Genomic DNA, 121,896 nt, shown 5'->3' on the forward strand with positions numbered 1-121,896 from the left:
CTTTCGCAGAATAGCAGCTGATAATGAAATTAAAACGATGCCACTAAAAGGAGCAATATTAAATTTAATAAAATTGAGTACAGAAATACAGAGCATAATTACTAGGTAAAAGGACACAGTCCACAAGCCTAAGCTAAACTATCACTGTGCCCCAGCGACTAATTAAAATGAATCCCCAACAAGTTACTCAATGCAACATAAAATAGAGTTTGAAAAATAACTTTATTTTAAAAGCAATCTGTAAACATCATCTCATATACAGAAAGTAAAGATGGGGAAATCAAAAATACAGAAAATACATCTTGTGAAACTACCAATTGTTTATTCTCTTAATTTTTATGTGATGCATTTCATGTGATGAATCATCTCTAGTAAAATGATAGTGGTGAATTCTGGATAAAATCAACATATATGGCTATTAGATATATTTCATTGTGGTTCCTTTCACATTTAGACTGAATGTCCAAATAAGCATAGCTTCATTTTGATGTTAGCACAGTCAAGCATGAAAGCAGATTTAGTAAAGTCAACTTATCTACCATACCGCACAGTATCTATCCAAAGGCTGCCTCACATTCTTTCCACAAAGAGCCCAGCCCCTGCTCATTACTGTATATCTTGATTTTCCATCAGATCACGTGTTCTCCATTGTATAAAAACGTATAAAAACAATGTGGAAATTTATAGAATTTTGCATTATGCGCACCAACTGTTCAGACAGTGGTGCACTGTTAAATTGAAACTACAAATTGCACTTAGAGATTTTTTGAGGTGTGCTTGCTATTTTTGCATTAAACATGTTAGACTTCCATGAGCTTTCCCGTTGTCTATCTTCTTTCACAGAACCTTCTGCATTGGCAGGAAACATCTTCACTCATAAAAAGGGGCAAGTGCTGGATCGGACTCCAATCGAGGATGCCAGAAAAAGGGGGTTTCACTGGGCGACTGAGGTGGAGCATTGACCAGCATTGGTTCTGGTAAATTGGCCAACAGTGTAAGCATGATGAACTAAATTAAGATGACGTCTGAATGTGTTTAGTATTTGTTGCTTTGCTTCGCTTTGCACACACTGTTTCATAAAGTGTTTACTTGCCCAAAAGTGCTCAAAAATGTTGTCGGGGTAAGCGACAATTGTATGAAAGACTGGGTTGGATTGCTAGAAATAGGGGAAAAATTAACTGCCATGTTATATTTCAATGTTGGACCGTGCACATTTAGTCTGATTCCCCAACTGTTAACGTAGATGTTGGCATAGCAAAATGAACTCCAGATATAGGGCCTCATTATGATCGCCTGGTAAATGGTGTGATATTTATCAAACCTGATAAAATTTGACTTTGGTGAGTTTATTTATTGGGTGTGTTAAGTACCACCAGATTACAGGCTTTGGGGAGTAACATGGATTTTGGTGTTTACTGCACCAAAATCCATATTACATTCAATACTGTTTATTTTAAGCTCATAATAGCAATAATACAAAAACATTTTTACTAATCTGCTAACTATTAACTAATAACCTCTAATCTTGAGTCCCACAGTAGCAGGCTACTCACCACATAACCCAAGGGCAGTAGTAAGCACTATATAATCACAATTTACAATTACAATTAAAATTACCGCACATATCACAATTAACTAGGCCACTTATAATGAGAGCCTTAGTGAAGTCAGCTTTTCTTCAGTACCTCACAGTAATTATCCCAAGGCCAGCTCACATTCTTCCCATGAGAAGAGCCACACCTGCCCATTAGTTTATATCCTTAATTTTGATTGGCCCATATGTTCTTTTATCCGGTTTGTAGAACAAGGTATGAAAATATTATGGAAATGTATAGAATGAAGAGAATAGTTGTGCTCCAATTGATCAGGCAGCAGAACACTGATCTGTTGAAATTGTAAATTGCACTTGGAATGTTTTTAATACATGCTTAATTAGCATTAAAAAGGGGTTAGACTTCCATGAGCTTTCCCAGCTGTATGTTGTCTTCCTTAATCGTCTAACCAAGAAAAACATAATTCCCATAATATAATGCTGGAAATAATCTCCCTCTTATCACCTCACATACTGGTGTAAGAGAGATCGTTGGTCAGAAACACTGATAAGGCAGAAAGTGAAATTGCTTTTGGACTTAGATTTGAAAAGTAATGCCAGTGACCACAACTCTCATGGAACCAGATCGTCAGATATTTGTAACTGGATAACAAGTTTGTCTTTAAATTACTATCTGCCCAGTTTACCGATTCTTTTCCTAAATATTACTGTATTTGTTTTTGCATTGTTGACACTTAAGTTATTGGAGGCAAAGTAGGACTTGGAACATTTGGATAGGGATTAAAGGTCGACACCTGTTTTATCCAATAAAAGGGTGTCACCCATTTCCTGAAATTTTGCACTAAACTTGGCAGACATGATCTAACACCCCTGAGAGCCAGTCCCAGGCCTGCAACAGAAAGATAAAAAAATGTAGGTTTAAGCTTGAGACCTTCATTTGTTTTGATTTTCCTGTAACAAGGTTACCTGTTACTAGTTTCACACAAACCCAAGTATCATGATACTGCCACTAAATAGCCCGAAGAAGTCAGGCAGAAATTCCCCAACTGTCTAATTTTTCCAAAAGATGTTTACATTTACACCAGCAAAAGCAGTCTGGAATTGTGGTTTGGTGTTACACCAGCAAACTATTGGTCGGATTGTGGATGGTTTCTGATTGTGTGAGTCCAAACCAACATTCTTCTCCATTGATGGAGGGAAACGAGAATCCACTCGTAGAGGGTAAGTTTGCATGCAAATATATTGTCACCTGTCGAAAAGTAGCCGAGCAGTGTCATCCACTGGTGGCAGAATCCTGTGGGTGCATGACACAACCAGTTAAAGTAAAAGTTGTACGATGGGTGTCAGCTACCGCCATGCGGTAGCCACACTCATGATCCATGTACTGGCATCAGTCACTACACATTTATAATTAAATGATGCACCTGCCAATTAAACACTTGTCAAATCAAATGCAATAAACTACAATAGTTGCTTCATTTATAATTTACCCACAATTTATTCAGACTTTGTGAATGAGAAAAGAAAATCGCCTTTAAGAATAAAATGAATCACTTTGAATATAAGCTGATGCCATTTGGACTGACTAACGTCCTAGATACACTTTGTTGTTGGCGTCACTTATTTGCTTAATAATGTAACATTTTCGAAGAATGTGAAGGAAGTGAACACCATGTAGCTGAGGGTTTCCAAAGATCAAGAGTTAACCAGCCTTATGCTAAACTGGAAAAGAGTGACTTTGATGTACTATCTATTTGGTTCATATTCTTGAGCTGCTCAGGGTACTGTAAATGTAAATTAGCACTTGTATAGCGCACTACTCACCCGTTAGGGTCTCAAGGCGCTGTACTCATACCGCTATGAAACCCCTCCTGGCTTTTCCCTGTGAGGCGCCCACTCCTGAGCACCCCCAGGGTGAAGCCAGGCATCCAAGCGCTGTTGGGGCCGTTGTGGAGATTAAGCAAGCTATTGCCCAGAGTTGCAGAGTGGGACCCATGAATTAGATTAGGCACCGAGGCGAGAATTATCTGGTCAAGGGGAATTGAGCCCAAGACCTGAGCGGGACTTGAACCCTGGTCTTGAGCCAGATCTCTGTCACCATGACCAAAATATAGGGTGCAAAAATTGTGAGTTAGCTAATATCTACGGATATGTATGTATTGGTATCTATAAAGAGTGAACATGGCTAGAGAGCATTAGATAACTAGACACTGTGCATGGAAGCCTGCTTGAAATCATGAACACTACTCTGGAAGGAAAAGCTGCAGGGAGCCTTATATCAGGGAGGCTTTACAGGACCATAGAAGATAGTGAGCTCCTCAGCAGTGATGGCTAAGATGTTGCTAGAAGGCCCGTATCTTTCTCTAACTCGCAGATGCAAGCCTTCCCCCCAAAACCTCTGCCAGAGGAGAGACGCTGCTTATGGTTCTTGGTGAACAAGTGGGATTCTGCGCTTTTCACTCCATTTCCAGTCTCATGGTTTCATAACATCTTGTACTGCAGTGCCTCCCAGGGGCTTCACTGCTTTGTATGTGGTGTGACGGGCCTTGAGGATGAGGTCTTCCGTGCAGTCTGGAAGGAGTTACAAACATGTTCAGTCTCTTTTCTCAGCTCAGTCCACGACAGTCTTAACACAGAAGTGGTTTTAAGCACTGTAAGTAGTAGGTACCATTATCCAGTTTACTGCTCCGACATGTATCTTTCTAGGAACTGTGAAATGCTCATTGTGGCTTCAGACTTTTGGTCTGTTTTCAGGTCCTAGATGCCCCTGTCCTAAATCTCCATGGCATTGGCCCATCCTCTGTATATACTCGGACTGACATTTTTTAAATCTCCCAGCAACCTGTAGCGTGTTTTTCGTTTCACGATTCTTAATTTGCCTAAGTTCCTCGAACCCTAATTACTGCTGATGTTCGCTTTGTCCAGACCGCAGTGTACAGAATTAGTAGTTAAGAACCTTTTGAGAGTACTTTCAAAGCCTCCCAACGAACAGAAGCTGTAAACCCTTTATTAAATTTAGTAGTCTCTGATGACAACAGCTGTGCATTTAGATTACACGATCACCCTCTAGCCACCGTACATTGTAAAGACATCTCAATGTTACCCTAGAATGTTAAGTTAGTCTTTAGTACGGCATCCATTTTAGGACATCCTCATTCCTCATTCCTCATCCCTACTTCTCATTCCTGCTTCTCATCCATCATCCCTACTTCTCATCCATCATACATCATCCCTACTTCTCATCCATCATCCCTACATCTCTTCCATCATCCTTACTTCTCATCCCTGCATCTCATCCCTGCTTCTCATCCATCATCTCTACTTCTCATCCCTGCTTCTCATCCATCATCCCTACTTCACATCCATCATCCATACTTTTCATCCATCATCCCTACTTCTCATCCATCATACATCATCCCTACTTCTCATCCATCATCCCTACTTCTCTTCCATCATCCCTACTTCTCATCCCTGCGTCTCATCCCTACTTCTCTTCCATCATCCCTCCTTCTCATCCCTGCTTCTCATCCATCTTCCTTACTTCTCATCCATCATACATCATCCCTACTTCTCATTCATCATCACTGCTTCTCTTCCATCATCCCTACTTCTAATCTATCATACATCATACCTACTTCTCGTCCATCATCCCTAATTCACTACCATCAACCCTGCTTCTCATCCATCATACGTCATCCCTAATTCTCATCCATCATCCCTGCTTCTCTTCCATCCTCCCTACTTCTCATCCCTCATCCCTGCTTCTCATCCATCATACATCATCCCTTCTTTTCTTCCATCATCCCTGCTTCTCATCCCTCATTTCTGCTTCTCATCCCTACTTCTCATCCATCTTCCATTATTCCTACTTCTCGTGCCACTGTCATGATCCCTACTCCTCATCCATCATCCCTACTCCTCATTCCCTATCCCTTAGTCATACCAACACATTTTCAGTTTTATGAAACACAGCTTCACACTGATACATTTGAAACTGAAACCAGAAAGGTTCTTGGTTGAACTGTAGATGACCTCTATAACCCTTTATCCAAGAGCTGATTTATGGCCCAAGCTGGGGCTTGTTGTATTGCCCAAACCAGCAGATCTTTCTGCAGAGGCCTGTGTAAACAGAAAGACACTAAAATTAAATAAAAGAAATACTGTGCAGCCTTGAATTCACTGGAAACAAACACAAAGTTGCTCATAACTCTGGCTGTTGCCATCCAATCAGTGTGAAGGTGTGTTTCACAAAACTGGAAATGTGTTGGTATGACTGAGGGATGAGGAATGAGGAGTAGGGATGCTGGATGAGGAGTAAGGATGATGGCTGAGGCATGAGAAGTAGGAATGATGGATGAGAAGTAGCAGTGAGAAGCAGGGATGATGGAAGAGAAGCAGGGATGATGGAAGAGAAGCAGGGATGATGGATGAGAAGTATGGATGATGTATGATGGATGAGAAGCAGGTATGATGGATGAGAAGTAGGGATGATGGAAGAGAAGCAGGGATCATGGAAGGGAAGTAGGGATGATGTATGATGGATGAGAAGTAGGGATGATGGAAGAGAAGCAGGGTTGATGGATGAGGAGTAAGGATGATGGAAGAGAAGCAGGTATGATGGATAAGAAGTAGGGATGATGGATAAGACGTAGGTATGATGTATGATGGATGAGAAGCAGGAATGATGGAAGAGAAGCAGGGATGATGGATGGGAAGTAGGGATGATGTATGATGGATGAGAAGTAGGGATGATGGAAGAGAAGCAGGGTTGATGGATGAGGAGTAAGGATGATGGAAGAGAAGCAGGAATGATGGATGAGAAGTAGGGCTGATGTATGATGGATGATGGATGAGAAGCAGGGATGATGGAAGAGAAGCAGGGATGATGGATGATAAGTAGGGATGATGTATGATGGATAAGAAGTAGGGATGATGGATAAGAAGTAGGGATGATGTATGATGAATGAGAAGTAGGGATGATGGAAGTGAAGCAGGTATGATGTATGAGAAGTAGGGATGATGTATGATGGATGAGAAGCGTGGATTATGGAGGAAAAGTAGGGATGATGTATGACGGATGAGAAGTAGGGATGATGGATGAGACACAGGGATGAGAAGTAGGGATGATGGATGAGAAGTAGGGATGATGGATGATGGATGAGAAGTAGGGATGATGGGTGAGAAATAGGGACGATATATGATGAATGAGAAGTAGGGACGATGGATGGGAAGTAGGGATGATAGAAGAGAAGCAGGGATGATGGATGAGAAGTAGGGATGATAGAAGAGAAGTAGGGATGATGGGTGAGAAATAGGGACGATATATGATGAATGAGAAGCAGGGATGATGGAAGAGAAGAAGGGATGATGGATGATAAGTAGGGATGATGTATGATGGATAAGAAGTAGGGATGATGGATAAGAAGTAGGGATGATGTATGATGAATGAGAAGTAGGGATGATGGAAGTGAAGCAGGTATGATGTATGAGAAGTAGGGATGATGTATGATGGATGAGAAGCGTGGATTATGGAGGAAAATTAGGGATGATGTATGACGGATGAGAAGTAGGGATGATGGATGAGACACAGGGATGAGAAGTAGGGATGATGGATGAGAAGTAGGGATGGTGGATGATGGATGAGAAGTAGGGATGATGGGTGAGAAATAGGGACGATATATGATGAATGAGAAGTAGGGATGATGGATGAGAAGTAGGGTTGATGGAAGGAAAGCAGGGATGATGGATGAGAAGTAGGGATGATAGAAGAGAAGTAGGGATGATGTTTGATGGATGATAACTAGGGATAATGGATGAGAAGTAGGAATGAGAAGTAGGGATGAGGAGTGAAGAATGTGGATGTCCTAAAATGGATGCTGTACTTCAGCATCCTTAGGCTTCTTCTCCTCTGCCTGTATTTACTTGATCAATACAGGTAGGTAAATTCTGTCTTACATCATTCAGCATTACTGATAAGAGTGTTAATGAAGCAGATCTTGCTCCACACAGAAGCCGCTCCAGATGAACAACATTAAATCTAGGGGTGGGCAATAAATTCTGCTCTGCTGGAGGAGTTTGAAAAATTTTGGCCACTCCACGTTATGCTTTTAACTCAGAGCTCTGACCAAATTACACCAACCGCGTAGCAGAGTTTTTTCTTGCATGCAGCTAGCCAATAGTAAGCTGGTGAGGGATATTTGGAGTCCCCAAATGAGATTTTTGGTCTCTAGGAGGGCACCTGGCGAGATTTCTGCGACATGGGCAGTCATGACTGTTCGCTGTCAGAAAGCTGTTTCTCTAGTAAAAAATCTACTTGAGCAGCAGCAAAATCAACCTGATAAGCAGCGCCGTTTTGTGCACCACATGGGACCATTTGCACTGATTTTACAGTGCATAATAATCTCCCAGCGCTAAAAATAAGAGCGAGCAGTGCAAAATGCCCATTCCCGCTCGTTCACGTAACTCCACGGAATCTCATAGAGTTTTCATGTAACTGCACAGAATTCCGCAGAGTGAAACGCCACAAGTTCTGCCCACCCCTAATAAAAATCGAATTGTTTGCCTTGTGCCAGAAGGAGCCATCATTCCAAGCCTACAGCCGTGGCCAATTTGGCCAGGCGAGTGACCAGAAATCTGATCATTAATTCAGCTCCTGATTCAACAAATCTGAGTACTTCCAGTGTAGCCAGAACACCCTTGAATGTAAGATTTGGTTGAGTGTGGTGAACAGACAGCAATATATATCCAGCAGAAAATCTCAACATTCCATAGTTATTTCCTTATTAATAGTATTTTCAATACATTCCAAAAAGTACATCACCAAATACAGTGTAATAATTTCATTTGAATACTGTTGTAATTTATCATAAGTAATGTTTTGTATAAAATGTACATTCTCTATTTCCCCCTTCCTTTCATTGTATACCCACCTGCCCATAGGGATCTAAGTGTAACATTCCATTCCTCCCCATTTTCCCCTTGTCTTCCCAGTTGGTTCCTACCAGCATTCTATAACCGTTGCTGTGACAGTTGACAGCTGTGAGGAGAAATGCTCGCTACCGTTTGTGACTGGAGGCTGTTGTTAATTCATCTTGCCAATAAATTATTACTTAAAGAACATCATCGGACCTAAGGAATATTTATAATACTGGCGACAAATTGCTGGTGGGGGACAGCAGTCACAGCCTCCTCCCCTACAATTAATAGCCGCTCTTGTCACAGACGGACGGACGCTGGAAAAAAACAAACAGGAGATAGAGAATAATTTCCCTGAGGTGAGCAGAACTTTCAGTCTGGAAATAATTTGAGAAAGTACTGTCTGTTTCTACATTTAACCTGCCATGCTGTCTAACGCAGGTTATTATTATAAAATATACTATCAGCATAAACACTTGAACAACCAAACTGAACCATTCAAGGGGTTTAGCTAAGTATTTTGAGTACAACATGACAATTAATACCTTCTACCTGCAAGTTTATATTTAACTTCAGAATTTCCTCTGTACTTTTTTCATATTCAACCTGTCAGAGCAGCAATTAAGAAACATTTATAGCCCTTTGCTGGCAACAACCAGGGAAGTTATTAAACTATCATCAGATCTGACAGGCTCAGCTGATAAATGTGTCTTTCAAGGCTGAAATAAACTACTGATACACACTGCATTTCTCAACAGATTTTCAAGATTATAAACAGAATTGTATTCAGCTCAATTCTGGGAGCACAGACTAACAGAAACTACGATTTGAATTATTGCCTCTCAACATTTAATTAAAGGAGAAAGGCTCTTGTAAAACTTGTAAACCGATCCAAGAATCTTTCCATCTGTATGCTGACAGGCACAGCTTTAAAATAGCTTGTCAATGTTATCACCAATTCGCATTTCTAGAAATAAATCCTTCTTTCACCTCATCTTCTGACTGGAATCCCTTCAGTTTTTGGAATCTTACATCGCAACTGAAGTCTTTTTCTTCGTATGTCTGATTGGAGCGAAGGGACAAGGAAAGACAGCCCCACCTGCAGGAAACTAGAGAGTGAAGACTAGAGCGCACACCTTAAGAAAACACTAACACAATATAGCACCATCTTTGATTTAGAGAGCCAGCACATAATCTTCACGCTGATGGGCATAGCTGTTAAACCTTCCTGAGCAAATCTGAATTTCATGTACATTTACTAGCAGACACATCTCTTTTCTGCATATTTTCTCAATTGCGCAGTGAGGCTAATGACACAGCCTCAATATCTTATATCTGAGCTGGCTTGATATTCTGTATCTACACACTGATGGGAAAAGCTCCTTCATTAGCATCTTCTACCAACTTCACAAGAAGCCTGTCACGCTGATAGGCACAGCTTATTTTCACAAGTTATAGTAGTTATTAATTGCATTTGTTTATGCATAAGTTTACTCTGTCTATTCCCTCCCATTTAAAAAGAGTATATGTCAGCTGAAGGCACAGCTCAACAATTAACCCCTCCATTGTTATAGTAACATATTATAGATGATTTTATATGTCTTTCTATTGCTGAGGTAAACAGTGAACTGTAAACATTTACGAATATATGCCAGTGATACTAATTCTTTTCTGTGAGTATATTGTTATCTGTTTACTTTATACATGGCGGCGACAAATATGTATCAACCCCCACCCTTTTTGGATGAAGCAGGCGAACCAACCCTACCCTGGAAGGAATGGGAGAAAATATGAATCTCATATCTGATTGCAATAGGAGGAAAAAAATTCTCTCCCTTAGGGAAACAACACATATTACTTCACAACGTAGGTATTCAAGGGAGAAAAGTTTATGAGAATCTGCCAGATCCTGAAAGTGAGGATGAAGATGCAGATAGCGAAGCAGATGTTTACTATAAAACTTTCAACAAATTAGAGAAACATTTTGGTCAAAGAATATACATTGTATTAGAAAGACACAAGTTATTTTGTAGAATACAAGGAAAAACAGAGAAAATTTCTAGTTACATTGCTGTGTTAAGAGGTTTGGCTAGTATGTGTGACTTTGGCCTATTGTGTGATTCCTTAATTAGAGGCCAGCGAGGTCGTTGCACGAACAACCACAAGATTCAAGAAAAACTATTAGCAGGAAATCCAGACTTAAAGGAAGCAATAGAAATAGCTAAAAGTATAGAACACACAGAAGTGTGCATTAGAGAAATGAAACAAAACAACAATTCAGACACTATCCACTTAGTGAAAGATCACCCAGGCAAAGAAGTACAAGACACAGGAGAAAGGAAGAAAATTCCAGACTCTCTCAATAAAAAGAAATTTGAAGAGGGAAAAGACAAATTAAAATGTTTTCGATGTGGAAATTCTAATCATTTAGCCAACAATATCAATTGTCCTGCACGTTCTGTAGTCTGTAGGAAATGCAATAAGAGAGGGCATTATGCTAGACTATGTAAAAACCTAAAAGATGAAAGAAAAAGTGTACATGTCGTGGGAGATGTGGGGGAATGTACTAATAAATATGTTTTTCAAGTGGTAAGTGAAGTATCTACTACTGGGAGTAGTTATTCCACTTGTGACGTAGTGTTGGATGGAGTACTGTTCAAAATGTATGCTGACTCATGCTCTCCCTACACGTTGATCGGTTACAACAATTTTCAAGAAAAATTTAAGGACAAAACGTATGTTATCCTACAACCTGATGTAGAAACTGGGGGGTACAACAAGGATCCCATACCATTAGTAGGAATGGTGAATATGAATATAACATTTAAGGACCGTTCCACTGCGGGAAAGATCTATCTAACAAAAAAATGATATGATTTATTAGGTTGGGCTCACCAAAAAGCTTTAGAAATCAAACTTGATCCTAACAGCCAAGAACCTGTTATCAATTTTGGAAGGAAGAGAGAACTCAGAACGGTATGAGAAACTATGTGAAGAGTTCTCTGAAATATTTAATGATGATTTAGGCCATCTCAAAAATTTCCAACATAAAATAAAACTAAAAAACAACGCAGTACCATTAATACATAAGGTGAGACCAATTCCCCATTTAATGCGTGACCCTTTACAAGAGGAATTGGATAAACTGGTCAAGCAGAAAATGATAGAACCTATAGAAAGTTCTTTATGGCTTGCTCCAATTGTAGTCACCCAAAAGTCTGGAGTCTCTGGGTCTTTGTCTCTGTGTCAACTTAAGAGATCTCAATGCAAATATTTGTGTGGATAGATTTCCTCTGCCCAGAATAAATGAAATGATCAGCGTAATTGGAGAGGCAAACCATTTTAGTGTAATTGATCTCTCCTCAGCATACCACCAAATAGAATTACACGAAGATTCCAAATCCTTAACCACATTTATAACTTTATTCGGAGCGTACAGGTACTGCAGAATGTCATTCGGTCTTGCTTCAGCGGCTGCCGTGGTCCAGAGAGTCATGCAATTTATTTTGGAGGGGATAAAGAATGTTTTATGCTTCCAAGATTACATACTTATATATGGCAATTCTACAACTAATCATGACAACTCATTAAGGGAAGTTCTGTCAGCACTCAAAAAAGCAGGTCTAAGCATAAGAAAAGACAAATGCCAGTTGGGAGTCCAATCAGTAGATTACCTAGGACATATGATTTCCAAACATGGAATTAAACCTAAAATTGATTTCGTAAACGCTGTAAAAGATGCTCCTCCTCCAACAAATAAGGAGGAATTAAAATCCTTTTTAGGGTTAGTTGAATACATGACTAAATTCACCAAGAATGTTGCAGATATTGCTGCACCATTAAGAGCCCTCTTATAAAAAGGTACTCATTTCAAATGGGACGGGGAATGCCATGAAGCCTTTGAGTCTATCAAACAAGCCATTGTTAGTGCCCCTTCCTTGGGAAATTTGGACACCAGACGTAAAACCATCCTATCTACTGATGGCAGTGGAAAGGAATTGGAGCATCCCTAACTCAAATGGTGGAAGGCGGGGAAAAAATCATAGCGTTTGCTTCCAGAGCATTAAAAGATACGGAATGTAATTACTCCACAGTAGATTGTGAAGCACTTGCATGTACTTGGGCTATTTCACACTTTAAATACTTCCTTTGGGGATTTATATATTTTCAACGAAGGGGAGGGAGACCACTACTCCTCAAATAGCTAAATGGCTCATAGGTATGGAAGGTTACAATTTCAAAATAGAATATGTTCCTGGTATAAGAAAACTCTGTAGCAGGTTGTCTATCCAGGTTACCATGTGTACAGGAGGAGGAAAATGCGAATACATCTGAAGAGCCTGTATTAATGATTGATATCCCTAGTATTACAAGGGAGGAATGGAACACTTGCATGGAAAACGACCCTACTCTATCAAATGTGAAGGTAAGGATAGTCCAAGGATGTCCCCCAAAGTCTAATGACCTAGATCAGGATCTAAAACATTTTTGGGCTATGAGACAAGAATTAAGTATTGTTGATGACAAAGTCATGAGAGGGGAAAGGATAGTAACACCTAAGGGCTTGTGGGATAGGATTACGGATCTGGCCCATGAAGGTCATTAAGGGAGAATCTTAAACAAGGCTAAAGTCAGGGCCGTGTACTGGTTCCCGAGCATGGACCGCATTGTGGAAAATAAAGTCAGGGATTGTTTGACTTGTGCCATGAGCGACAAAAGCAAGAATACCAGGTGCGCACCACTATCCCCTGTGAGTGTGCCATCCAAACCTTGGGATAAACTGGGTTTCGACATTATTGGGCCATTAAAACTTTCCATGTGGGCTGATAAATTTATGTTAGTACTGGTAGACTATCACTCTCATAGGATCACCATCAGAGTAGTTAGCAGCATCACAACACAATCTCTGGTGAATTTCTTAACCAATACATTCATGACAGAAGGTGTGCCTAGCACTATAGTAACAGACAACGGTGTTCAATTCACTTCTGAGAAAATGCGTGAGTTCTTACAAAGGATGTCTATCATACATCGCAAAACAGCATTGTATTGCCCTAGAGCAAACGGGTTGGTGGAACGCCTCAACCGTATGATCAAAGAGTGTATCCAAACCTCACACATATCAAGGAGTCCTCCTGATAAAGCACTTCAAAAAATTATTTGGTCTATCACACAACCCCTAATTCAGTTACCAAGGTATCACCCTTCTTAGCGCTCAAAGGGAGGTTACCAGGCACCAAACTGACCCCCAACTGGCTGGGTGGAGGAGAGCCTAAATGGGTTCATAGAGATAAAATGAAGAATCAAGTCAAAACACATCAGGAAGGGTACAAGAAAAGATATGACCAAAAGCATGGTTCCAAGTCAGGAAGATGGAATGTTGTTGATCGGGTAATGGTTAAACTGCCAGACAATAGCCAAGGGTGTGAATCTAAATTCTCCAAACCTATAAAAATAACAGAGGTGAAGAAAAATGTAAAAACATTAGAGGATGGCAGAACGTGGAGCATGGACAGATTAACACCCCATTGCCCATCTCAGAAGTATTCAGGTATGGATGGAAAGCCAAAGGATGTATTGAAATATGATGGGAATAATCGCAGAGCTAGGGCTCGTGCAGTTCCTGTCTGGCACAAAGATTACATGTTCACTTTATTTCCCAACAGGGTATTACTTTCATACATTCTATGGGAAGGAGAAGTGTTGTAATTTATCATTAATGTTTTGTATAAAATGTACATTCTCTATTTCCCCCTTCCTTTCATTGTCTACCCACCTGCCCATAGGGATCTAAGTGTAACATTCCATTCCTCCCCATTTTCCCCTTGTCTTCCCAGTTGGTTCCTACCAGCATTCTATAACCGTTGCTGTGACAGTTGACAGATGTGAGGAGAAATGCTCGCTACCGGTTGTGGCTGGAGGCTGTTGTTAATTCATCTTGCCAATAAATTATTACTTAAAGAACATCATCGGACTTAAGGAATATTTATAATAAATACATTAAAATATGTGTTTACATCACACTTCAAAATTAGCAGATGTGCTTCATTTGGGCTCTCCTAATTGCTGATATATTCTGAGATACTAGTACAGTTAATTTGCATGTATTTAAATGTTATTGTGTATTAGAAAAAAATGATATTCTGTAACCTTTCCTTTCACACTCCCTGAACCATAGCAAGATTGCCATATATGTCACTTTATAAAGTCCTCTAACTTTGCAGAGAAAGTAAACATCAATCTCCATGTTAAAAGTATAAGTAGCAATATGTGAGAAGACATAGCCTGACACCTGAGCTCTCTTTCTGAATGCACAGCAAATGTGACAACATAAAAACAAATTTAAAGGTATAGTAATTGCTCATTCACCTTCTAAACTCCAGTAATTTCGGTGTGTTGAGGCACCCCCACATCCCTATTTACAGCGACTATGGGATACAGGACCGTATCCTTGATGAGTAGGACTGTTTATATATACTGGCCCTAGGGCCTCAAGTGCAGTTGGAGTGCAACATTATTATTTGGAGGTCAGCAAAATATGGCATTTACCACTGTGATCTACAAAGAAAATCAGGTTTTAGTACCTTGTAGGCCTCAGACGGGACTTGAAACAGTGTACAGCACATAGACGCAATTGTCATTTTACATTGCTTGTGATCTTAAGAATATTTAGGGGATAAGGCAGGACATTTTGGGGTCCTATGTTCAGGATAAGTTTGGGTTTTATTACACATGTTCTGCCCATTCTAGCCTGCAATATGCTAATCAATTTAATTATATGTTAAACCTTCAGAAACGGGGCAAACAGAAACTACTAAAATATGTTTTGGCTGGAGTCGCAAAATCCTTAAAATGGCACTAGGTAGAAAGAGACAATCTGAGGTAAAGGTAGGCAGGAAAAACAGAAGAGGCTGAGGTAGCTAAATTGATATGATAAAGCTAGAAACATCACTTTTTTGGGATATTCAAATCTCATCTCACACAAAAAGAAATCTCAGTCAATGACTCAGTGGGCCAATGTATCTTCAACGTTTTAATTTTTCCCCAGTTGCCACATCTGGCAATGAGATCAATGGAATCACTCAATGTGCTTGAGTTTATGAGCATTACAAAACCTAACACAACTGAAAATGCAATGAGACTCAATACACAAGGGAGTGCCGTGGCTGCCAGTGTTCTAGGTGCACTCGGTTACGTGAACTGAAGGGCATAATATAGTGTTGCGTCACCCTAGCACCATCCTAGGGGACACAAGGGTGACGCAACACTAAAGTCAGATTTATCAAGTCACACAAGGCCACCTTGCGAGGCCCTGAGTGGTTTGATAAATCTGGAGTAATACAAGACAGCATAAATCACTGCCTTGCATTACTCTGTCCCAGGGAGGCATTCCATGGATGGAGTGTTGGTGTTCCCACACATCGACCCATGGATTTTGGTGCATTCCCATATTTACCATTAGTGGTATCCCTGGGAATGAGTCAAAATGCAATGCCTCACCAGGGAAGGCATAACGAGGAGAAATGTGTTTCTCTCTCCTCATTTTTTCTCTTTCTATGTGTGGAGCATTCTGCAGCACACATAGAAAGAGGAAAATGTGTCCAAGGATTGTTTTTGTACAAGTAAGTGTCCTTTCCTGCATAAAAACAATCCTGCCTGCAACACAGGCACCCTTGCACCATGACACAAGGGTGCTGGCATTAGTGCTAGAGAGCCAAAAGGGTGCTATTGCAAGGAAAGGCCATGAATGTGTCATATAATGTTAAACACTGTGCATTCCTGCCCTTTTCCTTTCACGCAGTGCAGCAAGGTGACTTGCTGTGTTGTGCTGCACGAAAATTTGATAAATCTAGCCCTCCATATTTATTTGCATATTTTAAGTAATGCAATTCTATCATTGACCAGGTGTCTGTAGGCTTCACAATAAACAACTGTAGAGACAGGTATCTCTTCACAATTAAAGAGCAAACAGAAGAATTACAAACTAACATGAGCATGTAAATCAGAATTTAGGAATAAACAATAGTAAGGCTGAAAGCTAGCGGCTATAGGGAAGAAGAGAGAGGGGCACGGAGGGAGGAAGAGTAAAAAGGGGTAACAGAATGGAGAAGTTGGCCTAGGTGGGTGACAAAAAGGGGTAACTGAATGGAGAAGTGGACCTAGGAGGGTGACAAACAAGCATTGGCAAAGGCAGTAGGTCTCGCCTATGCAAGAGCTATTGGTTTTGCTAATGTGTTACATCCATGTTGTACACCAGCATGGCTGCTGTTTAGCATGGCTAAATGTTTGTGGCACAGAGTAGAGTAGCGTGGAGTAGAAAAGAGTAGAATAGAGTGGAGCACCATGGAGTAGCATGGAGTGGCAGAGTGGAGTAGCATAGAGTAGCACAGAGTTGAGTGACATGCATTGGTGTACAGTGAAGTGGTGTAGAGTAGTATAGAGTGGCATAGCATGGAGTAGCATGCAGTAACATAAAGTGAAATAGTGTGGAATGGCGTGGATTAGTGTAGAATGGCATAGAGTGGAGTTGCGTAGAACGGCATAGAGTGGAGTACCATAGAGTGGCAGAAAATGGAATAGAATAGAGTGGATTATCAGAGAGTGGAGTAGCATAGAGTGGCATAGAGTAGAGTATCATGGAGTGACGTGCCTGTCAAAGAGTGGTGCGTCCTAGAGTAGAATGTCAAATAATGGAGTGCAGCAGCATCGCAGAATACAGTGGTTTAGATTAGAGTGGTGCAGAGTAAATTAGAGCGGTGTAGAGTGCAGTGGCACTGTGTGCAGTGGTGCAAAGTACAGTTGTGCAGACTGCAGTGGAGTGACATAGAGTGCAGTAGCACTGAGTGGTGCAGAGTAGAGCGCAGTGTCATAGAGTAAAGTGTAGTGGCATAGAGGAGAGTGATGTAGAGGAGAGGAGAGTGCAGTGGCACAGAGATGAGTGCTGCAGAGTAGAATGCAGTAGTGTAGAGTGGAGTACTGCAGAGTAGAGTGGAGCGAGTAGAGTATCAGAGTGCAGAGGCATACAGTGCATTGGCATAGAGTACAGCAGAGTTGAGTAGAGTGGTGGAGAATAGAGTGCAGTGGCATAAACTGCTCTGGAAAAGAGTGCAATGTTGCACAGTAGAGTGTCTTAGAGTGCAGTGGTGTTGAGTAGCGTGGTGTAGAGTGCAGTGGCATACAGGAGAATGCTGTAGAGTGCGTATAGTACAGTGGTGCAGAGTAGAATAGAGTGACATAGAGTTCAATGATGTAGAGTCGAGTGGCATTGGGTGTAGAGGCGTATAATAGAGTGTTGCAGAGAAGAGTGCATGGAGTGCAGTGGTGCAGATTAGATTGGTGTGAGTGCATTCATTTTGAGCAGAGTGGTGAATTTACTTAGAGTGCGGCGCTTTAGAGTAAACTGGCATAGAGTAGAGTGGTGCAGAGTAGAGTGGACTGCCGTGGAATGGCAGAGAGTGGAGGGGGGCAGAGTGGAGTAGAGTGATGTAGAGTGGACTGTTTCAGAGTGGAACAAAGTGACATAGAATGGAGGGGTGCAGAGTAGAGTGGGGTGGTGCAGGATATAGTGCAGTGGTGCAGAGTGAAGTGGGGTAAAGTGCAGCGGTGTAGAGTAGAATAGAGTGCTTGGTGCCGAGTAGATTACAGTGGCATATAGTGGATTGGCATAGAGTGGTATAGAGTAGAGTGCAGTGCCATAGAGCGCTGTTTTGTAGAGTGCCATGGAGTTGCTCAGAGTAGAGTGGTGGTGTACAGTGGTGTGGTGCAGAGTAGGGTGGAGTGACCTAGACCGGAGTGGTGTAGAGGGCAGTGGCAAAGAGCGCAGTGATGCAAAGTAGGGTAGAGTGCATTGGCATAAAGTAGAGTAAAAAGGCATAGAGTTGAGTGGCGCAGAGTAGAATGTAGTGAAACAGAGTGGAGAGACTTAGAGCAGGATAGTGCACAGTAGAGTGCAGTGGCTTAGAGTGGTGCAGAGTGGAGTGGCGTAACGTGAAGTATGCATGTGTGGTAGCACACTGCCATTACAGCCAATACATTTTCAATTGAAAGGATCATTATATTTGCACAGACATACAGTTTTACAGATAAAAGTATACAGCGCACAAACAATAATGGCTGAAAATGTCATCATCTAGTGAATTTATATGTTTTGATTGTATTAAAATATGTGTTTCCACCTACCTCTGATATATTTTGAAATATTTGTACAGTTCACTGAAAGACATTTAAACTTTTTTGTGTGCTAGAAAAAAGCCTTTCTTTCACAGCAGGATTGTCACATAAATCCTCTCACTTTGAAATCAGAGAAAGAAAAGAAAACAACAAGCTCCCATGGAAGACAGAGCCTGACATTTGACCTCTGTCTTAGAATACACAGCAAATGTGACAACATAAGAACAAGATTTAAAAGCCTGTTTACAGAAAGAGAGCGCTCGGAAGTTTACAGTAAATTGGCAATGCTCCACGTGAGGGACAGATTCAAGCTGGACAGCCTAAAACAAATAAAGCCAACCTTTAGAAAACAAACAAATGTGGTAAGCAATGAGCAGCATGCATTTCTAAGGAAGCTTTCCAAATGTCCCCAAGATGTCTTTAGCAAACCAGACAATTATGCTGTCTGGTAGGCTTTAAATGAGGGTGCGCTACAAGCATTTGGCACCTGTTCAGTGGGTATTACCAAGGGGCAGTGAAGGCTCGCTGCACCACAGGGGCACATATTTAATCCAAACCTTAGGCACCTCAGTCCTGTTGAAGTGATCCAATACTATAATTCCCAGAGTGCATCAAATGAAGCAGAGGACTGGTAATTTGTTTCCTGGCAATAATAATCTACTCTGCAGCTCCACCCGTGTTTGAGGTTTGTAGTTGACACTGCTGCGTTTTGAGAAGTAAGTCTGGAAAATATAAACTATTTTAAACAGAACTCCCTTTAAACAAAATGCAGCATTTGCCCAGCAATAATACAAGTCGGAATGAAATGCTATTTGAAATAAATTGCATTTAGGACAGCATCACTGTAAGCATGCAAGGAGCTACTAGCTCCCTACCCATCCAAGCCTCCCACACTGAAATATATTTACGGACTATAAGAATTACCTAAGGTCGCAATGTCTTGAAAAGGGAATAAGAAAAAATAGATTCATGCTTTCTGTCTGCCATTCAAGAATTGGGCCACTGTTTACCTTTAGGAGATCATTATTTTACATATATTTTTCATGACATCTGTCTCTTACAGGAAAGTAGCTGTAGCTTTGCTTTCCACTTCTTTGTGCATTCCTTTCCACTGCCAATGTGGAGCATTCCAAATGTAAATTACATTTCTACTAGTCTCCTTTTTATTGCATTTTTGATAACTTATTCAAGAACTCAAACTGAAATTGCTTAAGGCTGCTGCTGTTCTTTGTTTTCTTTTTTAAATGTAGTATCGTATGAACAAACGTGCTTTAGAGTCTGTAAATTTTAATGTACTCCTTTAGCAAGTAAAGTAGCATTTTCTGATCTGACTTTGTTTTCCTCCGCTGGCTTAACCCCTTCGCTTCCAGGCCTTTTCCCCCTCAGGTGCCAGACCTTTTTTGACTATTTGGGGCAGTTTGCGCTTAGGCACTCATAACATTTTGTCCACATAAGCTACCCACGCCAAATTTGCGGCCTTTTTTTCCAACATCCTAGGGATTCTAGAGGTACCCAGAGTTTGTGGGATCCCCTGGAGGAGACCAAAAAATTAGCCAAAATACAGCTAACATTTCGTTTTATTTTTCAAAAAACAGGAATAAAGTGTTGCAAAAGAAAGCATGTGGTTTGTTCCCTGAAAATGGCATCAACAAGGGTTTGCTGTGCTACAATCACCATCTTCTCAGCTTTCAGGAACAGGCAGACTTGAATCCAAAAAACAGATTTTTCAACACAATTTTGGCATTTTACTTGGGACATACCCCATTTTTACTTATTCTTTTGTGCTTTTAGCCTCCTTCCAGTTAGTGACAGAAATGGGTGTGAAACCAATGCTGGATCCTGGACAGCTAAACATTTCTGAAAAGAAGACAACATTCTGAATGCAGAAAGGAGTCATTTGTGTAGATCCTACATGGTTTTCCTACAGAAAATAACTGCTGAAATAAAACAATATTGATATTGAGGTGAAAAAATCAGCCATTTCTCTCCACGTTTTACTCTGCAACTTTTTCCTGCAATGTCAGATATTCAAACGCAGTATACCATTACGTCTGCTGGACTCTTCTGTTTGCGGGGATATATAGGGATTGTAGGTTTAACAAGAACCCTAGGTACCCAGAGCCAATTAAGGAGCTGCACCTTGCAATACGATTTCATTGTATACCAGGTATAAAGCAATTAATTTGGTGAAATATAAAGAGTGAAAAATAGGTATCAAGGAAACCTTTGTATTTCCAAAATGGGCACAAGATAAGGTGTTGAGAAGCAGTAGTTATTTGCACATCTCTGAATTCCAAGGTCCCAGTACTAGCATGTGAATTAGAGGGCATTTCTCAAATACTCATCTTTTTCACACACTGACTTACATTTGGAAGGAACAAATGTAGAGAAAGACAAGGGGCAATAACACTTGTTCTTCTATTCTGTGTTCCCCCAAGTCTCCTGATAAAAATGGTACCTCACTTGCGTGGGTAGGCCTAATAACCCCAACAGGAAATGCAACATGGACACATCACATTTTTACATTGAAATCTGACGTATTTTTGGGAAAGTGCCTTGCTGTGGATTTTGGCCTCTAGCTCAGTCGGCACCTAGGGAAACCTACCAAACCTGTGCATTTTTCAAAACGAGACACTTAGGGGAATCCAGAATGGGGTGATTTGTGGGGCTCTCACCACGTCTGTTACCCAGAATCCTTTGCAATCCTCATAATTTTGCAAAAAACACTTTTTCCTCACATTTCGGTGATAGAAAGTTCTGGAATCTGAGGGAAGCCACAAACCTCCTTCTACCCAGCGTTCCCCCAAGTTTCCTGATAAAAATGGTACCTCACTTGTGTGGGTAGGCATAGTGCCAGAGACTGGAAATGCCCCAAAACACAACATGGACATATCAGATTTTTCTTATGAAAACTGACCTATTTTTTGCAAAGTGCCAAGTTGTGGATTTTGGCCTCTAGCTCAACCGGCACCTAGGGAAACGTACCAAACCTGTGCATTTTATGAACCTAGACACCTAGGGGAATCCAGGATGGGGTGACTTGTGGGGCTCTCACCAGGTTCTGTTACCCACAATCATTTGCCAACCTCGGAATTTGGCCAAAAAAACACTTTTTCTTCACATTTCGGTGACAGAAAGTTCTGGAATCTGAGAAGAGCCACAAATTCCCTTCCACCAGCATTCCCCCAAGTCTCCCGATAAAAATGGTACCTTGCTTGTGTGGGTGGGCCTAGTGTCTGTGACAGGAAATGCCCCAAAACACAACGTGAACACATCACATTTTCCCAAAGAAAACTGACCTATTTTTGCAAAGTGCCTAGCTGTGGATTTTGGCCTCTAGCTCAGCCGGCTTCTAGGGAAACCTACCAAACCTGTGCATTTTTCAAAACTAGACACCTAGGGGAATCCAGGATGGGCTTACTTGTGGGGCTCTCATCAGGTTCTAGTACCCAAAATCCTTTGAAAACTTCAACATGTGGCAAAAAAAAATACTTTTTCCTCACATTTCGGTGATGGAAAGTTCTGGAATCTGAGGGGAGCCACAAGCTTCCTTCTCCCCAGAGTTCCCTCAGGTCTCCCGATAAAAATGGTACCTCACTTGTGTGGGTAGGCCCAGGGCATGCATTAGGAAATACCCCAAAACACAACGTGGACACATCAAAATGATCTATTACAAAACTACCTATTTTTGCAGGGGCGGGGGCACCTGCGTTTTTGGTCCCAGGTGCGGTGGTCATCTAGGGAAACCTACCAAACCCAGACATTTTTTAAAACTAGACACCTGGAGGAGTCCAAGGAGGTGTGGCTCGCGTGTATCTCCCAACAGTTTCTTACCCAGACTCCTTTGCACACTCAAATATAGCTAAAATAAATCACATATTCCACACTTTTGTTTGTAGGATCACTGTGCTGGTACCAATTTCCTACCACCCAATATTACCCTCGGTCTGCCGATAAAAATGATACCTTATTGTAGTCTAAAATGCACACAGGTTTGCACACTTCAGCAACCTGACCCCAAACACCCACAGGTGAAGTACTCTCATCATGGATAGTAGTTAGCATGTAGACATCCCTCCTGTCTGCAAATTTCAGGGCTAGCAACTCATCATTTCTCAAGGCACTGTACCTTCTCAAGTTTTTTACAGACAAGCTCCCTTGGATATCCTTTCCAGTTAGAGAAGATTGTGCCACTAGCAACAGTGTCCATTTGGATCAATTCCTAGAACAACTGAACTCCAGTGTAGAAGTTATCTACAGACAAATGGTGACCTTTGCTAAACAGTCATCTACCAAGTTCCCACACAATTTTCTCACTAACTCCAAAAGTGAGTGGACAACCAGGAGGATCAAAACTGTAATCCCTACCATTGTAGACCCGGAAATTATAAACATATCCTGTATTACTTTCAGACAGAATATACATTTTAAATTCATACCGTGCCCTCTTGCCAGGAATGTATTCTGTAAAAGCCAAGCGACCCTTGAACAGGACCAAAGACTCATCCACAAATATTTCTTTCCCTGGAACATAGACCTCTGAAAAACGATCTACAAAGTGATCAAGGATAGGCCTAATCTTAAAAAGACGGTCATAATCAGGGTGATCTTGTGGCAAGTCTAAAGCATTGTCAACAAAATGCAGCATCCGAAGAAGAAGCAAATACCGATTCCGAGTCGTGGTTGCAGGAAATATAGCCTTTGCCATCAAGGGACTAGTAGACCAATAAGAAGCCTGTTACGGCTTCCTTATCAACCCCATCAAAAAAGTAAAACCCAAGAATTTTTTCATGTCTTCCCGATTTGTGGGAATCCACTGGGTAACTCTAGACCATGGGTACTCGCAAACATTTTCCCAGGGGCCAAAAACTTTGGTCTGGGACGTGCCTGGGGGCCGCATTGATGCCAGGGCAGTGGCAGTGGGGTGGGGTGGCTGGGGGGATTGGTGGCAAAGTAGGTGTAGGAGAAGCAAATTATATACATCTAGTGGCTGAAATAAACAATAGGAAACCAGAAAACCTGGAACTAATCCCGTCTTACCCACTTTTCCAAATTGTGTGATCCTAGGCAATTGTTTAGTCTCACTTTCCCTCCTTTTTCTGCATTATCACATTTAAGATGACCTCAAAATACATGATTCATGGTTTGCTCTGCACAAAACCTGCTTCTATGTCTGATTTATTAAAATGTAATGTTGTTCATGTATGATAGGAACACAGGCCACTCATAAAGCACACATACCAAGTGACTTGTCTCTTTAATTTACTATTGGTGGTGTTCTCAGGGTAAGGGAAATAATTAATGTTTCCAAATTTATGTTTGAAAACTATCACTTTTAAATGGATACATACCGATGCACTGATAAAATAAATTGTACTAATGCGAAAAGGTTTTGCATGTTAACTAAATACACTTTTTTTTTTTTTTTTTAAGAGGCTGTCTTAGTTTTACACTTGTGTTGCAAGATGTCTTTAAAAATGATGGTGTTTCTAAACTTAAGTGCAGGAGTCCCTAGTTATTTCCTTTCTTTAACACCAATTGAGCTTGAAATAAATGATTGTGTGTGTATTTCATATTTTTATTGTTAGTGCAGAGTTGAGCAAACAGCTGCCCAGTGCTCCTGTTGCTTGAAGGGCTGCATGTAAAGGTCAGAGGGGCTGCATGAGGCCCACGGGCCGTACTTTGAGTATCCATGCTCTAGACTGTGGCCTAAGTCTGGCAACATTGTCCCTCAAATACTGCTCCACATATAAATTAGTCTGCTCAACAATCTCTTCCAAAAATACATCCTCAATAAACTACTCAAAGAAATTGACAGGCAAAAGGTTTTCTGTATTCATTCTACTCCCTGGGAGACCAGTAAAGGCAGGCAACTCTGGCTGTTCCATGTTTGGGGCAACCCAGAGTTCAGCTCTTCCATTGGAAACCTTTCATCCCCAGGCTGCTGCACTATTTGCACATCAGTGTCTTTCTCTAAAACAGGCCCTTCATCTGCACTGAGAGTGCATTCCTCATCAGAAGATTCCTCTCGAACGGAAAATTCACTGCCAGAATCTCTCTCTTCCTCCTCTGCCTCAGATGGAGAGTTAGTCTCATAATCATGATCAGAAGACGACTCAAAAAGCATACCAACAACCTGCTGAGTGGTCACCTTGCAACTAGCCATGATCCTTTCTATGAAAAGTAACTTGACAAATGCACCAACAATAACCAACACTGTCCAAAATAAGTAATAAACAAAGTGTGGCTTTATCTCAAAAAGTTATGTACTCAAAAACTGTACTACACACTTGCCTGAAAAACCTAGACTCACCAGCAACTACTTCGCACAGACACAGCAATCACTAATGATATCCCACTAAAAAGAAAAAAAGAAAAGAAAATTAGACATAAGACAAAACAAATATCATTGTGCACAAATCGAAGGACAATTTCACACACAATCCTCCATTTAGTACACCACTTACAAAAATGCCATTCATGCATGGCAACAATACTCCTTTGAGGTAAATTGTTTTTTTCTTACCTAAAACATGCAACTACGCAAACTGCCAGTCAACCACTGCCAAAACAGCAAGGAGTCACAGCAAAGGAAGCAAAAGCTTTTAACTAGAACAAAAAGGAGAAATAAACTGTTATAATCACAAATGCAAATACTTTGCCAGTTGACAAACACCCGCCACCAAACATTTTGACATTTTCCCTGGTGTCTAGTGGTTTCTGCCCCCTTCAGGGGCAGACGGGCCTAACAAGACTAGGCCGAAAGGGCCATCAGTACTGTGCCCCCTTTGGGGGGGGGGGGCCCCAACACAAAAAAAAAACTAAGCAAAAAAAATCCCTGACGCCTTAGTGGCTTGTGCCCCCACCAGCCCCCCCCTTTGGCGTCAGAAATGGCATACATAATATTGGCCCCCACTTGGGGAACGACCTTGCCCAAGGGGCCACCCCCACACACAAAACATACACACTTACACAAGATCTCTAGCGCTAAGTGGTTTCTGCCCCCCTTGGGGCAGATGGGCCTTAAAGAAATAGGCTGATCTGCCTCAAAAGAGGGCAAAACTGCCCAACAGTGCTGTGTCCCCTTTGGGGGGTGACCATTGTCCAAGGAGCCATCCCCACACAAAAAAAAAAAAAAACAATCCCTGGCATTCCTGTGGCTTCTGTCCCCCTTGGAGGCAGATCGGCCTTAACAAAATAGGCCCATCTGCCCCTAAAGGGGGCAGAAATGGCGTAAAATATATTGCGCCCTTTGGGCGACTCTTGCCCAAAGGGCCGTCCCCCCACACAAAACACACACAAGAACCCTGGCGCTAAGTGGTTTCTGCACCCCTGGGTGAAAGATAGGCCTAAAAAAAATAGGCCCATCTGCCCCCAAGGCGGTCAGAACTGCCCAACGGTGCTGTGCCCTCCCACACAAAAAAACACATACAAAAACAATCCCTGGTGTGCATGTGGCTCCTGCCCCCTAGGGGGGCAGCTCAGCCTAAAACAAAATAGGCCTATCTGCCCCAAGGGGCAGCTCCCTCATAGTGAAATTGACCTAAAATCAAAATCCCTGGTGTCTAGTGGGCATTCCTGCTGCCCAGTCGCGGTGCGATTGGGCAGCAGGAATGCTGGAAGAGACATAGAGGGAAAGGAAAGGCCTTTCCTTTCCCCTGATGCCCCTTTCACTAACAATCCCCCCTGGCCGCAGGAGAAACTTACCTCTACTCTCCTCGTCCTGGCCGCCTCTAATGATGTCAGTGCGCAACATCATTAGATGGAGGTGGGGGGGGGCAGGGTGGAAGGGGAAGCAATTCCCCTTCCATCCCTGGCCATGGGAGGGGGATGGGAGGCCCTCAGGGGCGGTAGCCGCCGAGGGCCAGGTGCAGGACCTAATGGTTATGTCCTCAGCACTCGAGCGGTGCTGCCGAGGATGTAACCGTTATGTCCCAAGCACCCAAGGGGTTTTAAACAAGTTAAATAAAAGTTTTAAAAAATGTATCAACATCTCATACAGGGAGGTGATTTTGTCAGCTTTCTTCTATCACTAACACTGACCAAAACATAAAGTAAACCTAACTTATGCATTATTGTGTTATCAGTTTACATTTGAGTCAATGGTAATCTTGAATATCCATGACGTTAGTGGTCGCTGCCTGTTAAGTCACTGATGATTGGCAATATCCAGGTACTAGGATGAAAATGAAGGTAGACCGGTGGAAGGGAAGCTTCGGCTACGAGTGGGAGGGGTGGGGGGAGAGGGAGTTCTGAATCACGAAGATTGGATATTGTAAAGTATGTTACCTGCTTCTAAAGTTGTGGTTTCTAATGCTGTAGACACACAGGCAGAGCCTTGGAGGGCACTCCTGGCAGCAGATGGTGAACCGCTAGAACCGTAAGGGAATGTAGAAAGCAGAAAAAAATTAAAGTCGCCTTTTCTCTGCTGCAGTACTTTTGGAAACAAGCAAGGTACTGTGCAGAAAAGATGAAAGGAATGAGTTAAATAGAGGTAAAAAATGTATTAAAAAAAAGATCACGGATTAGAGAGCAACGTGCTGAAAAGGGGAGCAGAGCACACAAAGGAGTCAGCTGCAGAACACACGCACTTGTGGAGTGCTTTAAAAAATGAACAGCTTAGCTGCCGGTACAAGCAGGGATGGGTGCTGAAGGGGGGGCAGTGACATGGGGAGCAGGTACACAGAAAAAAAGAAGGGGAAATATGGGAGGTAAAGAAATAGTATCTCAATGACAGCAAGAGCAGCGGACGGACATTTATCAACAGGAATTAATTTGTACTTTGTCCATGCGCCAAAGTCGAGGCCGAAAGTGACACATGGCGTGTGCTTGTCAATCAGGAACCAGCCAAGAAGAGCAACAATGCAGCCACCGAATGGGAAGCAAAGGCGGGCACCAAGCCCTTAATTGTAAACAGTACCCCTTGCAAGCGTGCTGTGTAGGCGAGACCTAAAAGGGGAAACTAAATGGAAAAGCGGGCGTAGGTGGGTGACAGGAAGAGAAGAGTTCCAGAAGAATGAGATCGTGGAAGGAGTAGAGAATTGGGAGGAAAGGAAAGTGTATGGAAAAAAGAATACCAGAATGAGGAACGAAATGAAGGAGGGGGAACAGAATAGTGCAGGAAGTAGAATTTGGGATTAAAAAGAAGTTACACATTGGAATACAATTTAAAAGAATGAGAATTGTTAGTTGTTTTACGCTATTGAAGAATATATACAAGACATGTTCAGTCTCTGGGAGAGAATAAAAGAGAGAGGGCAACTCCTAAAAGCAGTTGAGATGTTTCTTTTCAAATCATAGAGCCTTTTGTTCTGGAATTTTATTTTCCTCACAACAATTTTAGGAAAAACACATATCTAGGTTGTGGATGATGGCACCATTTATAAATACTGAATGTGATTTTGGCTTCTGGTCATTTCAAGTCTTAGCGATTCCTTGGTTCTCAAATACCATACCATTCACAGTTTTCCATCAGCTGAAGAATTATTGTTGATCCAGTAAGTAATGGCCACTACAGTCTTGTGAGCAAAAATATACTAATTGCCCTCTTTTTTAATGAGCTCAGCCAAGATGCATACAGGGGTTACAATAAGCTTTGTTTCACATCAGTGTCATGAAATACATCACCAAGCACTACATAAAAATAAGTTGTCAGTTATTTTAGAAAAATAATTCTGCACAATTAATCAGTTCATTCGTATTCAAACATTATTTACTTCTACATACTGACTCCCCGAGACACAAAAACAAAAAGCCCAGGTCAATTTAGTTGCTGGATGGCAAAAACTACTGGTTTTACCTAAAGTCTATTGGAATATCAACCTGTTCGACAGAAAAGGGATGTCGACAATAACAAACGTTGCTTCTTGAGAACTCTTTGTAAAACAGTGAAAGATATCAAATCAAGTTTAAGTTGTCTCCAGACTATTTTAGGACTTAACATTTACACCAGGTCTATGTAGCAAAGACAAAATGATATGGGAGACCCATTTCCACTTATATTAACAAGCATTTGCAATGCAATGGGTCTCGCATTTGCTCGAGTTAGAGCTATTAGTGTTGTAAACTGCTAACCTGACTTTTCTTGCCATATAAACTGAAAATGATAAGTAAATGCAATTATCTATTTAACCGGCAAAAATGCAAGTATCCATGTAACCGGCAAAAATGCAAGTATTCATGTAACCGGAAAAAGCGCAATTACCCATGTAACAGGGTCGATGTCATGCAAAGCGCACGACTACTGCCCAGCAAGAGCGTGCTGCCTACGAAATAAAAATAAAAAGTAGTCCAGAAATTATAAGGAAAACATGGATCCTCGTATGTTTTCAGTAGTTGCCCGTTGCACTCGAGGAGGGCCAAATACCGGAAAAGGCATGACGTATGCATGCCTTTCACTAATGAAATCAAGTGAATTTTAAAAGGCAAACCCACGAGCAAACCAAACTGATGGGTGTGACATGGGCGTGGTTCCACAGACAGATTACAACAGGGACAGAGCGCTTTGCGCTCTAACATAAAAATAGATAAAGCACATGTAACCTATTTTAAACAACAAATGGTACACACAAATACAGTTTGTTATTAACAGGAAAAATGCTGATTACTTTATAAACATTATAAACATTATCAATATTTTGACAATTATCAACTCACAATCGGAGACATAGTCAAACTAGAAGGCAGCCTACCTCAATAGGAAAGCAGAAATGATGTAAGAAGTCTCGCGGTGTTGTGGGCAAACACCTCATCAGTCTTCAATGGGAATGCCACTGTGCTGGGGCGGAAGTGAGGTAAATTCATCGAAAATCAGTAGCATGGGAAACAAGCACTGAAAAAGCCAGTCTTGCCTTTTTGACCTATTAGCTATACTAGTGATTGTTGTTGATACTGTACAGCATAGGGAAAAAAGGGTAATAAAGGTGGCATGATGCAGCTGCTTTTGCAGCACATGTCATTCGGTAGGAGTGCACATACATTATGACGTGTGCTTGTGTATGTGACACAAGTACACTCCTGAGGAATGAAGCAGGTCCCATTTTTCCTTTCCAATCTCAGATGGTGGATGCATGTTAAGTAGACTAATGAAAAATGAATTTTGTATGCATGATAGCTTTTTTTGGCACTCAAAAAATGTTTACGTAAAAAAAATGTAAATGGCCGCAAAGGGTGTGGGACGAGTAGGTGAAGGTGAAGCAAAGAAATTGGCAGGGCTGAGGGATCAACAGAGACACACAATAGCCATTGTTACAGCCCAGCAAATAGCAAATGGCAGCTGCCTGACCACTGAAAAAAAATCAAATTAATTTTATGCATTTCAAGGGCTGCCCGGAGTAGGGAAACAATGTAGGAGTGGGTGAAAGGGTGGTGAAAGGGAAGCAACAGAGACTAAGACGCATATGGGAGAGAGTAAGAAAACACATGCACTATCATGGAGTGCTTTGCAAAAAATGTGAGCAGTAGAAGAATACAAGTCTGCCAAACAATAGCATGTAGCAGAGGCGGGGAACAAATGCAAGAAGAGAAAGTGATCCACCAAATAAGAAGCAAGCAAAATGAGGGACAGTAAAGTCAACTAATGGTAAGCTGTGTGCGGGCTCAAAGTCCATTCTACGTTTTTGGTATGGTCCACAACAGGATTTCTTCTACAGATAGCTAAAAGCTGTCTAGTAGGTGAGGAATGAAAATTGATGAACTCTTCATGTATTCTTAAGAAGAACAGTCAGTCAATGCAGCATTAAGACCCATATTTATACGTTTTTAGCGCCGCATTTGCATTGTTTTTTTATGCTAAATTGCAGCAAACTTACAAAATGCAGTTGTATTTGGTATGTTTGTGCGTCTTTTGCGTCACAAAATGACGCAAATGCAGCGCTAAAAAAGTATAAATATGGGCCTAAATGTTCTGAAAGAAATCTGCAGAATTTATCTCATATAATGAAAGCAAACACAAAGAAATAAACAATACATAAAATGCATCTTATGAGTCCACAAGCTGGTACTTCTCTTAATTTTTAATGTTTGGTGTGATGCAATTAAGTGAGCTTTCTTCAGTATAAATGTTTGTGGCGGATTCTGGAGAAACTAAAAATACACATGTAACATATCTACATTACAACAACAGACTTTGTTACAGGAAAATATTATTTTGAAAATGAATACAGCAGTGGATGTTTAAAGTTAACATTGGAATTATTCCCTTTAGCTGTTTGCATTTCATCTCAGAGCACACTCGCTCTGCTGTGGGTCACTCGAGGCGGGATTTTGTGCATCTTGCGTGACAATGCGAAGCAATAGCTGATTATTGGGAGGGAGTGGGCAAGGCACTGTCTGAAACGCTGGGATTGAATGTCATCTGTCACCTAAGTTGGGGCTTTTGGGATACGCATGAGGAAACCTGCAGGCGGCCACGTGCTTTACGTCACTAGCCCTCCTGTTGGCGAAGAGGTGAGTGCGGTGTGTATGGGGGGGGCTGTGGTAGACCCTAGATAGGTTGAAGGATATGGCCTTCTGCAGTGACCACCTGGAACGTTACTGTTTTACACTGCCTTTGCCGCGCCGGCCCTGAGACATTTAGGGCCCTTTACAAGTATATTTACTGAGTCATTACATTGAATAATTGTCTCCCCGTGGAACGACGTACGTGAGGAGAATGTGGACACCTGTGGTCCTCGGGCGACAGTGCCAAGTGGGCTGCATGGATAACGGTGGGACGAATTGCACTGCGCCGAGAGTGCGCTGCCGGACAGACCCTTTTAGAGCTTAGCCTATCTACCTGTGACTGAGGCTGCTGCATCACGCCGTTAACATGGTCATCTCACGTCCTTTGTACTAAATGAGGCTGACCGTGCTCTATTTGATTTTACTGACACGCTGTATCTTTTGTTTATAGTTATGTTTTTGTGCTTTTCATATTTACAGCCCTGTTTCATGCTGATGTTGGCATTGTATAATGCATAAAAAAACAATAAAATAATTTAAAGCATCAGAATTAGTCTCATTACTCTACCAGATTGGAAAATTAAAAACAATACAATACGACTGTAGTCTAATATGACACCTTATATGACACGTGGTACTGTTTGGTTGCAATGCATAATGCTTTAATTTATTGAAGAAACAGGAGATCCGTTTACATCTTCTAGGATGTTTACAGAATTCTTGTCCAAAATGAAAATGAGGTGTTGAGATTTTTTTCTGAAAATCAGTAAAACATACCAGTAAACCTCATGATTTAAAACGTGGGAAAGTCAGGCGTTTGAGAGGGTGATCCCCTCAAGGGGAACGCAGAATGAACTATTTTTTGGAGGGTGATATAGGTTTGAAAAGCGGGTGACCACATTGACGTCTCTGGAAGCAGATTTTTCCTCAGATGCATAAAAAAGGAGTACAAAGACAATGACACATGCCAAATGTGGGAGAGCTGACAGGTATGATGGGAGAATGTAGAACAAAAACTCAGGTTTCATTGGCATATCAAGAGTTTGAGGATCTGTTTAGTCTCAAAGAAGTTGAAAAGGCTACCTCCCCAGGGAGCATGTGTTAGAAATGGGGTCTTTGGTTGGCAGTCAGGTTACCCCCTGTCCAAGCAAGGACCCTCACTCTGGTCAGGGTAAGTCACACACAATCCAAATTATCCTGTGCCCACCCTCTGGTAGCTTGGCACTGAGCAGTCATGCTTAACTTAGGGGGTAATGTGTAAAGTAATGTGAAATAAATCATGCAATAACACAGTGCAAACACCACAAAAGTACACCACACAGGTTAAGAAAAATATAGAATATGTATCTGAGTAAAATAAGGTCAAAATGATCAAGATTTGATAAATACAAGTTGAAATATCACTTTTGTAATGATACAGGCTTTTAGTTCTTAAAAACAACAATGGTCTCTTGCGAGCGCAAAATACCCGGTTTGCATCTAAATTATCTGCACAGAACTGCAGAAGAGGAGATGCGTGGAAAACGGTTAGGTGTGCATCATTTTCTCCGGGCGCACTAGACGATGCATCAATGCTTTTCCACGCTGCGAGGGCTTTGCGTCGATTTCCGGTGCACAGGCTTAGATCCTCTTCAGGTTGCAGGGTATTTGGATGCCCCGGGGACGATGCAGAGAAATCCTGAGCGTGCAGGACGAAGTCAAGGGAGCTGCTTTTATCCGGTGGGCAAATTTCTGTTGCACGGCAGGCGCTGCGTGCGTTGATTCTTTTCGCAGGAAGTCAGGTTGCGTCATTCCGGCTTGGCGATGCGTCGACCCGGTGGGCTGTGCGTCGAAGTTCCGGTCACAGCACTGGCACTGCATCGATCTCTACTCGGGGAGTCAGGTTGTATCGTTCCGGTTCGGCGATGCAGTAATATTCTCACCACAGGGCAGGCTGAGCGTCGATTCTGGCAGTCTGTGCATCAATTTTCACCGCACATGGAGTTCTTTGCAGAGATTAAGTATTTTTGGCCCTAAGACTTCAGGAAACAGGAGGCAAGCTTAATCCAAGCCCTTGGAGAGCATTTCTCAGCAGAGCCAGAGGGCAGCAAGGCAGCAGGGCAATAGCAAGGCAGTAATAATTTACAGCAAAGCAGTCAGGTGAGTCCTTTGGGCAGCCAGGCAGCTTTGCTTAGCAGGTTGCAGGCTCTGGTTCAGAGCTCCTTTCCTAGTAGGTATCTTGTCAAGAAGTGTATGAGTTGGTAGGGTCAGGGACCCGGTTTAAATACCCAAATGTGCCTTTGAAGTGGAGGAGACTTCAAAGAGTGGCTTAGAAGTGCACAAGGTCCCATTTCATTGCAATTCTGCCTGCCATTGTCCCAGTAGGGAGTTTGGCAGTCCATTAGGTGAGGGCAGGCCATTGTCCTTTCAAATGTGAGTGTCAGGTCCTCCACCCTTCCAGCCCAGGAAGACCCATTTAGTATGCAGATGTGTGCAGGTGTGACTGATCATCCTGTGTTTGTGGTTGTCTGGGTGAAATGCACAAGGAAGCCAGTCAACCAGCCCACCCAGGCGTGGATGGGAGACAGGCTGTAAGGCACAGAAGGCTTTGAGTGTAGAGAAATGCTCACTTTCTAAAAGTGGCATTTCTAGAATAGCAGTATTAAATCCAACTTCACCAATAAGCAGGATTTTCTATTACCATTCTGGCCATACTAAACATGATCTGGTTACCCCTTTCAGGTCAGAATCTACCACTCAAACAGTATGAGGGTAGCCTTAATATTATCCTATGAAAGGAGCAGGCCTCACAGTAGAGGAAAACAAATTTGGGAGTTTTACACTATCAGGACATATAAGCTACACAGGTACATGTCCTGCCTTGTATCTACAGAGCACCCTGTCTTATGGGTTATCTAGGGCCTACCTTAGGGGTGACGTATAAGTAGAAAAAGGGTGAGTTTAAGGTTTGGCAAGTACTGTTAAATGCCAAGTCGAAGCGGCAGTGAAACTGCACATACAGGCCTTGCAGTGGCAGGCCTGAGACATGGTTAAGGGCTACTTATGTGGGTGGCACAGCCAGTGCTGCAGGCCCGCTAATAGTGTTTAATTTACAGGCCCTGGGCACATGTAGTTGACTTTGATAGGGACTTACAAGTAAATTAAATATGACAATTGGGTATGAGCCAATGTCACTGTGTTTTAGGGAGAGAGCATATGCACTCTAGCACTGATTAGCAGTGGTAAAGTGTTAAGAGTCCTAAAGCCAGCAAAAATGAGGTCAGAAAAAGAGAAGGAGGAAGGCAAAATGTTTGGGGGTGACCCTGCAGACAGCCATTTCCAACAGCATGTAATTATAAGATAGATAAATAAATACTGATTTGACATTCTATATTTACCGCTGTGGCACTCTTATTTGTTTGTAAATAAAAAGGCGGAGGAGGCCTGTAATTCCCAGACAGAGAGGTTTATATCCTGTATTCTGTCTCCAGTCAAATAGTCAATAAAACAAGCCTAGCTGCCCATTCTGACACCCACCAGCCCATTTTCACTCAATGCTCCACTAAAGTGCCAAGTGAAAATGTCACAATAGGTGGAGAGGAGGAATGTGTTTTTTCCTCTCCTGCCAATTACTAGGATATGTTTGAGAATATATATGTATGCATTTATAGTTGAATAATGCAAACTTAGCCGAAAGGTAGTAGAGAACTGTATGAGGGTCAAAGGCAGAGGATATACATTCAGCTAGTGATTGGATGGCTACATGAGTTTTGAGGCAAACGTTGACTTGTACTGCCATAGTGATGTTTTCTTTGAAGAGGAGTGCATCCAGCTCTTCCCTAAACTGAAGTAGAAATGTTGTGGTGATGGATACAGGAATGTTGACCTTAGTACATAGATGGAGAAGGATTGTTGTCTTTTTTTGCACTCCTCCACTCCCTCTCTAATTGTGTCCTAGCTGTGATGTGCCAAAAGCCACCAGAGGTGGTGAGTCTGTCAGTCGGGTAGGCAGGAATGATAGTCGTTAAGACTATATAAATGATGCAGCTGGTTTTGAAAATGGTGTGGGTAGGCAAGGGCATGTAGGAAAGTGGATTATGAGGTGTTGTTTTGAGACCAAACCAGGTGATGATGTCACAGTCTTTTTCAGGTACAGTTAGGTTTCTTTATAAACCCTTAGCTCAGTCCTGGGTAGCTGTGGCACAGAGCAGTCAGGCTTCATAAAAAGGAACAAGAGTAAAGCATTTAGAAGTACCAAAACAACAGGTAGGTAAAAAACACAGCACAATAGAAATTCAACACCAATTTATAAAAATAGATTGTTTTTTTATCTTTCACCCCTTCCCCGCCACAGACGTAACGGTTATGTCCTTGGCTGCGGCGCTGAGGCGCTAAAGACGTAACCGTTACGTCCTGGACCTGGCGCTCCCCCATGAGCCTCCCACCCCCCCTCCCATGGGCAGGGATGGAAGGGGAATCGCTTCCCCTTCCATCCCCAACCCCCAACAACCCCAACCCCCAACAACCCCATCCCCCAGTGACATCTGATGACGTCAGCACGCAATTGTATGCTGACCTCATCAGAGGACCCCCCCGTCGCGCTGGAAGTTCGGAAGAGAAATGCAGAGCATTTCTCTTCCGATTGGGGTGGAGGCAGGCAGAGGCATGAAACGAAAGGAAAGCCCTTTCCTTTCATGTCTTTCTGAGCATTTCTGCAGCCTGATCGTGAAGCGGTCGGACTGCAGAAATGCCCACTAGACACCAGGGATTTTTGTTTTTGTGAAACTGGCATGAGGGGAGCGATCCCTTGAGCAAGGGTCACTCCCGGGGGGGCATTTTTTATAAGGCCTTTTCTAACCCCACAGGGACAGGTCGACCCATTTTAATTAGGCCGATCTGCCCCTGTTGGGGGGGGGGGGGAGAAGCCACTAGGCACTAGGAATAATTTTATTTTTACATAAACAATAAAGGGGAGCAACCCCAATTATTTATTAGATCTTTTCTGCCCCCCCCGAGGGCGGATCGGCCTATCTTAATTAGACCAATAAGCCACTAGGCACCAGGGATCATTTTTATTTAAAAAAAAACTTTTTACAGGTGGGGAATGACCCCTTAGGCAAGGGTCATTCCCCTGGGGGGGGGGGGGGGGGGATTTTTTAGGCCATTTCTGCCCCCCTTGTGGGCAGATTGACCTATTTTTCCTAGGCCAATATGCCCCCAGTTTCATGCAAGGGGAGTGACCCCTTAGGCAAGGGTCACTCCTCTGGGGGGCAAATTTATTTTAGACCACTTCTGCCCCCTTTGGGGCAGATCGGCCTATTTGTATTAGGCCAATCTGCCCCTGAGGGGCAGAAACCACTTAGGCACCAGGGGCCATATGTACAAACACATTTTCCCATAGACACAGAATGGGTAAAACCCTTTGCTACATCTGTCCCCATGTACTGGTGTGTGTGTTTTGTATGGGGGGGCAGCCCCTTGGGCAAGGCTCACTCCCCATGGGGGCACATTACTGTTGGTCACTTCTGTCCCCCTAGGAGGCAAATCGGCCTATTTTTGTAAGGCCCATCTGCCCTCAAAGGGGGCAGAAAGTCCACCAGACACCAGGGAAGATTTTTTTTCAAAAAAAGAGGGTGGGGGCACGGCCATACCCCCACCCTAAATAAATGGGGATAAAGGGGACAAAGCTGTTCTGCCCACCGGTGGGCAGATGGGGCAATTACCCCAATCCACTCCCTGGGGGGACAGAAAGCCTACTACATGCCAGGGAATTAAAAAAATAAAAAAATAGTGGGGTGGTGGCTACCAACTAGTATGGCATGGTTATGCCGCCACCCCAACTGAAGGGGGTAACAGTCTTTCAGCTCTCCCCTCGCACACTAAAACATCTGATCCCAGCTGCAAGCAAGAGGACATTTGATTATTTTGGGTTTTGGTTTTACATTTGAGCCATGAGAGCCTGTCTAACTCTCAAAATTGTCCCACTTGGAATGGTGAAGGCTACACTTTTTGGACTTTGGGACGCTGCTATGTAGTAAACTCTATGAGACCTAGACACATCTGAAAACTAAACATCTGGGTGGGTCCAGGGGGGTGTGCTTCACATACACCTCGCACCATTTTCTTACCCACAATGCCCAGCAAACCTCCAACTTTGCTTGCAATCACATTTTTCCCACATTTTTGAGATGGAACCTTACGGAATTTGCAGGAATCCACAAAATTCCTACCACCCAGCATTGTCGCATCTATACTGATAAACATTCTGCCACACTTGTCAACTTAAAAACATTTTTTCCCAAACTGCCCATTTGGACCTGCTTTGGTCCCCCCTCGATTTGGACCCGTTTTTAGCTCTTCCCTGTCACAGGCACTTGGCAAACCTACACAAGTGAGGTATCATTTTTATTGGGAGACTGAGGAGAACGTCGGGTGGTAGGAAATTTGGGCCGGTGCGGTGATTCCACACAGAAATGTGGGAAAATTGTGACTTTGTAGCTAAATTTGAGGTTTGCTGAGGATTCTGGTGAAGAAAATACTGGGCATCCACTTAAGTTACACCTCCCTAGACTCCCTCGAGTGTCTAGTTTTCAGAAATGTCTGGGTTTAGTAGGTTTCCTTAGATGGCTGCTGAGCCCAAGACCAAAAATGCAGGTGCCCCCACCCCTGAAAAACAGGTAGTTTTGTATTTGATCACTTTGATGTGTCCACGTAGTGTTTTGGGGCATTTCCTGTCACGGGCACTAGGCCTACCCACACAAGTGAGGTACCATTTTTATCATGAGATGTGGGGGAATGCTAGGTAGAAAGAAATTTGTGGATCCTCTCAGATTCCAGAACTTTCTGTCACCAATATGTGAGGAAAAAGTGTGTTTTTTGCAACATTTTGAGGTTTGCAAAGAATTCTGGGTAACAGAACCTGGTGAGAGTGCCACAGGTTATCCCATCCTGGCTTCCCCTAGGTGTCTAGTTATCAAAAATGCACAGGTTTGGTAGGTTTTCATAGGTGCCGGCTGAGCTAGAGGCCAAAATCGACGGCTAGATACTTTGCAAAAAACAGGTCAGTTTTCTTTGGGAAAATGTGATGTGTCCAGGTTGTATTTTGGTGCATTTCCTGTCGCAGGCACTAGGCCTACCCATACAAGTGAGGTGCCATGCTTATCAGGAGACTTGGGGGAATGCTGGGTGGAAGGAAATTTGTGGCTCCTCTCAGATTCCAGAGCTTTCTATCACTGAAATGTGAGGAAAAAGTGTTTTTTTGCCAAATGTTGAGGTTTGTAAAGGATTCTGAGTAACAGAACCTGGTGAGAGCCCCACAAGTCACCCCATCATGGATTCCACTAGGTGTCTAGGTTTAAATAAGGCACAGGTTTGGCAGGTTTCCCTAGGTGCCGGCTGAGCTAGAGATCAAAATCCACAGCTAGGCACTTTCCAAAAAACAAGTCAGTTTTCAATGTAAAAATTTGATGTGTCCAATTTGCGTTTTGGGGCGTTTCCTGTTGCGGGCACTAGGCTTACCCACACAAGTGAGGTACCATTTTTATCGGGAGTCTCGGGGAATGCTGGGTGGAAGGAAATTTGTGGCTCCTCTCAGATTCCAGAACTTTCTATCACCAAAGTGTTAGGAAAAAGTGTTTTTTTGCCAATTTTTGAGGTTTGCAAAGGATTCTGGGTAACAGAACCTGGTGGGAGCTCCACAAGTCACCCCATCCAGGATTCCCCCAGGTGTGTAGTTTTAAAAAATGCACAGTTCTGGTAGGTTTTCCTATGTGCCGACTGAGCTAGAGGCCAAAATCCACAGCTGGGCACTTTCCAAAAAACATGTCAGGTTTCAATGTAAAAATGTGATGTGTCCATATTGCATTTCCTTTCGTGGTCACTAGGTCTACCCACACAAGTGAGGTACCATTTTTATCGGAAGACTTGGGGGAACACAGAATAGCAGAACAAGTATTATTGCCCCTTGTCTTTCTTTACATTTTTTAGGACAGTGTGTAAAAAAAGACGTCCATTTGAGAAATGCCCTGTAATTTACATGCTAGTATGAGGACTCCGAAATTCAGAGATGTCCAAATAACCACTGCTTCTCAACACCTTATCCTGTGCTCATTTTGGAAATACAAAGGTTTCCTTGATACCTATTTTTCACTCTTTGACCCATATTTATACTTTTTTAGCGCTGCATTTGCGTCATTTTTTTATGCAAATTCAGCGCAAACTTGCAAAATACAATAGTATTTTGTAAGTTTGCAGCGTTTTTGCATCAAAAAGCAGCGCAAATGCAGCGCTAAAAAAGTATAAATGTGGGCCTTTATATTTCACCAAAATTAACTGCTGTATACCCGTTATACAATGAAAACCCATTGCAAGGTGCAACTCCTTTATTCGCTCTGGGTACCTAGGGTTCTCGATTAACCTACAAGCTCTATGTTTCCCCGCATCCAGAAGATTTCAGCAGACATAATGATATATTGCTTTAAAAAATCTGCCATAGCTGGAAAAAGTTATAGAAGAAAACGTGAACGGAAATGGCTCTTGTTTTACCGCAATTTCAATATATTTTTTTATTGTAGCTGTTACTTTCTGTAGGATCTACACAAATGACCCCTTGCTGAATTCAGAATTTTGTCTACTTTTCAGAAATGTTTAGCTGTCCGGGATCCAGCATTGGTTTCACACCCATTGCAGTCACTAACAGGAAGGAGGCTGAAAGCACAAAAAATAGTAAAAATGGAGTATGTTCCTGTAAAATGTCAAAATTGTGTTGAAAAATGAGGTTTTCTTGATTCAAGTCTGTCTGTTCTTGAAAGCTGGGAAGATAGTAATTTTAGGACTGCAAAACGTTTGTTGATGCCATTTTCAGGGAAAAAAACACAAGCTTTCTTCTGCAGCTCTTTTTTCCTATTTTGTTTTTAAAGGAAAATGTTTGCTGTATTTTGTCTAATTTCTTGGTCTCCTTCAGGGGAACCCACAAACTCTGGGTACCGCTAGAATCCCTAGGATGTTGGAAAAAAAGGACGCAAATTTGGCATGGGTAGCTTATGTGGACAAAAAGTTATGAGGGCCTGAGAGTGAACTGCCCCAAATAGCCAAAAAAAGGCTTGGCACAGGAGGGGAAAAGGCCTGGCAGCGAAGGGGTTACGCAAAAGAGACAAGTTTGTTTATTTTTTATGCTTTTTGTTTAGTGTAGCTACTTTACACCATTCAGGGACTCTGGAGAGGGGCCAGGATAAGAGCAGGGCTCATCCTATCATTTACATACAAGAAACACGTACTTAATTAAAACATTTTTTTTTGCTTTACAGTGCAGCCTGGATGGTCTTGTGGGATTTGCATAGCGCCTTTATTATGCCTTTATGACACTTCAGTGCGCGTCGTTTTCCAGAAGACATATTTGCCAATAGTGCATTATTTTTATCTGGGCACACCTTCATTTATGATTTATCAGTTCTTTTCATAGCACCAACATGTCAGCTTTCAGGCATCTTAGAGCGCTTTGCAATCCTTCAGCGAGTAACGGAAGCCTAGGCACGCTGCATTGTTTTCCAGATGGACACACCTCTATTATCAGTTGTGTGCATAATGTGCTTAGAAGCCCGGCTGTGAAGTAGAAGGTAGAGGTGCAGCTGTGGAGGGTGGTAGAACACGCAGAGTAGGACAGGGGGATGTTTTGTCTACAGGGGTCTACCATGGAGAGCTCCCTTAAATAAACATGTTTAAGCATGCCACGTTGTAAATTCTTACATGCTCCCATGCCGAGTGGGTGCTAAGGTGCACGCTGCAAAGAAACAACAAGATGCCAGAGGAAGAAACAACATACCACAAGCCTGAAGCGGAGAAGCAAAAGAAACAAGCAACAAAGGGATACAGCGAGAGAAAGGTGGAAGGGGAACAGGGCAACAAACATTACATAGAGGTGAGGGTGGGAGATGCCATGAACACACATGCACTGTTAAGGAGTGGTAGAGGTAAATAAAAACTATGTTGGCAAAGCAAAAAAAGTGAAAAATATACTGAATGTGAACAGAAAGGGAAGTTCACCCTTTGGGCCAAGGACAGTGTTTATATGTTAACAGAATGAAAAGTCTTGCAAGCATTTTTGCCTCACATTTCAACAAACCTCTAATGAAGTTAGCAGAACAGCCTGAGAAGATTCATGACCCCAATAGAAGAGATCAGCAATGCCTTATGTGCGATGTCATGAGTGCTGGCAGGGAGGGGCCCTGGAGAGACATTCTCTCTGCGATGCTACTTGAGGGCATATTGTGGCTTTTGTGTGCAGCGAGCTAAATGACAGGGTGTTTGTTTAGTAAAATAAGCTTATTTTAGGAGCTGGGTAAATGAGGACAGCACTGGCATAAAGTCAAAACAAATGTCAGCAACATGGGAGGAAGTGGGAGGAACGGAATGCTGCAATAAAACACAGGCAGCTACCAGCCTAAAACACGCACAGTGAAAGAGGATCACCAAAGAAATGTAAAAAAAATAGTCTGTCATAGCAACAGATAAAGAAACTAAAGTGGAACAATACAGTTGTTGGTCACTGAAACAGAAAAAGGAGAGAGAAAAAGGCAGAACTGACCACTAACGAGCAAGAAGTTTCAAAGGACACTACAACCAACAATTGAAATCGCCTTAACCCACAGTATCAGTATACCTAAGTATACACCAGGTCGAACACTTACAGTCGACCTAATAACGTGCTTTTAAACTGTTCTTTGACTGAGAACTGCAGGACAGAAGTAGACATCTTGGTAGAGGGGCTCTGAGCCAGTGGCGCTTTTCGAACAAGAGATGTTGTGTGAGAGCTGTACGTACATATTATGAGAACAAAAGCCAAGTCCTCACCCCAGGGCACTACAGTGAAAATGTTGCTCAGTGTGAAATGGGTCTTGGCAGAGCCCAGATCTCTCTGCCGAACTCTTTTAAAGGCCCATATTTATACTCTGCTTGCACCCGATTTGCATCATTTTTTTTTTGTGCGAATTCGGCGCAAAGCTAACACCATATTTATACTTTTATGTTAGACCCCGCTAATGTCAAAATATCTCATTGTGCACCATTTTCTGGATACGTGAAACCGCCTTGCGTTAATGACATGCATGGTAGACGTTCCCATCCAAAAAATGACTTAAACACCCGTGCACCATGTTTATCCAACCGCGTAAAAATCCTGCACGGCTGGGAGGTGGAGTCAGAAAATGGCGCACATCCTGATTTGCGTAAAAAATTAATGCCTGTGTCAGGGCAGGCGTTAAAATGGGGCAAACACACCAGTACTTAAGGAAAACACACAGAAGCAACATCAGAGCTCCAAAAGGAAGACATGGAGGTGCTATTTATCCATCATGCACGAAGACGCAGATCACAGGAGCAACAGCAGCAGCTTCCACCACACCAACAGGGACCCCAAAGGCTACGCCAAAGACAGGAGAGGATATTCCGCACCAGGGAAACCCTTCAGGGCCTCAGGGAACATGACATCATCCAGAGGTACAGACTAAACTGGCAAGCCATACAGCAACTGCTGCGCCACATTGAGCCACAGTTGGCACCCAGCTTGCAGACACCCCACATCATTCCACCAAAGACCAAGCTGCTAGCTGTCCTGCACATGTTGGCAAGTGGCTCTTTTCAAACCATTGGTGCCCTGGTTGCCGGGATCTCACAGCCCTCATTCTCTGCCTTCCTACCCAAGGTATTGGATGCCATCAGCTCCCTCACACCCCGCCACATCAGCTTCCCCAACACACAGCAGAAGCAGCAGGAGACCAAACAGGGGTTTCTATCAAATCAATAGCTTCCCACACGTGCTTGGTGCCATTGACTGCACACATGTACGGATTGCGCCACCTGCTGCAACCGAGCATCTATACCGCAACAGGAAGAACACACACTCCATCAATGTGCAGGCCATTGTGGATCACCGGGGATTGATCACCAACATCGTGGCAAAGTATCCTGGGAGTGTACATGATTCGTTCATCTTCTGCAACAGCACCATCACTCAACACTTCCAGGATGGGCGATATGGCAATGGCCTACTTGTTGGTAAGTACAGAAACCTAGTGATATACACATAGCACAGCAACCCTGTAGGACACACAACACATACACCACCACATTGACACGTGGCCAGGAAGACAGAGGTTGTGACACTGCTAGTCATGTTTGATATCCCGACCCAATGGGATACACACCTATACACAATAGATGTACAGGCAAATGGACCTTCTGACACCTAAACCTTCACCCCCACAACCCCAAGTTAGCCAGCTTACCTGGAGCAGGGGTTCAGTAGTGTAGGTACACATTTGCACATGAGCCAACTCAGTGAGGGCACAAAAATAGGTTTGCATAGAAGTTATCATACATGGTATATTTGTGCATTGTCAATTGTGAACACTTCAGTGCTGCCAACCTATGGAGATGTGTTGTACATTGTCACCTAGCCAAATCAAAGGGCCTTGCTGTTGTTTTTCATATGCTATTACATATGTTGAATTGGATGGGATGTTCAAGCCATATAGTGCAACAGTGTTACCACCACAGAGGAATCAATTCTGTGTGTGGAAGTATCATGTCACCTCCAGTGAAGGCACATGGACACTTCTTTCACATGACATAATGCATGGGAGATACACAATGAGCTGCAAGTTTACAAATATACCGCTGATGTCCGGTCAATCAGCCAAACACCAGTTTTGATAGATAAACAACCCAATGCTGAAAGAACATCCTAGAAGCCTAGGATCCCTCACAATACCACAAACACAGATGAGTCACAGACGATACAAGATAACAACTGCCATGCAAAGTGATAATCAAGGTGCAACCAACATCCAGATATTTACACTCATTTTCTCTTTCAGCTGATTAGGGTTATGGGATCCAGCCATGGATCATGACCCCATTTGCCAACCCAAGCATAGCATCAGAGCGTGCCTATAATGAGGCACATCGGAGGACACACACCATAGTAGAGAGGACTTTTGGCATCCTGAAGTCCATATTCCGGTGCCACGACATTACCGGAGGCAGCCTCCTTTATTCACCTGAAATGGTCTGCAAGATAATTTTGACCTGTGCCATCCTGCACAACATTTGTGTAAGGAGGAACATTCCCCTCGATGAACCAGACCCACAAATGCCTGAAGAGGAGGAAGAGGAGGATGCTGTTCGTGAACATGAGGGGACCATCCAAACACTGCAGCAGGATTGCGTTGGAGACAACACATTGTACAAAACTTCTAACTATAGTCATCATCACCACTTTGTTAGCATATGTCATTAAACACCTTCCTTCATCACTCAATCATGCTCTGGGTAATTATTTATGCATCACATGATCCCTAGGAATCATAATCAGAGTTTAGCCTCATGGAGCATTGCAGAAATACAGAATGGATACTGAAAAAGCCACATCACATTTGATGGGTATGACTGTACAGCCAACATCACACACAGTGTAAATGACGTATGTCCTGCCTATTTCACACGTGAAGGCCAATATCAGAGGACCACAGCTATGACACATATCCATGTTGCCAACATGGTTCATTGCAGGACATGACACACAACAAAGACACCATCAATCATAATGTAAAAAAGTGTTTCATACATGAGGCAGTGGGTGTGCTATTGCATTGGGAACAGGAATGTATGACCAGACCCTTGACAGCAGTAAGTGTGACATCAGCTACCTTTGCAAGGAGCATGTGTGACAAGGAGTCCATCTAAGCTGAAAATGGATAGCACGAGTGTCCCAGGTATGACAAGCATTGCTCACAAGACATGCCCTGCTCAGTCCATCCCAGGTAATGAGTCCTGCCACTGCCATGTTTTCAGTCTCTGCCAAGCCTTCTTTAGGGGGCCCTGTAAATGGACTATATGTACCCTGATAACCTTCATCTACACACACCTAGACTCCCATTCTGACTCCTGTGTGCTTCCCTCTTCAGTATGGCATGCCATAGTTCATCAGTCTGCATGGACTTCAGGTCTGATAATGCACTGCCTGGTAGTTGGTAGGGCATGTAATCTTCTGTCCATTGCTTCCCATGTGAAAGGTCCACTTGGCCCTTTGAACTTGATTCTCAACTCCAGGACTTGTGAGAGCTTTAGCTGCACACACCTGTGAGCACTTCCATGCAGACCAGCCATTTGCCCTTGCTGCTTCCTGGAACTGCTTAAAAGCTGAAATTTTCTGAATCTCCTTGTTGTGCATTGGCGTACAAATCACTTGTGTAACAGAGCCCTTGGGGGATTGTGTAACATTGCAGACCACAGCACAAATACAGTTTTTAGTTCTCACAGTGTTGTTCCAGCTTTTCCCAGTCAGAGTCTTCTCACTGTGTATTTGCCTTGTCCATGTTTGTTTCTGACAGAGCCTTCATCCTGTTAGCCTGACTGGTTCCTGTCTTTGCGTTAACCATAGAGGTTCCCTGTTGCTACTTTTGTCTCATAGATGCTTTCCATGCCCTCTCTTTACATATGGGGTATTGTGTCTGGTAGGTCCATGATGAATCCTCAAATATATAGTATAGTTTACTCAGTTTCCTTATATTATTCTGTTCTGGGACATGTATTCATATAGCCTAATCTAGCCCCCATCCCTTGTCTGGTTTTGCATGTATTCATTAGTGCCAAACAGTGACAGTGTGCCTTGGCTGTATGCATGGATTCAGTAAGGTGCCTCCAGCACAACAAACAAGGGTTGCCAATGTGTATGTAAGGACTAAACATGTTTGTGCGCTGACGGTCCACACACAGATTCACTTCTGCTGCCACCTTTTGATGGGGCTTGCATGATGACTAGCTGTGACATTAACCAGGACAGAGGCACTGATGTTCCGTGTTGCAGTGGGAATTTTAGAGGCCACCCTGTGTACAAATGTTGTGATGAAACCTGCCTGTTTCCTATTACTGATCCAAAATGTTTGTAAGCACACCAAGGTTGCCCTGACGTCTGCCTTATTAAAGGTCTGCAGTGCCATAGCTGGACTATCCACATGTGTGTTGTTAGTTGTTCTTTGGCTTTAGGTCAAATCTGCTTTAATGGATATTCTGTTAATGCAGGGAATGGCTCCGCAGACTCATGACTAGACCTGCATGTAACTGTGAGAACATGGAGGCCAATACTGACACAGGGTATCTTTGTACAATGAACCACTGGAAATATGTGAACACATGCAGCATGGTCTGCTGGTCCTCCACAGCCACAGGAGAAACATAGGTCATTTACATGACTCAAACTGTGGTGTACCATAACTTTTTTGGATTGGAGTTGGGACTCTGTGTCACAAACACTGTACCTACCTAGCATGTTCAAATGCCTGACTCATGGGTAGTATACACACAAGTGACCATGAATTTGTATCCAACAATCCAGTACATGTGATGGCTTACCTTTGTAACATCGCCGTTATCAACCATCCTCTATCTATCCTGTGTATAGTTTGTCATGGGAGATGTTTTGTCCCCAAAGTCAGGGAAGTTCACACAGCATAAGATGTTACGGGTATGACAAACACATATCCTGACTGATGTACCTCAATGAATGGCATCTGATGGTTCTCCACAATTACAACCCATGCATACAAGCACATTATGCAAAACACGTCTTGTGACGCTCACACAGAGGCACAACAACAATCGAAATAGCCAATTCACAGACATACACACACAGGCCATGAGTGATTTTTTAAAGTTGCGTAGCCTTGCTATCCTCTATTGACGCGCCACCTGCTCAAAGTAGGGAATACCAATTTTAATTCCAAATGTTTGGGTTGCTGTTGCATCAGTTAAGAGTGCTAATCCGGCACAACAACATGAGTATTATGGTCCACAGTAGTGTGGTCTGCCACATGTGCCCAAACACTGGAACACACACAGCAGGCCCTAACAGCCTATCTTTGTATAGTTATAGATTTCATGTATGTTACAAATGAAAAAAATTACACAAACACAGTTAAAGACAGATATTTTTGACGCAAATGCGTCAAAAAAGACGCATATGCATTAAAAAATGACGCTCACAGCCATTAAACATCGATTGGTCCCTCGTGTTAATTCCAACACTGCACCCCATGAAATTGGTTATCCATTAAAAATATATTGATCTTTGAATGCAGGCTAGTTTTTAGGCATATGTGTCAATAAATTTTGATGCAGAGCCTGTAAGCGTCACAACATTTCACGCATCATAATAAAAACGCACCGCATTTGAGACAGGAAGTGATGTAATAGGATATCCTGTTTACAGAAATGGTACAGTGGGTGTACTTTCACTTTCACTTTGCAGTCTGTGATTCTTCTAGACTGTGTGGCTGTGTTGAGAGTTGTGTCTGTCCAAATTGTGCTTTTGTCTCCTGTGTGCCATTCCAATTGTCATCTGTTGTTTTTGTAATTGTCTCAGTAATTCAGTGTAAGTGTGTTTTTGTCATTTTTAGTGTTTAATTGTGTCTTTGTACTGTTGGAAGTGTGTAGTGGGTATTGTTAGTTGGGGTAAAGTTGGGCTGTTTGTGGGTTAAGTTTCATTTTCCTACCTACTTTCCCTGTATTTTCCTCTTTTCCCTTTCCTATCCCTATTATTTTTTGTGATGTTGGGCAGGCCACGTCTGGGGAGAATGGGTGAGGAGGAGCTGGGGGCTTTCATTTGGCTGGTGTGCCACTTCCCCCCCGATGTTAGAGGCTGGTGGCAGGGTGATACAGGGGTATCACACCGAGGCGAGGAGGCTCAGGTGGTCCAAGGTGCTGTTCCACCTAAAGAGAGTATTCAACAGCCAGCACAACGACCACCAACTCAAACATTGCTGGGCTGACCTTGTGGCCAGAGAACAAGACCTGCTGGACCACCTGGGTGTGGTGATTGGTGGCCCTGTTGTTGAGTACAAATCAGACTAATGTGTACAGTAAAATGCTCTGTAGTGACAATAGCAGATTTGGTGACATGCTGCATGCAATGATTGTGGACATGTGGCATGCAAATTGAACATACAGTGGCCCTGATTTATACAATATTTGCTACGCATTACCGTCATTTGTTGAAGCAAAAGCTGCAGAAACTTACAAAACACAACTTGATCTTGTAAATTAGTGCTGCTTTTACATCAATAGATGATGGTAATGCGGCACAAACAAATGCTTTATTCATGGTCTGTGAGTGTACCAGGAATTAGATGTATTTCACATGCTAAAGCAAGGAATAAATGTAGTTGCCAATTACTTGGAATACATGTCTGAACTGTATTCATGGCCATACGTACAAAGATCTTCCTAACCTCTGGTAATATCTTAGGCTGAAATTTGTACTTGGTTTGTGCAGCATTTAAATTAATCATGGATGCCAAAGTAATGCACACTGGATAATATCTAAATGTTTGGTGCTACTTTTCATAACTGTAGTGTAAAAACAGGAAGCAAAGGCTGCACATAAAAAAATTAAAGAATCTGGCCTGTGTCCATTGAATCTGGGTTCCGCAATATGGCATGGCATTATCGCCATGAGAGAGCCACAGGGGTCTGGAGGGCATTTGCCCAAGGGGGGGCCATCCTTGCACACAACAGCCACCACCACCAGCATAACCACTCCAACCACAGTCGCACAAAGGATGACAGCCACTGTTGCAGGTCCCTCTACCTCATCAGCTCCAGGCCCACAGACAGCAGCTCCTGCATTTCCCCATCCAAGCATGGCATCGACACCAGCACTACCATCCACTAGTGGCACACAGACAACCCCAGCTGCAGTGATAGACAATGCAGAATTCCAACAAATGAGACGTGACATGCAACAGATGTTGCGCAGAATGGACAGGCTGCAGCAGGAGATTTCCCGCAGTAGCAGGAGACTGCGTGGGATAAAGAAGATCCTGCGGAGGGCAAATTTGTGACTTTGTGACCCTCAGCCATGATTTCCTCCCCTCCCTCCTCTTTCCTGGTTCTTATATTTAGTGGGTTTATGGGGCTTAGTGTTAGGTTAGAATAGACTGTTAGATTAGTTAGTATAAGTGGGTTGGGGGGTGGGGGGGTTTTATTATTACATGTGTTTTTGTGTGGGTGGGGGATGATGTTGGGGTTTATGTGTATAAACTTTTTTTTTTTAATTAAAAAAATATATAAAAAATAAATACCCAAAAAATATATATTTGTTTAGGATGAGATAGTATGTGTTTAGGTTAGTATATGTTGTCCTACATGTGTCCCGTCATACAAGAGGGTGGGGGGTTGATGTTTAGAGTGTTTAGTTAAATGTGATAGGTAAATTTAGCTTGAGGTAGTTAGGGCCAGTTGTGGGTAATGTGTATTTAGGATAGGTTAGGTTAGTTAAGGTGTTTCTCCTAGTTTTATTATCCTGTTTTACTGTTAAATATTTAGGTACTCCTTTACAGTATGTGTCATATGCTTGGGAATCAGGGCCTTGGCATGGGTGAACAGTGTCAATTTAGTATTTGCATTTGTGTACCATCCTGCATCCGAATCCCACTATTGACATGGTTATTCACAATTACTAATGTGCAGTCACATTGGCAGCTACACCACAGCTACTTCTTAATGCATCTGCCATCCATTGCACCCACCACTCAAGGTTACTATGGTTCCCAATGTGTTGTGAATTTTGGATGTGTGTTTTAAATCTGTCATCGTTTGAGACCTGGTTTGGAATCTTGGCCACTGAGGTACGTCTGCCTGCAGCCTGATGTTCATGTGAACCCTGAAAAGCTGAATAATCTCTTAAACTTATGTAGTATTGAATACATAACTCACACCTATCATTTCTTACATTGTACTCCCAAGTTCCATAAATGTCCATACACTCTTACACATCCATTCCTGCTGTATGGTGTGTGTGTGCGATGAAAGTTTATAGTCAGATGTCACATACATAAAGATTGTCTTGAAGGAAATTTTGAACACATTGATTTTCAGCTTAAACATATCTTGAAGCTGACTTTTTCAGTCCAAGACAGCATTATACTGTTAGTTTTCAATTTATTTCAGAAATAAGCATCAGGAAGCACAGATGAAGATACAATCCAGACCCCAGTGCATAGTTATCAGCCCACAATCTTTCAACGCAGTTGTATTGACATTCTATGGCCATTGACATGTGACATACATCACTAATCTCCTACACAGTTGATGTGTCACATTACACAGAGACAAAGTGGTTATGTAAGTGCTATTTATTTGAAAGTGTTGTAGTGCAATATTTACATAGTCCAGGATTTTGAGTCCATTAGTGTGACGCCTTCTATTGTGATGCTACACAAGTGCAATGGGACACGTCATTGGACATGCTGGGGTGAAGTGTCATACAGTGCAGAGGAACATGAATTGCCAGTGAGGTAGTGAGAGACAATCACAGAGCATAGTGTCAAGGTAAACAGTGTGCTGGAGAACAGTGCATGTGAGCAGCTGTTCCAAGACTGGCATGTTAATAAGCACAGGACCAAGGATATCAGTGCCCATGTGGCATGGACTTGTGCTACCGGGTACTCTTACGGATGAAGGTGAACGTGGAGTCAGAAATCCCGGTTGCTGCCAACTGTGGGGCTATTAAGGGTAGTACTGCAGCAAGGAGGAGCTGCTGGTTCTTACGGATAGCAGCTACATCACTGTGGTAGGCAGCGAGGTCAGCCCTGAGGGGGTCATGATTGTATATGTGCACGCAGTGAAAGGTTTGGGATGCGAGGAGTTGTGGCAACTCCCTTACTGCTGTGGTGAATTCCTTTAGTTTGTTGTAGTCCTTGCAGGATGGATGTTGGCGCTTGCATGGCTGCTGCCTGTTCTGCAGATGACAACATCCACCAATGCATCCCCTCAAGGCTGGCTGCCATATTTTGCATCCTCACCCGCACCTCCTTGGCCAGCTCCCACTGTACAACAACTACAGTCCTCTCAAAAGTGGTACCAGTGTCCTCAGAGTCCTCAGCTGGGTTGGAGCTGGCAGGTCGTACAACTGGGGTGGTGGGTGGGTCCTCTGTGATGGCTGCTACTTCTGTGCTCTTCCTTGCGACTGAAGGTGGGGTCTGGAGGGTTCCAAGGACATCTTGGAGGGTCTGCTGGCTAATGTTTGTCAGCTTGTCATCCATGTCATCAGGGAAGTCCAGGACAGGCATATCCCCAGGAAAGCCATTGTCCTCTGCAATGAGATATTGTACAATTAGTGTGTCTGTGTTGTGGCATTTGTAATGTGACGTTCCTGACTTCATATTAGTTGCAAATTGTGATCTTGGTTCCTGTTCATTGTTCCTGTCATTAATATTAGCATTATCCCAGGCCTATCCCCCACCTGCATGTCACATGTATTGTGGGCAGTTTGTGGAAATGTCTGCGTCACATCCTCTAGGTGTAGGTTCTGCCCAAATTGTATGTTGCCACCTTATTATACTACTCAACCCTCCGTCTACTTCCATTATCTTGGTGAGGCCTTGCAATGGCTGTGGGTGTTCTGATGGCACTTGCACCACACTTAACAATCTGGAACTGACCCAGTCTCTGATATTTCACATCCACAGATATGTTATTGAGACCTAGCATATACTATGTATAGCATTGGCATGGCACAATACGGGTGTCAGCATTGGTAGTGTGTACTGCTGATGTTGGGGAATGTGTGCTACATTGGATTGCACTGATGGTCCTAGCAGTGTTCCATTTCCTCTTATGACTGTGCGGGTGTGTTTCACTAGCTAGAAACATATGTCCTCCCGCTCAAAGCTGTTGTCTTAGCACTAGGACACTTGAGATGTTGCATGGTGGCATTGCAGCTATTGTAACACAGGCACAGGGTAAACCCTGACATGTGCAGTATGGGTATGACATTACTGCGGTGTACCTCATAATGTTAATTACAATGCCTGATGTTTGTAGCGCCTATAGACATGAGCATTTGACAGGATTTGCACATTTTTTATTAATTACAGGGGATTGATAACGTTGTCCTCCTGAACCCTCTATTTTCGGTGTGTTTGATCCATGGGCACGTAACTGCCGTTGGTGACTTGACCTGCACACACAGCAGAGGTGGTAGTGGCAACTGTTGTCACTGGTAAATACCACTTGCGGATATGGCCTGAGACTGGAAATTGAGCCCTAGTTCATGTAGCGACAATACCAGCTGTCGTGTGACAGCAGACTAGTTTTACGTTGTACCCTACCCTCCTGGACTGGCTTTGCCTTTCCAACATCCTTGGCATGGCAGAGTACCCCCATGCAAAGGTTGTTGGTGTAGTGTTGTGCTGTGCCCTAGGTCTCCCCTGCACAGCCCATGCACCCATGCTGTGCCCCTTTGCCCTTTCCACTACCTGATTATCATGGCTGACATGCATTGTGTAGTAGGTATGCGCCCCCCCCCCGCTTGCAGTTAACAATTAGGTATTTTTGTTCCCGATGCTACTTACCTTGCATCTGTGTTGTATCCTGGTAGTCTGCTCTGTCCTGTCCTTGAATCCCTGTGACGATCTCCTCAGGGATGACGGCTGCCACCATCTCCTCCATGTGGCACAGGGCCTCCTGAGGTGCTGGTCTCCACCTCCAGTCTGCAGTGCTACCTTCCTGTTCCTTGCCATCTTCTCCTTGATCCTGCGCTTGCAGTTATGCCTGCGTTTCTTGCACTCGGGGACTGTTCTCCGTACTTCTGCCACACTGTTGATCTTATCGACAATTTGTTGCCAAATTGCCTCTCTCCTCCCAATTGGCAATTTAGAGGTGACAAAAGGTTGATGATGGTGTTCCGTCACCTCTTTCACCAATATTTCCTGCTCCTCTGCACTGAACCGGCACTTCCTTTTCCTCTTCTCCCTCTCGTGGGTTTTGTGTGGGTCCTCCTGGCTGGTTCCTGGTTGGTTGTCATCTTCCTCGGGTCTCTCATGGCTTCTGGAATCCATTTTGGGGCTCCTTTGAACATTTTGCTGTGTTTGCGCCGCTTTTTGATGCTATTGTGGCAAAAAAAGGCACATATCCGGTTTGCGATGTCGTAAACCAGATTAAAGTCATTGACACATTAACATAGTTTTTCTTTACGACGTGGCCCAATGGTTTGAGTAAAAAAAAATGACTCTAATCCGTGGTTTGTGCCGCCGAGCCTCAAAGTATAAATTTGACGCCTGGGTGGCGCTAAGAAATGGCGTTAGCCGGCATTAAACTTTTTGACGCAAAACTGCGTCAGTGCAGTTTTGCGTCAAAAAGTAAAAATAAATATGCCCCTAAGTGTCTCCATCCATGCATTTCTAAGAGGAAAAGAGAGGGGTGCATGGAGGGAGTACAGATAGAGAGTGATAACCAGAAGAAACAGGGGTGGGAGAGAGAGTGGAGCGAGTGAAAAGGCGACGGCGGGGAGCTCTAACGTAGAGAGAGGTAACAGACATGTTGTGCGAGTTGCTTTAGAATGTGTAATTTGCAGGCCACAGTTCCTAATTTCAGTCTGTAAACTTGGTGGGTAAATGCACCTGTTACTGAGATCTTTGTATTTCTTGCAGACCAAAGACTTTGATCTCAGTGATAAAGCTCGGTTGGTTAACGCTCCTATTTGCAGAGGTTTCTATGTTGGTCACTGGTTTCATTCAAAATGAGAAGAGTCCGTTGGCTACTATACCTGCTGCACAGTTCTGCACCTAACTTATATGTGTGTAACTTAAATATCCTATAAGAATAGCTCCCGGTCAGCAACACACTGACAGTGATTCAGTGGCCGGCAATTAAAAATTGTCGATGTGTTTAAACGTAGGCAACTTATGCTTTACAGCGAATACAAAAACATGCTGTTCTATCAGTTAAGTGTTTATTTGCAACCGCGCATTTTGCATGCAGTTAACTACTGTAGAAAGCACACCGACTAATTGCTGTGTGTTTTGCTCTTTTTAGCGACGTCACTGACCCGGCCCCACTGATACCTATCCCAGTACCTTGTGTTTTGTTTGTGTGAGTAAAGGAGAGAGGGATGGAGAGCACGAAAGCCCCCCGCTTAGGACAGAAGTGAAAGGAAGCTCTGTTTTATCGATGACCCCAGACACACCTCAACCCTGCTCGACAGAACATGCTACACGCGCAGACAGGCTGCCTTACAACTGCCTCTGGCTCAGCCCTCCTGGTTATTCAGAGGACCAGGGCTGACTCTTCCCCAGCCCCACCGCCCGCCGGTAACTACCTGATTTCCCAGTAGGCAGCATTCCTGCTTACAGGGTACTACGACACGCGCCAATGACACCAGCAAAACAGCGCTAATATCTCTTTAAGTGATCGTGTTTCACCGGGGCCCCTTGCACGCGCTTCTGTATTTTGATGAGGCGGAAACAGGTAAGAGCAATGCGGTGAGAGGAGGTGGAGGGTGGAGGGGTGGCTGGAAGAGAAGGCGTGTCCTAATAGTGAACAAATCCAGTTTACGGACGCAATTCATCAGTTCCCGGGAGAAGAGACAGAGGGAAGCAGACAGCATTTGCTGTCGGACTCCAGGGACATTCAAGGTATGGAAGACGCAGTGGGAAACCGAGGGACCTCTTGGGGATCCCAGGGACCGGCTGGGGATCTGCTGACCCTGCTGGGGATCGGAGGGATTAGCTGAGAATCTGAGGGGCCTGAATGTTATCCGAGGGGCATATTGTTAATCCAGGGAATTTGCCGAGGACATGTGGGACCTGTTGGGGATCCGAGGCCCCTAATGGATTCGCTGGGAGTATGAAGGACCTCCGGGGGCAGAAGGGGTCGCTTGTGATCTGAGCTTGGGAATCGAGTGAGCTGGCAGGGATCTTGGAACTTTCACCATAGGGATTGTATTTGGGGCACCTGCTTAGGAACCATGTGACCTTATAAATAGCAGTACCTGTTGAGGATCAAACGATCCTTATGGCTATCCGAGGGGCTGCCTGTGGATCGATGGATCTGCTAGAGCCCTACAAACGAGGGCAGATTGGCCACTGCAGATATTAAGGAATCCCAGGTCAACCATAGGACAGTATCCAGAGCATCATGGCACCCAGGGAGCACATAATGAAAAGTGGGTGAACTACGTTACTCGCCTAGTGAAACATTAGCAAAGCATTTTGTTCGATTAGCACACATCTCTAGAAGTAGTGTAAACACAAATGTAATAAGAAAGACATCTGTGATGGACAGACAGACCACAGGGACAGCGGTATAGTGTTTGGTGCAGATTTGCAAACTTACTAGTGGAATGTGGCACAAGTCAATACAAAAGATCAAAGAGAAGTATAGATCCTTTGGAAGAACAAGAGGCACGTTTTTGTTTTTTGCTGAAAAGCTAGTCCAGCAGATCCTTTATTGTGCCATAACTAGGTAATTTTTAAGATTCGAAAAGTCTTGTTACACTTGTAAAATGTATATGTTTCGACTCCAGTGAATGGCTTAACGTGTCATCATCAGGTTAGATGATCAGATCTACACGTCTAAGATTGATGTTGTAGATAATTGGTGCAAACTCTGCAAGAGATACTAAGAAACTGGAGTTAATGTTATGCTTACTTGTGAAGAATTCAGCCAAGTCTTACGTGGGCTGCAAAAAAGTTTAATGAATGGAGGTCACCACACAGTGCTTATGTGTAGGTATGAGTGATGATAGCAGTGCATCCAGCACATAAAGGCTTCAGTATGATATTCACACATGACGACATGCCAGAGTGCATCCGTTTGAAATGCATTTTACTATATTAGACTTTGAGCAAGCCATTCAGAACACCAGCAGGACATCCATGACACCATGTCACATGATGAGTATTCAGAACAACGTGATACCTGTGGGGGATCCAGAACATCACGCCACCTAAAAGGCACACTTGGCACCATGCCAACTGTACTGCATCTAACACTAAATGCCACCAGCATGGCATCCACTGCACTGCACCCTGTAAATCATCTAGGACAACATGCCACCTGCAGGGCATACAGTACACTATGCCACCTGCCAGGCATCCAGGATACTAATGTCATGTGCGTGGCATTAATGACCCCTCTCCACCTCCGGGAAGCTGGGCTTTTAATGTTGCATTTAGGACATCATACCACCTGTAGGGGTTTCAAGAGAATAGTCCTTTAGAGCGGCAGGTCTCCTACCAAGCATTTCAGACACTATACAAACTTCAGGTCATCCAGGACACTGTTGAACATCTCAGACACCGGTCGAGGCAGTCACCTACTTGGGATGAGATGGTAGTTTTTGGGTGAAGGTGGGTGTGACTAGTCAATGGGTTCTGCTTGTCCAGGGTTCAGTGCTCCATTATGCACCAAACAAGGTGTTTTATGCGAATGACATATTACCAATGATAAAACATCAGTGTCTGTTTCTATATGTGTAGGAAAGTACCATCTTGCCTGGCATGTTACCCCCATTTTTCACTGTATATATGTTGTTTTAGTTGTATGTGTCACTGGGACCCTGGTAACCCAGGGCCCCAGTGCTCATAAGTGTGCCTGAATGTGTTACCTGTGTAGTGACTAACTGTCTCACTGAGGCTCTGCTAATCAGAACCTCAGTGGTTATGCTCTCTCATTTCTTTCAAAATTGTCACTGACAGGCTAGTGACCATTTTTACCAATTTACATTGGCTTACTGGAACACCCTTATAATTCGCTAGTATATGGTACTGAGGTACCCAGGGTATTGGGGTTCCAGGAGATCCCTATGGGCTGCAGCATTTCTTTTGCCACCCATAGGGAGCTCTGACAAATCTTACACAGGCCTGCCACTGCAGCCTGAGTGAAATAACGTCCACGTTATTTCACAGCCATTTTACACTGCACTTAAGTAACTTATAAGTCACCTATATGTCTAACCTTTACCTGGTAAAGGTTAGGTGCAAAGTTACTTAGTGTGAGGGCACCCTGGCACTAGCCAAGGTGCCCCCACATTGTTCAGAGCCAATTCACTGAACTTTGTGAGTGCGGGGACACCATTACACGCGTGCACTACATATAGGTCACTACCTATATGTAGCTTCACCATGGTAACTCCGAATATGGCCATGTAACATGTCTATGATCATGGAATTGCCCCCTCTATGCCATCCTGGCATTGTTGGTACAATTCCATGATCCCAGTGGTCTGTAGCACAGACCCTGGTACTGCCAGACTGCCCTTCCTGGGGTTTCTCTGCAGCTGCTGCTGCTGCCAACCCCTCAGACAGGCAGCTGCCCTCCTGGGGTCCAGCCAGGCCTGGCCCAGGATGGCAGAACAAAGAACTTCCTCTGAGAGAGGGTGTGACACCCTCTCCCTTTGGAAAATGGTGTGAAGGCAGGGGAGGAGTAGCCTCCCCCAGCCTCTGGAAATGCTTTGTTGGGCACAGATGTGCCCAATTCTGCATAAGCCAGTCTACACCGGTTCAGGGACCCCTTAGCCCCTGCTCTGGCGCGAAACTGGACAAAGGAAAGGGGAGTGACCACTCCCCTGACCTGCACCTCCCCTGGGAGGTGTCCAGAGCTCCTCCAGTGTGCTCCAGACCTCTGCCATCTTGGAAACAGAGGTGCTGCTGGCACACTGGACTGCTCTGAGTGGCCAGTGCCACCAGGTGACGTCAGAGACTCCTGCTGATAGGCTCCTTCAGGTGTTAGTAGCCTTTCCTCTCTCCTAGGTAGCCAAACCCTCTTTTCTGGCTATTTAGGGTCTCTGTCTCTGGGGAAACTTTAGATAACGAATGCATGAGCTCAGCCGAGTTCCTCTGCATCTCTCTCTTCACCTTCTGATAAGGAATCGACCGCTGACCGCGCTGGAAGCCTGCAAACCTGCAACATAGTAGCAAAGACGACTACTGCAACTCTGTAACGCTGATCCTGCCGCCTTCTCGACTGGTTTCCTGCTTGTGCATGCTGTGGGGGTAGTCTGCCTCCTCTCTGCACCAGAAGCTCCGAAGAAATCTCCAGTGGGTCGACGGAATCTTCCCCCTGCAACCGCAGGCACCAAAAAGCTGCATTACCGGTCCCTTGGGTCTCCTCTCAGCACGACGAGCGAGGTCCCTCGAATCCAGCGACGCTGTCCAAGTGACCCCCACAGTCCAGTGACTCTTCAGCCCAAGTTTGGTGGAGGTAAGTCCTTGCCTCACCTCGCTGGGCTGCATTGCTGGGAACCGCGACTTTGCAGCTACTCCGGCCCCTGTGCACTTCCGGCGGAAATCCTTCGTGCACAGCAAAGCCTGGGTCCACGGCACTCTAACCTGCATTGCACGACTTTCTAAGTTGGTCTCCGGCGACGTGGGACTCCTTTGTGCAACTTCGGCGAGCACCGTTTCACGCATCCTCGTAGTGCCTGTTTCTGGCACTTCTCCGGGTGCTACCTGCTTCAGTGAGGGCTCTTTGTCTTGCTCGACGTCCCCTCTCTCTGCAGGTCCAATTTGCGACCTCCTGGTCCCTCCTGGGCCCCAGCAGCGTCCAAAAACGCCAAACGCACGATTTGCGTGTAGCAAGGCTTGTTGGCGTCCTTCCGGCGGGAAAACACTTCTGCACGACTCTCCAAGGCGAGAGGGATCCGTCCACCAAAGGGGAAGTCTCTAGCCCTTTTCGTTCCTGCAGAAACCTCAGCTTCTTCTGTCCAGTCGAAGCTTCTTTGCACCCGCAGCTGGCATTTCCTGGGCATCTGCCCATCTCCGACTTGCTTGTGACTTTTGGACTTGGTCCCCTTGTTCCACAGGTACCCTAGATTGGAAATCCACAGTTGTTGCATTGCTGGTTTGTGTCTTTCCTGCATTATTCCTCTAACACGACTTCTTTGTCCTTAGGGGAACTTTAGTGCACTTTGCACTCACTTTTCAGGGTCTTGGGGAGGGTTATTTTTCTAACTCTCACTATTTTCTAATAGTCCCAGCGACCCTCTACAAGGTCACATAGGTTTGGGGTCCATTCGTGGTTCGCATTCCACTTTTGGAGTATATGGTTTGTGTTGCCCCTATCCCTATGTTTCCCCATTGCATCCTATTGTAACTATACATTGTTTGCACTGTTTTCTAAGACTATACTGCATATTTTTGCTATTGTGTATATATATCTTGTGTATATTTCCTATCCTCTCACTGAGGGTACACTCTAAGATACTTTGGCATATTGTCATAAAAATAAAGTACCTTTATTTTTAGTATAACTGTGTATTGTGTTTTCTTATGATATTGTGCATATGACACTAAGTGGTACTGTAGTAGCTTCACACGTCTCCTAGTTCAGCCTAAGCTGCTCTGCTAAGCTACCATTATCTATCAGCCTAAGCTGCTAGACACCCTATACACTAATAAGGGATACCTGGGCCTGGTGCAAGGTGCAAGTACCCCTTGGTACTCACTACAAGCCAGTCCAGCCTCCTACAATATGAGCGTGTCTTTTTTGGTGGTGTGTATAGACATGCGCTGCTGACCTCAGTGCCTGCCATGTCTGTCAGGTCACTGTTTTAGTTACAGGACACTGCTGAATGTGAGGGGCTAAGGGTGTGACACCCACCACAAATGGTCATGTCAGCACTATTTAGAGTGTGCCTCTATGTGTACACTCTAAATATAGCTGATATAACATAAGTATGCGCTCTAATTAGGGCGGATGGGACAGCCACCACACTATAAATAACCACATGAAGCCCTCATTACTAGTGGCCCGTTGATTACAATGGGTTTGGTAACTGTGGTTATGTAAGTCATTATCTAAGTCGTGAGGTTACACATGGACGTAATGGTCCTTTGGCGAACCTGTCTGTAGTTTTTTTTGCTCAGAATTGTGGCTGGTTCTTGTATTACTTTCCTTGATGCGTCACACTGAGGTATACAAAAAAAGCCATGGGTGAATCGCTTGACATGCCACTTCAGACAGGAACCAGTCATATGCACATCAGCATCAGTCTTGTTCCAATTGGAGCAGTCTGACCAGAACTTCCAGGCCAGGCCCCCCTGTGTGCCCTAACACAAGCCAGCCCCAGACCAGTTTCAGCCTATTTTGGCCTCGTCACTAGGGTGCAACTTGTTTCCAGTGGTACAGTGAACACTGGACCCACCTCTGGGCATACCCATCACATACAGGGTGTGGTGCTGAAGTATACAAAAAAGTGATGGGCGGAATGCTTGAATTAATCCCAACACTCGTAATTTCCGGGCCGCATCCCAGTCCATAGTTTTGTGCCCATCATGCCACTTCAGAGAGGAGCTAGCCATACGTAAGATAGTCTTGGTGTTGCGCCAGTAGAAACAGTGTAACTCGAACTGCCAGGCCTCCTCTGAACCGAGGTTCAAGCAGCCCCGGAGCAGTTTCACTTTCCTTGATGCAGCATCAGAATTTATAGATTATTTTAAGCAGGTGTCTCACCCCAGTTTTACTGCGCTTCCGTGACTTGGTCAGTTTCAGTGCATACAGTGTCTGTGGGTGCAGTGGGGACACTTCTCATTCAGTATACTCTTATATTTAGTTCATCAATGCACTTAGATAAAGATTTTTAGGATAGTCTGGTCAGAGTTTTTGCATTTCTTTCATTGGTGATTAATTTTTGATAGTTGAGTGTTATTGGGGTAGAACGCCCACAGGACTCTAATTGAACCATTTCTGACAGTTTCAAACTTGCAGACACGCTTATTGCTAGTCCTGAGTGAGGATGTGAACTTGTTGCTCCTTGACACTTTATAGAGCGGCAGGTGTCCCTCCTGGGGCATGCTTTGCGGTACTCTACCTAGCAGAACGAGGATGTGCTGCAGCCCGTGCTTAATTTGTAAAGTAATAAGTGCCGCTGCCCACACTTTTTCTTAGCAGCTGATGCTATAAAATGTGGGAGTTACTGAATACCAAGGCTTCAGTGACGTAACAAAGGCCCCAACAGCCCTCGCTGTGCATGGGGGGAGGGATGGGGGCCAACTCAAGGGCCCCCCTCCTCAGCACAGCACCTGGCCTGAGTGAGTCCAGAGGGGGGTCCCTCCATGTTCTTTGAGGGGGGCCCGCTCCAGTCTCATTACGCCACTGCAAGGCTTCTAGTATTGATTCCATCTCATGCCTTTTGATCCACCAGCATCCTCTCTCTGCCCCTTTATCTCACTATTGTGGGTTCTCATTCACCCCTACTTTCACCCCTTGTCTGGCTTTCTCTTCCTTTTTCTTTCCCCCTTTCCTCCCTTTCTTGCTCTTGCTCTGGGTCAATGGCTAATGGTGGAAAAATAAGTACTGGACCCCAAAAAGAGTGTCGGTAGGCCCCCCCTGCAAACAGTGACTCAAATTAGGCAAATGCCCAAATATCCCAGTCACCTGCTGAGAACAGGCATTTTATTTCTGAGCCATTCAGTCTATGTCATTATAGCTTCCCTCAAAAGGGGGTGGGTGACAGAATGACCCAAGAAGTGGCATCTGTGACTCAAAAATGTCACTTAGCCTAGGGTGCCAGCATGTCTTGCATCGGCCGTGGTCTGCCGTTCAGTGGTTGTGCTGAAATCCTCCCTAGAACGTTTTTGTGGTTTGGGAAGTACAATATTGTTTAGTGCCCAAGTCTACAAGAAAAAGAGGTGTTCCCTTGGGGTCATTTGGCTGTCTGGGATGTAAGAGAATGAAGAGATTTCCACATTAGAACAAGCCTCTGATCGGATGGTATCGGTGTGGTTGAGGCAGTGTTAGTCACATATCAGGCCAGTGCCTCTGGAAGGCCAGTATTGCTGAGACGGAGTCAGTCACATGTTCATAAGGTGCCTCTGACTTGTAATTGAGCCCTGCCTCCTCCACCATCCTTTCAGTCAATCCCCTGTAACTGGCCAGTATGATGTGGTGGAGTCAATCATGCCAGGTCAGTAATGGATGGAAGGGCTGAGGTAGTCAGCTGCATATTGCAGTCTCCTTCACATGGGACTGAATCTTGCCCATCTCTGAGTGTCTTTCATAGGCACCATGCACCTGGCTCTTATCCCAGGCGACAGGTTCCAAGTATATGTGAAGCCTTAACAACTTCTTATCCTCAAGCTGTGCCACCTTCTGGAGGATGGAACTGATGTAGGCCCTGGCTTTATCTGCTGAACCCAGGCCTCTCTCCATGGTAAAAGGTAAGAGGCACGTGTCTCCCACTGACAGCTTAAATGTACCCTCGGGGATGAGGGCACGGGAGGGTTTTAAAAAAATATAGTACGTGTGATGAGATTTTGTGTAGACCACAATGTAATTTTTGATAGTTCACAAAACTGATATGATTCTACCCCGCTAGTCTTTAGTGGAATTCGGAAAGTGTACAGATAACTTTGGAAAGGAAACTGTTACAAGTTCATGATGGCTGATAAGCAGACGATGGAAGCAGTTCGGTAGGTATCAATCCTTGTATTTATTATACAGGTTATAAGTTCATCCGAAGAGAAAGCATCCCGACCTCCATCTCTCTCCGCAACCGTCACCTCTCTCCTACATTCCACCCCATCCTCGAGCCTCTCATTCAACATTCCTCCCACACGCACAGCCATTCTAAGAACCTGGATATAACCCCTCTCCCTCTCCCAATGTGAAACAAAAAACATATAAATATTCGAAATACAAACTCACAACAACAGATTATAGCTCTTGAGACATAAACTCTTTACAACAGGTCATAGTTCTTGAGATGTGAAGGTAGCTTGACAGACCTGTTGAATCTCCTCACACCGAACTTCTTGACGCCTCTTTGGTCATATCCTTCGGTCTCCTTATGTCTGGGTTCTCCGAGGAATCACTAAAGGCATTTCTATGCACTACATTTTTATGCAAGATATGGAGATCACCGCAATACTTGACAACCCTACTCGGGTTCCAAATTCTATTATCATCCGTTTTCACAGCATTGGTAAATAGTTCCACAACCTTCACGGGACCAGAGAGTTTCTTATTCTTGAGAGGATTCTTGATAAGAACCCAATCATCAACCTTAATCACAGTTTTCTTCACAGCATGTGTCCTATCGGAACTATTTTTACTCTTCACTTTCTTCGCACGCTCCCTATGCATCCAATTATCATCCACCACCACTCTACCTCTCCCATCAAGGAGATTATTGACCCAACTGGGTTCCAAATCAGAGTTACCACGCCAACCCCGAAACAGAGCAAAAGGTGTCTCACCTGTGGAGGAGGGAGGAGTGTGTCTATAGACATAGACCTTTTTCAACACCTCCTCCTTCCAATTCAATTGATTGTTCTTAGCAGTGGAGATGGTTTCTTTGAGGACTTGATTGAAATGTTCTACCATGCCATTACATTCAGGATGGTACAGAGCACATAGTTTGTGTTTTTAATTCCACAACCATTCAAAAAAACGTTAATTTTCCCAGAAACCAACTGCACCCCATTATCCGTGAGAAGAGTAGAGGGAATGCCTTTTTGGACTATCAAATCCTTAATGAATGCAATCACTTTGTTCGTCTCGATACTTGTAGTTAAACCTACCTCCAGCCACCTCGAAAACATGTCAATAGCCGCAATAACGAATTTCGACATACCACTACTATGTATGGGTTCTATAATGTCTAAAGCAATGTCCTGCCACTGACCTTTCGGCGCATCCCAAGTCACCATGGGTTGGACTCTAGGTTTCAAAGCTTTCTCACTCACAGCACACAGTAGGCAATCTCTCACCACCCTCTCAGCCTGAATGTCCATACTCGGCCACCAATAGGAGGAACATAACCTTTCTTTAGTCTTTGAAATACCCATGTGACAGTCGTGAGCTTGATTTATTAACTGACTTCTCACCTTTGAGGGAGGGACCAATCTCGTACCCCTTAATAGCAGATCATCAACACACACTAATTCGTTCTTTACATTCCAAAATTCTCCACTTCCACCACCACTCTGATTTTTCATCTTCCAACCATCTCGTAACAACTTGATGACTTCTTGCAACACAACATCTCTCAAGGTTTCTTCGCGCCACTTGGCCTCCAGGATTATTTCAAAGTTGACCTCACACACACGACCAAAACATTCTGCATCATCATCCAAATTCTCATTTTCTTGGCTCTTACCTTCTGTAGGAACTAATCTTGATAAGACATCAGCCGACATATTGTAAGATCCAGGAGCATATTCTACAACACAATCATACTCCTGTAGTCCAACAATCCACTTAGTAATCCTACTAGACACAGCATCAATCCCCTTTGAGTAAAAGACTTGGCATAACGGCTTGTGATCAAACCTCACAACAAATGAGCCTCCCCATAAGAACTTTTTCAACTTCTTAATCACCCAAAAGACAGCAAGAGCCTCCCTTTCAATTACGGAATACCTGGTCTCAGCGCCTTTAAGACTCCTGGAAATGAAAGCAATGGTGTTTTCAGGATTCAAACCCCCTTGTTGTAGGACAGCTCCTAAACCTTTACCACTGGCATCAGTAGTCAAAATAGAACGTACGTTTGGATTAAAATTCCTGAGAGCGGGTGCCATCGCAAGAGACTCTTTGAGATCACAAAACTCCCTCTCACATTCATCATTCCAGGTATAATCAACCCCTTTCTTTAACAAACTCCTCATATTAAAATAAGAACCAGCAACATTTTTGACAAACTTATTGTAAAATTCAGCCATGCCAAGAAATCGCATCAATTCTTCTTTTGAAGTAGGAGAAGATAGGCAACAAATGGAGTCAACCAGCTATTTCTTGGGTAATACTCCTTCACCAGAAATGGTGTGCCCTAAATAATCAATTGTATTCGCACCAAACTTGCACTTCTCAGCCTTTCTGGTCAGACCACATCCCGTTATTTTCTCTAGAACCTCTCTAAGTCTCGCCATATGTTTCTCAGCATCTCTGTCGTATACCAGTATGTTGTCTTGATACACACACACACCAGACAACCCTTTCAATTCATGCTCCATCAACCTTTGTAATATAGAGGCAGCAGAAATTAGACCAAAGGGTACCTGTACAAATCTGACAGTACCATATGGAGTAATAAAAGCTGTATAGTTCCTACACAACGTATCTAATACAACTTGGTGATAAGCCGAAGTGAGGTAAATCGTAGAAAACACTTTAGCTCCTGAGAGCGTGGACAGTAATTCTGAAATATTGGGAATGGGATACCTGCCAACCACAACACACTTGTTAAGCTTGCAAAGGTCCACACAAAGTCTAATCTGGCCATTGCCTTTTCTTGCAATAACAATGGGGGCCAACCACTCCGTGCCTTCCACTTCTTTGATTATCCTTTGGTCTTTTAATTTCGCTAGTTCAGTTTGAAGAACATCCCTTGTTGAGAAAGGTATACTCCGAACCTTACTGCAGAAAGGAACGGAACCAGGAACCAACTTAATTTTGTGTGAATAATCTTGCATGCAACCTATTTTGTCGCTGAAGAGATCTCTAAAGTCACGATGAAGAGTAGTAACCAACTCAGAGCTTGTTACCACATTGTTCACTTCTCCAACACAAAACTGTTCTTTAAGAATTATAGGAGTAGAACTGTTAGGGTCAAGCATCACTCCCAAATCCTTTTGATGCCACCAACTAATTATGCTGTCCCCTTTTTTTGTAGATAAAGACCTTGCCTGAAGCAAAACGTCGACCATACTCAAGCAAGCCTAGAAAGTAGCCATGCAACTCTGTCGGTTCTCCACCATAAGCGCATGGCCTGATATCAGGCTTAGATAATTGGATCTTCCCTTTTAGATGTTCCTGATAAAATTGATTAGACACTATGGTGATTTTGGCACCAGAGTCAAAGAGCATCAAGGTTTTTTCCCCTTCCACTAAAACATGATCTAAAGGGCCCTTAACATTGCAGTCAGAAACTTGCAAAACAATCTGGCCACACTGAAAGTCATCAACATCTTGAGTCTCATCAGTGTGATTATCAATGGAGTTGACTGTCTGTTTAAACTTCAGTTGATTACACACCGCAGAGAAATTACCCTTCTTCTTGCAGTATGAACAGGAACTACTAATAGCTGGACACGTCCTATTGTTAGCAAAATGCCCTTCTTTACCACACCTAAAACATCTTTTCTTTTTGTGATACCCTGATTAGGACTTTTAAGTTTACCTTCCCTCACCACAGACACCTCCTTAGAATCATGTTTCCTCATAACTTCAACGCACTTCAAGGAGTGTTCAATTCTTTTTGCAAGGACAATGACCTCATCTAGATGGGGATCATCCAACAACCATAACTCATCATGCGCGTTATCAATTTTACATCCTAGCATAAATTGATCACGAATTAGTTCATCAAGAGATGAACCAAACTTGCATGAGGAGGCTAAACGTCTCAAATCAGTTAAATAGTTCTCAACAGTTTCTCCTTCAACTTGCAGTCTTCTACCAAAATAGTACCGCTCTAAAATGGTGCTGACTTTCTGTAGATAATGTAAATCCAATTTCCTAATACAAACTTCATACTCATTTAGACTGATGGCTTCACTGTCAGAAATGTCAGGGAGATGGTCAAATACCTCTTGACCCTCCGTACCTAGGCAGTGAAGTAATGAGGCAGTCCTCCTTTCGGTACTAAGTGAAGTCCCACAAACTCTAGCGTACCTCTTGAACACTTTCTTCCACTTGCCCCACTTGATTGGAGGATCACCCAGAGTGGAGAGAAAAAAAGGAGCAGCAGTAACATTCTGCATTATTAGGAAAGAAAAGAAAAGAAAAAAAAACTCAAATGTAAAATCACAAGTCTGCAATGGGAAGAAAAGAAACTGTGCAGCAGTAATATAGAAATATGTTGTCTGTCACAGTAGAATCTTGCGTGCCTGTCCCAGTAGATGAAAATCACCAGACTCAGGAGAAGAGGAGCACGGCTTGATGGTTGGTAAGATTGCGTGCCAGTTGCAGTAGATAAAAGTAAACTGGCTCAGGAGAAGAGAAGAGTGGCGTGGTGGTTGCCTAGGAAATGGAAACGGGCTATCAGTCGCGTGGGGTTGCCCTCGGAACCTCCTCAGTCACGCGGTGACGTTGAAGTTCGCGAAGACGTCGGCGCGCTGAAGTACAAGGGCGCGACAGCGTGAAGATTGCCTTGGAAACAGGTTATCCAGTCGCGTGGAGGTTGCCCTGGAAACAGGGAAATCGAAGAACGTGTTGACGTCCAAGGGTGTTTCAGCGTTGCCTTGGAAACAGCGAGCTTGAGGGTGAGGCAAGCGCTCGAGCGGAAAAATACAAAAAGAAAAAAGCTGCGAAAATATGTTGAAATAAATAAAGATAAATCCCACTCGGAATGCGAGAAATGAAACAGAGGGCAACTCACAGTTACAGTGTAACCACAGACAGGGCATCTGTTTCTGTCAAGGCCCCCGGTCACAGGGTCGGGATGCTTTCCGACGTACGCGTAGGAAAGTCCCTTTTCGCCAGTGTTACAAGTTCATGATGGCTGATAAGCAGACGCTGGAAGCAGTTCTGTAGGTATCAATCCTTGTATTTATTATACAGGTTATAAGTTCATCCGAAGAGAAAGCATCCCGATCTCCATCTCTCGCCGCAACCGTCACTTCTCTCCTACATTCTACCCCATCCTCGAGCCTCTCATTCAACATTCCTCCCACACGCACAGCCATTCTAAGAACCTGGATATAACAGAAACGTTGACTAAAAATAGACAGAACATCATATGGAGTGTTGAGGATTCGCCCTCTGCGAATAAGCAGGGCCTCGAGACAGATGCTGGGCTTATAGTCATTGATTTATTTATTTTTAGTACTAGTAGAACATATGGTCATCATGAAGGTGTTCAGTAATACTCAACACTGTCTGAGCGCCGCCTGCAAGCCCAATTGGAACTTACAAATACATGTTTTCAGTTGTTTGACAAGAGCTAAGTGTTGGAAGAGGCAGAGAATGCTCCACCAGAAAAGCGAAAGCTCTGTCCCCTTGTCCAGCCTTCGTTTTCCCTGGTATCTTTAAAAGAAAGGCTGGCGGTGAACATCACCTGACGGGTTTGTGAACACAGTCAGTGAAAGAGAGTGAGAGCCGGACTATGCAAGCATGACCGGAGCCTGGGAACTGACATTTTCTGTTAAAAAGTAATCCAGTGCTCGAGCAACAGGGATGGCTTTGAGTTGTTGCCATCCATCAGTGGGACAGTACCCCAGCTCTAGGATGTCCTCTTAATTCCTGTCTAAGGGAAGTTGTTTGCTTTCCATCTAATCTCAGAAGTCATGCAGCCAGGTGTGAATGATGGTCATAGACCAATGGGCTGCCCGGTGCCTTCCTGGCTCCCTCGTCGCTTACTTCATGTAGATTCGTATTGTCACTGACAACTTATCAGGAGTTCCACATGGGAGTTTAATATCTTCATCCACAGAGTGCATTGAGGCGTGGAATAGGAGTGCATGTGACATGATGGAAAAGAGGAAAAAGCCAATTCTTAGTTATAGTGTCCAGTCATTTATTTATTTACTTTCAGTGTTTTATAAAGCATCCGCTCATCATCTTCTGACCACTTCTCAGCAGTAAAAAGTCAAATGTTGCAAGTCGAGAAAACAAACGTGGGCTAATAAATTATGTAGTTGAATACAGATGTTGTAAGTCTCACCCACCTGGGATAAAGTTATAAGATGGCTTCTTCATTGTTGCCCATAGATATTGCTCATGGGACCCAGTCCCATTGAGAGGAGGGCTGTGTGGTCCTAGTGGAATGTTCGTCAGACAGATGCCTTCCTGAATCGATGAACATTCAATTAATTTTTGATAGCTTTAAGTCTGGATTGTTTTAAAAGCCTGGAATCCAGATTGTTTCATATCCTGGGTCCCAAACGTTTGGTGGTTTTCCTCCCATATGTTTTTGGTTGAAGGTCTTTTGTACGATCCGTATAAGCTGCCGCATCTGACAGATCTAATGGCCTGCCCAACAATATGTTGTCAGCCCTTGTATGCAGATATTTTTGATCCTTTCCAGCTAATTTTCTAGAGACAAAGCATTGGATCTTGAAATTCTTTCTTTGGTTCACAGGGAGCAAATGGAGCTTTTGTAGGGTTTGGCTATTATGATCTGATTTCTTCAAGTAAGGGAGCAGTCTGGCTGCTTGATTTGAGATCCTACTGAGTTTTTAGGTTTCCTTCTACAGCGCTCCAGCACAGGTTGTACCACAGGAGAGCAGAAAGACCTAGGGTATTTGTGAGCTAGGTTCTCACTTTTCTGCAAGTATTGAATTTATCTCGCATCAACTTGTGATTTTCTGATAGCTGCTATTTGTGATGATAAGTAGAGAGCAAAACACCAGGACTTTACCTTCTGAGCTGGTGTTGGAGTCTTCAGTGCTCCTAAAGCAAGTGTGAATGGATGTCATGTCGACACCTACGTTTCTGGTAATCATGTTTTCAGTTTTGTTCAGTTGAATCAAAAGACATTTTCTTCAAGGGCCTGAAACTTATCTTGCTGGCTGTGTAATTAGATTGCAACACAATATAGATCCCAAAGAAAAATTGTTTAGAAGAGAGTTGAGAAATGTTAAAATCTATAGGGTAAGAGGGAAGGAATATTAATTGTTATGGAAACTGTATTGGAAGTCAGTGCAGGAAAAATGGACGTCTCCTTTAATCATGATCACGATGGCCATGAAGAAATGGACACCAATACATATCAGGTTAACTCTTTGCTGTTGCCAATGGTGGAAAGTGTGGTAAAGTAATAACAGACATGAGGAGCAGCTCAGATGCTCATGGCTGACGTAAGTTTCCTGCAGCGTTAATTGGTGAGGATCCCTTACACTGTGCTAACTTATAGACCACGTTATTTCTGGAATGCTTATCGATGGAAGGAGCCATCTTGGGATTGTAGTGTTGTTATTATGGTACATAAAAAGGGAGAGATAAGCGTACCATTGATTTACAGGAAATTATTTTCAAAGTATGTCGTCTGTCATTTGATAATTTGAGCACATGAAAATAATATAATTTCAATTGAGCAGACGGGATTCTGTGAAACGTACTCAGTTACAGGCAATATCACAATATTAAATGTAATACTCTACAAATAAGTCAAAAAGGAGGGTATTGTGGTATATGTGGCACTTGTCTCTTATTCACATACTTTTGATAAGGCTGGTCCGAGTAACGCCCTGGAGTTGAATGAATAAAACAGGAGAGGAACAGCTATTAATGACAGTGTTCTACCCCCACTCTGACACATGGGTGCAAGTCGTAATGAGAAGAGACTTGGGTCTTGCAAAGGTGAGAACAGAAACCAGCCCAAGGCAGTAACTCATCCCTCCTCCCTTTTTGTTTTCCTTATCTATGGTTGATTTTCTTAAGTTATTGAGTTATTAATTTATTGAATAAGACAAGAACAAATCGTGCAGGTACAAGTGTTGCAACATGCAGATGATTTAATAAAGATTTCAATCCTCTGAGGAAAATATGTTCAAAATATTTTTCTCACTGTCATTTTCACTTGAAAGAGCAGGATTCTGAACTTAAAAACAAAAAGCTGTTTTTTTTGTCTGTAGGAAAATTTGAAAGTGAAAATGTGGCCCAGTTTGTATTGCAAGTTGGAGAGGCTTTTGTAGGGGAACTGTGAAATGTTCCATTTATCATTGCTGCAAATATATTAGATAAAAGCGACTATTGCCTCTTACATAGAGCTGAGCATGTCCAAGTCTCACAGAAGATGGGGTATGAGATTCTAGAAGACAATATGTGGAAGAGGCACCTATCGCTTTCATTCTGTCTCCATACAGTCTTGACATCTTGAAGTAGAAAGAATTGTGAATACGGCATGGGGAGTTTTTCTCAAAATCATGGTACCTTTTAAATCATGGTTAAAAAGACAGGATTGATCTGGTAAAAGTGAATGGAATTCATAACCAACTCAGGAATGGAACACTAGATATGTTCTGCATAAGTTGGCCTTGCCAAAAAGCTGGACTTCCAGCCTCTCCTTGTGTGTCTGGCCTGCTGCAGAGGAGGAAGGACCACCTGTCTGTCAGTGCAGTTATCTTCATCTTCAGACCCTCACAGACCCCGTCAACTGGACCTCAAATCTGCACCTTCCCCACTGAAGCCCCAGGAGGAGGAGAAAGCCTTGAAATATCTGCACAGGTTTCTGCTCAGGTAGGAGATTGTCAGCACCTTCTGTTGTGTTTGTGGAAATAGACTGAATAATCCTGGAGGAAATCACTGCCAGGAGCTGGCTGACCTGGGCCCTTCTATCCAGGGACCTCTGGGAGGCTTTCCATCGGGCCTGGGGGTGTTGGTGATTGTCATCTGTGTCACTGCATCTTACTGCAGTGTGAGGAACCAGCTGTAAGGTTCTGCTGTACGAGGCAAGCAGCACCAGGGGACAGCTGCTGATAGTTGTTCCACTAATAGATGCCAAATATAACTGTATCTGACCTTCATCATCAGCACAGGCGGCTAGCCTAAATGCCAGTTCCAGATCTGGTAAGCCCTGCAGTGGTGGATATCTGTGCAGGGGGAGCAGCGGGCCCATGTTGTGCCACACCCCAGCCCTCCCTAACCCTACAGGAGGCGCTGTGAACTTCGCAGACCATCCTATGCTTGGTCTCAGCTCGGACCCCAGATTTTGACAACACATGTGGCACTACATTTGTTGCAGTGATCTCATAGCCACCAACTGGCCACTAACTGGTGCTGCTGAAGAAAGTGCTCTGTGAGCCACTCCAAAGGATCTTGCCATATTGCAGTGCATTATGCGCAGGAAGGGGGAGAATCATCTATGGAAGCATCCGGTGTAGGTGCCGGTCCAGCTTCTTTCTTTCAAGGAGCCTGTTGCCTTAACATCCTGTGATTTGTGAATCAGAGCAGATTTATCTTATCTTCTCTCATGCCACTATCCGCTGTGTAGGAGTGCATATATTTGGCTGGTGGAAGAAGTGTCTGAGCTGATTTGAGCTTAAAAGAACCAGAGGGAGGGGGCACCTAGTTCGATTCGTGGTCAGTATATGTTCCTTGAGTGTCTTTTGTTGCTACTTCCATCTCGGAAATGCTGATTCAATGGTTTGGCTACTTTACCTATTTTTTATATACATTATATAATACATAAACTGTGGCCGCAAAAAATTTGAGATCTGCGACAATAAGCTCTACAGGGTGTTGTCAAAAGAGTAAATCAAATAAACTAAGGCAGTGGTTCCCAACCTTTTGACTTCTGTGGACCCCCACTTTATCAATACCGGAATCTGGGGACCCCCACTGAATCATTATTGGAATCCGGGGAAACCTCACTGAGTCATTATTGAAAGCTGGGGACTTAATATGTTAAAATTGTAAAATTTTATAAGCAGTCGCAGACCCCCTGAGGAGGCTTCCCAGACCCCCATTGGTCCCCGGACCACAGGTTGGGAACCACTTAACTAAGGAATAACGCACTGCATCTGGGTATCTTAAAAGAAAAGTCAACTATTCTGGTATATTTTATGAAATCTGGTGAAGAACATCTCAAAACGGAAGCTGATCTAGCATCTATGAAAGATGTCACAAAAATAAAAACCACCATTGGATGGCCCTTTGTGAGGAAATGAGATTATTTTCAATGTGTGGCAAGAAATTTCTTGATATTTCCCTGCTTCCTCTGGATAATATTGGGTCAACTAATATTGAGCACTCTATAGAATGTTTTCCTAAATCAGACCCAATTGTATACAATGCTTTCCTAGGTCAGGCCCATTGGAGTGTCTTCCCGAGAAAAGCCAGAAAATCCAACAGACTGTCCATCCAGTGTTATCGTCTTAATGGTGGAATATACTCTACCGGAGACATCCCCGTTTAAGGCCACTACATCAATGTCAAATAAAAGTATCTAAGAGAGAATGGTGCTATTATCACAGAAAAAAATACATTGAATTTTACTGCAGTACACCAAGTGTTAATGTTTTGTCAGGGCCAAATTTATCTGTGATATCAGAACTGCTGCTTAATCCATCAGCGAATCTCTCTGATGATTCTGTCTGCTTCCCTAAAACACTCCAGTGTCTCTATCATGAATCTTCTGGAAAAAACTATGGGCAGCTCATTTCATATCTTGGACATGCTATCTGTAATCCTGAAAGAACACCCAATGAAATCTGTGTGGATGGTGTCCATGTGTCGGTCTTTATGCAAGTTGTCCAAGATAGTTTTGTTCAAAAGAATGACATTGGTGTAGAAGTTGGTTGTCCCACTTCAAAAATACTGAAACATCCACATAAATCAATGCCGGAGGTAGATGAATCTTCACTCAAGCTTCTTGGGGCTTGGAAATGGATTAATCTCTCCAAGTTTCCTCAAGGATAGCCAAGGGTAAACATTGCTCTTCTACGATGCAACCCATGGAAACAGAAGGTTTTTCAGTCTTTAAATTGAAAGGAAAAAAGGAAGCAGCAGTTGAAAGGTTTCTGGTCCCAGTTTCGATCCCCAAAAATGGAAAGAGCAGAAAAAAAGCTAAAAGAAAGCTGAGAGAAATAAATAAAAAAGGGGCTAGAAAAGTTACATTCCCTATTGAAATTCCTTCTACAGAGAACTTAGTAGACCCTGGAGAAAGAATGCAGTTGCCACAGCAAGTCTGAACTCAGCTGTTGGTACAGAAAATTTCTGTGAGTCAAGTAGGACAAACAGGTCAATATCATCAAAAGCGCCGGAAACTGTGGGTAAAAAAAATATTGTCATAGATAATCAGGTTGATAAGATATCCATTGGCCTGAAAAACTCTGTTCCAATTGTTCACTCATTCTGGGACTCAAAAAAGGAAATATTAACCTCATCTACTCTGAATCCGAACTTGTGTATTTGTGCAGCGTCGCCTGTCTGACTCTCTGGAAAATGGCCTCCAATATCATCACACTTACCAGAAAAATGTGCAAATAAGAGAGGAGGAAATTACAACTCTGGACTTTATTGTCTCATTTGAGGATGATTCAATTTTTTAAAAATCAGTCTTCTCTGTTGAATCTTCTGGCACAGGTAGACCAGCTTAAGTTGGTAAGGAGTAGTGATTTGGAATTGGTGGAACTACGAGACACACAAGTAGAGAAGAAAACAAGGGTTATATTTAAGTTGCTGGTTATTGAAAATTTAATCTTGAACACTTATGAGTTCTTTATGTCTCAAGGAAGTGATATCGTACCTTCTCCTCTTAAAAATAAGTTCTTGCCTGTAGGTGGGTCCATCAGTTACCCATTGCCATCATAAAATTGGATCTGGACTTATCAGCCTCTTACTTAGTGATCTTCTTTCATTATTGCTCTTATACAGGAGAGGTCCCTAGCTCTTGGATGGGTAATATTATCCTGCCGCTACATAAAAAAGACCCCTTAAACATACGAAGTCATTATAGGCATATTACCCTGTTGGATGCCACATGAAAAGGTTTTTTCTAAATGTGTATTATCTAACCTACTTGAATGGGTAGAGGAAAAAAACATACTTTTGAGGTCTTTTCAAATTAATTATTGCTCTTCACACCGCTAGGTGGTGTCACGTTACGCAAGAAAATAGGCGGGTATGACTCTGAAAATCCCCACCTGTTAGACCTGGCATCCTTGGCATGGTCTCCCCTGTCTGTGTTGCCTCTGCTGTCCATGTTGTGACTGTGTGGTGGACTTTGTTTTTGCTGGTTTTGGTACTCTGGGCACTTCACCACTACTGACCGGTGCTAAAGTGCCAGTGTTCCCTGTGCAAATTGTATGTGTAATTGGCTTTTCCATGATTGGCATATTTGATTTACTAGTAAGTCCCTAGTAAAGTGCACCAGAGGTGCCCAGGGCCTGAAAATCAAATGCTACAAGTGGACCTACAGCACTGATTGTGCCACCCACATAAGTAGCCCTGTAAACATGGCTCTGACCTGCCACTGCAGTGTCTGTGTGTGCAGTGCAGTTGTAAACTGCCAACTGGACCTGGCAAGTGTACATGTAAGGCACCCCTAAGGTAGGTCTTAGGTATCCTCATGGGCAGGGTGCAGTGTATGTTAAAGGTAGAATAAGTGCTGGTGTGTTTTTACATGTCCTAACAGTGAAACACTGCCAAATTCAGTTTTCACTGTTGCAAGGCCTATCTCTCTCATAGGGTAACATTGGGGCTGCCTTTAAATAACTTTTAAGTGCAGCTTCCCTTTCGGAGCAGACAGAGATTTGGAGTTTGGTGGCTCTTAACTCACAATTTTAAACATACAACTTTTGGTAAAGTTGGTTTTTAGATTGTCAGTTTGAAAATACCACTTTTGTGACACAAAGGGAGTTGGAGTGTAGCTTGCATATCCTGATGGCTCATCTGGGTTAGAGTGAAGGGAGGAGCTAACACTTACACCTGAATGGGCTGTGCCTGGCCTCATACCATGCAGTCTCTAACCCCCTGGTGTGTGTCTGGAGCCAAGCTTGGGCAAGGCAGGATCTTGTGAACAACAGACACGTTCCTTTGAAGTTTGCCAACTTCAAAGGCAGAAAGGGGTATAAGTAGTGGATCCCAAAACCCAGATTTTTAGATTACTTCTGGATTCAAGAGAAACATCTGCCAAGGAGAAGAACTGAAGAGCTGGAGGAGGAGTACTGCCCCTTTGCCTATGACTGTGCTTTGCTGGGTTGGCCTCCAGTTGCTGCTTCTGCATGAAAGAGGAAAACGACTAGACTTTGTGGTATATTCCTGCTTGTGAAGTGTCTCCAATGGCTTGGATTGAGCTTGTTTCCCTTTTTTTAAGTCTCAGGGCCATCAAAGACTTCCTCTGCCAGCACGTGGACTCTCTGCTGAGTATCGTGCCCTGCGAAGCGTTGCCCTATCCAGTCCCTGGGCCCTTGAAAGGTGAAGCTGGTAGAACCAAGGTGGAAATCCACACAGAGGAGCCGTGCAGGGAAAATTTCAATGCACCACCTGCAATGCGACTGTAAAAACAAAGCACCACCTGCATTGCGGCGTAGAAATCGACCCATCACCTGCATCGCAGATGTGAAAGTGACGCATCAACTGCATCACGGCTGGAAAAACGACGCAACACCCGCTTACAGCTGCTGAAAATGACACAACCTCTACACAGCGTGATTCTCCATCACTGTGCTGCCTGATTTTACACGCATCATCGCTGGGCGTCAAACTCAACGTGAACCTGTCTGGACCCGAGGTGCCTGTCCAGAAATCGACGCATAACTCTTGTGGGAGACAAAACAACGCATTGTCTACCCGACCGGAGAGGAAACGACACATGGCCTCATTGCGAGTAAGGAATCGACACATCGCTGTCATTTCTGACACACGCTCGCCCATGCAGCTTTATTTTTGACGCAAACCAGGTATTTTGTATAACAACGACGTTTTCTATGGAGTAAGATAAAATCATAACTTTACTTGTGTATGTTGGATTTTTGTCGTTTTGGTCTTGTTTAATTTATATAAATATTGGCTTTGTTTCTAAACTGTTCTGGTCTTGTTTGATTTAGATAAATATTGGCTTTTTTTCTAAACTGGTGTGGTGTCCATTTTGCAGTGTTTTCACTGTATGACTGTGTATGTTGGTACAAATACTTTACACATTGCCTTTGGGATAAGCCTGACTGCTTGTGCCAAGCTCCCAAGGGGGTGAGCAGGGGCTATCCCAGTGTGTAGCTCCTTTACCCTGACTAGAGTGAGGGTCCCTGCTTGGACATAGTGCAAACTGAATGCTACCCAAAGACCCCATTTCTAACACCACCTGAAATGGCTTGAAGCAGGGATGCCTGTTTGCCCCCTTTCGTTTCTCATTATATATGGCAGATCTGCCCAATGTGTTGAGTAAGGCAGCCAGTGGTACAGCAGAATTAGGCTCTTACCCTTCAGGTACATTCGTTTATGTGGATGATATTGCCATTTTAGACCTGACTCCGAAAGGTCTCCAGACATCTTCATACCTCATCATCCTGCTCATATACTCTTTTCCTAAAGGTAAGTAAAAATAAAACTAAGATTATGGGGTTTCCTCCAAAAGGAGTTTCAGATAAATTCAAAGTATGAGTGGTTTCCTAATAAGTATGTCATAGAAGCAGTAGAATTTATCCTTATCTTGGCAGATTTATTTGAGCAAATTTGGCTGGTAGCAAACATATCACACATACATCAAATAGGGCATTGGCCCATGGAAATGCACTAAAGAAACTTTATGGAGCAACAGGTCAAAGGTACTTTAATCATGTTTCAACAGTATACAAAATAATGATTCCACTGACACTCTTATATGCTATAGAGACAATAAGAATTAGTCAGTGGCACATTATGCATAAGCTGGAGGGGAAGATTCTTCACACTATTTGCACTTTAAATTCCATGATATCAATAGAAGCTCTAAGGTTGGAATTAGGATTGGTAAGCACTTTCATAAGATGATTGGCTGCTATATTACGTTGGTACCATTGCCTATTACATCCTAAAGAAAAGTCCTTAAGGAGTCTTATGGCTTCGGAATGTCATTCCACAACTATTGAGACTTAATTCATATTTTAACTGCACTTCAGCACTTTACTTTGACTAGACTGGATATTCAGATTATAAATTGTTTATCTTAAACACTATTTAAAATATACTATGATAAATTGGCCCATTGAAAATGATATAGAGATGTGTAGAGGAAAGTCTTGTTTCCGTTATATTATTCAATCTTGTCAGGCATCTGTTCCTTATGTGTATTTGAAGTGGAACTAGGATCATAGAGTGCGAAGATGCATAATGCTATATAGACTGAAATGTTTACCAATACAATCAGTGATGGATGCATGGCAGAACGTAATTTGGGAAGAGACAATATGCACCTTGTTTAAAAATGATGTACAGACGATTGAACACGCTATATTTGCTTGTCCTGCCTTAAATAATTATCAACAGAGATTTTAAAAACCACTTTTTAAAAATATGGTATTATATCAGCAATAGCCGCTAAGGAAGATGATAAATTGTCCAGTTAATGAATTGATGTATTGTATTTTTGTTTTACATTTTTAGCTCCTTTTTAAAGCTGTATTAATAGATGTCATTTTGAATATTGTAGATCTCAATGTAAGATCTAACTTTCTAATAAAAACGTGAGAACTTGTAGTGCAGGTTGGGTAATACACAATAAATTAGTAATGGATTAGTGAGTTTACAGTCATACAAATTATTTATATCCTGTAGTCTTTGGTGGTGTGGAGAAGGGTTGTGTGCATGGATACCTTTTACATTAAGTGGATGCTATGGAACAGTGTTCTTTTCTGAATTTTGGGAACTAGGGTTCTCCCCATTGAAATAAATCAGGCAGGGGTGTGGAATTTATTAAAATATCTACTTGTCCAGGGGACAGGTTGCTTCTCAAATCTACTTGTCCTGTAAAAAGATCTACTTGTCCCTTTGGTGCCATGTAGTTTGGCGACAAATTATGGCAGCAATCTCATTATGTAAGAGCTCTGATAATAGCCTCTCTGATTATGCCAGGGCTACTACCATAGTAGGGCTTGAATACTTGCAATTTCAATCCCTACTGTAGCAATTTCCTTATTTTGCCACCTTTCTGCAGATCTGCATACTGGGGCTGGAGGAAGCAGTAAGCAATAGTTCCAGGGCTGGAATGCCTTTGAGTCTGCAAACCTACTAATCTGCATGTTTTAAAGATTTTCACCAGCTTCTCTCTAATATTTTCCCATAATAAGAAAGGTTGGACATTTACTCCTGACAATGGCAGAATTAGAACTTCTTCCAGGGTTGGGAAGAAAGTGGCTGGAGGGAAAATGAACTTGCAAATGCTCAATAGATTTTCACATGAGCAAATCTACACATCGTATTTACCCATGCTAAAATACAGTTCACAAATATTTTATAGGGGTACGACATATACCATGGGTGCACTTTTGTGACTTTCTTTAAGAATTTGGGGCCACATGTAGGTAGGTTCAGAATTACGACTCGCAAATTGCGAGTCGCAAATCCGAATGTAGAATGGTGTCCCTGACACCATCTGTGATTCGCAAGGGCTTTGCAAATGCCCACCTAATGAATAATCATGAGGTGGGTCGCAATTTGCAACCCCCTTGCGAATAGCGGCCCTCACAGGGATGGTGGCCTGCTGGAGACAGCAGACCACCATGTCTGTGACTGCTTTTCAATAAAGCAGTTTCTTTTTTTTTTTTTTTTTGTAATGCAGCCCGTTTTCCTTAAAGGAAAACAGGATGCATTACAAAAACGAAAAATTAAACATTTTCGTTTCATTTTTTCAGAGCAGGCAGTGGTCCGCAGGACCACTGCCTGCTCTGAAAAAATGTTTACAGTGACATTCACAATGGGGAAGGGGTCCCATGGAGACCCCTTCCCTTTTGCAAAAGTGTTAGCACCCATTTGAAATGGGTGCAAACTGCAAATGGTTTGCGCCCGCAGTCACAAAACAATCCTACATTGCACTGCGAGTCGCAGTTAGGAAGGGAACATCCCTTCCTAATTGTGACAACCCGTTTTGCGATTCGGTAACCAGGTTACCGAATCGCAAAACTGGGTTTGTGCATCGCAATGTGCTTTTTGCACGTCGCAAACAGCGAAAGTCGCTGTTTGCGACATGCGAAAAGCTACCTACATGTGGGTCTTGGTCCCTAATTAGGTCTGACCCACAACAAAGACATTTTGTTTTTATTAAACTTCTATTTCTCTCTCTTTCGGCTGGCTTTACTGTTAATGATCGCATTCTGCTCTTCCACAAGGAGCATATTGGCACACAAAGTAGTTTTGTTCAGTGTCAGGAAATACAGTGGCAATCAGTGACGTAATGAAACTGGAGTGTGCCCCTTTGAGTCTGGAGAGGGGGCTCCTCCATGTTCTTTGCACTCAGGGCAGGTGCTGTGCTGAAGGGGCCCCCTGGAGGGCGGCTGTGGGGCCTTTGTTATGCCACTGGTGGCAACGTGTGCTTTTAGAGTTCAAAAACTTTGTGGTTTTTTTTTGCCAGTGTTTGTTACAATGTTGAGGGCCTGGTAGCTCCCACAACAATAAAGTGTTACAAAAGCCATGTCAAAACAAGACAGGCATTGATGAAACTAAAAGACTTATAAAAATATGTCAGATCAGTTGGCTTTGTCAGTGTTTGTTTATTTTCATGCTTCCCATATTCGTGTTGAAAATGGTTACACTGATTTTCCATTAGAAATATTTTTGGGAAATACTAGCATGCATCAACACATTTTACTAAATGACACTTCATTTGCATCTAATCAGAGAGCATTCTGGGAGCATTATATTTAGCCTCATAGCCTAAACTTTTCAAACATGTGTACACACATTTTTTTTTTTTGTACTGGAACTAACGTCAGTAGTGAAGTATGACCCTAAAACATTTATTTACAGCACTCACCCTAATAATGAAGGCTTTCAAATAATGAACCATAAATACAAGTTCGAACAGCATTATCTTTTGGAAACACATTACCTCAACTGCAGAGAGTTCCACTCTCTGTAAACAAGCAGCCAAAGGGTTTGTGCTGCAGAGGGTTGGGCCTACTTGTCCCAAGGACAAAGTAAACATAAAAACTTCTTGCCCTTGACCCCAAACAAGATGTCCTGGGCGTCGGGCGATAGGAATTCCACATCCCTGTCAGGGATGTTGGGTTCGAGAGTCTTCTTGTTGCATAGGCTAAAATAGATTCCAGGATAGCAATCATATTGTTTTGTCCTGCTCTTATTTATCTGGTGGTAGAAAAAAGTAGTCAACCAGCATATGCTGAAACTCCAATCCTAGTACTCTGGGGGATGCTCTCCAATGCATTTATATTCTCCAGGCCTGTGCAGATTGTTCTGAAATATTTGGATATTTAAGACCCTCTTAACTTATTTTTCATATTGTGAGATACTGAAGCCCAGATGTACCTTTGTTTCCTAGGGAGCTTGCATGGCACATAGCGACTCAAACATTGGCATTGATCAAGTTTCTCACGCAAAAGGTCGTTTCCGCTGAAGGTATCCACGAGCAGTGCTATAAATGGCTTTGCATCGCCTAGAATAAAATTCCATGGTATAGAATGTAAAGGGGGCATTATTGGGTTGGAACTGCTTAAACTCCCATAAGAGTTAGATAAACCCATGGCTAGTAAAGCCACACAAGGTTGCATGACTTAGCATTGCATGGAATATGAGCACTAAATTAAAAAGTGCAAAAAAGTGGCAAAAGTTACAGATTTCTGAATGTATAATACTAGTGATAATCGCAAAAACCCACAGTTTACCCGTGGTCAATCGTCTGCGCAAAGGTAGTTGTACATCAGGGTATACTTAGAGTACAAAAGTCACACAAGATACTTATTGATAACTTTTACACTAAGGGACAATGCTACTTAAGGTACAGCATCACAGAAGCACAGCTTTTTTTATGTTTGTTTTTTCGGCAGCCGAGGGACACACAACCTGATGTGAATACAATGAGACCAATTTTTTGTCAATGTAATGCAGCTCAAGCACAGTTGAATTTTGCACTGCATTGGGTTGCATGAATCATTGTCAGTTTCCCCTTTGTATGTTATGGAATTTTTTTTAGGAAATTGTCACATGTAGTGGGATTGTTGATAGCAATGTATTTAATTAGATTGGTATTGTGGATATGCTAAAATCAAAGCAAATAAAATAATTGGAGTGGGGAGGAGACATGTGACTTCCTCAATTATTCTAAACGTGGTTGACTCCACCACATGTGTGACATACTCTGAGTTGAAAGCATGTGTCCTAGAATGATCATTTCCTCTGTCTAAAACTTTTCTTTCCCAACTTAGATATGAATATTGACACCATGTAATTCATTATCGGTTAGCATAAGGAATAGTTTCTAGTTTCAAGAACTTACTCCTCTTTCAACTCTAGACCACCCTCGCCCTGTCCACATCTCCACCTACTTGTATTTATTCTCAACTTTCACCATGATAGGATCTTCTGATACCAGTATCCTCTCCTACATTCTCCCTCTCCTTTTCCCACCTGCATTTCCATGTTTTTCTCAACCTTTCCTTTGTTCTCCTCCTGTCCTCTCTTCCACATACATCAACCTCTCTACCCCTCTGTCCTTTGTCCTACCCAGATCCTGTCCTTTCTTACCCACCTATCAACTCTTTCTCTCATCCTGGACTGCCTTAACCTCCTGGCAGTCACCTCTCCCTCAATTCCCTCTTCATCTCATCTCTTCCCTTCTCTATGCCTCCCTCTTCCCACCACCCTGCTGTCCCTTCCCCTTGGCACACCCTATCTTCGCCTATGTCTTCTCTCCCTCACTTTGTCCACACTTCCAATTACATTATCCCCTCCTTCTCTTTGCCTGTCCTCTCCTATTCTCATACTGTCTCCCCGTAATGAATTTGTGCGGTGGTTGCTTAGTGGGTACCAACATCATTTTTATCAGACTTTGACTAATAGCAAGGGAGAAAAAGACAGAAAAGTGAGAAGGAAGGAGGAACTGAAAGATATAAATATGTTGACATAGAGAGACATCTGGTGTGAAAAAGAACTTGGTATACTTAGTTAAAGAGACACGAAGTATAGGATGGAAGTTAAAGAAATCATGTGCAATCAATACTAAATAGCCTTGGTATTTGGCTATTCTGGCATTCAGCTGCACCGACATCCGGCCTGGAAGAAAATCTCTGAACTTATTATTATGTCTGTATTTTGTTTTTACAAGTTAAGCACTGCTACCTTCTGTTCTAGTTTTCCTTTACTTTCTCCTCTCACACTGTTCTTATTTCCCATGCCCTGCTCTGTGTTCAACTCACACTTCATTTCTGTTGCCCTTGTTATTTTTTAGGTCAAGTCTATTAGACAGCGCATGTGCTTTACGTTGTGAGACATTGTGGGGTTACCAATAGTATACTGGGGCTTGGAGCCTGCCTACTGCTTACCATTGTTTTGCTTTCCTGTCACTCTTATTTGCCTGCTTCACATTTGGGTCCCAGGTTGTCAATCATGTGTTTGTCCCTCCCATGGAGCACAGCCTATTTACCATACCTTTTGATTGGTTGGTTGCCATGCTTCTACTTCTTGCTTTTCCAGCACTACTTCTGTTTTTGGGCTATGCACTTCATGGAAGTTAATATGTTTTTCAGATTTCTCCCTCATATACTTCTCCCCCACTGCACTTTGTGTTATTGTCGGTCACCCATGTGCTTCTACCCATCACCTCTATGGTACATTCGCTCTTTTGTCATGCACTGTTGCTTTCAGGCGTGTTTGCTTCTCCTCCACCCACTTCATGTTATTCCGCCACCCATTGCTTCTCCTCTTCACCCCACCCTGTATGTTATTTCTGTCCTTCCTCCACCCATTGTGTTGCTTCAGCCCACCCATAGCCTTCTTTCCTGTTGCCCATTGCTTCTTCTCCCCACTCCTGTCCTCTATGTTGCTTCAGTCCCCCTGCCCTCCATATTGCTTCCTACCACTCATACACTCCTTATGCTTCTCTTGCCCACTCCCACATTGCTTCCCCAACCATGTTCTCTATGCTGCCCTACCCACGCCCTCTCTGTTGAAGCTCCCCACCTATGCCCTGTGTGTTGTCCCCCCACCTCTCTTCCAAGTCATTAGATTTATTTTATCTCGATTAGCCATGCTTCACACAATGGGGGATGCCGTACTGAATGATTAAAAAACATTGACAAATCCAATGGGTCTCAAAGGTCAAACCTACTGGCTTTGACAGTGCATCTTTCACTTAGTTCTCTCACTTTGTTGATTCCCCTTACACTATCTTGCTTTCCCCTACAGAATCAGCTGTTGGTGGATCTTGACGGCATGGCCACTGGTCGGGCCCAAGAGGTCCCGGACCAGGGCTGGGCCTGGGTGGTGCTGCTGGCAGTCGTGCTGTCCCAGGGAATTACCTTTGGCTTCCCATCATGTATTGTCGTCTTCTACACGGACATCCAAGCCTCCTTCCAGGCCAGCAACAGTGAGACATCGTGGTTCCCATCCATTGTGACAGCAGTGCTGCACGCGGGGGGTAAGAGAGCAGGCTGGAGAGACTTTTGTTTTTTACTACAGCACTGCTCCTATAATTCTGTTCCTCATATTAACTCCATCATCATAATAACTTTATTTTGGCTAGAAGCCATAAAAGTAGACAATACAAAACATAACATGATTAGGGAACATGTCAGTTAACAATTATAAGGATATAAGAATAGCATTATTTTTAAAAAATGTACGGTATCCCAAAAGATATAAAAATATTAGGTCATTATAATTTAACTCCAATCAATTAAAACTTATCAAACTAAATAAATATAATCTAAAACCGAATTATTTAAAACATGTGATTATAACAATTCTCTAGTTCATATCTTCCCTATGTTCTACAAGTACCTCACCGCTGAGGAGCCAGTTTTATAATTTATCTCAGTTGTCTGGTATAAAGGGAGAAAATTCCATAGTTTACTTTAAGGGCCCTAGAAAAATAATGGGGTCACAAAATTTAAAAAAATAAAAAAAAAAAAACAAGCAAATCATCATTATTCTTTAAATCTGAAGATCCAGACCATTGTGTCTTTGGCTTCAGCCAGTTAAGATCTATTATGTAAAATAAGTATGATCTAAAACCAATGTGTTAAAAATACATGTTTATAATAATTCTCTTGTTCTTATGGCCCATGCACTTCGCAAGTATCCCGCAACAGAAAAAACTATTTTATCATTTGTGTCAGTTGTTAGAAATCGTAATGCTGTATTCCATTCCCTTATCCCAACTGCCTTACATAATGGAGCAATCCACTTTTTCCTAGGTACCAGATATCTAGGGCAGAAAAACATGAAGTGCGCGAGTGACTCTTTTGTCTTTTGACAATGGTGGCAGTATATTAAATTGCAGTCCTCTGATCTCCATTGCGCTGTAAATGACTTAAGCGGGAGGGTCCCTAATCTAAACTTGATGAATAGTGTTTTAGTATAGGGAGGGTTTACATTATCCATATAGGCCTCAAATTTGGGGCTGCATTTATGGTCTAAGAACTGTAGAGTCAGACTGCCATGATTTTTTAACCAAATTTGGGACATAATGTTCTCCCAATAGCACCTTTTTATACGCTCCTTTGTTTCCTTGGTCAAATTATGAGGAGCACTCCATACCTCCTCCATCTTTAGGAATTTACACGTATCTCTAATGTGTCTGAACCAAGGGATCTTTAGTACGCTGTCACTTACGAGAAATTCATCTAATGCTATATGGAGGTTGGACCGATACTCTGAGGTCCAAAGACGAATCCAATACATCAGTGGTCTTAGTGCAATTTCATTATGTATTTCATTTAGGGCTAAGTCAAATCTGAGCGGGGTGAGAGGGGTGCTCATCGGCAACTTCAGGAAGTTTTGTATAAAGCGGTTTTCTACCGTGGTCAGACACCTAGAGTTAGTATGTCCCCAAATCTCAGCACCATAAATTGAGGCTGCTACTGCCACTGCTTTGTAAACGGTGATGGCAGGTGTTATCTCCCCTTCACAAGTATTGGCTATTTTCCTCGCTATCACTGTTGACCTTTGCCTAAGTGCTGTCAGACTCTTCCTGATCTGTGCTGACCAACGTTGGTAGTCACTTAACCTAATCCCCAAATAATCAAATTGGCTGACTCTCTCCACTGGTTGGCCTGCTATCATCATTTTTCCCCTAAATAATTTATGCAGGTTAAAAACCATGAACTTTGATTTTGTTGAGTTAATTTCAAGTCCTCTTTTAGAGCAAAAATTATAATTCATTTTGTTGAGTTAATTTCAAGTCCTCTTTTAGAGGAAAAATTACAATTCATTTTGTAAGCCCATGGGTGTTCTTGAAATTAATAAAGTGTCATCGGCGAACATTAAAATGGGGACGGGGGTTCCAGCTAAACTTGGGGCATCATGATTACAATGTAGCAATTGGTCCGCAGCACTGTTGATGTAAAGGTTAAACAGTGTTGGTGCCAAAATACACCCCTGCCTAACCCCTCTATAGACAGGTATAGCTTCCGTTAGATCGCCGCTTTCCAACCAGCGCACGTGAGCATAAGTTCCTTCATGTAGGTATCTAATCAGTCTTAGTAGTTCACTGTTGGGTTGATAACTCTCCATAACTTTCCATAATGTATCCCAAGGTACCATGTCAAAGGCAGCTTTTAGGTCGATAAAAGCTACATACAAATGACTTTTATTAAGTGACAGGTATTTCCAGGAAAGAAGGTTAAACTTAAATGCCTGGTCTATTGTACTCAACCCTCTTCTGAAGCCTGCCTGAGAATCGGAGAGAATTTGGGAATCCTCTATCCATGTCTGTAATCTATTCAGTACTTGCTTAGTGAATATCTTTTGGCTAACGTCAATAAGACTGATAGGCCTATAGTTGATAGGTTGTTCCCTTGGCCCTTTCTTATAAATAGGGACTATAATTGCTCCTTGCCACGTAGTAGGAAGTCCTCCCCCCCTCAGTATCTCATTACTGAGCGCATTTAGATACAATTACCATGTTGTTGGTCGGGAGAGATATAAATCCCCTGGAATACCGTCAAGACCAGGGGCCTTCCCTTTACGTATTGATTGGAGAGCCTCTGTTGTTTTTTTTAAGGAAAAAAGGTCCAGGTCAAATTTGGGTGGTGTTGTACTCCCCCACGTTGAAGTATTGACAAAAAGGTCATTAGGTTTTAGGAGAGGTGTAATAGTACTTCTGATATGTGGTTTTCTGTATACATTTGAAAAATGCGTCACCCAAGTTTCTGGCTGGATTACAGGGTAGTTTTCCATTCCTTGAGAGCTATTTTTATCTGCCACTAGTTTCCAGAATAAATTGAAATCCTTCTCCTGGAGTGCCTCAACCATCCTATTCCAATGCCTAGTCGCCCACTCTTTTTTTGCGTTTTTAAGTACATCCCAATAGCTGTAGTTTAGCCTGATGGCAGGGGTTGGTAAACCACCTTGATGTTCTAATCCCAGTCTCTGTCCGTCTCCTTACCGTCTGGAAATGTGGTTTTAATCGGGTGATCAGGGTACTATGGAGATGGACCAAATCTACCAATTTGGTATTTGTATGTTTCAATGGGGCAAGTGTTGTTGCAACTATTCTATAAATTAATAGCTGGAAATTTGCATCAACTTCAACCCATTCCCATTTCACATTTTTCCAATCATTGGTCCTAGTGAGGGCACTATTTAGAGTCCATGTTGTCAGTGTCTTAGAGCTGAATAAGATAGTAGAGAAGGAGGTACTCAAAGCTAGGTGATCACTGTCAATACGAGGGAGAACTATCATGTCAATTAGGGATTTCCAGAGGGCGTCATCTACTAAAACGTAATCCAGGTGGCTAGAATATAAGCCTCTCCTGTATGTAGGTGACGCCGGGTTATCTGATCTGGTATTCCCATTTACTATTCTTAATCCCTTTATTTTTATTAAGTCTTCGAGTAGTTCTAAAGCACCTCCTTCTTTCTTGGATGTGGGTTGCACCGGCCCTGATCTATCCCAAAAGTCTGCAAGCTGAGATCCTTCTTGCTGATTGCCATCTCTGCAGTTCAACTGCATATTAAAATCGCCCGCAACAATTAAGCCCCGCCCGTCAGGAAGGCAGTTAAAAAAATCTGCTAATGTGCTCATCTGAACAGTCTGGGTCCTTTGGGTGCCAGGTCTAATGTATATGTTTACAATTATTATGCTAACAAGACCTCTAGCAGTACTAATTTCGACCGCAACGGCTAATGAATCCCTCGTAGGGGTTACTATCTCTTTTACCTTTGGGAACAGGTCGTGTTTTAGCCAAATTATCAGGCCGCCTGAAGCCCTGCCCGATGATGATGGGAGTGCAGTCTTCTGGAAGGTCCAATAACCTTCTCTATTTACTACAGATGGGGCCCATGTCTCCTGTAATAAAATAATATGGTGTTGATCTATAAAACTGCACCAATCAGGGTTAGCTGTCTTCTGGGTCAGCCCTGCCACATTCCAAGATAAGATCTTAATCGGTAAGTCATGGTCATCCCCATTTTCTGGCAGTTTCTCCCTAGTCTCATTTAAGCAAGCTATTACTCGTTGGGGCTTCTCCTCTAGCGAGCCACTCCAATGTGTTTTTGGTTCCGCTCCCAGGGTATCAAATAAGTCGTTTTTTGGCATATGAGAGTCGAGGCTGGGTATGCCATCACTCCCAACTTCAGTCACGGGGGCTTTGCGTCAGTCTGTGGCCGAAGTTGGGCTATGCTTTTGATCCCTTCTCTGGGCACAAAGATGCTGGGTCATTGTAGTATTATTTCTCTCTTGTGGAAACAGGTTTATCAATGATTGGGGAAATTTATGGACAAGTGTCACTTGGGATGAGGCACCCGGTCTCACTTTTTTCTCGAGTGCCAAAAGGCCCTTAGCTAGATTCTGACTGGTCAATTTTATCCCTATAAGATCTGAGGTTAAACCTATTCTTGTGAGTCTCTGTGCGATAACTATGTCGTCCCTTATAATGGACCTACACTTCTTTGTCCCTCTTATCCAATGTATGACTTTATTTTTGAGAGATTCCCCTTGCTCTAATTGGCCATTGCTTAGCTTAGGAACATTTGTCATGTAAATATCGTAGCCGCCATGTCCAATCTGACTTTGGGGAATATTTCCCGAGAAGCGTTTGGAGCTTTTATCTAGGTGTCCTTCTCTGTGCATCTTCCAGTTAGCCCCTATGTCCAAGGGTATATCGCATTTATTATGAGCACACGCTACAGGAAGTACACTGTTGCCCCCCTGAGTGGTCTGTGTAACCATTTCAACCCTTTGGCCCCTACACCTCTGTGACATGAATGTCTCCGGTATTAAAACTGGCTTTGCCAAGGAGTTAGGGTCAGATTTTTGTGATGGCTTCCTTATTTCCCCAATTACCGCAGATATACCGTCCAGCTTCTCATATATCATGTGGGTAAAAGATGTAAGATGCTCTCTAAGGCTTAAAATTTCAGCTCTTATCTGTGCTAACTGTAAGTCAGCTGGATGTTCCTTCTGAGTGATTATAACTGATGCTAGCTCCTCCGTTCCCCTTGGCGTGGTTCTCTCTAATTCAAGTGGCGATAGTAGAGCAAGGGGTAAGAAGCGGTTATTGCAATTTAACAGGGGGGATGCACCATCTTGCTGACTAGGCAGATTTAATTTAGGGCTCTCTGTTGGATTCTTAAAAATTTCTGACTTATTAAGTTCTGCGCTAATGCCCTGGGATATAGATGTGTGCGGGTCTCTATTCGCAGGAGCGAAAAAAGATTTTATATCATTAGAGGTGGCAAAAGCATCTTTCCTACGAGATTTTGAGGGCTTGGTGGCTAACAAACTCTCCACTTCCTCTATAAGGTCATCAATTTGGGTAAGCGTGCAATTTTCGGCCGCATGTCGAGGTGCTCTTTTTGCCCTTCCCTGCTCGATAGGATTGCTAGTAGCTTTCCTTTTCCCCATCTTGGTGAAATATTATTCTCAGGCACGTTATAACAGAAGAAAGAAGGGGAAATTATAAGTGCCGTGACTAATATGTTCCAGAAGCCGGTAAGTCCTGGTTGAAAAGTAGCGCAATAAGGGTGAAGTTATTTTTGCTTTGTTAAACCCCGACACAGTACCTTCAGGGAGCCTTACACTTGAAGCTGCCTGGTTCAAAATGTCAGGGGGGTGGCCCTGCCCTGGCTCTTCCTGGCAATGACGGGCAAGGATGGGCCCGCCCTTCGCCCGGGCTTTGCCCGCGCGGCGGGAGCGCGAAGGTAATTTAAAGGGCTCCTGCCCTTCAATCAAGGTCCCGGTGTCCCAGCAGCAGCAACGCGCTTCCCACGACGGCGGGAGCGCGAAGGTAATTTAAAGGGCTCCTGCCCTTCAATCAAGGTCCCGGTGTCCCAGCAGCAGCAACGCGCTTCCCCTATTATTAACTCTCCTCTGCTCTCCTCTCATCACAACACTCCTCTAGTCTTCTCTCTTTTCTTCTCCTCTACTCACAACACTTCTCTCCTCTCCAAACAACTCTCCTCTCTTCTTCAAACAACCCCCTCTCCTCTTATCTTTTCCTTCTTGCTCCTCTACTCCTCTCTCCTTCCTCCTACTCTGCCTTCTTTCTCTCCGCTTATCTCTCCTGTACAGCTTCATTCTCTCTTTTCTTCCCCTAGTTCTCTTCCTTTCGCCTCTTGCTCTCATATACTCTTTTTTTCTACAAAACCTCTTCCTCTCTCCCTCCTTTTCCTTTCACACTCCTCTTCCTTCCTCCCGCCTCTTCTTCTGCCTTTACTCTCCTGTTCCTGTCTCCTCACACATCATCTTCCTCTCTTCTATTCCTCCTCTTTGCTTTCCTTATTTTTCTCTTCCTGACTTCTCTTCCTGTTCCGTTTACCTTCCTCGCTTTCTTTCTTGGTTTCTCTTTCCTTTGGTCACTTCCTCTCCTTTCATCTATCTCTTCTTCCTCTCTTCTTTTACCTCTCCCTCCTCTTCACCTTCTTCTTTTCTTGTCCCCTTTTCTTTTCCTCTCACGTCTCTCTTCCTCGTGCTCTCCTCTCTTCAGTATCCCTTTCTCAGATCTCCTCTCACTTTATTCCATAAACTCCTTTCTTTTGTTTCCTGTTCTCTATCTGTACTCTTCCGTCCTTTCCTATTCCTGCATTTTCCCTTACCCTCTCCCCTTTCTCTGTCTCCACCTTCATTATCTGCGTCCTAATCTTTTCACTTCATTTACGATTCCCATGTGCAGGTTTTGAGTATGAGGGTTGGAGGAGGTCTTGGGTATGAGAGTAGGGTGCAAGCCGTTGAAGTCTCATCCCCATTAGGCCAGTGTGTGCATTGCCAATAGGGTATATTCCTGCAGACTGTCCCAAACCTCAGTTTGCGAGGTATTGGGTGCATAAACACTCACAATGGCCAACTGTGCCCGGTGTAACCTGCCATTGATCGCCACACACCTCCCATCTGGGCCCACCCTGGCCATCTCTGTCACACATTGGATACCACGCTGGGTCCACATAAGAACTCCTCTGTTGTAGCATAAGCACATAGTAGTAAATGTTGCCCTCTTGACTGCCTATAAGGAGAGACAGACAGAGGGGAGCCCTCTGCTACTCACCACTGTCCACCATCTGCCTGCCACTTCTCCCCAATGTATATCACAATCTCAAGGCAGGTCAGCAAGGGCGTCCGCTTCAGGGCTCTTCATCAACTCCCTCCAGTCCCCCAGCACTGAAGGACAAGAAAAGTGCAACGTTAAAACCAGCTGCCCTAGTCCAAGGCGTTTGTCTGACTGTGACTCCAGGAGGGTTGTCCAAATATCCCTCCACTAAGAGCCCACAGGGTGCCCACGGCGCCACTGAAGCCAAGAACCCTGTCTTAACCATTGGTGGCTGGACTCTTTAACATTAAAGACCCCATGAAATCCAAAATCCCTGGTAAGATTCCAACCAGACCTGTCAATACCCCACATCTGGTCAGCCAGCATGGTCTTCTACCAAGCTATCTCCACGAGAGGCCTCCTGCTACCCTCTGGGTAGAAGGCATGGTCCGGGCTCAGCAACACAATCTGCATTTCCCTGTGGTACATCCCCACTGAGACTTCACGAACGTCACCTTCAGCATGGGCAGTCCCCTGCAACAGTCCCACCTGTCAGATGGGGCTGTGCTTGGGAGAGAGCTCCCAAGACTCATGAGACTTCCGCCATGATGCTTGGCTGCACCTCCTGTTCAGCTTCTTCTAATAGTAGATTTGACATTCTCTTCTTGCAGGTATGTGTCTCAAGCTATGCTGTGGGTAGCGCTTCCTCGCCAGAGGATTTATTATTTCATTTTGAGGGGTTTCTATGACTTATAACTGTAAAAATGCAATGTTGCTTTAACAGAGAAGCATTTGATATTTTACTCTCTGAGATACATATTGATGTTGCCACAGCTGTGGTTGACGGCCCTTGATCAGAGCTCCCCGGGTGTCTCTTGCATAGATGGAAAAGGGCTCAACAGGAAATGCCTGTGAACAAGGTCAGGATGACCGAAACGCGTTGGGTGGCCTTGTAATGTGTTGCTTTACGGATTAATGGAGTTCAGCATTAAAGCACGAAAAGCATACAATAACTTTGGAGTGCGGTTAATCTTTCTTAAATGAAGGAAACAGTGGGATCTAAGATCCCTTCTAGACACGTTTCATCATTAAAGGGCAGTTGTAGCTGGGATGTCAGAGGGCATCCCTTTACCTTTTACCAAGAGTAAAATATTTGAAGTAGTCACGCGACCAATCATAAATACTAAAGTCATTGCCTCTCACAGATGGTTCTTTAAAACAGCATGCATGATGAACAAGATATTTTATAATACTGGTTCCAGTTTTGTCCTGAATTTGGTCCGTCCTGAAGTTTGAGATCCAGCTTCGAGGTGGTTTGTAAGATTTCCCACATCAACGATAATAAACACAAGCATTTTCAATGCAACGGGTCTCGCATTTGTTTGAATTAGAGCTATTAGCGTTGTAAAGCAAACAAAACGCAGCGCAATCGCGCTGCGTGGAAAAGAAAAAGATAAAGTAGTCCGGACCCCAGGCTGAAAACATCGAGCCTCCTATGTTTTTGGTACTTTACCGGTGCTGTGTAGGTGGGTTAAATACCGGAAAAGGCATGACGTATGCATGCCTTTCACAAATGAAAGCAAGCGGATTTTAAAAGGCAAGCCCATGAACCAATGTACAGTAAGTGACTGGCGTGGCATGGGCGTGATTTGAAGCCCAAAGAGAGATTACAGAACGGACGAAGCGCTTTGCAAATGGGGCGTCCAAGCCTCTCGAGCCCAGGGCAACACAAGCCAAGCACAGCTTACCCTGAAACTGCACTCCGCAACCACTTTGCTGAATTTCAGGAAGGCGCGAAAACTTGAATTTTTAGTAACTAGTTTTCGTACATCTATGCTTGATGCTCATGTTCCCCGGCATCGGTAGGTCTTTCTGTTAGTGCCCAGAGACTCCTTGGTATGTATGTTGTGCTAAAAAATATCGTATTACTAATGCCGATGAAGGTGATAATAAATATAACTACTCTTAACATGTTGGTATCCTGTTTCTAGCTGAGACGCTGATATCCGCATGTTCCCTTACAAATGATTACACAGTACCATGCCGAAAACACAATTACGACACCCCTTGGCTGTGTATGGCTGCCAAGTTTAGAGGATCTGCATGTTATTTTGTTTATCTTATCCAGCTCCGAATCCAACCGCTGTGTAAACATGTCATCAGCCTGCCTCATTCCAAATAAAGCAGATGTGTAATTTCAAGCTGATAGAAGCAGGCCTGGCAAAAATGTGAAAACTAGTCACCTTCCTCTCTCTATCCATCCAGAGTCTCTTTACCTTGCTCTTCTCTCTCTCAACCTGTTTTTTATTTTTATTGTAATTTTTCAACCATACATTGCATTCGTTTACAAGCTAAAATGCGTTTTACATAATACCATATGTGTTTCTACGGTTTCGATGTGTGTAGCAAAACAAGAAATTTAACAAGTCGTGAGGCTCAACAAAAAACTTAAGATCAGTGCATTAAGAAGCTCTGAGGTACTCAGCATACTTTAATCGTTCAGATCTGGGCCCCCAAATAAGAATCGGAAATGCCAATAGTTCTGGCTTGAAAACTAATTTTGTATGGTAATGTGAAACATTACTAGTAAATAGCATGGGAATGAATATGTATTGTGTAGAGGCAAATAACTCTAAAATAATATTGGTGTAAGTGAAAAGGTCAGGTGAAAGCTGCACTGTCGAACCAGACCTACAGAGCATTGTACGTTAATGACTGCCCTTTTCCTATCTGTGCTGCTGCAAAAGATAAACAACATAAATTATCTCGTTATCTAAGACGCTTTAACAGCATTACAGTGTCATGTGTGTGCCCCTGAAAGTCCAGCTTAGGCTGCTGGATGAATTAACAAAATGATCACAGCTGTGTGGAGAGCAAGCACTTTTTTTGTGGAATCACAATACTTCTGCTCAATCAAAAGATGTACTCCTGACTCCCAACATGTGGGTGAAGCCAAAGTCCCTCTCTAGTAATGCTCACATATTGTCTAGTGACAGCTGCTCTGTCAACCCAGACCATTAAAAAGCATTTCCAATGAGACTCGGGTTTGTTTGAGTTAGAGCTATTAGCGTTATAAATTCCTAATAGGACTTTTTTTGCCATACAAACTGAAAATAAAACGTAAAACAGTTGACATAAGCAAGCCGTTTCAAAGCGCCGCTGTGAGTGCGAAGGTGACAAACTAAAGAAAAAAGTTTGCTCGCAGTCAAAGTTATTGTCAAAAGTGCAATTCTCCATTTAACAGGGTCGGTCCCCAAGTCATTAACCCCTTCGCTTCCGGGCCTTTTCCCCCTCCTGTGCCGAGCCTTTTTGTGGCTATTTGGGGCAGTTCGCGCTTAGACCCTCATAACTTTTTGTTCACATAAGCTACCCACGCCAAATTTTCGTCCTTTTTTTCCAACATCCTAGGGATTCTAGAGGTACCCAGACTTTGTGGGTTCCCCAGAAGGAGGCCAGGAAATTAGTCAAAATACAGTGAAAATGAAGTTTTTTCCCAAAAAATGGGAAAAAAGGGGCTGCAGAAGAAGGCTTTTGGTTTTTTCTCTGAAAATGACATCAACAAAGGGTTTGCGGTGCTAAAATCACCAGCTTCCCAGCATTCAGGAACAGGCAGACTTGAATCATAAAACCCAATTTTTCAACCCAATTTAGGCATTTTACTGGGACATACCCCATTTTTACGATTTTTTGTGCTTTCAGCCTCCTTCCAGTCAGTGACAGAAATGGGCGTGAAACCAATGCTGGATCCCAGAAACTGAAACATTTCTGAAAAGAAGACAAAATTCTGAATTCAGCAATGGGTAATTTGTGTAGATCCTACAAGGGTTTCCTACATACATAAAAATAAAAACTGAAAAAACAGAATATTGAAATTGAGGTAAAAAAACTGCAATTTTCCTCTACATTTTACTCTGTAACTTTTTCCTGCAATGTCAGATTTTTTAAAGCAATATACTGTTACGTCTGCTGGACTCCTCTGGTTGCGGGGATATATAGGACTTGTAGGTTCATCAAGAACTCTAGGTACCCAGAGCCAATAAATGAGCTGCATCCTGCAGTGGGTTTCATTCTATACGGGGTATACAGCAATTCATTTGCTGAAATATAAAGAGTAAAAAATAGCTATCAAGAAAATCTTTGTATTTCCAAAATGGGCACAAGATAAGGTGTTGAGGAGCAGTGGTTATTTGCACATCTTTGAATTCCGGGGTGCCCATACTAGCATGTGAATACCAGGGCATTTCTCAAATAGACGTCTTTTTTACACACTCTCTTATATTTGGAGGGAAAAAATGTAGAGAAAGACAAGGGGTATTAACACTTGTGTTTTGCTATTCTATGTTCCCCCAAGTCTCCCAATAAAAATGATACCTCACTTGTGTGGGTAGGCCTAGCGCCCGCGACAGGAAATGCCCCAAAACACAACGTCGACACATCCCATTTTTTCACAGAAAACAGAGGTGTTTTTTGCAAAGGTCCTACCTGTAGATTTTGGCCTCTAGCTCAGCTGGCACCTAGAGAAACCTACCAAACCTGTGCATTTTTGAAAACTAGAGACCTAGAGGACTCCAAGATGGGGTGACTTGTGGGGCTCTGACTAGGTTCTGTTACCCAGAATCCTTTGCAAACCTCACAATTTGGCTAAAAAAACAAATTTTCCTCACATTTCGGTGACAGAAAGTTCTGGAATCTGAGAGGAGCCACAAATTTCCTTCCACGCAGCGTTCCCCCAAGTCTCCCGATAAAAATGCTACCTCACTTGTGTGGGTAGGCCTAGTGCCCGCGACAGGAAATGCCCCAAAACACAACGTGGACACATCCCATTTTTTCACAGAAAACAGAGGTGTTTTTTGCAAAGGGCCTACCTGTAGATTTTGCCCTCTAGCTCAGCCGGCACCTAGGGAAACCTACCAAACCTGTGCATTTTTGAAAACTAGAGACCTAGGGGAATCCAAGATGGGGTGACTTGTGGGGCTCTGACCAGGTTCTGTTACCCAGAATCCTTTGCAAACATCAAAATTTGGCTAACAAACACATTTTCCTCACATTTCGGTGACAGAAAGTTCTGGAATCTGAGAGGAGCCACAAATTTCCTTTTACCCAGCGTTCCCCCAAGTCTCCCGATAAAAATTATACCTCACTTGTGTGGGTAGGCCTAGCGCCCGCGACAGGAACTTCCCAAAAACAGAACGTGGACACATCACAAGTTTTTTTGGCTTTGTTTCTAAACTGTTCTGGTCTTGTTTGATTTAGATAAATATTGGCTTTTTTTCTAAACTGGTGTGGTGTCCATTTTGCAGTGTTTTCACTGTATGACTGTGTATGTTGGTACAAATACTTTACACATTGCCTTTGGGATAAGCCTGACTGCTTGTGCCAAGCTCCCAAGGGGGTGAGCAGGGGCTATCCCAGTGTGTAGCTCCTTTACCCTGACTAGAGTGAGGGTCCCTGCTTGGACATAGTGCAAACTGAATGCTACCCAAAGACCCCATTTCTAACACCACCTGAAATGGCTTGAAGCAGGGATGCCTGTTTGCCCCCTTTCGTTTCTCATTATATATGGCAGATCTGCCCAATGTGTTGAGTAAGGCAGCCAGTGGTACAGCAGAATTAGGCTCTTACCCTTCAGGTACATTCGTTTATGTGGATGATATTGCCATTTTAGACCTGACTCCGAAAGGTCTCCAGACATCTTCATACCTCATCATCCTGCTCATATACTCTTTTCCTAAAGGTAAGTAAAAATAAAACTAAGATTATGGGGTTTCCTCCAAAAGGAGTTTCAGATAAATTCAAAGTATGAGTGGTTTCCTAATAAGTATGTCATAGAAGCAGTAGAATTTATCCTTATCTTGGCAGATTTATTTGAGCAAATTTGGCTGGTAGCGAACATATCACACATACATCAAATAGGGCATTGGCCCATGGAAATGCACTAAAGAAACTTTATGGAGCAACAGGTCAAAGGTACTTTAATCATGTTTCAACAGTATACAAAATAATGATTCCACTGACACTCTTATATGCTATAGAGACAATAAGAATTAGTCAGTGGCACATTATGCATAAGCTGGAGGGGAAGATTCTTCACACTATTTGCACTTTAAATTCCATGATATCAATAGAAGCTCTAAGGTTGGAATTAGGATTGGTAAGCACTTTCATAAGATGATTGGCTGCTATATTACGTTGGTACCATTGCCTATTACATCCTAAAGAAAAGTCCTTAAGGAGTCTTATGGCTTCGGAATGTCATTCCACAACTATTGAGACTTAATTCATATTTTAACTGCACTTCAGCACTTTACTTTGACTAGACTGGATATTCAGATTATAAATTGTTTATCTTAAACACTATTTAAAATATACTATGATAAATTGGCCCATTGAAAATGATATAGAGATGTGTAGAGGAAAGTCTTGTTTCCGTTATATTATTCAATCTTGTCAGGCATCTGTTCCTTATGTGTATTTGAAGTGGAACTAGGATCATAGAGTGCGAAGATGCATAATGCTATATAGACTGAAATGTTTACCAATACAATCAGTGATGGATGCATGGCAGAACGTAATTTGGGAAGAGACAATATGCACCTTGTTTAAAAATGATGTACAGACGATTGAACACGCTATATTTGCTTGTCCTGCCTTAAATAATTATCAACAGAGATTTTAAAAACCACTTTTTAAAAATATGGTATTATATCAGCAATAGCCGCTAAGGAAGATGATAAATTGTCCAGTTAATGAATTGATGTATTGTATTTTTGTTTTACATTTTTAGCTCCTTTTTAAAGCTGTATTAATAGATGTCATTTTGAATATTGTAGATCTCAATGTAAGATCTAACTTTCTAATAAAAATGTGAGAACTTGTAGTGCAGGTTGGGTAATACACAATAAATTAGTAATGGATTAGTGAGTTTACAGTCATACAAATTATTTATATCCTGTAGTCTTTGGTGGTGTGGAGAAGGGTTGCGTGCATGGATACCTTTTACATTAAGTGGATGCTATGGAACAGTGTTCTTTTCTGAATTTTGGGAACTAGGGTTCTCCCCATTGAAATAAATCAGGGATGTTGGGTTCGAGAGTCTTCTTGTTGCATAGGCTAAAATAGATTCCAGGATAGCAATCATATTGTTTTGTCCTGCTCTTATTTATCTGGTGGTAGAAAAAAGTAGTCAACCAGCATATGCTGAAACTCCAATCCTAGTACTCTGGGGGATGCTCTCCAATGCATTTATATTCTCCAGGCCTGTGCAGATTGTTCTGAAATATTTGGATATTTAAGACCCTCTTAACTTATTTTTCATATTGTGAGATACTGAAGCCCAGATGTACCTTTGTTTCCTAGGGAGCTTGCATGGCACATAGCGACTCAAACATTGGCATTGATCAAGTTTCTCACGCAAAAGGTCGTTTTCCGCTGAAGGTATCCACGAGCAGTGCTATAAATGGCTTTGCATCGCCTAGAATAAAATTCCATGGTATAGAATGTAAAGGGGGCATTATTGGGTTGGAACTGCTTAAACTCCCATAAGAGTTAGATAAACCCATGGCTAGTAAAGCCACACAAGGTTGCATGACTTAGCATTGCATGGAATATGAGCACTAAATTAAAAAGTGCAAAAAAGTGGCAAAAGTTACAGATTTCTGAATGTATAATACTAGTGATAATCGCAAAAACCCACAGTTTACCCATGGTCAATCGTCTGCGCAAAGGTAGTTGTACATCAGGGTATACTTAGAGTACAAAAGTCACACAAGATACTTATTGATAGCTTTTACACTAAGGGACAATGCTACTTAAGGTACAGCATCACAGAAGCACAACATTTTTTATGTTTGTTTTTTCGGCAGCCGAGGGACACACAACCTGATGTGAATACAATGAGACCAATTTTTTGTCAATGTAATGCAGCTCAAGCACAGTTGAATTTTGCACTGCATTGGGTTGCATGAATCATTGTCAGTTTCCCCTTTGTATGTTATGGATTTTTTTTTAGGAAATTGTCACATGTAGTGGGATTGTTGATAGCAATGTATTTAATTAGATTGGTATTGTGGATATGCTAAAATCAAAGCAAATAAAATAATTGGAGTGGGGAGGAGACATGTGACTTCCTCAATTATTCTAAACGTGGTTGACTCCACCACATGTGTGACATACTCTGAGTTGAAAGCATGTGTCCTAGAATGATCATTTCCTCTGTCTAAAACTTTTCTTTCCCAACTTAGATATGAATATTGACACCATGTAATTCATTATCGGTTAGCATAAGGAATAGTTTCTAGTTTCAAGAACTTACTCCTCTTTCAACTCTAGACCACCCTCGCCCTGTCCACATCTCCACCTACTTGTATTTATTCTCAACTTTCACCATGATAGGATCTTCTGATACCAGTATCCTCTCCTACATTCTCCCTCTCCTTTTCCCACCTGCATTTCTATGTTTTTCTCAACCTTTCCTTTGTTCTCCTCCTGTCCTCTCTTCCACATACATCAACCTCTCTACCCCTCTGTCCTTTGTCCTACCCAGATCCTGTCCTTTCTTACCCACCTATTAACTCTTTCTCTCATCCTGGACTGCCTTAACCTCCTGGCAGTCACCTCTCCCTCAATTCCCTCTTCATCTCATCTCTTCCCTTCTCTATGCCTCCCTCTTCCCACCACCCTGCTGTCCCTTCCCCTTGGCACACCCTATCTTCGCCTATGTCTTCTCTCCCTCACTTTGTCCACACTTCCAATTACATTATCCCCTCCTTCTCTTTGCCTGTCCTCTCCTATTCTCATACTGTCTCCCCGTAATGAATTTGTGCGGTGGTTGCTTAGTGGGTACCAACATCATTTTTATCAGACTTTGACTAATAGCAAGGGAGAAAAAGACAGAAAAGTGAGAAGGAAGGAGGAACTGAAAGATATAAATATGTTGACATAGAGAGACATCTGGTGTGAAAAAGAACTTGGTATACTTCGTTAAAGAGACACGAAGTATAGGATGGAAGTTAAAGAAATCATGTGCAATCAATACTAAATAGCCTTGGTATTTGGCTATTCTGGCATTCAGCTGCACCGACATCCGGCCTGGAAGAAAATCTCTGAACTTATTATTATGTCTGTATTTTGTTTTTACAAGTTAAGCACTGCTACCTTCTGTTCTAGTTTTCCTTTACTTTCTCCTCTCACACTGTTCTTATTTCCCATGCCCTGCTCTGTGTTCAACTCACACTTCATTTCTGTTGCCCTTGTAATTTTTTAGGTCAAGTCTATTAGACAGCGCATGTGCTTTACGTTGTGAGACATTGTGGGGTTACCCATAGTATACTGGGGCTTGGAGCCTGCCTACTGCTTACCATTGTTTTGCTTTCCTGTCACTCTTATTTGCCTGCTTCACATTTGGGTCCCAGGTTGTCAATCATGTGTTTGTCCCTCCCATGGAGCACAGCCTATTTACCATACCTTTTGATTGGTTGGTTGCCATGCTTCTACTGCTTGCTTTTCCAGCACTACTTCTGTTTTTGGGCTATGCACTTCATGGAAGTTAATATGTTTTTCAGATTTCTCCCTCATATACTTCTCCCCCACTGCACTTTGTGTTATTGTCGGTCACCCATGTGCTTCTACCCATCACCTCTATGGTACATTCGCTCTTTTGTCATGCACTGTTGCTTTCAGGCGTGTTTGCTTCTCCTCCACCCACTTCATGTTATTTCGCCACCCATTGCTTCTCCTCTTCACCCCACCCTGTATGTTATTTCTGTCCTTCCTCCACCCACTGTGTTGCTTCAGCCCACCCATAGCCTTCTTTCCTGTTGCCCATTGCTTCTTCTCCCCACTCCTGCCCTCTATGTTGCTTCAGTCCCCCTGCCCTCCATATTGCTTCCTACCACTCATACACTCCTTATGCTTCTCTTGCCCACTCCCACATTGCTTCCCCAACCATGTTCTCTATGCTGCCCTACCCACGCCCTCTCTGTTGAAGCTCCCCACCTATGCCCTGTGTGTTGTCCCCCCACCTCTCTTCCAAGTCATTAGATTTATTTTATCTCGATTAGCCATGCTTCACACAATGGGGGATGGCGTACTGAATGATTAAAAAACATTGACAAATCCAATGGGTCTCAAAGGTCAAACCTACTGGCTTTGACAGTGCATCTTTCACTTAGTTCTCTCACTTTGTTGATTCCCCTTACACTATCTCGCTTTCCCCTACAGAATCAGCTGTTGGTGGATCTTGGCGGCATGGCCACTGGTCGGGCCCAAGAGGTCCCGGACCAGGGCTGGGCCTGGGTGGTGCTGCTGGCAGTCGTGCTGTCCCAGGGAATGACCTTTGGCTTCCCATCATGTATTGCCGTCTTCTACACGGACATCCAAGCCTCCTTCCAGGCCAGCAACAGTGAGACATCGTGGTTCCCATCCATTGTGACAGCAGTGCTGCACGCGGGGGGTAAGAGAGCAGGCTGGAGAGACTTTTGTTTTTTACTACAGCACTGCTCCTATAATTCTGTTCCTCATATTAACTCCATCATCATCATCATAATAACTTTATTTCGGCTAGAAGCCATAAAAGTAGACAATACAAAACATAACATGATTAGGGAACATGTCAGTTAACAATTATAAGGATATAAGAATGGCATTATTTTAAAAAAAAATTACGGTATCCCAAAAGATATAAAAATATTAGGTCATTATAATTTAACTCCAATCAATTAAAACTTATCAAACTAAATAAATATAATCTAAAACCGAATTATTTAAAACATGTGATTATAACAATTCTCTAGTTCATATCTTCCCTATGTTCTACAAGTACCTCACCGCTGAGGAGCCAGTTTTATCATTTATCTCAGTTGTCTGGTATAAAGGGAGAAAATTCCATAGTTTACTTTAAGGGCCCTAGAAAAATAATGGGGTCACAAAATTAAAAAAAATAAAAATAAAAAAACAAGCAAATCATCATTATTCTTTAAATCTGAAGATCCAGACCATTGTGTCTTTGGCTTCAGCCAGTTAAGATCTATTATGTAAAATAAGTATGATCTAAAACCAATGTGTTAAAAATACATGTTTATAATAATTCTCTTGTTCTTATGGCCCATGCACTTCGCAAGTATCCCGCAACAGAAAAAACTATTTTATCATTTGTGCCAGTTGTTAGAAATCGTAATGCTGTATTCCATTCCCTTATCCCAACTGCCTTACATAATGGAGCAATCCACTTTTTCCTAGGTACCAGATATCTAGGGCAGAAAAACATGAAGTGCGCGAGTGACTCTTTTGTCTTTTGACAATGGTGGCAGTATATTAAATTGCAGTCCTCTGATCTCCATTGCGCTGTAAATGACTTAAGCGGGAGGGTCCCTAATCTAAACTTGATGAATAGTGTTTTAGTATAGGGAGGGTTTACATTATCCATATAGGCCTCAAATTTGGGGCTGCATTTATGGTCTAAGAACTGTAGAGTCAGACTGCCATGATTTTTTAACCAAATTTGGGCCATAATGTTCTCCCAATAGCACCTTTTTACACGCTCCTTTGTTTCCTTGGTCAAATTATGAGGAGCACTCCATACCTCCTCCATCTTTAGGAATTTACACGTATCTCTAATGTGTCTGAACCAAGGGATCTTTAGTACGCTGTCACTTACGAGAAATTCATCTAATGCTATATGGAGGTTGGACCGATACTCTGAGGTCCAAAGACGAATCCAATACATCAGTGGTCTTAGTGCAATTTCATTATGTATTTCATTTAGGGCTAAGTCAAATCTGAGCGGGTGAGAGGGGTGCTCATCGGCAACTTCAGGAAGTTTTGTATAAAGCGGTTTTCTACCGTGGTCAGACACCTAGAGTTAGTATGTCCCCAAATCTCAGCACCATAAATTGAGGCTGCTACTGCCACTGCTTTGTAAACGGTGATGGCAGGTGTTATCTCCCCTTCACAAGTATTGGCTATTTTCCTCGCTATCACTGTTGACCTTTGCCTAAGTGCTGTCAGACTCTTCCTGATCTGTGCTGACCAACGTTGGTAGTCACTTAACCTAATCCCCAAATAATCAAATTGGCTGACTCTCTCCACTGGTTGGCCTGCTATCATCATTTTTCCCCTAAATAATTTATGCAGGTTAAAAACCATGAACTTTGATTTTGTTGAGTTAATTTCAAGTCCTCTTTTAGAGCAAAAATTATAAAAGGTGTCCAATTCATTTTGTAAGCCCATGGGTGTTCTTGAAATTAATAAAGTGTCATCGGCGAACATTAAAATGGGGACGGGGGTTCCAGCTAAACTTGGGGCATCATGATTACAATGTAGCAATTGGTCCGCAGCACCGTTGATGTAAAGGTTAAACAGTGTTGGTGCCAAAATACACCCCTGCCTAACCCCTCTATCGACAGGTATAGCTTCCGTTAGATCGCCGCTTTCCGACCAGCGCACGTGAGCATAAGTTCCTTCATGTAGGTATCTAATCAGTCTTAGTAGTTCACTGTTGGGTTGATAACTCTCCATAACTTTCCATAATGTATCCCAAGGTACCATGTCAAAGGCAGCTTTTAGGTCGATAAAAGCTACATACAAATGACTTTTATTAGGTGACAGGTATTTACAGGAAAGAAGGTTAAACTTAAATGCCTGGTCTATTGTACTCAACCCTCTTCTGAAGCCTGCCTGAGAATCGGAGAGAATTTGGGAATCCTCTATCCATGTCTGTAATCTATTCAGTACTTGCTTAGTGAATATCTTTTGGCTAACGTCAATAAGACTGATAGGCCTATAGTTGATAGGTTGTTCCCTTGGCCCTTTCTTATAAATAGGGACTATAATTGCTCCTTGCCACGTAGTAGGAAGTCCTCCCCCCCTCAGTATCTCATTACTGAGCGCATTTAGATACAATTACCATGTTGTTGGTCGGGAGAGATATAAATCCCCTGAAATACCGTCAAGACCAGGGGCCTTCCCTTTACGTATTGATTGGAGAGCCTCTGTTGTTTTTTTTAAGGAAAAAAGGTCCAGGTCAAATTTGGGTGGTGTTGTACTCCCCCACGTTGAAGTATTGACAAAAAGGTCATTAGGTTTTAGGAGAGGTGTAATAGTACTTCTGATATGTGGTTTTCTGTATACATTTGAAAAATGCGTCACCCAAGTTTCTGGCTGGATTACAGGGTAGTTTTCCATTCCTTGAGAGCTATTTTTATCTGCCACTAGTTTCCAGAATAAATTGAAATCCTTCTCCTGGAGTGCCTCAACCATCCTATTCCAATGCCTAGTCGCCCACTCTTTTTTTGCGTTTTTAAGTACATCTTTATATACAATCCTGTTTTTCCTTATCTCTCGACAGTTCCCTTCCTTGAGTGCTCCCAATAGCTGTAGTTTAGCCTGATGGCAGGGGTTGGTAAACCACCTTGATGTTCTAATCCCAGTCTCTGTCCGTCTCCTTACCGTCTGGAAATGTGGTTTTAATCGGGTGATCAGGGTACTATGGAGATGGACCAAATCTACCAATTTGGTATTTGTATGTTTCAATGGGGCAAGTGTTGTTGCAACTATTCTATAAATTAATAGTTGGAAATTTGCATCAACTTCAACCCATTCCCATTTCACATTTTTCCAATCATTGGTCCTAGTGAGGGCACTATTTAGAGTCCATGTTGTCAGTGTCTTAGAGCTGAATAAGATAGTAGAGAAGGAGGTACTCAAAGCTAGGTGATCACTGTCAATACGAGGGAGAACTATCATGTCAATTAGGGATTTCCAGAGGGCGTCATCCACTAAAACGTAATCCAGGTGGCTAGAATATAAGCCTCTCCTGTATGTAGGTGACGCCGGGTTATCTGATCTGGTATTCCCATTTACTATTCTTAATCCCTTTATTTTTATTAAGTCTTCGAGTAGTTCTAAAGCGCCTCCTTCTTTCTTGGATGTGGGTTGCACCGGCCCTGATCTATCCCAAAAGTCTGCAAGCTGAGATCCTTCTTGCTGATTGCCATCTCTGCAGTTCAACTGCATATTAAAATCGCCCGCAACAATTAAGCCCCGCCCGTCAGGAAGGCAGTTAAAAAAATCTGCTAATGTGCTCATCTGAACAGTCTGGGTCCTTTGGGTGCCAGGTCTAATGTATATGTTTACAATTATTATGCTAACAAGACCTCTAGCAGTACTAATTTCGACCGCAACGGCTAATGAATCCCTCGTAGGGGTTACTATCTCTTTTACCTTTGGGAACAGGTCGTGTTTTAGCCAAATTATCAGGCCGCCTGAAGCCCTGCCCGATGATGATGGGAGTGCAGTCTTCTGGAAGGTCCAATAACCTTCTCTATTTACTACAGATGGGGCCCATGTCTCCTGTAATAAAATAATATGGTGTTGATCTATAAATCTGCACCAATCAGGGTTAGCTGTCTTCTGGGTCAGCCCTGCCACATTCCAAGATAAGATCTTAATCGGTAAGTCATGGCCATCCCCATTTTCTGGCAGTTTCTCCCTAGTCTCATTTAAGCAAGCTATTACTCGTTGGGGCTTCTCCTCTAGCGAGCCACTCCAATGTGTTTTTGGTTCCGCTCCCAGGGTATCAAATAAGTCGTTTTTTGGCATATGAGAGTCGAGGCTGGGTATGCCATCACTCCCAACTTCAGTCACGGGGGCTTTGCGTCAGTCTGTGGCCGAAGTTGGGCTATGCTTTTGATCCCTTCTCTGGGCACAAAGATGCTGGGTCATTGTAGTATTATTTCTCTCTTGTGGAAACAGGTTTATCAATGATTGGGGAAATTTATGGACAAGTGTCACTTGGGATGAGGCACCCGGTCTCACTTTTTTCTCGAGTGCCAAAAGGCCCTTAGCTAGATTCTGACTGGTCAATTTTATCCCTATAAGATCTGAGGTTAAACCTATTCTTGTGAGTCTCTGTGCGATAACTATGTCGTCCCTTATAATGGACCTACACTTCTTTGTCCCTCTTATCCAATGTATGACTTTATTTTTTAGAGATTCCCCTTGCTCTAATTGGCCATTGCTTAGCTTAGGAACATTTGTCATGTAAATATCGTAGCCGCCATGTCCAATCTGACTTTGGGGAATATTTCCCGAGAAGCGTTTGGAGCTTTTATCTAGGTGTCCTTCTCTGTGCATCTTCCAGTTAGCCCCTATGTCCAAGGGTATATCGCATTTATTATGAGCACACGCTACAGGAAGTACACTGTTGCCCCCCTGAGTGGTCTGTGTAACCATTTCAACCCTTTGGCCCCTACACCTCTGTGACATGAATGTCTCCGGTATTAAAACTGGCTTTGCCAAGGAGTTAGGGTCAGATTTTTGTGATGGCTTCCTTATTTCCCCAATTACCGCAGATATACCGTCCAGCTTCTCATATATCATGTGGGTAAAAGATGTAAGATGCTCTCTAAGGCTTAAAATTTCAGCTCTTATCTGTGCTAACTGTAAGTCAGCTGGATGTTCCTTCTGAGTGATTATAACTGATGCTAGCTCCTCCGTTCCCCTTGGCGTGGTTCTCTCTAATTCAAGTGGCGATAGTAGAGCAAGGGGTAAGAAGCGGTTATTGCAATTTAACAGGGGGGATGCACCATCTTGCTGACTAGGCAGATTTAATTTAGGGCTCTCTGTTGGATTCTTAAAAATTTCTGACTTATTAAGTTCTGCGCTAATGCCCTGGGATATAGATGTCTGCGGGTCTCTATTCGCAGGAGCGAAAAAAGATTTTATATCATTAGAGGTGGCAAAAGCATCTTTCCTACGAGATTTTGAGGGCTTGGTGGCTAACAAACTCTCCACTTCCTCTATAAGGTCATCAATTTGGGTAAGCGTGCAATTTTCGGCCGCATGTCGAGGTGCTCTTTTTGCCCTTCCCTGCTCGATAGGATTGCTAGTAGCTTTCCTTTTCCCCATCTTGGTGAAATATTATTCTCAGGCACGTTATAACAGAAGAAAGAAGGGGAAATTATAAGTGCCGTGACTAATATGTTCCAGAAGCCGGTAAGTCCTGGTTGAAAAGTAGCGCAATAAGGGTGAAGTTATTTTTGCTTTGTTAAACCCCGACACAGTACCTTCAGGGAGCCTTACACTTGAAGCTGCCTGGTTCAAAATGTCAGGGGGGTGGCCCTGCCCTGGCTCTTCCTGGCAATGACGGGCAAGGATGGGCCCGCCCTTCGCCCGGGCTTTGCCCGGGCGCCGCCCGCGCGCATCCCGCACGGCGGGAGCGCGAAGGTAATTTAAAGGGCTCCTGCCCTTCAATCAAGGTCCCGGTGTCCCAGCAGCAACAACGCGCTTCCCGCGACGGCGGGAGCGCGAAGGTAATTTAAAGGGCTCCTGCCCTTCAATCAAGGTCCTGGTGTCCCAGCAGCAGCAACGCGCTTCCCACGACGGCGGGAGCGCGAAGGTAATTTAAAGGGCTCCTGCCCTTCAATCAAGATCCCGGTGTCCCAGCAGCAGCAACGCGCTTCCCCTATTATTAACTCTCCTCTGCTCTCCTCTCATCACAACACTCCTCTAGTCTTCTCTCTTTTCTTCTCCTCTACTCACAACACTTCTCCCCTCTCCAAACAACTCTCCTCTCTTCTTCAAACAACCCCCTCCTCCTCTCCTCTTATCTTTTCCTTCTTGCTCCTCTACTCCTCTCTCCTTCCTCCTACTCTGCCTTCTTTCTCTCCGCTTATCTCTCCTGTACAGCTTCATTCTCTCTTTTCTTCCCCTAGTTCTCTTCCTTTCGCCTCTTGCTCTCATATACTCTTTTTTTCTACAAAACCTCTTCCTCTCTCCCTCCTTTTCCTTTCACACTCCTCTTCCTTCCTCCCGCCTCTTCTTCTGCCTTTACTCTCCTGTTCCTGTCTCCTCACACATCATCTTCCTCTCTTCTATTCCTCCTCTTTGCTTTCCTTATTTTTCTCTTCCTGACTTCTCTTCCTGTTCCGTTTACCTTCCTCGCTTTCTTTCTTGGTTTCTCTTTCCTTTGGTCACTTCCTCTCCTTTCATCTATCTCTTCTTCCTCTCTTCTTTTACCTCTCCCTCCTCTTCACCTTCTTTTCTTGTCTCCTTTTCTTTTCCTCTCACGTCTCTCTTCCTCGTGCTCTCCTCTCTTCAGTATCCCTTTCTCAGATCTCCTCTCACTTTATTCCATAAACTCCTTTCTTTTGTTTCCTGTTCTCTATCTGTACTCTTCCGTCCTTTCCTATTCCTGCATTTTCCCTTACCCTCTCCCCTTTCTCTGTCTCCACCTTCATTATCTGCATCCTAACCTTTTCACTTCATTTACGATTCCCATGTGCAGGTTTTGAGTATGAGGGTTGGAGGAGGTCTTGGGTATGAGAGTAGGGTGCAAGCCGTTGAAGTCTCATCCCCATTAGGCCAGTGTGTGCATTGCCAATAGGGTATATTCCTGCAGACTGTCCCAAACCTCAGTTTGCGAGGTATTGGGTGCATAAACACTCACAATGGCCAACTGTGCCCGGTGTAACCTGCCATTGATCGCCACACACCTCCCATCTGGGCCCACCCTGGCCATCTCTGTCACACATTGGATACCACGCTGGGTCCACATAAGAACTCCTCTGTTGTAGCATAAGCACATAGTAGTAAATGTTGCCCTCTCGACTGCCTATAAGGAGAGACAGACAGAGGGGAGCCCTCTGCTACTCACCACTGTCCACCATCTGCCTGCCACTTCTCCCCAATGTATATCACAATCTCAAGGCAGGTCAGCAAGGGCGTCCGCTTCAGGGCTCTTCATCAACTCCCTCCAGTCCCCCTGCACTGAAGGACAAGAAAAGTGCAACGTTAAAACCAGCTGCCCTAGTCCAAGGCGTTTGTCTGACTGTGACTCCAGGATTGTTGTCCAAATATCCCTCCACTAAGAGCCCACAGGGTGCCCACGGCGCCACTGAAGCCAAGAACCCTGTCTTAACCATTGGTGGCTGGACTCTTTAACATTAAAGACCCCATGAAATCCAAAATCCCTGGTAAGATTCCAACCAGACCTGTCAATACCCCACATCTGGTCAGCCAGCATGGTCTTCTACCAAGCTATCTCCACGAGAGGCCTCCTGCTACCCTCTGGGTAGAAGGGCATGGTCCGGGCTCAGCAACACAATCTGCATTTCCCTGTGGTACATCCCCACTGAGACTTCACGAACGTCACCTTCAGCATGGGCAGTCCCCTGCAACAGTCCCACCTGTCAGATGGGGCTGTGCTTGGGAGAGAGCTCCCAAGACTCATGAGACTTCCGCCATGATGCTTGGCTGCACCTCCTGTTCAGCTTCTTCTAATAGTAGATTTGACATTCTCTTCTGGCAGGTATGTGTCTCAAGCTATGCTGTGGGTAGCGCTTCCTCGCCAGAGGATTTATTATTTCATTTTGAGGGGTTTCTATGACTTATAACTGTAAAAATGCAATGTTGCTTTAACAGAGAAGCATTTGATATTTTACTCTCTGAGATACATATTGATGTTGCCACAGCTGTGGTTGACGGCCCTTGATCAGAGCTCCCCGGGTGTCTCTTGCATAGATGGAAAAGGGCTCAACAGGAAATGCCTGTGAACAAGGTCAGGATGACCGAAACGCGTTGGGTGGCCTTGTAATGTGTTGCTTTACGGATTAATGGAGTTCAGCATTAAAGCACGAAAAGCATACAATAACTTTGGAGTGCGGTTAATCTTTCTTAAATGAAGGAAACAGTGGGATCTAAGATCCCTTCTAGACACGTTTCATCATTAAAGGGCAGTTGTAGCTGGGATGTCAGAGGGCATCCCTTTACCTTTTACCAAGAGTAAAATATTTGAAGTAGTCACGCGACCAATCATAAATACTAAAGTCATTGCCTCTCACAGATGGTTCTTTAAAACAGCATGCATGATGAACAAGATATTTTATAATACTGGTTCCAGTTTTGTCCTGAATTTGGTCCATCCCGAAGTTTGAGATCCAGCTTCGAGGTGGTTTGTAAGATTTCCCACATCAACGATAATAAACACAAGCATTTTCAATGCAACGGGTCTCGCATTTGTTTGGATTAGAGCTATTAGCGTTGTAAAGCAAAAAAAACGCAGCGCAATCGCGCTGCGTGGAAAAGAAAAAGATAAAGTAGTCCGGACCCCAGGCTGAAAACATCGATCCTCCTATGTTTTTGGTACTTTACCGGTGCTGTGTAGGTGGGCTAAATACCGGAAAAGGCATGACGTATGCATGCCTTTCACAAATGAAAGCAAGCGGATTTTAAAAGGCAAGCCCATGAACCAATGTACAGGGAGTGCAGAATTATTAGGCAAATGAGTATTTTGACCACATCATCCTCTTTATGCATGTTGTCTTACTCCAAGCTGTATAGGCTCGAAAGCCTACTACCAATTAAGCATATTAGGTGATGTGCATCTCTGTAATGAGAAGGGGTGTGGTCTAATGACATCAACACCCTATATCAGGTGTGCATAATTATTAGGCAACTTCCTTTCCTTTGGCAAAATGGGTCAAAAGAAGGACTTGACAGGCTCAGAAAAGTCAAAAATAGTGAGATATCTTGCAGAGGGATGCAGCACTCTTAAAATTGCACAGCTTCTGAAGCGTGATCATCGAACAATCAAGCGTTTCATTCAAAACAGTCAACAGGGTCGCAAGAAGCGTGTGGAAAAACCAAGGCGCAAAATAACTGCCCATGAACTGAGAAAAGTCAAGCGTGCAGCTGCCACGATGCCACTTGCCACCAGTTTGGCCATATTTCAGAGCTGCAACATCACTGGAGTGCCCAAAAGCACAAGGTGTGCAATACTCAGAGACATGGCCAAGGTAAGAAAGGCTGAAAGACGACCACCACTGAACAAGACACACAAGCTGAAACGTCAAGACTGGGCCAAGAAATATCTCAAGACTGATTTTTCTAAGGTTTTATGGACTGATGAAATGAGAGTGAGTCTTGATGGGCCAGATGGATGGGCCCGTGGCTGGATTGGTAAAGGGCAGAGAGCTCCAGTCCGACTCAGACGCCAGCAAGGTGGAGGTGGAGTACTGGTTTGGGCTGGTATCATCAAAGATGAGCTTGTGGGGCCTTTTCGGGTTGAGGATGGAGTCAAGCTCAACTCCCAGTCCTACTGCCAGTTCCTGGAAGACACCTTCTTCAAGCAGTGGTACAGGAAGACGTCTGCATCCTTCAAGAAAAACATGATTTTCATGCAGGACAATGCTCCATCACACGCGTCCAAGTACTCCACAGCGTGGCTGGCAAGAAAGGGTATAAAAGAAGGAAATCTAATGACATGGCCTCCTTGTTCACCTGATCTGAACCCCATTGAGAACCTGTGGTCCATCATCAAATGTGAGATTTACAAGGAGGAAAAACAGTACACCTCTCTGAACAGTGTCTGGGAGGCTGTGGTTGCTGCTGCACGCAATGTTGATGGTGAACAGATCAAAACACTGACAGAATCCATGGATGGCAGGCTTTTGAGTGTCCTTGCAAAGAAAGGTGGCTATATTGGTCACTGATTTGTTTTTGTTTTGTTTTTGAATGTCAGAAATGTATATTTGTGAATGTTGAGATGTTATATTGGTTTCACTGGTAATAATAAATAATTGAAATGGGTATATATATTTTTTTGTTAAGTTGCCTAATAATTATGCACAGTAATAGTCACCTGCACACACAGATATCCCCCTAACATAGCTAAAACTAAAAACAAACTACAAACTACTTCCAAAAATATTCAGCTTTGATATTAATGAGTTTTTTGGGTTCATTGAGAACATGGTTGTTGTTCAATAATAAAATTAATCCTCAAAAATACTACTTGCCTAATAATTCTGCACTCCCTGTAAGTGACTGGCGTGGCATGGGCGTGATTTGAAGCCCAAAGAGAGATTACAGAACGGACGAAGCGCTTTGCAAATGGGGCGTCCAAGCCTCTCGAGCCCAGGGCAACACAAGCCAAGCACAGCTTACCCTGAAACTGCACTCCGCAACCACTTTGCTGAATTTCAGGAAGGCGCGAAAACTTGAATTTTTAGTAACTAGTTTTCGTACATCTATGCTTGATGCTCATGTTCCCCGGCATCGGTAGGTCTTTCTGTTAGTGCCCAGAGACTCCTTGGTATGTATGTTGTGCTAAAAAATATCGTATTACTAATGCCGATGAAGGTGATAATAAATATAACTACTCTTAACATGTTGGTATCCTGTTTCTAGCTGAGACGCTGATATCCGCATGTTCCCTTACAAATGATTACACAGTACCATGCCGAAAACACAATTACGACACCCCTTGGCTGTGTATGGCTGCCAAGTTTAGAGGATCTGCATGTTATTTTGTTTATCTTATCCAGCTCCGAATCCAACCGCTGTGTAAACATGTCATCAGCCTGCCTCATTCCAAATAAAGCAGATGTGTAATTTCAAGCTGATAGAAGCAGGCCTGGCAAAAATGTGAAAACTAGTCACCTTCCTCTCTCTATCCATCCAGAGTCTCTTTACCTTGCTCTTCTCTCTCTCAACCTGTTTTTTATTTTTATTGTAATTTTTCAACCATACATTGCATTCGTTTACAAGCTAAAATGCGTTTTACATAATACCATATGTGTTTCTACGGTTTCGATGTGTGTAGCAAAACAAGAAATTTAACAAGTCGTGAGGCTCAACAGAAAACTTAAGATCAGTGCATTAAGAAGCTGTGAGGTACTCAGCATACTTTAATCGTTCAGATCTGGGCCCCCAAATAAGAATCGGAAATGCCAATAGTTCTGGCTTGAAAACTAATTTTGTATGGTAATGTGAAACATTACTAGTAAATAGCATGGGAATGAATATGTATTGTGTAGAGGCAAATAACTCTAAAATAATATTGGTGTAAGTGAAAAGGTCAGGTGAAAGCTGCACTGTCGAACCAGACCTACAGAGCATTGTACGTTAATGACTGCCCTTTTCCCATCTGTGCTGCTGCAAAAGATAAACAACATAAATTATCTCGTTATCTAAGACGCTTTAACAGCATTACAGTGTCATGTGTGTGCCCCTGAAAGTCCAGCTTAGGCTGCTGGATGAATTAACAAAATGATCACAGCTGTGTGGAGAGCAAGCACTTTTTTTGTGGAACCACAATACTTCTGCTCAATCAAAAGATGTACTCCTGACTCCCAACATGTGGGTGAAGCCAAAGTCCCTCTCTAGTAATGCTCACATATTGTCTAGTGACAGCTGCTCTGTCAACCCAGACCATTAAAAAGCATTTCCAATGAGACTCGGGTTTGTTTGAGTTAGAGCTATTAGCGTTATAAATTCCTAATAGGACTTTTTTTGCCATACAAACTGAAAATAAAACGTAAAACAGTTGACATAAGCAAGCCGTTTCAAAGCGCCGCTGTGAGTGCGAAGGTGACAAACTAAAGAAAAAAGTTTGCTCGCAGTCAAAGTTATTGTCAAAAGTGCAATTCTCCATTTAACAGGGTCGGTCCCCAAGTCATTAACCCCTTCGCTTCCGGGCCTTTTCCCCCTCCTGTGCCGAGCCTTTTTGTGGCTATTTGGGGCAGTTCGCGCTTAGACCCTCATAACTTTTTGTTCACATAAGCTACCCACGCCAAATTTTCGTCCTTTTTTTCCAACATCCTAGGGATTCTAGAGGTACCCAGACTTTGTGGGTTCCCCAGAAGAAGGCCAGGAAATTAGTCAAAATACAGTGAAAATGAAGTTTTTTCCAAAAAAATGGGAAAAAAGGGGCTGCAGAAGAAGGCTTTTGTTTTTTTCTCTGAAAATGACATCAACAAAGGGTTTGCGGTGCTAAAATCACCAGCTTCCCAGCATTCAGGAACAGGCAGACTTGAATCATAAAACCCAATTTTTCAACCCAATTTAGGCATTTTACTGGGACATACCCCATTTTTACGATTTTTTGTGCTTTCAGCCTCCTTCCAGTCAGTGACAGAAATGGGCGTGAAACCAATGCTGGATCCCAGAAACTGAAACATTTCTGAAAAGAAGACAAAATTCTGAATTCAGCAAGGGGTAATTTGTGTAGATCCTACAAGGGTTTCCTACATACATAAAAATAAAAACTGAAAAAACAGAATATTGAAATTGAGGTAAAAAAACTGCAATTTTCCTCTACGTTTTACTCTGTAACTTTTTCCTGCAATGTCAGATTTTTTAAAGCAATATACTGTTACGTCTGCTGGACTCCTCTGGTTGCGGGATATATAGGACTTGTAGGTTCATCAAGAACTCTAGGTACCCAGAGCCAATAAATGAGCTGCATCCTGCAGTGGGTTTCATTCTATACGGGGTATACAGCAATTCATTTGCTGAAATATAAAGAGTAAAAAATAGCTATCAAGAAAATCTTTGTAGTTCCAAAATGGGCACAAGATAAGGTGTTGAGGAGCAGTGGTTATTTGCACATCTTTGAATTCCGGGGTGCCCATACTAGCATGTGAATACCAGGGCATTTCTCAAATAGACGTCTTTTTTACACACTCTCTTATATTTGGAGGGAAAAAATGTAGAGAAAGACAAGGGGTATTAACACTTGTGTTTTGCTATTCTATGTTCCCCCAAGTCTCCCAATAAAAATGATACCTCACTTGTGTGGGTAGGCCTAGCGCCCGCGACAGGAAATGCCCCAAAACACAACGTCGACACATCCCATTTTTTCACAGAAAACAGAGGTGTTTTTTGCAAAGGTCCTACCTGTAGATTTTGGCCTCTAGCTCAGCTGGCACCTAGAGAAACTTACCAAACCTGTGCATTTTTGAAAACTAGAGACCTAGAGGACTCCAAGATGGGGTGACTTGTGGGGCTCTGACTAGGTTCTGTTACCCAGAATCCTTTGCAAACCTCACAATTTGGCTAAAAAAACAAATTTTCCTCACATTTCGGTGACAGAAAGTTCTGGAATCTGAGAGGAGCCACAAATTTCCTTCCACCCAGCGTTCCCCCAAGTCTCCCGATAAAAATGCTACCTCACTTGTGTGGGTAGGCCTAGTGCCCACGACAGGAAATGCCCCAAAACACAACGTGGACACATCCCATTTTTTCACAGAAAACAGGTGTTTTTTCCAAAGGGCCTACCTGTAGATATTGCCCTCTAGCTCAGCCGGCACCTAGGGAAACCTACCAAACCTGTGCATTTTTGAAAACTAGAGACCTAGGGGAATCCAAGATGGGGTGACTTGTGGGGCTCTGACCAGGTTCTGTTACCCAGAATCCTTTGCAAACATCAAAATTTGGCTAAAAAACACATTTTCCTCACATTTCGGTGACAGAAAGTTCTGGAATCTGAGAGGAGCCACAAATTTCCTTTTACCCAGCGTTCCCCCAAGTCTCCCGATAAAAATTATACCTCACTTGTGTGGGTAGGCCTAGCGCCCGTGACAGGAACTTCCCAAAAACAGAACGTGGACACATCACAAGTTTTTTTGGCTTTGTTTCTAAACTGTTCTGGTCTTGTTTGATTTAGATAAATATTGGCTTTTTTTCTAAACTGGTGTGGTGTCCATTTTGCAGTGTTTTCACTGTATGACTGTGTATGTTGGTACAAATACTTTACACATTGCCTTTGGGATAAGCCTGACTGCTTGTGCCAAGCTCCCAAGGGGGTGAGCAGGGGCTATCCCAGTGTGTAGCTCCCTTACCCTGACTAGAGTGAGGGTCCCTGCTTGGACATAGTGCAAACTGAATGCTACCCAAAGACCCCATTTCTAACACCACCTGAAATGGCTTGAAGCAGGGATGCCTGTTTGCCCCCTTTCGTTTCTCATTATATATGGCAGATCTGCCCAATGTGTTGAGTAAGGCAGCCAGTGGTACAGCAGAATTAGGCTCTTACCCTTCAGGTACATTCGTTTATGTGGATGATATTGCCATTTTAGACCTGACTCCGAAAGGTCTCCAGACATCTTCATACCTCATCATCCTGCTCATATACTCTTTTCCTAAAGGTAAGTAAAAATAAAACTAAGATTATGGGGTTTCCTCCAAAAGGAGTTTCAGATAAATTCAAAGTATGAGTGGTTTCCTAATAAGTATGTCATAGAAGCAGTAGAATTTATCCTTATCTTGGCAGATTTATTTGAGCAAATTTGGCTGGTAGCGAACATATCACACATACATCAAATAGGGCATTGGCCCATGGAAATGCACTAAAGAAACTTTATGGAGCAACAGGTCAAAGGTACTTTAATCATGTTTCAACAGTATACAAAATAATGATTCCACTGACACTCTTATATGCTATAGAGACAATAAGAATTAGTCAGTGGCACATTATGCATAAGCTGGAGGGGAAGATTCTTCACACTATTTGCACTTTAAATTCCATGATATCAATAGAAGCTCTAAGGTTGGAATTAGGATTGGTAAGCACTTTCATAAGATGATTGGCTGCTATATTACGTTGGTACCATTGCCTATTACATCCTAAAGAAAAGTCCTTAAGGAGTCTTATGGCTTCGGAATGTCATTCCACAACTATTGAGACTTAATTCATATTTTAACTGCACTTCAGCACTTTACTTTGACTAGACTGGATATTCAGATTATAAATTGTTTATCTTAAACACTATTTAAAATATACTATGATAAATTGGCCCATTGAAAATGATATAGAGATGTGTAGAGGAAAGTCTTGTTTCCGTTATATTATTCAATCTTGTCAGGCATCTGTTCCTTATGTGTATTTGAAGTGGAACTAGGATCATAGAGTGCGAAGATGCATAATGCTATATAGACTGAAATGTTTACCAATACAATCAGTGATGGATGCATGGCAGAACGTAATTTGGGAAGAGACAATATGCACCTTGTTTAAAAATGATGTACAGACGATTGAACACGCTATATTTGCTTGTCCTGCCTTAAAAAATTATCAACAGAGATTTTAAAAACCACTTTTTAAAAATATGGTATTATATCAGCAATAGCCGCTAAGGAAGATGATAAATTGTCCAGTTAATGAATTGATGTATTGTATTTTTGTTTTACATTTTTAGCTCCTTTTTAAAGCTGTATTAATAGATGTCATTTTGAATATTGTAGATCTCAATGTAAGATCTAACTTTCTAATAAAAACGTGAGAACTTGTAGTGCAGGTTGGGTAATACACAATAAATTAGTAATGGATTAGTGAGTTTACAGTCATACAAATTATTTATATCCTGTAGTCTTTGGTGGTGTGGAGAAGGGTTGCGTGCATGGATACCTTTTACATTAAGTGGATGCTATGGAACAGTGTTCTTTTCTGAATTTTGGGAACTAGGGTTCTCCCCATTGAAATAAATCAGGGATGTTGGGTTCGAGAGTCTTCTTGTTGCATAGGCTAAAATAGATTCCAGGATAGCAATCATATTGTTTTGTCCTGCTCTTATTTATCTGGTGGTAGAAAAAAGTAGTCAACCAGCATATGCTGAAACTCCAATCCTAGTACTCTGGGGGATGCTCTCCAATGCATTTATATTCTCCAGGCCTGTGCAGATTGTTCTGAAATATTTGGATATTTAAGACCCTCTTAACTTATTTTTCATATTGTGAGATACTGAAGCCCAGATGTACCTTTGTTTCCTAGGGAGCTTGCATGGCACATAGCGACTCAAACATTGGCATTGATCAAGTTTCTCACGCAAAAGGTCGTTTTCCGCTGAAGGTATCCACGAGCAGTGCTATAAATGGCTTTGCATCGCCTAGAATAAAATTCCATGGTATAGAATGTAAAGGGGGCATTATTGGGTTGGAACTGCTTAAACTCCCATAAGAGTTAGATAAACCCATGGCTAGTAAAGCCACACAAGGTTGCATGACTTAGCATTGCATGGAATATGAGCACTAAATTAAAAAGTGCAAAAAAGTGGCAAAAGTTACAGATTTCTGAATGTATAATACTAGTGATAATCGCAAAAACCCACAGTTTACCCATGGTCAATCGTCTGCGCAAAGGTAGTTGTACATCAGGGTATACTTAGAGTACAAAAGTCACACAAGATACTTATTGATAGCTTTTACACTAAGGGACAATGCTACTTAAGGTACAGCATCACAGAAGCACAACATTTTTTATGTTTGTTTTTTCGGCAGCCGAGGGACACACAACCTGATGTGAATACAATGAGACCAATTTTTTGTCAATGTAATGCAGCTCAAGCACAGTTGAATTTTGCACTGCATTGGGTTGCATGAATCATTGTCAGTTTCCCCTTTGTATGTTATGGAATTTTTTTTAGGAAATTGTCACATGTAGTGGGATTGTTGATAGCAATGTATTTAATTAGATTGGTATTGTGGATATGCTAAAATCAAAGCAAATAAAATAATTGGAGTGGGGAGGAGACATGTGACTTCCTCAATTATTCTAAACGTGGTTGACTCCACCACATGTGTGACATACTCTGAGTTGAAAGCATGTGTCCTAGAATGATCATTTCCTCTGTCTAAAACTTTTTTTTCCCAACTTAGATATGAATATTGACACCATGTAATTCATTATCGGTTAGCATAAGGAATAGTTTCTAGTTTCAAGAACTTACTCCTCTTTCAACTCTAGACCACCCTCGCCCTGTCCACATCTCCACCTACTTGTATTTATTCTCAACTTTCACCATGATAGGATCTTCTGATACCAGTATCCTCTCCTACATTCTCCCTCTCCTTTTCCCACCTGCATTTCCATGTTTTTCTCAACCTTTCCTTTGTTCTCCTCCTGTCCTCTCTTCCACATACATCAACCTCTCTACCCCTCTGTCCTTTGTCCTACCCAGATCCTGTCCTTTCTTACCCACCTATCAACTCTTTCTCTCATCCTGGACTGCCTTAACCTCCTGGCAGTCACCTCTCCCTCAATTCCCTCTTCATCTCATCTCTTCCCTTCTCTATGCCTCCCTCTTCCCACCACCCTGCTGTCCCTTCCCCTTGGCACACCCTATCTTCGCCTATGTCTTCTCTCCCTCACTTTGTCCACACTTCCAATTACATTATCCCCTCCTTCTCTTTGCCTGTCCTCTCCTATTCTCATACTGTCTCCCCGTAATGAATTTGTGCGGTGGTTGCTTAGTGGGTACCAACATCATTTTTATCAGACTTTGACTAATAGCAAGGGAGAAAAAGACAGAAAAGTGAGAAGGAAGGAGGAACTGAAAGATATAAATATGTTGACATAGAGAGACATCTGGTGTGAAAAAGAACTTGGTATACTTCGTTAAAGAGACACGAAGTATAGGATGGAAGTTAAAGAAATCATGTGCAATCAATACTAAATAGCCTTGGTATTTGGCTATTCTGGCATTCAGCTGCACCGACATCCGGCCTGGAAGAAAATCCCTGAACTTATTATTATGTCTGTATTTTGTTTTTACAAGTTAAGCACTGCTACCTTCTGTTCTAGTTTTCCTTTACTTTCTCCTCTCACACTGTTCTTATTTCCCATGCCCTGCTCTGTGTTCAACTCACACTTCATTTCTGTTGCCCTTGTTATTTTTTAGGTCAAGTCTATTAGACAGCGCATGTGCTTTACGTTGTGAGACATTGTGGGGTTACCAATAGTATACTGGGGCTTGGAGCCTGCCTACTGCTTACCATTGTTTTGCTTTCCTGTCACTCTTATTTGCCTGCTTCACATTTGGGTCCCAGGTTGTCAACCATGTGTTTGTCCCTCCCATGGAGCACAGCCTATTTACCATACCTTTTGATTGGTTGGTTGCCATGCTTCTACTGCTTGCTTTTCCAGCACTACTTCTGTTTTTGGGCTATGCACTTCATGGAAGTTAATATGTTTTTCAGATTTCTCCCTCATATACTTCTCCCCCACTGCACTTTGTGTTATTGTCGGTCACCCATGTGCTTCTACCCATCACCTCTATGGTACATTCGCTCTTTTGTCATGCACTGTTGCTTTCAGGCGTGTTTGCTTCTCCTCCACCCACTTCATGTTATTCCGCCACCCATTGCTTCTCCTCTTCACCCCACCCTGTATGTTATTTCTGTCCTTCCTCCACCCATTGTGTTGCTTCAGCCCACCCATAGCCTTCTTTCCTGTTGCCCATTGCTTCTTCTCCCCACTCCTGTCCTCTATGTTGCTTCAGTCCCCCTGCCCTCCATATTGCTTCCTACCACTCATACACTCCTTATGCTTCTCTTGCCCACTCCCACATTGCTTCCCCAACCATGTTCTCTATGCTGCCCTACCCACGCCCTCTCTGTTGAAGCTCCCCACCTATGCCCTGTGTGTTGTCCCCCCACCTCTCTTCCAAGTCATTAGATTTATTTTATCTCGATTAGCCATGCTTCACACAATGGGGGATGACGTACTGAATGATTAAAAAACATTGACAAATCCAATGGGTCTCAAAGGTCAAACCTACTGGCTTTGACAGTGCATCTTTCACTTAGTTCTCTCACTTTGTTGATTCCCCTTACACTATCTCGCTTTCCCCTACAGAATCAGCTGTTGGTGGATCTTGACGGCATGGCCACTGGTCGGGCCCAAGAGGTCCCGGACCAGGGCTGGGCCTGGGTGGTGCTGCTGGCAGTCGTGCTGTCCCAGGGAATGACCTTTGGCTTCCCATCATGTATTGCCGTCTTCTACACGGACATCCAAGCCTCCTTCCAGGCCAGCAACAGTGAGACATCGTGGTTCCCATCCATTGTGACAGCAGTGCTGCACGCGGGGGGTAAGAGAGCAGGCTGGAGAGACTTTTGTTTTTTAACTACAGCACTGCTCCTATAATTCTGTTCCTCATATTAACTCCATCATCATCATCATAATAACTTTATTTCGGCTAGAAGCCATAAAAGTAGACAATACAAAACATAACATGATTAGGGAACATGTCAGTTAACAATTATAAGGATATAAGAATAGCATTATTTTTAAAAAATTTACGGTATCCCAAAAGATATAAAAATATTAGGTCATTATAATTTAACTCCAATCAATTAAAACTTATCAAACTAAATAAATATAATCTAAAACCGAATTATTTAAAACATGTGATTATAACAATTCTCTAGTTCATATCTTCCCTATGTTCTACAAGTACCTCACCGCTGAGGAGCCAGTTTTATCATTTATCTCAGTTGTCTGGTATAAAGGGAGAAAATTCCATAGTTTACTTTAAGGGCCCTAGAAAAATAATGGGGTCACAAAATTAAAAAAAATAAAAATAAAAAAACAAGCAAATCATCATTATTCTTTAAATCTGAAGATCCAGACCATTGTGTCTTTGGCTTCAGCCAGTTAAGATCTATTATGTAAAATAAGTATGATCTAAAACCAATGTGTTAAAAATACATGTTTATAATAATTCTCTTGTTCTTATGGCCCATGCACTTCGCAAGTATCCCGCAACAGAAAAAACTATTTTATAATTTGTGTCAGTTGTTAGAAATCGTAATGCTGTATTCCATTCCCTTATCCCAACTGCCTTACATAATGGAGCAATCCACTTTTTCCTAGGTACCAGATATCTAGGGCAGAAAAACATGAAGTGCACGAGTGACTCTTTTGTCTTTTGACAATGGTGGCAGTATATTAAATTGCAGTCCTCTGATCTCCATTGCGCTGTAAATGACTTAAGCGGGAGGGTCCCTAATCTAAACTTGATGAATAGTGTTTTAGTATAGGGAGGGTTTACATTATCCAAATAGGCCTCAAATTTGGGGCTGCATTTATGGTCTAAGAACTGTAGAGTCAGACTGCCATGATTTTTTAACCAAATTTGGCCCATAATGTTCTCCCAATAGCACCTTTTTACACGCTCCTTTGTTTCCTTGGTCAAATTATGAGGAGCACTACATACCTCTTCCATCTTTAGGAATTTACACGTATCTCTAATGTGTCTGAACCAAGGGATCTTTAGTACGCTGTCACTTACGAGAAATTCATCTAATGCTATATGGAGGTTGGACCGATACTCTGAGGTCCAAAGACGAATCCAATACATCAGTGGTCTTAGTGCAATTTCATTATGTATTTCATTTAGGGCTAAGTCAAATCTGAGCGGGGTGAGAGGGGTGCTCATCGGCAACTTCAGGAAGTTTTGTATA

The 121,896-nt window shown here is 43.0% G+C and overlaps 1 protein-coding gene across 1 annotated transcript; it reads left to right on the forward strand.

The window, feature by feature from the left end:
* Positions 1-54,435: 54,435 nt before the first annotated feature.
* On the forward strand, positions 54,436-120,639 carry LOC138245991 (monocarboxylate transporter 13-like). The gene is made up of 4 exons (XM_069200118.1): positions 54,436-54,525; positions 83,603-83,834; positions 101,101-101,332; positions 120,290-120,639. The coding sequence occupies exons 2-3, from the start codon at positions 83,630-83,632 to the stop codon at positions 101,283-101,285; spliced, it is 390 nt and encodes a 129-aa protein (XP_069056219.1). The 5' UTR covers positions 54,436-54,525; positions 83,603-83,629; the 3' UTR covers positions 101,286-101,332; positions 120,290-120,639.
* Positions 120,640-121,896: the final 1,257 nt, after the last annotated feature.

Source organism: Pleurodeles waltl, chromosome 7 (genome assembly GCF_031143425.1).
Source record: "Pleurodeles waltl isolate 20211129_DDA chromosome 7, aPleWal1.hap1.20221129, whole genome shotgun sequence".
NCBI classification, from domain to species: Eukaryota; Metazoa; Chordata; class Amphibia; order Caudata; family Salamandridae; genus Pleurodeles; species Pleurodeles waltl.

Excerpts from the sequence above, each read along its gene's own strand:
- LOC138245991 (XM_069200118.1), top strand. The coding sequence starts at position 83,630 with ATGGCCACTGGTCGGGCCCAAGAGGTCCCGGACCAGGGCTGGGCCTGG. Across the intron at positions 83,835-101,100 it reads AGCAGTGCTGCACGCGGGGG|AATCAGCTGTTGGTGGATCT; the intron begins GTAAGAGAGCAG and ends TTTCCCCTACAG.